The sequence below is a fragment of the Pan troglodytes genome, chromosome 19, assembly GCF_028858775.2.
Source record: "Pan troglodytes isolate AG18354 chromosome 19, NHGRI_mPanTro3-v2.0_pri, whole genome shotgun sequence".
Classification (NCBI taxonomy): domain Eukaryota; kingdom Metazoa; phylum Chordata; class Mammalia; order Primates; family Hominidae; genus Pan; species Pan troglodytes.
This window is the reverse complement of record NC_072417.2, coordinates 87,360,150-87,501,245: the sequence shown is the minus strand read 5'-3', so window position 1 is coordinate 87,501,245 and position 141,096 is coordinate 87,360,150. Positions and strand designations below refer to the sequence as shown.

Here is a 141,096-nt window from a genome sequence, read left to right as displayed (position 1 = left end):
AAATGGAAACCAAAAAAGAGTATGAATAGCTATACTTATATCACATTACATAGATTTTAAGACAAAACTATAAAAAGAGACAAAGAAGAACATTATATAATAATAAAGAAATCAATTCAACAAGAGGATATAGCAATTGTAAGTATATATGCACCCAACAGTGGAGCACTCAGATATATATAGCAAATATCTTTATAGCTAAAACAATATATCCTCAATACAATAATTGCTGGAGACTTCTACACTACACTTTCAGCACTGGACAGTGCATCCAGACAGAAAATCAACAAAGAAACATTAGACTTAATCTGTACTATAGACCAAATGGACCTAATAGATATTTAAAAGAACATTTCATTCAGCAGCTGCAGATACACAGTCTTCTCCTCAGCACATGGATCATTCTCAAGGATAGACCATATGTTAGGCCACAAAACAGGTCTTGAAATATTCAAAATAATTGAAATCATATCAAGTGTCTTCAGTGACCACAAAGAATAAAACTAGAAATCAATAACAAGAAGAATTTTGAAAACTATACAAAATATGGAAATTAAACAATATGCCCCTGAATAACTAGTGGGTTAATGAAAAAAAGTAAGAAGGAAATTTAAAAATTTCTTGAAACAAATGAAAATGGAAACACAACACACTAAAATCTATGGGATACAGTGAAAGCAGTATTGAGTACCTACATCAAAAAAAGTAGAAAAACCTCAAATAAACAACCTAATGATGCATCTTAAAGAACTAGAAATGCAAGAGTGAAGCAAACCCAAAATTAGTAGAAGTAAAGAAATAATAAAGATCAGGGCAGAAATAAATGAAATTGAAATGAAGAAAATGCAAATGCAAAAGATCAATGAAACTAAAATAAATGAAATTGAAATGAAGAAAATACAAAAGATCAATGAAACTAAAAGTCATTTTGTTGAAAAGATAAACAAAATTGGCAAGTCTTGAGCCTGACTAAAAAAGAAAAAAATAGAGAAGACCCAAATAAAGTCAGAGATGAGAAAGGAGACATTACAATTGATATCAACAAGTTAAAAGGATCATTAGAGGCTACTATGAGCAGCTATATGCCAATAAATTGGAAAACCTAGAAGTGGATACATTCCTAAATACATGCAATCTACCAAGATTGAACCATGAAGAAATCCAAAACCTTAATAGACCAGTAACAAGTAACAGGATGCCATGATAAAAAGTCTCTGAGCAAAGAAAAGCCTGGGACTCAATGGCTTCCCTGTTGAATTTTACCAAACATTTAAAGAACTAATACCAATCCTACTCAAACTATTCTGGAAAATAGAGGATGAGGGAATACTTCCAAACTCATTCAACAAGGCCAGTATTACCCTGACACCCAAACCAGACAAAGTCATATCGAAAAAAAAAAAAACCGAAAGTACAGGCCAACACCTCTGATGAATACTGATGCAAAAATTCTCAGCAAAATGTTAGCAAAACAAATTCAACAACACATTGAAAACATCATTTATCATAACCAAGTGGGATTTATCCCAAGGATGCAAGTATGATTCAGCATATGCAAATCAGTGTGATACATCATATCAACAGAGTGAAGGACAAAAGCCACACAATCATTTCCACTGATGCTGAAGAGGTATTTGATAAAATTCCACATCCCTCCATAATTTAGAAAAACCCTCAAAAAACTGGATATAGAAGGAAGATACCTCAACATAATAAAAGCCATATATGACAGACCCACAGTTAGTATCATACAGAATGGGCAAAAATTGAAATCCTTTACTCTAAGATCTGGAACAAGACAAGGATGCTCACTTTTACCACTGTTATTCAACATAGTACTGGAAGTCCTAGCTAGAGCAATTGGACAAGATAAATAAATAAAGGCATCTGAATTGGAAAGGAAGAAGTCAAATTATCCTTGTTTGCAGATATGATCTTATATTTGGAAAAACCTAAAACTCCACCAAAAAGCTATTAGAACTGATCAACAAATTCAGTAAAGTTGCAGGACACAAAATCAACACACAAAAATCATTTGCATTTCTGTATGGCAACAATGAACAACCTGAAAAAGAAATCAAGAAAGTAATCTCATTTACAATAGCTACAAATAAAATAAAATACCTAGGAATAAATGTGAAGAAGTGAACGATCTCTACAATGAAAACTCTAAAGCACTGATGCAAGAAATTGAAGAGGATACAAAAAAATGGAAAGATATTCCATGTTAATGCATTGAAAGAACCAACATCGTTAAAATGTCCATACTACCCAAAGTAATCTACAGATTCAATGCAATTCCTATCAAAATATTAGACACTTTTCACAGAAATAGAATAAATAATTCTAATGTTTATATGGAACCACAAAATACCCAGAATAGCAAAAGTCAACCAGAGCAAAAAGAACAAAACTGGAGAAATCACATTACCTGTCTTCAAATTATACTACAGAGATATGGTAACCACAACAGCATGGTACTGGCATGAAAACACACATAGAACAATGGAACAGAATGAAGAACCCAAGAATAAATCTACATATCTACACTAAGCTCATTTTTGACAAAAGTGCCAAGAACATTCACTGGGGAAAGGACAGTCTCCTCAGTAAATCGTGCTGGGAAAATGGTATATCCATATGCAGAAGAATGAAACTAGACCCTTCTGTTTTTCACCATATACAAAATGGATTAAAGAGGCCGGGTGTGGTGGCTCATGCCTGTAATCCCAACACTTTAGGAGGCCAAGGCAGGCAGATCACCTGAGCTCATGAGTTCAAGGCCAGCCTGGGCAACATGGCAAAACCCCATCTAAAAAAAAAAACAAAAAAACCCAAAAACAGCTGGGCATGGTGTGTGTGCCTGTAGTCCCAGGAACTGGGGAGACTGAGGTGGGAGGATGGCTTGAGCCTGGGAGGTAGAGGTTGCAGTGAACTGAGATCATGGTACTGTACTGCAGAGAGGGCAATAAAGCCAGACCTTGTCTCACAAAAAAAAGGGGGCAGGGATTAAATACTTAAAGCTAAGATCTCAAACTGTGAAACTACTAAAAGAAAATACTGAGGAAATTCTCCAGAACATTGGACTTGGAAAATATTTCTTGAGTAATACTCCACAAGCACAGGCAACCTAAGCAAAAATGGGCAAATGGGATCACATCAAGTTAAAAAGCTTCTGTACAGCAAAAGAAACAATCACCAAAATGAAGCAACAATCCACAGAATGGGAGAAAATATTTGCAAACACCCATTTGACAAGGGATTAATAACCAGAATATGTAAGAAGCCCAAATAACACAGTAGGAAAAAATATAATAATCTAATTAAAAAATGGGCAAAAGATCTGATAGACATTTTTCAAAGATCTACAAAAGGCAAACAGGTATATGAAAACGTGCTCAACATCATTGATCATCAGAGAAATGCAACTCAAAACTCAATGAGATTGTCACACATGTCCATGTGAAGAGACCACCAAACAGGCTTTGTGTGAGCAAGAAGGTTGTTTATTTCATCTGGATGCAGGCAGGCTGAGTCCAGAAAATGAGTCAGCAAAGGGTGGTGGGATTATCATTAGTTCTTATAGGTTTGGGATAGGCATAAAAAGTACATTCTCAAGGGCGGGGAGAATATTACAAAGTACCTTCTTAAGGGCAGGGGAGAATATAGCGTATCAGTTAGGGTGGGGCAGGAACAAATCACAATGGTGGAATGTCATCAGTTAAGGCTATTTTCACTTCTTTTGTGGATCTTCAGTTGCTTCAGGCCATCTGGATGTATATGTGCAGGTCACAGGGGACATGATGGCTTAGCTTGGGCTCAGAGGCCTGACATTCCTGTCTTCTTATATTAAAAAGAAAAACAAAACAAAATAGTGGTGAAGTGTTGGGGTGGCGAAAATTTTGGGGGGTGGTATGGAGAGATAATGGGCGATGTTTCTCAGGGATGCTTAGAGTGGGATTAGGGGCGGCATGGGAACCTAGAGTGGGAGAGATTAAACTGAAGAAAGATTTTGGGGTAAGGGGTGATATTGTGGGGTTGTTAGAAGTAGGATTTGTTGCATAGAATGATTGGTGATGGCCTGTATGTGTTTTGTATGAATTGAGAAGCTAAATGGAAGACACAAGGTCCGAATAAAAGAAGGAGAAAAATAGGTATTAAAGAACTAAGAATTGGGAGTACCCAGGACATCCAATTAGACAGTGTCCAAGGAGGTTCAACGTAATTATTTGCTCGGTTAGTGAGTTTTTGGGCTCTATCCTTGAGTTTTTTTATGTTGTCATATACCAGGCCAGATTGATTTAGGTAAAAACAACACTGTTCATTTAAAAATATACAGAGTCCCCCTTTTTTTTAGCAGTGAGTAAGTCGGGGCCTCATTGATTTTGGAGGAAAGAGAAATGTAAAGCCAGCAATTGTTTGTTAAAGAAGGATTAGAAACAGCTAGGAGAGAGTGAGTGAGATTGATAGTGTGGTGGAGATAGCTGCGAAGAGGTAGAGAGGGTGGCATAAGAACGGGAACAAGAATAAGAGTGAGTATAAAAGTAAAGAACAGGACTTCATAAGGGTGAGAGTATTGGAGTGTGTCCTGTCAGCAAAGATCATCTACCCACTCCAAGAGGGAGTCAAGAGTGGTGGATTGACTTTCCATTCCATTCACAATGGAAAGGAAATGAGAGGTTTTAAGAGGCGGGCTAATGGCTTGTAACCTACATGGAAGAGGTTATGAAATGACAACAGGAATAGAATGGGCCAGTGAGGCTTGAAGGAGATTTTTTTTTTTTGTCTAAAAACCATCTGCCTTGAGTGGAGAGGGATTGATAGGTGGAAACTTCAGTGGGACAGTAAATAGGAGTGACCAATGAGGAGAAAAACTGGCCATGAGGGACAGAAGTTGGAAAACTAGCTGCCTCTTTAGCTACCTTATCAGCATAAGAGTTGCCCTGAGCAATGGGATCTGATGCCTTTTGATGGCCCTTGCAGCGAATGACTCCAGCTTCCTTTGAAAGTAAAGCAGCTTTAAGAAGAGTTTTTATTAAGAACGCATTAATGATGGAGGACTCTTGTGTAGTGAGGAAATTTCTTTCTGCCCATGTAACAGCATGGTGGTGCAGGATATGGAAGTCATATTTAGAGTCAGTATAAATATTGACGCGTAGTCCCTTTGCAAGAGTGAGGGCCTGAGTTAAGGCAATGAGTTCACCTTGCTGAGAGGGAGTGGAGCAGGGCAGAGCAGTAGCCTCAATCATAGATGTGGAAGATACTATAGCATAGCCTGCCTTTGCTGATGAGTGGTGATTAGGCCTGGTGGAACTGCCATCAATAAACCAAGTGTGATCAGGGTGAGAAACAGGAAAGAAGGAAAGATGGGGAAATGGAATAAATGTCAGGTGGATCAGAGAGATAGAGTCATGGGGGTCAGGTGTGGTATCCAGAATAATGTGGGAGGCTGGATTGAAGTCTGGGCCAGGAACAATGGTAACTGTGGGAGACTCAACAAAGAGTGAGTATAGCCGAAGGAGCCGGAGGGCAGAAAGTATATGCGTCAGGTGGGAGGAAGAAAATAGATTTTGGAAGTTATGAGAACTGTAGGGAGTGAGTTGAGCATAGTTTGTGATTTTGAGGGCCTCTAAAATATTAAAGCAGCAGCAGCCACTGCACGCAGACATGAGGGCTAGGCTAAAACAGTAAGGTCAAGTTGTTTGGACAGAAAGACTACAGGGTGTGGTCCCAGCTCTTGTATAAGAATTCCGACCACACGGTCCTGTACTTCAGCTGTGTGTAATGAAAAGGGTTGGGATGAGTTTTTTAAGGAATGGAAAGAGGAGTGGGGAAAGGATTTAGGATCTATGGGGTCAGCTACGTTTATCTAGAACAGAATAATGGGTTGTGGAGGGAGGTATTGAGGATAGGAGAGTATACGGGTTTGGCATCACGGGGTGGATAGGCAAGACAATTTGGTTGATAAGGTGCAGATCCTGAACTAACCTGTAAGACTTTTCCGGTTTTTGGACAGGTAAAATGGGGGAATTGCAAGGAGAGTTTATAGGCTTTAGAAGGCCATGCTGTAGCAGGCCAGTGATAACAGGCTTTAATCCTTTTAAAGTGTGCTGTGGGATGGGATACTGGTGTTGAGCGGGGTAAGGGTGATTAGGTTTTAATGGAATGGTAAGGGGTGCATGATCAGTCACCAAGGAGGGAGTAGAGGTGTCCTATACTTGTGGATTAAGGTAGGGAGACACAAGGGGATGATGCGAAGGAGGATTTAAACTGGGGAAAAGGGCAGCAATGAGGTGTGGCTATAGCCCAGGAATAGTCAGGGAAGCAGACAATTTAGTTAAAATGCCTCACCTAATAAGGGAACTGGGCAGGTGGGGATAACTAAAAAGGAGTGCATAAAAGAATGTTGTCCAAGTTGGCACCAGAGTTGGGGAGCTTTAAGAGGTTTAGAAGCCTGGTCGTCAATAGCCACAACAGTTATGGAGGCAAGGGAAACAGGCCCTCGAAAAGAAGGTAATGTGGAGTGGGTAGTCTCCGTATTGATTAAGAAGGGGACGGGCTTACCCTCCAATGTAAGAGTTACCCAAAGCATCTGTGATGGTCCAGAATGCTCCGAGGCACCTCATAAATATATACACCTACTATGACCCAGAAAAACTAAAAATAAAAAAAGCTAAAAAAATCAAAGGTCTCACTAACAGGCTCATTTTAACTAAGGTGGACTTTTGAGCTAAGCAGTGTTGTGGTCAAATACTGAGTGAGTCACTTAACCTTCTCCCTTCGCTTCTGATCCAGCACAGTGGCGCCTAGGACTATGCATGGGACACGAGGGGTTACTCAATCAGTGATGTAGAGACAGCTGGCTAAGTCTTATACAAACTCAAGTTCTGTTCATACCGCACTCTGTAAGCCAAAATAGTTTCAAATGGATCAAAGATTTAAATACGAAGAAACTACACAAGTTTTAGAATAAACTGAAATCTTTCTAAAGTTTTAGACTATTTAAAAGTTTTAGAATAAACTGAAAACTGCAAGTTTTAGAATAAACTGAAAATATAAAATGAAATTTACAAAAGTTTTAGAATAATGGGTGAATTTATTAGACTCTTGAAATGGAGCGTCCTAAGGAAAACTCAAACTTTATAAAGCAAACGATTGAGAAATCTGACCTCAGAAAAAAGATGAAACATCACTGGGTGAAAACACCTTTGAAAGTTTTTAAAAAAATGACAAGCTATGGAGGAAATGTTGCAGGCAATTTGACAGAGAGCTTATTTTCTTAATTTACAAAGCACTCGGAGGAACTCAGTAAGATAGATTAAAAGCTCAATGGCAAAATGGGCAAATGGATAGTTCACAGGAAAAAAAACTAAAATGGCAAATAAAGGAATGCAAATTCTGAAAATTATAAGATATTATTTTCTTCTATCAGATTGAAAAGAAAATAGAGTGTGAAAATATCCAATACTGGCGAGAGTGTAGGGAAAGGGACATTGTTGAGTGTTCTTGATGGGAAGGTAAGTGGGTGTAAGGTACATGGATGTGCCTTGGTCAAGAATAGGTTGGCCAGGTGCGGTGGCTCACGCCTGTAATCCTAACACTTTGGGAGGCTGAGGCGGGTGGATCACCAGAGGTCAGGTGTTTGAGACCAGCCTGGCCAACATGGTGAAACCCCATCTCTACTATAAATACAAAAAAAAAAAAAAAAAAAAAATAGCTGGGTGTGGTGGCTCGGGAGGCTGAGGCAGGAGAATCGCTTGAACCTGGGAGGCGGAGGTTACAGTAAGCCGAGATTGCACCATTGCACTCTAGCCTGGGCGACAGAGCGAAACTCCGTCTCAAAAAACCAAAACCAAAACCAAAACAAAACAGGCAGAGGCAAACATCAGGGCCAGCGTGACTCAGGGAGTCTGGCGCGCAGGTGCATAACTCCACTTTTTATGTAATCTGTTTGTGTAAGTGGCTCAGAGCCACTATTGTCTGTAAAAGGTATAACTGCCCTGCTGATGCTGTACATGTGGTTCGGCATGGCTTGTGCCCAGAGGCAGAGAGTGAAACTGCTGACCCCATAAGGGAGAGCCAGGCTTGTAGGCCAGGGAATGCAGCTGTAAGCCTGGGAATGGCAAGAGCCGCAAAGCTGGAGCAGGCAGCCGAGATAAAGGTGAATTGTATGAGAAAGCTTCTGATGAAACTATCACAAGGACAGAAAACCAAACACCGCATGTTCTCACTCATAGGTAGGAATCGAACAATGAGAACACTTGGACACAGGGTGGGGAACATCACACACCGGGGCCTGTCAAGGGGTGGGGGGCTGGGGGAGGGATAGCATTAGGAGAAATACCTAGTGTAAATGACGAGCTGATGGGTGCAGCAAACCAACATGGCACATATATACCTATGTAACAAACCTGCACATTGTACACATGTACCCTAGAACTTAAAGTATAAAAAAAAAACTGCTGATGAAAAAGCTGCTGAATAAAACCATATTTTACCTGCCTACAGCCCCCTAAATATTCCTTCTGCTATTCGCCACCCATCCACCCACTCCCCTCAGACCTCAACATGGGCTGGAACCTGACGCTTGGCATGACAGTGGGCAAGAGCTTTTTGAAGGAAAATTTGTCAAGATCTATGAAAAAAAAGTCAATTCATGGACCTTTTGACTAATGCTCCACTATTGGAAATTTCTCCTAAAGATATACTCAGATAGGCCAGGCGTGGTGGCTCACGCCTGTAATCCCAGCACTTTGGGAGGCTGAAGTGGGCGGATCACGAGGTCAGGAGATCGAGACCAGCCTGGCCAACACGGTGAAACCCCATCCCTACTAAAAATACAAAAATTAGCTGGGTGTGGTGGTGCACGCCTGTAGTCCCAGCTACTTGGGAGGCTGAGGCAGAAGAATCGCTTGAACCCGGGAGACAGAGGTTGCAGTGAGCCAAGATCACACCACTGCACTCCAGCCTGGGCAACAGAGCAAGACTCTGTCTCAAAAAAAAAAAAAAAGATATACTCAGATATATACCAAGATACAGGTACAAAAATACAAAAACATGGTCTGGGATGACATAACAATGTGTGCATCTGTGCCTGTGTATACACACGCAGTCATACATGGGGCCTTGTATGACACACAGATACATCGGCATGCATTGTGCACCTACAGCTCCAGTCCCTCCCCCAGCGCCTGACTCATACAGCCAATAGGGGGCTTGTCATCTTTATTTGAGCATCTGTACGCCCAACAGAGTCCCTGTTTCCTCTCCCCAATTCCACCCCAAAACTGCTGCTCTCTTAGTGTTTCCATTTCCGTAAAGGGCCCCACGTTTACTGCCCTCCCAATTGCTCAAGTGAAAACTGCAGAAGTCACCTGCAATTTTTATTCCTTTCTTTTCACTCCCTCCCACATCCAATCCTTCAGCCTGTTGGGTTGGCTCTACGGCCAGAATGCATTCTGAGCTTGTCCACCTTCTCCACTGGCCACATCCACCACCCCATTCCAAGGTGCCATTGTGTGACTCCCTTGCTTGAAATTTTTCAGAGTTTCCACTTAGGACAAAATCCACACATTTGCGTATTAACCCTTCCCTGATCTGACCACTGCCTGCCTCTGCCTTTCTGCGTCTGCCTCCCACCAAGCTCCCCACATTGTCTACTCTGTACTCATCTGGCCAGCACCCTAAGCCTGGGACACACTAGCCTTGTTCCCCCTTAGAGCCTTTGCCTGAGCTGTTTCCTCTGCCAGGAATGCTCTCACTCTATATTATTGTATGGCTGGCTCCTTCTCAAGTCTCAGCTCAAATGTCAGGAAGTCCCTCCATGACCTCCCTGTGCAAGCAGCCCTTCCCGCCTCTCATCACTCTCAGCTGTACACAATTCAGATCTTCACACAGCAGTTCTGTGATGATCTGAACGAAGCTTGCTTTTGTTTTGTTTGTTCTGTCCACTGCCCGCTAAGATACAAGGACCAGACAGAAGGGGCCTCATTTATCTTCTTCACTGCTATGTCTCTGCTGTATAGCTCCATGGTACATAGTAGGTATTCAATAAAAGTCATCAAGTAAATGAGTAAATAACGGAATGAATTAAAACTGGAATCACATATAAAAGAATGAGGTAGATTTGTGTGTACTTGTATAACAAGGTCTCTAGGACATATGCAAAAGTGAGGTATGAAGAATTATGAGCCCCCCCCCCACTTTTTTTGGAGATGGAGTCTTGCTCTGTCGCCCATGCTGGAGTGCAGTGGTGCGATCTTGGCTCACTGCAACCTCTGCCTCCTGAGCTCAAGTGATTCTCCTTCCTCAGCCTCCCAAGTAGCTGGGATTACAGGCGTGTGTCACCACACCTGGCTAATTTTGTATTTTTAGTAGAGACAGGGTTTCACCAAGTTTGCCAGGCTGGTCTTGAACTCCTGACCTCAGGTGATCCGCCTGCCTCGGCCTCCCAAAGTGCTGGGATTACAAATGTGAACCACTGTGCCTGGATTAGCCCTTTTAAAAATAATTTTGAAATAATAATAAGTTTTCTGAAAGCTGTGTAAGAAATGGCTAACAGTAGTCACTTTTGTGGAATGGTACTAGGGGTAGGGTAGGAGGAAGGAGACTTTTTTGTTAATTTTATAACTTCCTGTACTGTTTTAATTTTCTGACCATTGCACATGGGTTTAAAATTTTTTTTTTTTTTTTTTTTTTTTTTTTTTGTCCTGAGATGGAGTCTTGCTCTGTCACCCAGGTTGGAGTGCAATGGCGCGATCTCGGCTCACTGCAACCTCTGCCTCCCAGGTGCAAGCAATTCTCCTGCCTCAGCCTCCCCAGTAGCTGGGATTATGGGAGCTTGCCACCACGCCTGGCTAATTAAATAATTTTTACTTTTCTTTTTGTGTGTGTGTTAAGAGACATCATCTGGATATGGAATGATACACACTTTTCTGAATTAATGTGATTCTTTTTGTTGTTATTGTTGTTTGTTTGTTTTTGAGATGGAGTCTCGCTCTGTCACCCAGGCTGGAGTGCAGCGGCATGATCTTGGCTCACTGCAACCTCCGCCTCCTGGGCTCAAGCGATTCTCCTGCCTCAGCCTCACGAGTAGCTGGGATTACAGGCATGCACCACCATGCCTGGCTAACTTTTTGTATTTTTAGTAGAGACGGGGTTTCACCATGTTGTCCAGGCTGGTCTCAAACTCCTGGCCTCAAGTGATCTGCCTGCCTTGGCCTCTCAAAGTGCCAGGATTACAGACGTGAGCCACAGAACCCGGCCAGAATTAATGGTATTTATTTAAAAGCAATGAGAACTATTTATTTGTAATTGGCATAAGTTTAAATCATTTTTTTAAAGGCACCATTCCCAATGTTGGCCATGGGATATGCTGAAGGATATTTCCATACCAGGCTGATAGGAGAATAAATTGCACCCAAATCCTATCGAATATACTACCCCTGGGCCGAGACATTTCTAAGAGTGTATCCTAAAGAAATAATTATGAGCAAGAATGGTCACATAATTGGTTATAATAGCAAGAAACTAGAAACATCCTAAATCCCCAACAGTAAAGATATGGTTAAATAAATTACATTACATCCATAAAAGGAACATGATACAAATTTTAAGAGTATATGTTATTTGAACCCACATTTTATAAGGAAAAAATGTAGATATATGAACATTGTTATTTTCTTCTTTTTATTTGTCTGTATTTTCTAACTTTTTTTTTTTACAACAAATAGATCTTTTTTCTGTAGTTAATATAAAAATTTTTTTTTTTTTTTTTTGAGATCGAGTCCAGTGTGTCACCCAGGCTGGAGTGCAGTGGTGTGATCTTGGCTCACTGCAACCTCCGTCTCCTGGGTTCAAACAATTCTCCTGCCTCAGCCTCCTGAGTAGCTGGGATTATAGGCATGCGCCACCACGCCTGGCTAATTTTTGTATTCTTAGTAGAGGCAGGGTTTCACCATGTTGGCCAGGCTGGTCTCGAACTCCGGACCTCAGGTGATCTGCCTGCCTCAGACTCCCAAAGTGCTGGGATTATAGGCGTGAGCCACCACGCCTGGCCTAAAAAAAACTTTTAATGGCTTCTAAATTGTTTGCAAAATGAAATTGAAGCCTGTCAGTGAAGCTGATGTTCTGTAAGCTGGCCTCTCCCTCCGCCCTCACTTCCCAACCACTCGAGGCCTCCCCTTTCTGCTCCAACAGGAAGGAGTGGCCAGCTCTTCCTCCCCAGGCCCTGCCTCATCCAAAACTCTTGCCACGCACTTTGCTTTAGAGGCACCTGGCTTGCTTATCTTGTAAGACTCCATCCACCATCCAAGAGCCATTTTCAGGAAGCTACACAGGTGCCTACTTGCCCTCCACCACAGTGGGATGTGCCTGTCCTGCCTGCTCCCAGGACTCCTTGACTTTCTCTATCATTGTAACTCAGGACATTTTGTAGTAACATTTTGACACTTAATGTTGTCAGGCTCCCCAACTGGTCTCCAAGCTCCTTCTAGACTGTGTCCCCATATAGGAAAAACATCATACGTATTCGTTACTGGATGGATGGATGGATGAATGGATGGCTTGGTTCTTCTTCTAACCACTATTCCTGGTCCTGGCTTCCTGATAGTAACCACATGATTAGTTGGGTCCACCTACCTCTGATTCAAAATGTCTAAATAGGTTATTTATTCATAAACTTTTAAAAAATCAGAATGGGGTCAGGTGCAGTGACTCACACCTGTAATCCCAGCAATTTGGGAGGCTGAGGTGGGAGGATTACTTAAACCCAAGAGATCAAGACCAGCCTGGGCAACATAGTGAGGCCCTGTCTCTACAAAACAAACAAAACAAAACAAAACAAAATGACACATACATACACAAAGCAAAAGCAAAAAAATTAGCTGGGCATGGTGGTACGTGCCTGTAGTCCCAGCTACTTGGGAGGCTGAGGTGGGAGAATTGCTTGAGCCTAGAAGGTTGAGGTTGCAGTGAGCTATGATTGCACCACTACACTCAAGCTTGAGCAAGAGAGTGAAAACCTGTCTCAAAAAATAAAAATAAAAATTTTTAAGTTGAAAAAAATCAGAATGGGAATTAGTTGAGAAGATTCAAAGCAACATTCTACATAAATTCCATATAAGACTGCCAAATAAAGAGGTAGACATTAGATTCTCCTAAGGGAAATGGGAAATCCAGAGGCTACGGAGAAAGTTCCAGTTGACACCGTGTTGATTATGGAGTTTCAGCTCTCTCGTCATGAAGCTCCCCTTCCTCCCCTCACACTCCAAGGTTTTCCTGAGGCTCTGAGAGGCCAGCTACAGTCTCAGTGGGGATGAAGCTGCTTCTACTTCGTTTGTGATGTGAGTGAAAATGGCCCTAAAGTCCCATTTCCCAGAGCTCTTTCTCTGACACTTGTAGAGAATCTTATGCAGAACTTTCTCCTGACCCCATGTCCTTTGGGTCAGCTGATGGCCTGTGAGATTGATAATCTAGCAAGTTTGGACATTTGTGACACTCTTGCTAACCCAGGTACGGAATGCTCAGAGAGGGAGTTTTCCGATCCTGTTCTGCTTCTGTGGAAGGCAGAGCAGCTTAGCCCATTGATATTCTGCAGGTGACTTTGATCTTGAATTCAGTTAATTGTGTGTCAGGTGATTACCCACACCTGTCAGTCAAAGCGCCCTGCTCCTTCCTCATAACCCATCATCCCTTTTGTTTCCTGGCATTCCAGATTCTTCCACTGCACACATTAACTCACAGACAGATGCCAGCTTCGTGCTTCACCATATATATATATATTTTTTTCCTGAGAGTCTCACTCTGTCGCCCAGGCTGGAGTGCAATGGTGCAATCTCAGCTCACTAAAACCTGTGCCTCCCAGGTTCAGGCAATTCTCCTGCCTCAGCCTCCCAAGTAGCTGGGATTATAGGCACGCACCACCCCAGCTAATTTTTGTATTTTCAGTAGAGACAGGGTTTCGCATATTGGCCGGGCTGGTCTCGAACTCCTGACCTCAAGTGATCCACCCACATTGGCTTCCCAAAGTGCTGGGATTACAGGCATGAGCCACTGCATCTGGGTGGTACAGCTGCCACCCTTACAGATTGTTCTATTATGTTATTACTGAACACTTGCCACCACAGCTTGCATAGGCAGCTGAGGTCACTCGGTCACCTGGTCAACAGCAGACACATCTGCTGTTGGGTTTTACTAGGAAAAGAGTGGCTAGTTATGCTTTAATAGTTTATTAAGAAGGTCATCGTGCTTTATAGAATGGCTTAACAAGCCAGGCGCGGTGGCTCACACCTGTAATCCCAGCGCTTTGGGAGGCCGAAGTGGGTGGATCACAAGGTCAGGAGATCAAGACCATCCTGGCTAACACGATGAAACCCCGTCTCTACTAAAAATACAAAAATTAGCCGGGTGTGGTGGCAGGCGCCTATAGTCCCAGCTACTCGGGAGGCTGAGGCAGGAGAATGGCGTGAACCCGGGAGGCAGAGTGCAGTGAGCCAAGACCGTGTCACTGCACTCTAGCCTGGGTGACAGAGCGAGACTCCATCTCAAAAAAAAAAAAAAAAAAAAAAAAAAAAGAATGGCTTAACAATTACGGAGAAGAGAGAAAAAAAGAAGACAGGAAAGAAAGAGGAAGGGAGGAAGAAAGGGAGGTAATTCATATGCAGAGAGAATATTTTGGGATCAAGGACTCTACTCAATTCTTTCCTGTAACTCTCAACACTCCTGGAAGGTAGAACCTGCTGTTCCCATTTCCCACTTTCCTTCCCAGACACATAGGAACCCAGAGCTTGCCCTTACCTGGGCTTCAGGAGTAGGTCACGGGCTCCAATGCACCATGTGGCCAGATTTGCAGAATGTAGGTCAAAGGGGAGAGTCCAAAGGTCAAATTCAAAGGACCCGAGAACAGCAGCAAAAGAAAGAATCGACAGCAAAGAAATTTTGGACAGTGAGGATGCAGGTCAGGGGTGCTTAGAAAGAGTCCCAGAGGTGACGAAACAGCATGAGGATGCCCAGGGAGAGAGTGGCAGGGCCTTTTGTTAAGGGCTTGCATCAGCTGGGTGTAGTGGGTCACACTGCGGTCCCAGCCAGTCAGGAGGTGAGGTGGGACGGTTGCTTGAGACCAGGAGGTTAAGCCCAACTGGGACCACATGGTGAGACCCTGTCTGTATAAATAAATAAGAGTGGCCAGGTGCGGTGGCTTACATCTGTAATCCCAGCACTTTGGGAGGCCCAGGTGAGTGAATCACCTGAGGTCAGGGGATTGAGACCAGCCTGGGCAACATGGCGAAACCTCATCTCTACTAAAATACAAAAATTAGCCAGGTGTGGTGGCAGGTGCCTGTAATCCCAGCTACTTGGGAGGCTGAGGCAGGAGAATCATTTGAACCCGGGAGGCAGAGGTTGCAGTGAGCCTAGATCGCACCACTGCACTCCAACTTAAGTGACTGAGACTCCCTCTCAAAATAGAAATAGATAAATAAGAGCTTGCTTCAGAGCCTGGTGAGGGTGAACGCACTGGAGGGGCACTGGACCATTGCTGGAACAAATGAAGAAACTGAGACCCAGATGGCCTTGAATGGCAGCCCCAGACCATGTAGGTCACAAGGGCAGAGGTGGGATTTAAGGCCTGTTCTATCTGACCCCAAACCCATGACACCAACCACAGGTGGGGTGGCTGCCCTTGCCTTTGACACACTGCAGTCGGGGTGGGAAAATCTAGGAATTGGGAAGGGACAATTGGATATGAAATAAAGAAACTCAAGGTTAGAGAGGAGTTGAGTTTTCTTGTTTTTTTGTTTTGTTTGTTTGTTTGTTTTTTGAGACAGAGTCTTGCTCTGTCACCTAGGCTGGGGTGCAATGGCACGATCTTGGCTCACTGCAACCTCCGCCTCCCAGGTTCAAGCGATTCTCCTGCCTCAGCCTCCCAAGTAGCTGGGATTACAGGTGTCCGCCACCACACCCGGCTAATTTTTGTATTTTTAGTAGAGACGGGGTTTCGCCATGTTGGCCAGGCTGCTCTTGAACTCCTGACCTCAAGTGATCCGCCTGCCTTGGCCTCCCAAAATGCTGGGATAACAGACGTGAGCCACCGTGCCCGGCCAAGGAGTTGAGTTTTCTTTCGGCACAAAACATCCAAGGACTGGGCGTGCAGAGGGGCTGGAAAGCCACGCAGGAGTTTTCTGTCTGTTCCCCTGTTTCAAGCCCTCCCCCTTCTCAGCTGCATTGACCCAGAAAGTACAGAATTCCTTTGGCGTTGACAGACCAACCCCAACGAATTCAACAGGCTTGGGAATCCAGGGATGTGTGATTCCCCGCATGGCCACAGGGTGGAGATACGTGGCTATCAAATCTCTATGTTTTGGTTCCCAGGCAGAGTCAGGTCTACAAACCAGGGCTGGTGTTTGCCCAAACAGTAAACTTTAAAAACAAAGAAACATAATTGTGAGGTCATTTTCTAAACTGTGGATAATTCAGCCCGGAGTCATCTTTCTAAAAGGCTTGGGCTAATTAAAAAATGTCTTTCACCTCCTTGGACCAATTGTGAACATATTGATGATTAACCTAACATTATTTAATCCTCCGAATATCTATCATGTTGGCATTGGACATGCCAAGTGAGGCGCTGTATTTTGAAGGTGAAGTTGGATTGTAAAACAAAGACAAGGCACAACTACGGGAAGGCTTCACCAGCTACTTTCAGAAAACACCAGAGTGGCACCTTTGTGTACCCGGCACATGCAAACAGAGACAGTGTCAGCAACCTGTTCTCAGACAGTTCTGGGGAAAAACGCATAGATAGAAACAGAGTAACAAAAAAGTGGCAAATTAAAAAAAAAAGGGTAAATCTGAGAAAATGACATACGGGAGGTCTTTATACCGTTTCCACAATTTTTCCTTAAGTTTGAAATTGTTTCAAAATACAAGGTTTTTTTTTTTTCATTGTTGTTGTTTTTAATGCTAAGATCCAGAATTCCTAGATTCAAGGTTCAGATATTATTACCCAATGGAGTGGCATTTGTCATTTCAAGTAGCCTCTCTGGCCCGTGGCTCTTCTGTAAAATAAAGAAGGTGGCCAGGCATGGTGGCTCATGCCTATAATCCCAGCACTTTGGGAGATCGAGGCAAGAGGATCACTTGAGGCCAGAAGTTCGAGACCAGCCTGGCCAACATGGCGAAACCCTGTCTCTACTAAAAGTACAAAAAAATTAGCCGGGCATGGTGGCATGTACCTGTAATCCCAGTTACTGGAGAGGCTGAGGCAGAAGAATCACTTGAACCCGGGAAGCAGAGATTGTAGTGAGCCAAGATCGCACCACTGGACTCCAGCCTGGGTGACAGAGCAAGACCCTGTCTCAAATAAAATAAAATGAAATAAAATAAAAAAGGCAATCTGTTGTCACTGCTGCAAAGCATTCTGTTGTGTGAATAAACCCCTCAGCTCACCCATTCCCTGAAAAAAACAAAAAGAATAAAGTGGAATGTTCTCTCTGCATGTGAATTACCTTCCTTTCTTCCTCTCTGTCTTTCTTTCCTTCTTTCTTTCTTCTCAGTAATTGTTAAGCTGTTCTATAAAGCACCATGACCTTTTAAATAAATTATAAGAGGAGGCTGGGAGCGGCGGTTCATGCCTGTAATCCCAGCACTTTGGGAGGCCGAGGCGGGTGGGTCACCTGAGGTCAGCAGTTTGAGGCCAGCCTGGCCAACATGGTGAAACCTTGTCTCTACTAAAAATACAAAAATTAGTTGGGCGTGGAGTCATGTGCCTGTAATCTCAGCTACTCTGGAGGCTGAGATGGGAGAATTGCTTGAACCCAGGAGGCAGAGGCTGCAGTGAGCCGAGATTGCGTCATTGTACTCTAGCCTGGGCGGCAGAGCAAGACTCCATCTCAAAAAAAAAAATTAAAATTAAAAAAGAGAAGCATAACTAGCCACTCTTTTCCTGGTAAAACCCAACAGCACATGTGGCTGATCACAGAACGTTGAGGTGACCGAGTGACCTCAGCTGCCTATGCAAGCTGTTGTGGCGAGTGTTTAGTAATAACATATTAGAACCATCTGTAAAACACTGGAGTGGCCCCTTTGTGTACCCGGCTCATGCAGACAGAGACAGTCTGGCTGTACCAACCAGACTCGTAACTGTTTAACAGGTAAAGCACGACGCTGGCATCTGTCTGTTAGTTAATGTGTGTGGTGAATGAGTCTAGAATGCCAGTGAATAGAAAGGAGCAGGGAGCTTGGATTTACAGGGGTCCGTAATCTCCTAAGGCTCAATTAACTGAATTCAAGATCAAAGTCACCTTGGATATTTGAATAATCAATAATCAATTTGATTAAATATTACATAATCAATTTGGATAACTGATATTTGAAATAATATTTTTATTTATTCACCCCAATATTTATTTACCCCCAAAATATTATCAGGCTGGGTGCAGTGGCTCATGCCTGTAATCTTAACCTGTTGGGAAGCCGAGAGGGGAGGATGGCTTGAGCCCAGTAGTTTGAGACCAGTGTGGGCAAAAAAGTGAGAGTCCATCTCTAGAAAAAATCAAAAAAATTAGCCGGGCATGGTGGCATGCGCCTGTGGTCCCAGCTACTTGGGAGGCTGAGGCAGGCGGATCACATAAGTCTAGGAGTTTGAAGGGGCAGTGAGCCATGATCATGCTGCTGCACTCCAGCCTGGGACTATGTCTCAAAAAAAATGTATATGCACACACACACACACACACACACACACACACACACACACAAAGTCCATCAGTCCAATAGGTACTCATTGTGTTATCAGTGAGATAGTTGACATCCTGTCGTTTGCAGTAAGTCTTAGATTCAAAGCCCATTTCAGTTTGGACTGGCCGGTCCCGAGGGCTCCATGCTCGCCTGTGCTTGCTGTACTGGGCAGCACTGTCTCCTGCAGATTCTCTTGGCAACTCCAGGTCGGCCCAGCCCTGGGTCCCACCAGCTCGCGCTCTCTCCCCTCCCCATCTCCGCTTCAGGCCACCCCTTTTCTAGTCTGAGTCTGGACAGTTTCCTCTGGCTCCTCATTATTTCCTCAAATCTATGGCCTACGCATATTCCTACCTCTTTCAGCAAAGACTTGGAGGTTTTGAAACTACCCGGTCTCCTCTGCTTTCTGCTGTCTCACACTTTCCCGGAATCAATGGAGGGGTGGAGTAGATTAGAAGGAACCACGGGAACTACAGAAATGCATCAGCTAGGCCGGGCGCAGGGGCTCATGCTTGTAATCCCAGCACTTTGGGAGGCCGAGGCGGGTGGATCACCTGAGGTCAGGAGTTCGAGACCAGCCTGGCCAATATGGTGAAACCCTGGCTCTACTAAAAATACAAAAAATTAGCTGGGCGTGGTGGCGAGCATCTGTAGCCCCAGCTACTTGGGAGGCTGAGGCAGGGGAATCGCTTGAAACTGGGAGGTGGAGGTTGCAGTGAGCCGAGATTGTGCCACTGCACTCCAGCCTGGGTGACAGAGCGAGACTCCGTTTCAAAAAAAAAAAAAAAAAAAGAAATGCATCAGCTAGCATTTTGAAACTATTTTCCCACTGTAAACCGTTTTCTTTTTTAATTTTGCTGAGTGTGTGTGTGTTGGGGTGGGGAAGAGCAGTAGTGGGGAGCTCCCTAATGGAGAAAGGACACCCCCCACGCCTACATCCCCCCGTAGGCAAGGATCTGGGGCTGGCTGATTCCTCTCTTCAGGTGAGGGCTCAGATTATGCAACATCTTCCTCTTCAATGCTTTAGTGTAAGAGCAGTGAGCAGAGGCCAGCTCAGGAGATGGTGGTTTTGATAGGAGGACAGGGGAGTAAAGGGCAACAGGGAAACAGGCTGTGCATTCTCGGTGGCCAGGGGTCGAATCTTATAACAATTATGTTCATTCTTGTGTTACGTACTTGCAGTACTTTGCTATCGTTTTATCCTCACCACAAACATAGAAAGAATTATAGAGTTATTTTTCCATTTTGTAGAAAAAAAAAAACCTGAAGGTCAGGTAACCTGTGATTTGCTCTGTTTCCTTTCATTCATAAGAAGCAGAAGGGCAAAGCCAGGCGTTGTGGCTCACGCCTGTAATCCCAACGTTTTGGGAGGCTGAGGCGGGAGGATTGCTTGAGCCCAGGACTTTGAGACCAGCCTGGGCGACATGGTGAAACCCAGTCTCTACAAAAAATACAAAAATTAGCCAGGTGCGGTGGCACACATCTGTAGTCCCAGCTACTCAGGAGGCTGAGGTGGAAGGATCTATTGAGCTTGGGAGGCAGAGGTTGCAATGAGCTGAGATTGCACCACTGCACTCCAGCCTGGGCAACAGAGCGAGACCCCAAAAGTGCCTCCTGAGAAACCAAGGAAAAAGCTTCTCCTCACATTGCAAAGAAACAATGAGTTCAGATGGGACTGATCCCATTTGTCCTGAAATCCCCAGTCTCACCTCCCACAGTGCCCGGCCCATGGCTTCCTGCGTGTGTTTAACTAAGAATTTAAAGTAAGAAAATGAAATCTGGTTTACATGTTCTCACATGTCCTTTTTTTGTCTTGTGTATATGTGTAGGTATGTACACACACACACACACACACTCACACAGTGTGTTTTTAGAAAACGGCAAAATGCCAAGTGGAGCCACTTCATAAGATCATATTATTTATTTCGTATGCTCGTTTCTGTGAACTGACATTGTGCACATAATGTGTCCTTTTTTTTAAGTCCTCTGCCTCTAGGTCACAGATCTTTTTCTCTCTTTTCTTTTTTTTGAGACAGAGTCTTGCTCTGTTGCCCAGGCTGGAGTGCAGCGGCAGGATCTTGGCTCACTGCAACCTCTGCCTCCCGGGTTCAAGTGATTCTCCTGCCTCAGCCTCCCGAGTAGCTGGGACTACAGGCATGGGTCACCACTCCCAGCTAATTTTTTTTTTCTTTTTTGTATTTTTAGTAGAGACGGGGTTTCTCCATGTTGGCCAGGCTCGTCTTGAACTCCTGACCTCAGGTCCACCCGCCTTGGCCTCCCAAAGTGCTGGGATTACAGGCGTGAGCCACCATGCCCGGCTGACACAGATCGTTTTGTGTTTCACATCTAAGTCTTTAAATCCACTAGAACCTACCTCTATATATGCAGTTAGGTAGAGATTCAGGTTGTTTTTCTGCACAGAGGAAGCTGGTTTTCCCAGCTTCATCCACTAAGCAATCTATCCTCTCTCTGATGACCCGTGGTGTTACCTTTATTGTTATACTTTACGTTCCCATATATGACCTAAATGAAATACAGTTTGTATATGGTATTTTCAGTGGCATGTGAACCAGAACAACTCTATCTTAAATAGGAGCTGGGTAAAATGAGGCTAAAACCTACTGGGCTGCATTCCCAGACACTTAAGGCATTCTAAGTCACAGAATGAAATAGAAGGTTGGCACGAAATACAGGCCATAAAGACCTTGCTAATAAAACATATTGCAGTAAAGGAGCTGGCCAAGACCCACCAAAACTAAAATGGTGACGAGAGTGACCTCTAGTTTTCCTCACTGCTACACTCCCACCAGCACCATGACAGTTTACAAATGCCATGACAATGTCAGGAAGTTACCCTATATGGTCTACAAAGGGGAGGCATGAATAATCCACCCCTTGTTTAGCATCTCATCAAGAAATAACCATAAAAGTGGGCAACCAGCAGCCCTTGGGGCTGCTCTGTCTACGGAGTAGCCATTCTTTCACTCCTTTACTTTCTTAATAAACTTGCTTTCATTTTGCACTGTGGACTCATACCCTGAATTCTTTCTTGTGCAAGATCCAAGAACCCTCTCTTGGGGTCTGGATTGGGACCCCTTTCCTGTAACATATTTCTCTGACCTGTAACAGTATGAACCATACGGTTTGCTCATACACTGGTTGAACTAAATGGAATGCAATGATCTGTCCTTGCTCTTTCTGTTTGCCATTGATCTGTCTGTTTGATCTTGTGCCAGTGATACCACATCGTTTTTATTCCTACATCTTTGTCCTCGCGTGTGTCTTATCATCTAGCAGGACAATTTCCTTCTTTTTAGCTGTTTTGAAAGGTTGAATTAGCTATTTGTAGACCTTTATTCCATTGAATGCATTTTAAAATAAGCTTATTATGTTCCTCAAAAAAATTCCTTTTTATTAGGAGTGTATTGAATGTATTGATTTTTTATTTTTAAGATGGAGTTTCACTCTTGTTACCCAGGCTGGAGTGCAATGGCACGATCTCAGCTCACTACAACCTCCACCTCCTGGGTTCAAGTGATTTTCCTGCCTCAGCCTCCCTAGTAGCTGGGATCACAGGCATGGGCCACCATGCCCGGCTATTTTGTATTTTTAGTAGAGACGGGGTTTCTCTATGTTGGTCAGGCTGGTCTTGAACTCCCTACCTCAGGTGATCTGCCCGTCTCGACCTCCCAAAGTGCTGGGATTACAGGCGTGAGCCACTGCGCCCGGTCAAATATATTGATTAATTTGGGAAGACTCGACATCTTTGTGTCATTAAGTCACCTGAAGTAAGAGCCTAAAAGATCTCTCCATTTATTCAGATCATCTTCTGTAACCTTTATTGGAATTTTATTGTTCTCTCCATAGAGGTCTTATGTAGTCTTGGTGATATGGTTTGGCTCTGTGTCCCCACCCAAATCTCACCTTGTAGCTCCCATAATTCCCATGTGTTGTGGGAGGGACCCAGTGGGAGATGACTGAATCCTGGGGGCGGGTCTTTCCCATGCTGTTCTTGTGATAGTGAATGGGTCTCATGAGATCTGACAGTTTTAAAAATGGGAGTTTCTCTGCACAAGCTCTCTCTTTGCCTGCTGCCATCCACACAAGATGTGACTTGCTCCTGCTTTGCCTTCTGCCAGGATTGTGAGGCCTCCCCAGCCACGTGGAACTGTAAGTCTGTTAAACCTCTCTTTTGTAAATTGCCCAGTTTCAGGTATGTCTTTATCAGCATCGTGACAATGAACCAATACAGTAAATTGGTACCAGTAGAGTGGGGTGCTGCTATAGATACCTGAAAATGTGGAAGTGACTTTGGAACTGGGTAACAAGCAGGGGTTGGAACAGTTTGGAGGGCTCAGAAGAAGACGGGAAAATATGGGTAAGTTTGGAACTTCCTAGAGACTTGTTGAATGGCTTTGATCAAAATGCTGATAATGATATGGACAATGAAATCCAGGCTGAGGTGGACTCAGATTGAGACGAAGAACTTGTTGGGAACTGTAGTAAAGGTGACTGTTGTTATGTTTTAGCAAAGAGACTGGTGGCATTTTGCCCCTGCCCTAGAGATTTGTGGAGCTTTGAACTTGAGAGAGATGATTTAGGGTATCCGGCGGAAGAAATTTCTAAGCAGCAAAGCATTCAAGAGATGATTTGGGCACTGTTAAAGGCATTCAGTTTTATAAGGGAAGCAGAGTGTAAATGTTTAGAAAATTTGTGGCCTGACAATGTGATAGAAAAGAAAATCCCATTTTCTGAGGAGAAATTCAAGCCGGCTGCAGAAATTTGCCTAAGTAACGAGGAGCCAAATGTGAATCCCCAAGACAATGGGGAAAATGTCTCCAGGGCATGTCAGAGGTCTTCATGGCAGCCCCTCCCATCACAGGCTTGGAGGCCTAGGAGGAAAAAGTGGTTTTGTGGGCCAGGCCCAGGGTTCCCCTGCTCTGTGCAGCCTAGGGACTTGGTGCCCTGCATCCCAGCTGCTCCAGCCACGGCTAAAAGGAGCCAACATAGAGCTTGGGCTGTGGCTTCAGAGGGTGCGAGCTCCAAGCCTTGGCAGCTTCCATGTGGTGTTGAGCCTGCAAGTGCACAGAAGTCAAGAATTGGGGTTTGGGAACCTCCACCTAGATTTCAGAGGATGTATGGAAACGCCTGGATGTCCAGGCAGAAGGTTGCTGCAGGGGTAGGGCCCTCATGGAGAACCTCCGCTAGGGCAGTGTGGAAGGGAAATGTGGGGTTAGAGACCCCACACAGAGTCCCTACTGGGGCACTGTCTAGTAGAGCTGTGAGTAGAGGGCCACCATCCTCCAGACCCCAGAATGGTAAATCCACTGACAGCCAGCACCGTGCACCTGGAAAAGCTGCAGACACTCAATGCCAGCCCATGAAAGCAGCTGGGAGGGAGGCTGTACACTGCAAAGCTACAGGGGCAGAGCTGTCCAAGACCATGGGAACCCATCTCTTGCATCAGCATGACCTGATGTGAGACATGGAGTCAAAGGAGATCATTTTGGAAATTTAAGATTTGACTGTCCTACTGGATTTTAGACTTCCATCAGACCTGTAGGCCCTTTGTTTTGGCCAATGTATCCCATTTGGAATGGCTGTGTTCACCAAATGGCTGTGTTCACCTAATGCCTATACCCCCATTGTATCTAGGAAGTAACTAAACTTCTTTTGATTTTACAAGCTCATAGGTGAAAGGGACTTGCCTAGTCTCAGATGAGATGTTGGACTGTAGACTTTTGAGTTAATACTGAAATGAGTTAAGACTTTGGGCGACTGTTGGGAAGGCATGATTGGTTTTGAAATGTGAAGATAGGAGATTTGGGAGAGGTCAGGAGTGAAATGATATGGTTTGGCTCTGTGTCCACACCCAAATCTCATCTTGTAGCTCCCATAATTCCTACTTGTTGTGGGAGATGACTGAATCACAGGGGCAGGTCTTTCCCATGCTGTTCTTGTGATAGTGAATGGGTCTTATGAGATCTGATGGTTTTAAAAATGGAAGTTTCTCTGCAGAAGCTCTCTCTTTGCCTGCCACCATTGATGTAAGATGTGACTTGCCCCTCCTTGCCTTCTGCCATGATTTTGAGGCCTCCCCAGCCAGGTGGAACTGTGATCCAGTTAAACATCTTTCTTTTGTAAATTGCCCAGTCTTGGGTATGTCTTTATCAGCAGCATGAAAACAAACTAATACACTTGGTAAAAATTAATACATCAGTTTTGGGTGTAGAGGGATAACTAGTAAGGTGGAAATTAAAGATTGCTATTTCAAGCTGGGCATGGTGGCTCACACCTGTAATCCCCACACTTTGGGAGGCTGAGGCAGGAGGATCACTTGAGTCCAGGAGTTCAAGACCAACTGGGCAACGTAGTGAGACCTCATCTCTACAGAAAAAATAAATAAAGTTAGCCGGGCATGGTGGCCTGAGCCTGTAGTCCTAGCTACTCCAGAGGCTGAGGTGGGAGAATTGCTTGAGCCTAGGAGGTGGAGGCTGCAGTGAGCTGTAACCAAGCCAATGCACTCTCAGTGCACTCTGCCTGAGTGACAGAGCAAGATCTGGCTCAAAAAATACATACATAAATAAAAAGATTGCTATTTCTTTTTTTTTCCTTTTTATTTATTTATTTTTGAGATGAGGTCTTGCTCTGTTGCCCAGGCTGGAATACAATGGCATGATCTCGGCTCACTGCCACCTCCACCTCCCAGGTTCAAGCAATTCTCCTGCTTCAGCCTCCCAAGTAGCTGAGATTACAGGTGCATGCCACTGCGCCCAGCTAATTTTTGTATTTTTAGTAGAGATAGGGTTTCACCATGTTGACCAGGCTGGTCTCAAACTCTTGACCTCGAATGACCCACCCACCTTGGCCTCCCAAAGTGCTGGGATTCAGCCTGAGCAACCATGCCTGGCCAAAGATTGCTATTTAAAGTTGCCATATGCTTGGCAATATCTATCAAAATTACAAGTGCACAGACTTTGAATTTCTCCAACTTTACCCTTCAGCTGTCTATGAAAATGTGCAAAATGGCATGTGTATGTCATGGTACAAACAATGGAATGTTATGGGATGTTCTGCAGCATTTATAGAAGAAGGTAAAATAATCTCCAAGATGGTTGTGACATGAAAATGCTACTGTGCAGGAATGGTGGGAATGGGGAGGATATCCCCGTATATGGGAATGGCCGTATATACATGGATATATGTGCAAATGATTAACTATCTCAGGGGAGAAACACAAGAAACTATTAACCTTGTTTATCTCTGGATGCCTGGTGACAGAAATAAAGGGACCAACTTTTCACTGTATATTCTCCTGTAAATTTTGAGTGTGGGCAGGGCATGGTAGCTCATGCCTATAATCCCAGCACTTTCGGAGGCTGAAGTGGGTGGATTGCTTGAACTCAGGAGTTCAAGAGCAGCCTGGGCCACATGATGAAACCCTGTCCCTACAAAAAATTAGCCAGGTGTGGTGGCGCATGCCTGTAGTTCCAGCTACTCAGGAGGCTGAGGCAGGAGAACTGCCTGAACCCAGGAGTCCGAGGCTGCAGTGAGCAATAATTGTGCCATTGTACTCTAGCCTGGGCAACAGAGGAAGACCCTGTCTCTGGTTTGACAAAGATGGTTCTTCCCAGTGTCCTTTGGTATGCAGAGCATCCTGGAAGGGAGTTGGACAGTAAGACTTCCAGAAGACTATTGCAAGCCAGCCCACTCCCTCCTGCTATGAGGCCTCCTTGGAGAATGGGGGTGGTCCCAACTGAGACTCTCTGGCAGGAAATGACATGAAGGACTCCCAAGGGGCTGCCACCTTCCACAGGGCAAATGGTTTATACTGGGGAACTTATTCCTCCACCAAGCCTTAGAGATTGACGGGGCAGGGGGCTGGGGCCAGTGTATGGCTGTGGCTGCAATACCCTCCTGCCCCAGCCTCACCCCGCCACTCCACCCAGTTTTATTGTGGAGGTTGTGGTTGTTATAGCAGCTGGCATTGATAACCAACTGATAGCCTAGACATTTGCATTTTACAGAGGCCTTACTTCTAATTGATAGAAATTTAGACCGAATTAAAGAGAAAATACTATTTCAGAGAATTAAAGTTCACTCCCATTGAGGAGAAGGGGTCCTTCGAACAATCCCCTGAGTCTTAGAGTCAGTCTGGTGCCACGCACCTCTGTGTTTTAAACCACCCTGTGGAATTCTGTCTCTGGAAACAGGAACCCGAGAAGGGTTACTGCAGATCAGGACTGAAACGTGACCGGGCTCAATTCAAGTGAAGTCAACAACTATTTCTGGGTTCCCCTCCGTACCAGGCACATGTCTAAGCCCCGGCCCACATTATAGGCTTCATGGCAGCCTCACCTTTCAGATCCAGGAGTCCACATTGCACAACTCCAGGAGTTCAAGGCTGAGCAACACAGAGAGACCCTACCTCTAAAAAAGAAAAATTAAAATGAAAAAATAAAAACATAAAGCTGTTGGCAGCTGCCACAGACTCAAGACAGCCTGGACAACTCTTTGCATTAAATTTCAAATCTCCCGACAAGAAAACTGCTGTGTTTTCCATCATGCAAACTGCCAGGCATGGTGACTCATGCTGTAATCCTAGCACTCAGGGAGGCCAAGGCAAAAGGATCGCTTGAGCCCAAGAGTTCAAAACCAGCCTGGGCAACATGGCGAGACCCCATCTTTACAAAAAAAAAAAAAAAATTCAGGCATGGTGGCATGTGTTTGTAGTCCCAGCTACTCAGGAGGGTGAGGCAGGAGGATCACTTGAGCCCAAGAATTCCAGGCTGCAGTGAGCTGTGATCGTACCACTGCACTCCAGCCTGGGGGACAGAGCGAGGCCCCATCTCAAAAAACACACAAGCAAACAGACATCATGGCAAGAAGCAGCTGTGACCCACCTTCTCCCACTCAGTGAGGACTTCTCTTAGGATGTCCCCAACCCACTGCACCCACAAGGCTTCTCTGCACTCATCTGGTATCAAAGCTGGGAGCTTTCTTTTGCAGAGGATTGCAGACACATAGCAGGCATTGTTTAAATAAGTTTTTACTTCTCCCTCAATAAGATATTTGAAACGGTTTTTATATTTCATATTAAAAATAAACCTAAGAGTCCAGAGAAACTTGCCACCAGTTCTGGAGCCATGAGCAATTCTCTCCTCCCTCTGGCCTCAGTTTCCTTGTCTGTGAGATGGGGAGAATCTTTGATCTTGATCTTTAGTGGGTCCCCCCTCCATGGCCCCCATGTGAACAGATCTCCGCTTTAGCACTCTCTTCACTCTTCTTGACAGTTCTCCCCAACTCCCAAGCAATTCCAGACGTTCCTATGGGGCTGTGATTGACAAAGCTATTGGCAGGTGCCACCTACGTGAGCCACATCTTTTCCTGGAGCCACGCAGGAAGAAGCTTTGTCCTCCACACACAGAGCCGGGATGAAGCAGGGGCAAAGGGGAAAGAGGTGACAGGCACTGGTGGCTGGGAGTGCTTCCTGCTGCTCCCCGGAGCCCCCAGCCCTGCTGGCCCTCGGGGAAGCCAATCGAGCTAATGGCAACAGAGGGACGGCCTGGGAAACCCAGCTACCTGTCTGTTGGTCACTGTTGTCGAGGGCAGGCTGAGAAGGACGTGGGCCAGGTATAAGGGAGCCGTCCCTGGACTTCCTGGGGCCCATGAGAGCTCCGATGGCGAGGCAGGACAAAAGCCTATGTCTTCCTTATCACACTGTAATCTGAATCTTGTTCCTCCTCCCGAGGCCTCTGAGCAGCTATCCTGTTGGTGTTAGAATCAAACACCACCGAGGCATAGTGAAGTTCTTCCCTGGGGGAGGCCTGCAGAGAGAAACCAAGAAACTGAAGACTTGGGAGAGGCAAGGGAAGAAAGGACCCCCAACATAGGATGGAGGAGGGAGGACACCTGAGGGGCTTTGGGGAGGCCTCACTGTAGAGGCTCCACTGTCCTGGCCTCTTTTTCTCTATGATCCTGTCCACCCAGCTGCTCCTCCCCAACTGGGCAAGCAGCAGCACAACATCCCCAGCATCAGAGGCAGGAGGCTCCGGGGGCTCCTCAGGGCTGACCCAGCCTGGTCCATTCTACAGGGAAGAAACTGAGGCCCTGAGACCTGGCTGGGCTCCCCCGAGACACCTCTGTGCTTCTCTTAATGAAATATTCTTGCAGCCAGGCACAGTGGCTCACGCCCTTAATCCCAGCACTTTGGGAGGCCAAGGCGGGTGGATCACTTGATGTCAGGAGTTTGAGACCATCCTGGGTAACATAGTGAAACCCAGTCTCTACTAAAAATACAAAAACTAGCTGGGCGTGGTGGTGGACACCTGTAATCCCAGCTACTTGGGAGGCTGAGGCAGGAGGATCGCTTGAACTGGGGAGGCGGAGGTTGCAATGGCCAAGATTGCACCACTGCTCTCCAGCCTGGCGACAGAGTGGGACTCTGTCACAAAAAAAAAAAAAAAAGAAAAGAAAAGAAAAAAAAAGGAAAGTTCTCACAATGAAGCAGCCATGGATCCCTTTCTGCAGAGGACCCCTAGTTCTCTAGGTGGAGTTGAAGCCAGTACAAGGGTACTGCGTTGGCCCTGCAGCTCTGATTAACTTGCTGTACTGTGGGCATGAGTCCCAACTTGTACCAAGGGGGCTGGGAGAAGAGTAAGACCATGTGCCATCCACTTTAAATCATGAGACAACAAGTTAGAACAAGGCTGTTGCTGGTCCCAGGCCATGCAGCTTCGTGGACACAAGATCATGTCATGCAAGGAAGGAGTCAGGCTTGAGTGCAGGGGCGCTCAGAAACTTGGCCAGGAGCTGGCCGGGTGTGGTGGCTCAGTCCTGTAATCCCAGCACTTTGGGAAGTCAGGGCAGGCGGATCACTTGAGGTCAGGGGTCCGAGACCAGCCTGGCCAACACGGTGAAGCCCCGTCTCTACTAAAAATACAAAAATCAGCCAGTGTAGTGGCAGGTGTCTGTAGTCCCAGCTACTCTGGAGGCTGAGGCAGGAGAATTGCTTGAACCTGGGAGACAGAGATTGCAGTGAGCCAAGACTGTGCCACTGCATTCCAGCCTGGGGGACAGAGCAAGATTCCAAAGAAAGAAAGGAAGGAAGGAAGGAAAGAAGGAAGGAAGGAAGGAAGGAAGGAAGGAACTTGGCCAGGAGCCATCCAGGACCCTGGGCCCCCAGACCACCCTCATCCTCATGCAGACAGCTGGCGGGAGGTTGGGGAGCGGTGCGGCTATCAGGGGACCCGGAAGTGGCAGGTCTGGATCCCCTCTTCTCCTGTCAGGTGCAAAACGGCGGCCTGGGGAGAACGGTACCAGGCTGGAGATATCCCAGGGAGTTGGGCCACTTTTCCAGGCAGACCAGCAACAATGTCCCCTGTCACCCTGGTGCCAGCCCTCCATGGCACCACACGACTTGTCTGAGGGGCCTCTTCAGCTCCCAGGCCTGGGGGTCCTTTAAGCTTCCCTGCTGATGCTTACATCTCTCCCGATCCTCTCTGCCAAGTGACCCCCAGCTTCTGCTTGAACTCTCCCACTAGCAGGTGGGTCACGACCCAGGGAGGCAGCCCCCATCCCATTATCCCAGTTGAAGGTGGCTGCGCCCAAGGGTTGACCCACAGCGGGTCACAGACAAAAACCTGGAAAGCAGAATTGATGTCAAAGAGATGATGAGACCAAAACAGTGAGAAGTCACAGGTTCTCACCTTGGCTCATGATACACAGCAGGTGCTTAACCCATGCTGGACTTCACGGACTGTCAGAGCCATAGCTGCTGGCCACCCCCAAAAACCCCCCACCACAATGACACCAAGCCCTCCTAAGGACCTCTGCTCTGGCAAAATCTACACTTGCTCCATCTCCATGTGGCCCTGTCCCTGACAGGCACAAGATCACCAAGCCGACCCCTTCCTTCCCCTTCTGCCCACCCTCCCAGGGGTGCCCTGGCACAGCCCAGGGGCCGCATGCCCAAAAGCCGGGCTCCTGCACTTACCACAGTGCTGTATTCCACCTCCACCTCCCTTGGTGGTGCTGGCTTTTCCTGCAGAGGCCGCATCAGCAGCTCCAGATTTGCGTAGTGCAGCTCACTCTGCTTGGCAGCCTGGGTGGGCAGGAGGTCCCAGGTGGGTGTCCACGGAGCCCTGCAGCCTCTGTCCCTGCGTCTCTGCATGTGTCTCCCCTTCCTCTATGCTCTGAGCACCTCAGCCCCCACCTTCCCCTTCCTGCCTCCACCCCACTCCATCCAGTAGTTTAATGTTCCCCAGGTCAGCTTGGCTGGCAGGGCCTCCCTTCATTCCATTTGCCTTGGTGGGGAGGGGACAGGCTGGCCAGGACTCAGAACAAGACCTAGTGACCACATCTCCCAGCATCATTCGTCCTGCTCTGGGTGAGCTCCCCGCTCCATCCATCCTCCATTGGCCGATGGGACTGTCCAACTCCCCAGCAGCCTCTGTACCCTCCGCCCAGCCACCTGATACACCTCCTGCTAAAGCCCCCCTTACCTGCTTGGGGTTCTGGGACAGCTCTGAATGGTCACCAGCTAGAGACAAGAGGAGAGGAAGGAGGTTGAATCCCGGAACAACGGCCAGGATGGAGGACCCTACAAGCCTTCTGGGAAAAGGCCTTTCCCTAGAGACCTCAGCCCTGGGGACCTATCCTTTCAGGCCTGAAGCATGGTAGGAACTCAAGGGTTTGTTGAGTGAGTAAATTAGTGACTTAGTAAATGAATGAATGAGCACAGGATGAGTGAATAAATGGAGAAATAGAAAGATTCCAGCTGGGCCGGGCTCCGTGGCTCACGCCTGTAATCCCAGTGCTTTGGGAAGCCGAGGAGGGCAGATCACTTGAGGTCAGGAGTTCGACCAGCCTGGCCAATAGGGTGAAACCCTGTCTCTACTAAAAATACAAATATTAGCTGGGCATGGTGGCACACGCCCTGTAGTCCCAGCTACTTGGGAGGCTGAGACAGGAGAATCGCTTGAACCTGGGAGACGGAGGTTGCAGTGAGCTGAGATCATGCCACTGCACTCCAGCCTGGGCAACAGAGCAAGACTCTGTCTCAAAAACGAAAAAAAGAAAGAAAGAAAGGAAAGAAAGCTCCCAGCTGGAGGAGAGGGACCAAAACAAGCTCTCAACACGGGATCTCACACAAATGTTTCCAGGGGAGAAAGGATGCCACTGAAAAGCCCTGTGCATCTGGGGCTTAGGGCTGCATCAGACTATGGGAAGTTGCTGGGGCCTCTGCTCCCATCCTCGTGCCTGAGGTCTGCCCTCCCAGACAGCCCACCTGCCTGCTGCCCCAGGCCGTAGGGAAGGAGGCCTGTCAGCCCCAGGGAAGCCAGCTCAGGCTCACACAGCCCTGGCTGCTGGCACCTGCTCTATAAGGGTGCTGCCTATGAGTACAGCCCTGTACACCCTAACCCTTTCACCCCAGGAGCCCGGACCAGGTGGGCAGCGGGTGACACACACACTGCTGATGCCCTTGGTTAGGTCCACAGCCAGGCAACCCCAGAGCCCACTGCACTGGATGCCGTGGGGATCTGTGGGCTCCTCCCCCAGAATTAAAGGGGAGGAGCCCACAGTTGGGAGACACAAGACCACGTATAGTGACGGGCTTGCTGAGCCACAGCTGACCTAATGGAGCGCGCAGCCGGGTACTCTGGGGTGCGAAGTGCCCTGCTTCCAAGTGCTGTGCGCAGGCACCACACTGCCCTCCCTGTCCCCACCTGGGACAAGTGTTCTGATGGGAAGGAGAAAAAGAGCTGGTGGGGAAGAGACAGGAGTTCAATGCCCGGGAAGGAGGGTGGTAGTGAGAAGGTTTGGGGGAGCCAGCGGTAGGGGAAGCTCACTGAAGGTAAGACCCAGTCTACCCCAATCACAATGTTGTCCCCAGGGCCCAGCACAGGCCTGGCACACAGTAGGTGCTCAGGACAGCTTTGTTTTGTGAATGAATGAACGACAAATGTGGGCTGGGGGAAAGAGTGGGGAGTAGGTGTGATGAGGCAGGTGTCAGGCTCCAGGCAGGGCAAGGGGAAGTCAGCCCCAGCCACACAGTCAGGGGATGGGGCACGGACTTGCAAAGCAGGGGACAGAGAGTCAAAAATGTTTGAATAGAAAGCCTTTATCTTGTTACTGAGGATGGGTTACGGGAAGCTTAAGACACCAGTAAACTCTGCGTCTGTGATTTTTAGAACATTTACTAGCTGGGAACATGGTACCATATGTTAAGTGCAAAAATGTAGGTTTTAAAGAGAAGGAGTGGTATGAGGCCAATTTGTTAAGACATCGCAGATGCATGACTGGGTGTGGTGGCTCACATCTGTAATCCCAGCACTCTGGGCTTGAGCTCAGGAGTTCAAGACCAGGCTGGGCAACATAGTGAAACCCCATCTCTAAAAAAAAAAAAAAATTTAACCATTAGCCAGATGTGGTGGTGAGCACCTGTAGTCCCAGCTACTTGGGAGGCTAAGGCAGGAGGATCACTGGAGCCCCGGGCAGTGGGGGGTCGAGGCTGGAGCGAGCCAAGATCACGCCACTTCATGCCAGCCTGGGTGACAGAGTGAGACTCTGTCTCAAAAAAAAAAAAAAAAAAAAAAAGAGAGAAAAAAGAAATCACAGATGCATTTACATAGGCATAGAAAAAAAGACTGGAAGGATATACCTCAGGGGCCAGTGGCTGGTTTTCTCTAGGTGGTGGGGTTTTTAGTTATCATCGATGATGGGGGATTTATTTCCTTCTTTGTGCTTTTGCTCATTTTTCAAACTTCCTACAATAATCACATACATCCTTTTCAAGGGGGGAGGAGGCTCTTTGAGGAGCCAGAGACTTTCTGGGTGAAAGGGCACAAAGGAAACCGAAAGGGGCTCAGAACTGAGACAACCCAGTGGCATCCACGTGGGTGCTGAAGTTTAGGATGGGGTTACCAGAAAATGACACACACAAAGCAGATGGGAAAGAGGAAGTGGTTTTCTTCCCATACACCCTGCACAGATCTACTGAGGCTGATTTCTCCGCCAAAAGCCTGGGCGCCACAGGAGGCACTGGGGGTATGTGTGAGCAGTGCCCCCCACCAAGCATGCAGCAGCTTATCCTGCAGCTATGGGACAGGATAACCCCATCTTTTCCCACCCCAGTCTCACTGCAGTCTTGAAAGGCTTTGGACAAAGATTCCCCTGAGAATCTTCTGCCTGTGGAATCTTCAACTCTCTGAACAGGGAGGAAGCTTCAGGCTTACACTTGACCTCGGCCAGGGATCTGCAATCTAGAGGACTGGTGGCCACACCTCCACTTGTTCCTCTGTTCCTGTGCTTATTCAATTTGCCTATCAGCTATTTATTGAGCATCTACTTACTGAGTGCCAAGAGTTCCTGTTCTCTCTTTTAATCTGAGCTCAGAGGAGGGCAGCTGGACTAGAGATTGCCTGGAGGCCCCTGGGGTGCCTGTTGCAGCTGGAGATACTGAATAACACATTAATTTGACAAATATTGGTTCTGTACCTCCTTGAAGCACATGCCTGTGGGAAGGCAGGTGAGGACACCAGCAATGACAATCTGGTTCCCAAAAGGCTGTGACAGCACAGGTATAGCCAGGAGGGGCCCCAAGCCACTCTTTGGAGTCAAAGAAAAGGTCCCAGAGAAAAGAAAGTCTGAGGACCACTGTTGGAGTCCACTGGGAGTGAGCTGGGGAGAGGGGGCAGGGGAGGCCCTCCAGCCCAGAGCAAACCCAGAAGGAGAGGAGAGGCTGAGGTTGAGGCTGTCATTAAAGGAGATACAAGAAGTTGGTTTCCAGGGTGCGCGGACGGGGAGAGGGAGGTGGGTAGAGCCAGATCGTGGAGGGCAGTGACTCCTGTAGATACCTGGACTTTTTATGGTGGGGGAGACCATGCAAGGGTTTATTTTATTTTATAGACACGGGAGCCTTGTTGTGTTGCGCAGGCTGGTCTTGAATTCCTGGGATCAAGCAATCCTCCCATCTCAGCCTCCTGAGTAGCTGGAACTACAGATGCACACCACTGCACCCAGCACACCATGCCAGGGTTTTAAACAGAAGAGGGTCATTGCTTCATGGGGCAACCACCCTTGGCCTGGAAGTGGGAAAGCCTCCTGCTTGGGAGCCACCTCTCACAGCCTGTAACCACCACGCACAAGGATGCCTCCCATGGGACCTGCCCTGTAGGATCACCTAGGATGTGTGGTCTGGGTGTCACATTTCATAGCAATACTGTGGGACGTGGACATAGCTTTGAAGATGAGCGTCTGTGGTCAGGGCCTGACCACCCCAGGTGGGGCAGAGGGGTGTGGGGAGCCAACTCACCTTTGATCCATTTCTGAAACATCCTCCAGGCTAGCAGGGAGGCCCCCACCAACAGAAGCAGCAACAATGCCAGCAGGGAGAGGAGCAGCGGGAGCCTGGAGGAGGCACAGGATGGTGAGGGCGGGGCCAACTTGCCTTCTCCAACTTACTTTTTTATTTTTATTTTTTATTTTTATTTTTTGAGACAGGATCTGGCTCTGTTACCCAGGCTGGAGTGCAGTGGTGATCATGGCTCACTGCAGCCTTGAACCCCTGGGCTCAAGTGATCCTCCTGCCTCAGCCTCCTGCGTAGCTGGGACTACAGGCACAGGCCACCATGGCTAATTTTTAAATTTTTTGTAGAGACTCAATCTTGCTATATTGCCCAGGATGGTCTCAGACTCCTGAGCTCAAGTCACCCTCCTGCCTCAGCCTCCCAAAGTGCTGGGATGACAGGCATGAGCCAATATACCTGGTCTCCTTCTCTAACTTTTTAAGTAGATAGATAAGGTCAATTAAAAAAAATAGACAGTATAAAGCCCCCTTTCTACACACCCCCCATTTACACATTCCCCAATTTCCCCACATACACACACGTGCTATTCTTAAGAACCTTCCAGAGTTTCTTTATGTGTATACAAGCAAATACGAATGTACGGGATTTCCTTTCTCTTTCACACAAAGGAGACCTCGTCTAACACTATTCTGGTTTTACTTAGCAATACATCTTAGAGGTCTTTCCACGTCAGTACATAAAGAAGTCCCTCACTCTTTCCTATAGCTGCAGGGTATTCCAACACATGGATAGACTGTGATTTATTTAAATGTTCCCACTGAATGGGCATTTCCCCCAGTCCTTTGCAATGGTAAACGTTGCTTATAAGTCGCCTTGCAGCTCCACCTTTTCACACCTGACCACGCAGCAGCAGATTGACCAGGAGGCTGATGCAGCCCAGCTTCAGGTCCCTCCATTGCTTGGGCCCCTTCCTTCATGCCTATGTTTGCATTCATAATTTTCTCATCTTTTTCTTAGATTACCCACCCACCAACCCACCCCGCAAATTGCACAACCTTCAGGCCCCACAGAACCCAGCGCTGCCACCTATGTGTATCTACAGGCTAAACTTCTGGAAGTGGCATGTTCAAGCCTGAATTTTGCCTTGCCTTATATGTTGGCAGAAGCCTGTGGAGGGGTTTATGGATGTTGTCCAGTAAAGAATCTGGCTGGCCTTCATCCCTAGCTCTTAGGAGGGAGGCTCTAAATCCTTGGAATGTCCCCAAAATTAGGAGTGTCTTTGTTGTTCATGAATCACACCTAGACTTTGGTAAGATATGAGACAATAGGATGGGGCTGGTCACCAGAAAGACCAACCACGTAATTAGAGATTTGGAGCCCTGAGCCAGCCCAACCTCCCAAAGAGGGACTGGAGGTGGAGACAGTTCAATCACATCATGCCTATGTAATGAAACCCCAATAAAAACTCTGGACACCAAAGCTTGGAGGAGCTTCCTGGTCGATAAATATATTGAGGTGCCGCAGGGAGGGTGCAGGTGATGCTCCCTGATTCCACCTGGAGAGGGCACAGAAACTGTTTGGGATCCTCCCAAGCCTTGTCCTATGTGTCTCTGCATTGGCTGGTCCTAATCTTTATCCTTTATCCTTATGATAAAACTGTAATTGGAAGTATAATGCTTTCCAGAGTTCTGAGTCTAACAAATTATTGAACCTGTGGGGGTCCTGGGAACCCCCAAATTTGCATCCAGTTGGTCAGAAGTGTGGTGGCCTGGGGATCCCCAAAGTTCGACTGGTATCTAAATCAGGGCGGTCTTGTGGGATCTGATTTAGATGTGGAAGCTCTTCACCTGTGGGGTCTGCACTAACTCTGGGTGGATAGTGCCAGGATGGAATTGTGGGGTTTTGTGCTAGAATAGGGAGTCCGTGAATCCCAGAAAAGGTTTGTGACTGCACGTGTTTTTCTGGGGAGAGAGTTCATAGATGTCAGATTCTATGTGGGGTTGGTGACTCCCAAAAAGGTTAAGAACCACTATTTAGAGAGGAGAACTCAAGGCTCTGGAGTCACATAAACCAGAATTGGAAGCTTAGCCTTGGCCTCTTGTAGCTACTTGACTGGGCAAATTGCTTAACCTCGCTGAGTCTCAGTTTACTCATCTGTAAAATGGGGATTGATGTGGGTTGGCTGCGTCCCCACCCAAATCTCATCTTGAATTGTAGCTCCCATATAATTCCCACGTGTCGTGGGAGGGACCCAGTGGGAGATAACTGAATCATGGGGGTGGTTTGCTCCATACTGTTCTTGTGGTAGTGAATAAGTCTCACGAGATCTGATGGCTTTATAAGAGGAAACCCCTTTTGCTTGGTTCTCATTCTCCGTCTTGCCTGCTGCCAAGTAAGACATGCCTTTTGCCTTCTGCCTTGATAGTGAGGCCTCCTCAGCCATGTGGAACTGTGAGTACATTAAAACCTCTTTCTCATTATAATTTATCCAGTCTCGGGTATGTCTTTATCAACGGTGTGAAAACAGACTAATACACGGAATGACGACAGTACAGGGCTGCAGTGAAGGGCAAGTGAGAACACTCATGTGAAGCGTCTAACGCGGGCCTCGTAGGATGTCACTAGCCGTCAGTAACTATCACTTTCCTTCTATCTGCCCCCCAACTTCCCCCCTACCTGAGCCCCCTTCCAAAGCCAAGGGCAGGTCCAAGCCGGGGTGTTCAGACTATGGCTTCCAACCTGGGCCTGGGGCAAAGGGAGCGATGCACACCTCCAGCTGGCCCACATGGCCAAGGTCCCCGCCCTGGGCTCCTCCTCTTAGCACAGGGCTCCCTCCATGTCTCAGGGGCTAGGGTGCTTACTGTGAGTTCACCACCTCCTCATTTTCCTCCTGGATGCTGGCACTGTGGGTGGCACCCACTGCAAACAGGGTAGTGGATGATACAGGTGGAAATGCAGTTGTGATTGTTGAGGTCTTGGCCGCAGTGATACTTGCAGGTGTCATTGACGTTGATGCTGGTGGCAAAACCACAAGTCAGACCCAGGGAGCTGTCCTCTGGCTCTCCCACCACTCAGGATGCCTTTTTGGTTTGATTTCACACAAACTGCCCACTAAGGAAGGGGGCAGGATGCAGGACCCTGGGGCTAGAGTCTCTCCAGGACCCTCCTGGGCCAACTGGGCATTTCTGAACAGGACACGGGTGCCACTCCCAGTGGTCCTGATTTTCCATCCTGCTGATGAGGGTCCAGGTGCTCCTGCGAACCTCCATGCTGCAGAGGAGTCTGTCTACACTGCAAATCTGACCTGTCATGTGGTAAGGCTCCCCCTGAGGGCAGCAGCTTCCCATCTGGCCCCCCAGCCTCTCTGTTCAGCCCCACCCCTCCCCCACTCAGCTGCACTTCCGTGGGGGCTGAGCCACAGGTGCACTCCTGGCTCCTTCACAGGCAACGCTCTCTCAGCCTCCCTGTCACTGGACGCTTCCCTTCTTCGATACTGGGCAGACATGTCAGCTGCTCCAGGAGAGACCCCCTGACTGTGTTCCCCTGGCCCCCACCTCTCTCTCTCTGATGCACACACACACACACACACTGTCTGCTTCACGTCTCCGATCTGATTCCTGCCCCAACAATTCCAACCTGAGCCTATTTAGGCGCTGAGGGAAGGAGGGGCTCACCCGGGAACACGGACACCTCAACCTCGACAACGGGATCATGAAAGTCTCGGAGCCACGGTGTATCCACCCCACACCAGTAGGTGCCTGCGTCCTCCTCTGTGAGATTCTCCAGGGTCACTGTGAAGCTGAGGTTTGCAGGACTGTCCCTGATGGACACTCGGCCGTTCCTTTTTCTTGCTGACCCTTTGGTCTCCACAATCTTGTCACATAGGAAAATCTGTGGTGGTCTGCACCAGTATTTGTTGAGGGTCCTGTGTGCCTCCTCATAGCGACACTGCACTCTCAGGGATCCCCCCACAGGGCCCGCCACGGTCCTGCGGTCGCTTGGAGCAAAACATCCTGGAAAACACAAGCCAGAGTCCCAGGTCCTCCTCAGATGAGCCTGGTCAGGGGTGCCCTGGGGTCAGGGCCGCATGGACCCTGGGGGTGTGGAGGAGGCAGCGGCAGGCAGAGAGGCCTTGTCCACCCAGGAGCGGGGACTGAGGATGAGAGGCTACCTCCGCACACAGGTGGGAATGGGGCAGAGGCTTTCCATGGAGACTGGAAGAGCTCAGGCTGGGTGCCCTGGTGTCACCTCCTCCAAAGATTCCCCGACTCCACATCAGCACCCCCAGCCCTCAGCCCCTGACTCCTTCACCTCATATCAGCCCCATCAGCCAGATCACAGCTTGAGTATTCTCTTTTCTGCTCTACCACCCTCAAGATTTTGCTCATAGCAGCCCCTTTCTCCAGCCCCCTGCCTCCTTTCCCTTACCCTTCCCACCCTTCTCACCCACCAGGGGCCTCCTGCTTCCAAACATGCCAGGAGCATGAGAACTCACCCCCAAGCACCTGCCCTCCCGGGAGGGCCACCCAGCCCTGGGCAACCCCGCAAGAGGAAGACCGGCTCACATACTGATCTGGTCCCACCAAGGGGCAAACCCGGGCAGTAATAGGGTTGTCAAGCCATTTTGACAAGAATACTGGCTGGGTACAGTGGGTTATGCCTGTAATCCCAGCACTTTGGGAGGCTAAGGCGGGTGGATCACTTGAGGCCAGGAGTTCGAGACTAGCCTGGCCGACATGGTGAAACCCTGTCTCTACTAAAAATACAAAAATTAGCTGGGCGTGGTGGCATGCGCCTGTAATTACAGCTACTGGGGAGGCTGAGGCACAAGAATCGCTTCAACCCTGGAGGCGGAGGTTATGTTGAGCTGAGATGGCACCACTGCACTCCAGCCTGAGTGACAGGGTGAGACTCTGTCTCAAAAAAAAAAAAAAAGAGTCACAAACGCAGAAGGCTTGCTGACGAAAACTTTCATCCTGTGTCTTACCTGAGTTTGCCCAGCTCTCCTAGACTTAAATCTCGGAAATAAATGAGCTTCCTTGAAAATTATGTCTGACATCTTCCCAAATAATTATCAGATGCAAAGCAAGGAGAGTAAGGTGATGGCTTGAAGCTAGTGTTGGCTGCCAAGCAGAGGACACATGGCCCCTGCCCCAGGCAGATACGCACAGGCCTGCTGGGCAGTTGTGTGTGCAGTGTCTCAAGGCCCTTGTAATTCTGTGATTAGGCCCCATATTGTCCAAGGATGGTGGGGATGGGGGCTTGCTCTTCTTTCCTTGGGTTAGAACTCTTTGATTTTTTTTTTTTTTGAGATGGAGTCTTGCTCTGTTGCCCAGGCTGGAGTGCAGTGGCAGGATCTCGGCTCATTGCAACCTCTGCCTCCCGGGTTCAAGCGATTCTCCTGCCTCAGCCTACCGAGTAGCTAGGATTACAGGCGTCCACCACAACCGGATAATTTTTGTGTTTTTAGTAGAGATGGGGTTTCACCATGTTGGCCAGGCTGGTCTCGAACTCCTGACCTCAGGTGATCCACCTGCCTCGGCCTCCCAAAGTGCTGGGATTACAGGCATGAGCTACTGCGCCTGGCCAGAACTCTTTAATTTTACTTACTGTTTCAGATGCTAAATGTCCTCACACATGAGACTTTGGGACCACTTGAATGAAAGCCTCAGGGGGGTAGGGGTCTCCTTCTTATACCTTCAACGTCTACAGGTGCCTTGCACCTGTAGGCCCTCTATAAAAACTTCAGTGCAAGCTTCTCCTGGACCCCATTGGCTCCACACCCAGCCCACGGCTGCCCAAAGATAAGCTCCTCTGTGCCTCTCCCAGAGTCCCACCCAAACCTCTCCTCGCCTGGATGTACACATCCCCCTGCAGAGAAGGCCTTTCTAAGCTTGTCACAGGTGTGATGCTTCCTGAGGCTCTCAGCAGCAATTGACAGGACAAAGCAGAAAGATCCTCAGAACCATCTGTGTTTACATCTCTACCCTATTATGTATCAGCTGTGTGTTCCGGGGCAAGTTAGTTAACCTCTCTGAGCTTCAGACACCTCGCCTATAAAGTGGTGACAATTGTCCCTGACTCATATGGCCTTTGAGGGTGTTAAATGAGATCACAGGTATAAAATGCCTGGTAAATAACATTAGGTTGAATCACATGAAATGGCTGATATTCAACTTTTTGACCAAGACAACAGGGTTTCACATGACTCCAGCTAATAAAAATAGATAAACTCTGGGCTGACTAAATAAGACATGACAAGAGAAAAGGACCATAGATGAAGAAAGAATGAAGAGTCAAGATATTTTGCAGAAATTCTCTACATAAAATTCATAAACTTAGATGAAAGTTATTTTCTAGAAAAACACAAATCACTAAAATTGACACATATTAAGTACTTAATAAGTAAATGGAGCCTGGGCAACATAGTGAGATTCCATCTCTACAAAAAAATACAAAAGTTAGCCAGGTGTGCTGGTGCACACGTGTGGTCCCAGCTACTCAGGAGGCTGAGGTGGGAGGATCATTTAAGCCCAGGAGGTTGTGGCTGCAGTGAGCTATGATCGCATCACTGCACTTCAGCCTGGGTGACAGAGTGAGACCCTGACTCAAATAAATAAATAGGCCAGGTGCAGTGGCTCATGCCTGTAATCCTAGCACTTTGGGAGGCCAAAGTGGGAGGATTGCTTGAGCCTAGGCATTTGAGGCCAGCCTGGGCAATGTGGTGAGACCCCCATCTCTACCAAAAATACAAAAAATTAGCCAGGCATGGTGGCACTTGCCTGTATTCCCAGCTACTCAGGAGGCTGAGGCGGGAGGATCACTTGAGTCCAGGAGGTGGAGGTTGCAGTGAGCTGTGATCACACCACTGCACTCCAGCCTGGGCGACAGAGTGAGACTCTATCTCAAAAAAAATAAATAAAAACTGTCAGTTCCCAGCCCTCCTTCACCCAAGACACTGTTCCTGCTCCCTGTCCTGACCCGATTCCCTGCCTCTCCTGGGCTGCGAATCGTCATCTTTCTTTGTCCATGTTTTGGCTTCTCTCCTGACCTCAGTGACCCCACCACCTCTGCCCACTGCACCCAATCCTGTCTCTCGTCCTACCTCCAGTGTCTGACTTCCCTTTGGATTTAGTTTCTTTCTCCCTCTCTCTCTCTCCCTCTAGCTCTCTCTCTTTCTCTCTCTCCTGATTAACTTCTCTCCTCTGAAATCTTGGATAAAAAACTGTCACCCAATCATCTCCCCAAAGCTCTGTTCCACCTGTGAGGGTGTCATTATAATTTAGAGATTGCGAAGTGTCAGAAAACCCTCCATTTACTTCCCCACTTACCTGGAACGATCACATGGATCCCCAGTGCTCCCAGGCTTGTGTTTTTGCGCTTTCTCTCTTCCAACCTGAATCACCACGCCAAACCCCTCTAATCATAAACAGGAGACTGGGGACCACCTTGGGGCCAGGGTCCTCTACCAGGATATTCCTCTGTCATCTTAATGTTTTCCTTGAAGATCACAGAATCTTGACCCATTAACTCTCAGGTAAATGACGGAATTGTCCAACTCAAGAGGTCAGAAGAGGAACACACACACCCACACACAACACAGAAAGAACCAGGTCATCTTTCACGAATTGGTGAATTCACAGAAATCAGTGAATTAAGAAACAGAAAAACAGTGGAGTTAGTATATACATTAATAAATGGATTTTTTGTAAGGGGTAAATGATTAATTATTTTATTTCATTTTTTTGAGACAGAGTTTCGCTCTTGTCGCCCAGGCCAGAGCTCAGTGGCATGATCTCGGCTCACTGCAACCTCCGCCTCCTGGGTTCAAGGGACTCTCATGTCTCAGCCTCCCGAGTGGCTGGGACTATAGGGTGCGCGCTACCATGCCTGGCTAATTTTGTGTTTTTAGGAGACACGGGGTTTCACCATGTTGGCCAGGCTGGTCTCAAACTCCTGACCTCAAGTGATCCACCCACCTTGGCCTCCCAAAGTGCTGGGATTACAGGCATGAGCCAACGTGCCTGGCCTCAAACAATTAGACTAGTAGGTAGTCAGACCAAAAATAAAGAAGACACAGATATAAAATTCAAAAGAAAAATTTGCAAATCTCTACAAATAAGTCTGCAAACCTGGGCGACACTGATGATTTTTTAGGAAAATATAAGTCATCAATGTAGGCCAAGAATAGACTTTTTTTTTTTTAAGAGACGGGGTCTTGCTTGCTATACTGCCCAGGCCAGTCTCGGACTCCTGGGCTTAAGCTATCCTCCCACCTCAACCTCCTAAAATTCTGGGATTACAGGTGTGAGCCACTGCACCCAGCTAGATTTTTTTTAATGTAGACCAGAAATGATGAGTGTTATTAAGAAATTCTTTCCCTTCCATCAAAAGAAAAGAAGCAAAACTCAGACAGTTTTACAAGCTAGTTCTCTAAAAACTTCAAGGAACAAATAATTTCAGTTTTATGTAAACATTTGCAGAGAACACGGAAACAGGGAGATCTCCCTAATTCTTTCCATGAAGCCAGCATAATATATCAAGACAAACATCTGACCAGGTCTCCTAATGTAGTTCACCTCCTTCATAGCTTAAAGGATAATAATAATTTCTATAAATAATAAAAATGGTATTTTGTTGGGGCCGGAGGCCAAGGCTGGCAGATTGCCTGAGCTCAGGAGTTCGAGACCACCTTGGGCAACATGGTGAAACCCCGTCTCTACTAAAATACAAAAAAATTAGCCAGCAGTGGTGGTGGGTGCCTGTAAGCCCAGTTCTTCAAGAGGCTGAGGCAGGAGAATCGCTTGAACCTGGGAGATGGAGGTTGCAGTGAGCTGAGATCAAGCCACTGCACTCCAGCCCTGGGTGATAGAGTGAGATTCTGTCTCCAAAAAAATAAATAAAAATAAAATAAAAAATGTTTTGTAGGGGCCAGGTGTGGTGGTTCATGCCTGTAATCCCTGCATTTTGGGAGGACAAGATGGGAGGATCCCTTGATCCCAGGAGGTGGAGGCCAGCCTGGGCAACATGGTAAGACCCTGTCCCTAAAAAAAATTAAGAATCCAGCTGGGTGTGGTGGCACACACCTGTAGTCTCAGCTACTGGGGAGGTTGAGGTGGGAGGATCACTTGAGCCCGGGAGGTGGAGGCTGCAGTGAACCGTGATTGCACCACTGCACTCCAGTTTGGGTGACGGAGGGAGACCCTGTCTCAAAAAAATAAAAATGTTGGCCAGGCTTGGTGGCTCACGCCTGCAATCCCAGCACTTTGGGAGGCCAAGGTGAGTGGATCACCTGAGGTTGGGAGTTTGAGACCAGCCTGACCAACATGGAGAAAGCCCATCTCTACTAAAAATACAAAATTAACCAGGCATGGTGGTGCATGCCTGTAATCTCAGCTACTTGGGAGGCTGAGGCAGGAGAATCACTTGAACCTGGGAGGCGTAGGTTGCAGTAAGCCAAGATCGCGCCACTGCACTCCAGCCTGGGCAACAAGAGCAAAACTCCATCTCAAAAAATAAATAAATAAATAAATAAAAGTAAAAATGCTTTGTGAATAGTCATTGGTGGATCCCTTCTTCCTAATAATGAGAAGCTCTGGTCCTTTTTCCCTGAGTCAGCAACAAGGCAGGGACAACCACTACCACTACGTCCGCTGGGCCTCACTCCGGCTGTACCAGCCAATGAGTCAATGGGAGAAAGAGAAACAGATATTAGACAGGAACTGAAACCTCCCCATGCACACCGATCCTACGAAACAGAAGAACACCCAAGAGAATCGCAGGAACACCTGTTATGGGAGGATGACCCGTTTCCAAGTCAAGACACCAAAAGTAATAACCTTCCCACAGACAAGTAGTTAGCAAATATAATTGCAGAAAACCTCCGATCTGTAAGGAAAGCAACCACAAAGACGTAAAATATCCTAGGACTAGGCCTGAGGAGTCTGCACAGGACCTGTCTGAGGAGAGCGGTGGACGTGACTGAAGGCACAGCAGGTGACTGCGGGAGGAATCCCTGCGCTTGGACAGGGAAGACTCAACTCCACGCTTCTCCCTAAAGAAGATCTCAGCGCTTCTCTGCCCGATCTTTTCTCTCCTCGCCCTCCCCACCACCTTTTCTGTCCCCTCTGTCCCATATCCCCTTCTTGGAGAGGACTGACCCCTGGTTCTCAGGCCCACGCAGGGGCTAACCCCAGCCAGGCCTGCCTCGGGACTTCCCCCTGCTCAGGCCCCAGCCGCTGGGCTGCCCTGGTTAAATCTCCGCATTCCAGAGACTGTCGACCTGCTCCCCACCCCGACCCTATCTCCCTCACCGCCCCACCCCCTCCTCCGTACCCTGCACCTAGTGAGCCCGGCATCTCCCCCACCCTCCCCACACCCCCCTCCTCCATACCCTGCACCCAGTGAGCCCGGCATCTCCCCCACCCTCACCACATGCCCCTCGCAGTCAGTGGCTGCCACTCTCCACCCACCCTGACACATCCTGCCTCTCGTCCCCCTTCCTGTAAGAATTCAACTGAAAACCTAAAAGGTCCCTTTTCTGCACCCACCCCTTATCACTCGCCCCGCTGTGGTTCAGCCAAGGTACGTGGGTGCAGAGCCGGGAGAGGCTCTGGCTTCTTCCTCTCCCAGGGGTGTGGACCTTCCTCTGTCCATCTTATATGGTAGACAGAGCGCACCCCATTCTGCGTTCTGCACGGAGTCCAGACTCGGGGCGTCTCATGTGACACCTGCCCTGCGGCCCTGCCCCTCGCACCCTCCCTCCCTGCTGCAGACTTTCCCGGGAAGGGAAACTCTCACCTGGGACCCAGAGAAGCAACAGAGCCCAAGGCAGCCACATGGTCCCTTCCCCAGCACAGGCGGCACTTGCAGCAGCTCCAGGCCCCACCTGGACCAGAGGGGAGAGTAGCGCCTCCGAGGCCCCGACTTCTGCTTTTCTTGGTGCTGCGCTGCTTCCTTGTTCAGCTTCTTTTGGTTCTATTCCTGGAGCCGGTCAGAAAATGCAGGAAGCTGGTGAGCCCCGACTAAGACTTACCAGAAACGGCACGTCCTCCTTAACCCAGGTTGAGGCTGCAGGTTCTTCGGCTGTTTCTAGTGATGAGACCTCTCCCTGTAGTGACTCCGTAGCTTGCAGGACTAATCCCCGACTCTCACTTCCCCGGGTCTCCTCCTAGTGGAAGGCCCAATAACTCCTCCCTCCTTTCCTTGTGGTCAAGATGGGCAACCCTGGGGGTGGGACCCGCTGAGCTGGCTCCTCTCACCCTCGGTGGTGCCCACGAGGAGGCTGCCAGGGGGAACTCCCCTTTCCTGAGTCCCTTCCCTGAGTCCCTTGGAGGTCCAGGCCTGGGCTTCGGGGCTGAGGGAAGGGGAGTTGTCATCGTGACTCCAGAGTCCCTGAATGGTTCCTAGTCTTGGAAATGTGTCCTCAACTTGACACAGAGGTCCTCCAGCCATGCCTTCCTTTCTATATAGCCCCATTGGAGCCAACTCGGGGCTGGGCACAGAGCAGGGACTCAGCGAGCCTGCAAGGACCCCTTTCCTGATCCACACAGAGTGCAGACTCTAAACACACACACGCTCACACTCACATACACACACTCACCCACACACTCACAAACACACACTCACATACACTCACACACTCACACACACCCACACACATTCACACACTCACATACTCACACACACCCACAATTCACAAACACACACACTCACCCACACACATTCACACTCGCATACACACACATTCACACATTCACAAACACACACTCACACACACTCACATGCACACACATTCACACACCCACACACATTCACACACACTCACATACACACATATTCACAAACACACGTTCGTGCACACTCACACACACTCACATTCACACTCACACTTTCACAAACACACTCATACACAAACACACACAAACATTCACAAACACACAAACACACATTCATGCACATACACTCACACACTCAGACATTCACACACCCACACACATTCACAAACACACTCACATACACACAAACACACACATACACACACGCATTCACACACCCACACACATTCACATACACACACTCACATACACAAACACATTCACACACTCACATACACACACAAACACACGTTCATACACTCACATATACACACACAAACACACAGGCACTCTCACCCACACATTCACAAACTCACATTCACACACAAACACAAATTCACACACACTGATACACACAAACACACATTCACACACATACACATTCACACACATTGAAACACTCAAATTCACACAATGCACTTACATATACAACTGAAATACACTCACAGATTCACACACACACAGGCACATTCACACACAGTCACACACACACAGTCTCACACACGTGCCTTGAGTAGGTGCCCCAGCTTGCACAGAATGACCAGGTGGGCACAGGAAATGCCACTCCTAATGTGTAATGCGTCACCTGGGAGCTTGCAGTCCCCAAGCTCAGAGTGTCCATCCACATGGAGCCCTGTGCCAGCTATGGGATCCCAAGAATACCCTTCCCTCTGGCTCTTTTTGGAATTTGTCACTTTCCTCTTCCTTCTGAACACAGGGGCGCCTTGCCCACGAAGGTATCAGGAAGCCAAGGAGACCTGTGGGCTCTGCTGCTGGAAGATTCAATGACAGAGCCTGGTGGACATTGTGGAAATTTTCATGATGATGCAGTCATAGATTAACTAAACCTCATTAAGATCCAAGACACTTCGGGGCCGGGCGCGGTGGCTCACTCCTGTAATCCCAGCACTTTGGGAAGCCGAGGCAGGTGGATCACGAGGTCAGGAGTTCGAGACCAGCCTGGCCAACGTGGCAAAACCCTGTCTCTACTAAAAATAAAAAAATGTGGCGGGCACCTGCAATCCCAGCTACTCGGGAGGCTGAGGCAGGAGAATCACTTGAACTCGGGAGGCAAAGGTTGCAGTGAGCCGAGATCGTGCCATTGCACTCCAGCCTGGGTGACAAGAGCAAGACTCCGTCTCAAAAAAAAAAAAAAAGATCCAAGACACTTTGGATCATGACACTGTTGAGCTGAACATAAAAATGCAGGAGATGCGTCATATTCGGTGGCTTATGTGGCCTGATCATTGCAAAGTTTCTCAAAAATTATTTTTTGATTCAACCATGACCAAAAAGGCGCTGCTGCAATCTTGAACGTCCAGGCCAGACAGAGAAGCAGAAGGCTAAGTTCTGGCGTGGCTTGTCCACTTACCACCGAATGAACTTGAGCAAAGCCTGTGGCTTCTGTAAAACGTCAATAATGACAGCTCCTCTGTGGGAATAAATATTATAATGATTATGCAAATACTGAAATGTCAGTGTTCCTTAACATCCTCAGGTCAGTTTTTTCTGAGGGAATACATCTCTACTTTTGATGAAAGGTAATAGGAAAATTGGATTCCACAGGAAGTGCGCTTTACACTTTAATCTATGGGATGCAATTCTCCTTAGGCACATAGAGAAACACCTGACTTACTGCAAAGGAGAAGGGATCAGGGGACTTAGACCCTGCCACGCCCATCCTGCTCACCCCATCCTGTCCACAAACCCAAAGGAAGAAACAAAATGGTGCAAAATAACCACAAAACAAAACCGGCCGCAGCGCGAGGCCGGCGCGCGGGGTCGGTGGCGGTGGCGGCGGCGAGAGCGAGGCTTGGGCCCAGGCGCAGGCCCAGGCCAGGCAGGAGCGGCCGCAGCGGGGGCGGCAGCTCCAGAGGCGCCGGCCCAGCGGCCCTGCAGGCCTGGAGCGGCAGCCGCGGGCGCCGGGGGACCCAGGGGGCGCGGCGATCAGCCCCGGCGCGCACCCGCCGCCCCTCCCCCCCCGCCACGGGCGGCCGCGCAACTTGCGGCCAAACTTTCCCCCCGGCCTCCCGCGCTCGGATGGCGGCCCGCTGAGTTGGCCGCAGCCCCCGGGCGAGCGGCGGCCAGGCCAGAGGACGCCCCCTGCGCGGCTCGGGCTGGGCCATGGCCCGCGCGCCCCCGCCGGGGCCCCAGGGCGGCGGGACGCGAGTCCTCTGGGTCCCCGGCCCGCGCCTCTAGCGCGCCCCTCCCGGCCCCGGGCCCGGCCCCGCGCACGCGTGGGAAAGTTGGCCTGGAACCGGCCCGACCAGTTCCGCCCGGGCGCGAGGACCGGCCGCAGGAAGTTGCTGCAAAACTTTTTTGGGGGGTGCAGCCCGTGCCCCCCGCGCGCCGGGGCCGAATGCGCGCCGCGTAGGGTCCCCCGGGCCGAGAGGGGTGCCCGGAGGGAAGAGCGCGGTGGGGGCGCCCCGGCCCCGCTGCCCTGGGGCTATGGCCATGGTGACCGGCGGCTGGGGCGGCCCCGGCGGCGACACGAACGGCGTGGACAAGGCGGGCGGCTACCCGCGCGCGGCCGAGGACGACTCGGCCTCGCCCCCCGGTGCCGCCAGCGACGCCGAGCCGGGCGACAAGGAGCGGCCGGGGCTGCAGGTGGACTGCGTGGTGTGCGGGGACAAGTCGAGCGGCAAGCATTACGGTGTCTTCACCTGCGAGGGCTGCAAAAGCTTTTTCAAGCGGAGCATCCGCCGCAACCTCAGCTACACCTGCCGGTCCAACCGTGACTGCCAGATCGACCAGCACCACCGGAACCAGTGCCAGTACTGCCGTCTCAAGAAGTGCTTCCGGGTGGGCATGAGGAAGGAGGCGGTGCAGCGCGGCCGCATCCCGCACTCGCTGCCTGGTGCCGTGGCCGCCTCCTCGGGCAGCCCCCCGGGCTCGGCGCTGGCGGCAGTGGCGAGCGGCGGAGACCTCTTCCCGGGGCAGCCGGTGTCCGAACTGATCGCGCAGCTGTTGCGCGCTGAGCCCTACCCTGCGGCGGCCGGACGCTTCGGCGCAGGGGGCGGCGCGGCGGGCGCGGTGCTGGGCATCGACAACGTGTGCGAGCTGGCGGCGCGGCTGCTCTTCAGCACCGTGGAGTGGGCGCGCCACGCGCCCTTCTTCCCCGAGCTGCCGGTGGCCGACCAGGTGGTGCTGCTGCGCCTGAGCTGGAGCGAGCTCTTCGTGCTGAACGCGGCGCAGGCGGCGCTGCCCCTGCACACGGCGCCGCTACTGGCCGCCGCCGGCCTCCACGCCTTGCCTATGGCCGCCGAGCGCGCAGTGGCCTTCATGGACCAGGTGCGCGCCTTCCAGGAGCAGGTGGACAAGCTGGGCCGCCTGCAGGTCGACTCGGCCGAGTATGGCTGCCTCAAGGCCATCGCGCTCTTCACGCCCGATGCCTGTGGCCTCTCAGACCCGGCCCACGTTGAGAGCCTGCAGGAGAAGGCGCAGGTGGCCCTCACCGAGTATGTGCGGGCGCAGTACCCGTCCCAGCCCCAGCGCTTCGGGCGCCTGCTGCTGCGGCTCCCCGCCCTGCGCGCGGTCCCTGCCTCCCTCATCTCCCAGCTGTTCTTCATGCGCCTGGTGGGGAAGACACCCATTGAGACACTGATCAGAGACATGCTGCTGTCGGGGAGTACCTTCAACTGGCCCTACGGCTCGGGCCAGTGACCATGACGGGGCCACGTGTGCTGTGGCCAGGCCTGCAGACAGACCTCAAGGGACAGGGAATGCTGAGGCCTCGAGGGGCCTCCCGGGGCCCAGGACTCTGGCTTCTCTCCTCAGACTTCTATTTTTTAAAGACTGTGAAATGTTTGTCTTTTGTGTTTTTTAAATGATCATGAAACCAAAAAGAGACTGATCATCCAGGCCTCAGCCTCATCCTCCCCAGGACCCCTGTCCAGGATGGAGGGTCCAATCCTAGGACAGCCTTGTTCCTCAGCACCCCAAGCATGAACTTGTGGGATGGTGGGGTTGGCTTCCCTGGCATGATGGACAAAGGCCTGGCGTCAGCCAGAGGGGCTGCTCCAGTGGGCAGGGGTAGCTAGCGTGTGCCAGGCAGATCCTCTGGACACGTAACCTATGTCAGACACTACATGATGACTCAAGGCCAATAATAAAGACATTTCCTACCTAAAAAAAAAAAAAAAAAAAAAAAAAAAAACCACAAAACATGAGATAATTCAGGAAGTTGCACATTCCGGCTGTGTCCCAATAACCATCAGGTGACATGACTCAGGGGGAGGAGGAGCTGAGGCCACAGGGCTGAGGCCCATTTCCCAGGGGTGAGGGTGAGAGGTGGTCCCACAGCAGCCACAAAACTTCTGATCAGCTCTGAAGTCTCTTCCTGGTGTGGACACACGTGCTCAGAGGCCAGTGAGGGGTGCTTTCTGGGAAGACCTGCAGCAGCAGCATTGAGTCCTGTGAACCACCCAGTCCTCAGAAAAGATGTGGGGAGTGGATGGGCTGTAGTTTCTCAGCAGAACTTCCCTTTTGAAAGCGGCCCAATCTCTAGAGCCACCCTCCCGCCAGGGCAGCCTGGCTGTTCCCCATCCACTCTGTTCCTTCCTCCCCCTGAGCTTGAAGCAAGGAGGGCCTTGGCCCCATGGGTGCCACTCAAGGGCGGCCCAGAGGCTGGGCACTCAGAGCTGAGAGGCGGGATCAGGGTGGCGTGACCCCTCATTGGGATGAACAGCTTGACAGCTGCTGAGCACAGGATGGAGAGTGGGGGCAGGCTGACCTCTGGGGGGAACCTACTGCCTCTTGGTACTCTTGCTGTGTGTACTTTGAGTTGTGTACTCAGGGTCTGAATGAGATTTGCAGGGGGAGGGGCATTAGGAAAGGACAGAGGTTTGGGACTAGGAAGATCTCGCTTCCTTTCCCCAGGAGCCTGGGTGAGACCAGCTGCAAGAGCCTGACGCTACCTGGGGACTGCCCATGCCCTGGCCTCCTGCCCATCTCTGGGGAAGCTTCCCCACCCCTCCTGCACCCCCCAGAGGCTGAGGCAGCTTCAGCACCCCATGCCCCAGCATGTCCCACGGTCCCCGGGCCATACACAGTCCACACCAGCTGGTCACGATGACTGGTTACCTGCTCTCCTGCTTGGTCCTGGGTGTACCGTGGTCAAGAGGAAGAGGAAGAGGAAGCTGTAGGCAGATGTGTGGTGGTCACAGTCAGAGGCCTGGGAGCCTCAGCGTCCCCCAGGGTTTCCTGTCCACGGTGCCACTGCTCCACGCAGGCCCCAAACCCAATCACAGGGGCCTGGCCTGGAAATAACTTCTCTGCTTTGGAGAGAGGAGCCTGGCACGGGACCTGGCTCAATAGCCGGGGGCCTGTGGAGCTCAGCAAGGCACCAGAAGCGCTTAAGATTTGTGCATTTCAACAAAGTTACAACTCAACAAAAAACAGATTCAACCAGAGGCCAGTGGTCTGCATACCTGGAAAAAGAATCAGGCTGGGCGTGGTGGCTCACGCCTGTAATCCCAGCACTTTGGGAGGCTGAGGCGGGTAGATCACCTGAGGTCAGGAGTTCGAGACCAGCCTGGCCAACATGGTGAAACCCCCGTCTCTACTAAAAATACAAAAATTAGCTGGGCATGGTGGCAGCTGCCTGTAATCCCAGCTACTTGGGAGGCTGAGGCAGGAGAATCGCTTGAACCGGGAGGTGGAGGTTGCGGTGAGCCGAGATCACACGACAGCACTGCAGCCTGGGCAACAACAGTGAGCCTCCATCTCAAAAAAAAAAAAAAAAAAGAAAAGAAAGGAAAAAGAAAAAAATCAGTACAGCATCAAACCACTTCTCAACCTCACCCCAGGCCCATCTCCAGGGATGTATAGAGGTGGTGGTGGGAAGAGGGCGGCCTCTGTCTGGCACTGCCCTTTGGTGTCTCTGATGAATCCCAGATAATTACCAGGGATAGCATCATGGATCAGGATGGGGTGGGAGGCGGGTAAAGGGTGCCTGCCTCAGAGAAGCCCCACGACCATGACAATGGTGCCGCACGGCGGGGAAGGTCAGAGCCCTGAGCTGCAGGTGCATCCTTGCTTGGAGCCAGTTTCCTGGCCATGAAATGGGAACACAGCGCTCCAGCCTGCCCTGTACTCCTCAGGCTGCTGGGAGGCCTAAAATGAGATCAGAGATGTGAATGCACCTGTGCAACCTTCAGGGCTGTTTGAAGGTGTTTGTTGAACTCCCACCATGTACACATGTGAATCTATATGCCTCACAGCTCAGAGAGATGAGGTCACTTGCCTGTAAGAACCCACATCTGTCCACCATATTGAACCCCAAACTCCAGCCCACTGTTCAGTAACTCCCTGGGGGGGGGGGGACCTCTGCTAGCCTTTCCCCTTGTTTTTTTTTTTTCTGTCACCTCCGCTGCCAGACCCCCTTAGACCCTTCCTGGCACTAATTAGTTGTTAGTTTTTCAAAGAGCTAACTCCCTCCTTCTTGCAAAGTGAGAGGAAACAGGGAAGCTTGTCAACTAACCAAGTACCAAAGTAGTTAGAAACTCCCAACAGAAGGAATGGGGCTTCCTACCTCTCTGGGGATGAGGAATTGAGTGCTGTGTGTAGGTGCTGCATGTCAACACAGCTGAAGGCAAGGTCTACTGGCCAGTACTGGCCTAGCCTGGACCCAGGTGTGCCCAATATATTCCTATCTGGCTCCAGGGCACCCCAAACCCCAGCACCTTCTCTCTGCTCCGACTCCTGATGGCTCACCTGGCTTCAGAACCCTGGCTCCAGGGCCAGGCCGGAGGCCCACGCCTGTAATCTCAGCACTTTGGGAGGCCGAGGTGGGCAGATCACCTGAGGTCAGGAGTTTGAGACCAGCCTGGCCAACATAGGGAAACCCCGTCTCTACTAAAAATACAAAAAATTAGCCTGGTGTGGTGGTGCACACCTGTAGTCCCAGCTACTCAGGAGGCTAAGGCAGGAGAATCACTTGAACCTAGAAGGCAGAGGTTGCAGTGAGCCGAGATTGCACCACTGCACTCCAGCCTGGGGCGACAGAGTGAGACTCCGTTTCAAAAAAAAAAAAAAAAAAAGAAACCTAGCTCCACCTTGGCTCTGTCCCCACCCCCTACCCATCCCTGGTTGTCTGTCCCATAACTGGTTGGCCCCAAGTGGACACACTGTGACCCTAAAAACTTAGGGTGGCAGGGAGGGGAGTGAGCAGAGGCTGGACAGAATGGAGCTGGGGTGAGCCAGATGGTGAAACTTAGCCCTGGAGCAGGCGGGTTGTGGGGAGGTGCTTGAGGGGGGTCCCACAGTCCTGCTCCTAACTCCCAAAGTGGCTGGAGCCAGGGGATGCAAATCAGGCAGTGGGACCCAGCAGCCAGCAAGGGGTGCAGTCGGCAGCCCCCTAAAGAAGCTGCTCTCCTTGGAACCCAGGAGAAGTCTAAACTGTCTAATCACAAGCAGCCCCTGTCGCCATCTGATGTTGGCTGCTAGAACTGCCCGCTTTCTTGGACAGGCAAATCTGTTCCTATCTCTGCATGTCTAGAAGTGGAGAGGCATCTGTATGCGGATCCTTCCAGATTCCCCAGCCAGTAGACCAGGAATAGGGGAAGCCTCCAGCCCCTTTGGAAGATTATCTGAAGGCTCCAGAGGGTGAAGCCCTCCAAGAGAGAGGAGGAGTGGATGAAAGGAGAGAGAGAGGCGGAAGTCACAGGGGAGGGCTGGGTGCAGTGGCTCAAGCCTGTAATGCCACGAGATCGCTTGAGCCCAGGAGGTGGAGGCTGCAGACAGCTATGATCGTGCCCCTGCACTCCAGCCTGGGAGACGGAGAGAAACCCTGTCTCTAAAAAAAATTATAAAAATGTTTAAAAAGATGTCACAGAGGAGGAAATGGCACAGAGCCCAGCCTTCAGACCAGGCCACCCAGGAGGGACCAAGAGTGCCACAGCTTGGCCTCTGTGGTCTCTTGGGCTCCTGGTTGGCAGTCGAGGAGACCCAGGGGGCTCTCAATGCCCAAGAAGGCCTGTAGCCCTGAGGCTGACCTGGGACTGTCCAGCTGCGGCATTAGTGTAAGCAGGCTGCAGCACCGTGACTCCACTGCCTGCCTCCGCTGGACTGTTCCAGGAGAGGGGAGGGGCTAGGGTGCAGGTGGGGAGTTGGGGAACGCCTGCCTTGCCTCTAGGACTGAGAGGACAAAGACAGGAACCTGGGTTTCAAGCCTCCCTCCCCTGCCCCGAGTAAGGTTACATGCTTTACCTTAAGGCTCTGGGTTCAAGGGACACTGCCCCAGGGCTCCCAGCTGGCAGTGACCCCTTTGTGAACATGTGTTTTGGCCATGGGTGCAGGAACCCAAGGTTGCAACCTTAAATACTGCTGAGTGGTCGGGCGCGGTGGCTCACACCTGTAATCCTAGCACTTTGGGAGGCTGAGGCGGGTGGATCACTTGAGGTCAGGAGTTTGAAACCAGCCTGGACAACATGGTGAAACCCTGTCTTTATTAAAAATACCAAAAAATTATCCGGGCATGTTGGCAGGTGCCTGTAATCCCAGCTACTTGGGAGACTGAGGCAGGAGAATTGCTTGAATCCAGGAGGCAGAGGTTGCAGTGAGCCTAGATCGTGCCACTGCACTCCAGCCTGGGTGACAGAGCAAGACTCCATCTCAAAAAATAAAAAATAAATAAATACTGTTCAGATCTCTAGCTTCTAGAGAATAGGAGAGTCAACTTTTATCATGGGTAGTTTTGGGGGTGTATTAGTCAGGGTTATCTAGAGGGACAGAACTAACATAGATGTAGATATAAATGGGAGTTTATTAAGGAGTATTGACTCACGCGATCACAAGGTGAGGTCCCACAACAGGCCATCTGCAAGCACAGGCGCCAGGAAGCCAGTCCAAGTTCCAAAACCTCAAAAGCAGGGAAGCTGACAGTGCAGCCTTCAGTCTGTGGCCAAAAGCCCAACAGCCCCTGGCAAACTACTGGTGCAGGTCCAAGAACCAAAAGCTGAAGAACTTGGAGTTCAATGTTTGAGGGCAGGAAACATCCAGCACAGCAGAAAGATGGAGGCTGGAAGACTCAGCCAGTCTGCTCTTTACATACCTGCTTTTATGGTGCCCTCCCAGATTGAGGCTGGGTCTGCCTTTCCCAGTCCACTGACCCAAATGTTAATCTCCTTTGGCAACACCCTCATAGACACACCCAGGAACAATACTTTGCATCCTTCCATCCAATCCAGTTGACACTCAATATCAACCATCGCAGGAGGTCAGAGTGTATATGTTGGGGTGGGGACTCAGGGTGTAGCAAAAACAGCAGCGACCTGGAGAGAGCTCTGTGGGGTGAAGCAGAAAGAGACATAACTCCGATGCAGTTTCCCGGTCCCGCTGACCACATTTGCTTACACAGATTCTGGCAGAAGTCTCAAGCCTGGGTGCACATGAAAATTCTTCGGGGGCCTTTGGGGGTGGGCATGGTGGCCCACACCTGCAATCCCAGCCAGTCAGGAGGCAGAAGCAGGATGACGGTTTGAGCCCAGGAGTCCTAGACTGGCCGGGCAACACATGGAGACCCTGTCTCTAAAGAAGAATAATAAAAACATCCATGCCTGAGTCCATGAGTGGAGCCCTGGCAGAGATTCCACGCCCTGAGGAAGAGGGAGGGTGGGAGGGCACTGCAGTGGGAGAAAAGAGGTTTCAGACACCAGACCGTGCATAGGAGGGGGTGGAGGAAGTGCAGAAGTCAGCTGGCCATTCCACTTCAGGGAGATAGATATTCTCCAACCCCGGACTACCTAAGCTCTCTGCAGACAAGGAGGGGGTCCCTTCAGGGAGGACTCAGCATGACAAGTCCCAGCCTCCTGCTGAATCCTGCCCATAAAGTTGGTTCTGAAAGTGAATAAATGAATGAATGAATGAATGAATAGATGGTTGAATAGACCTCTTCTTTCTCCATCCCGATTGTCCCTGGCTCCCTTTCCCACCTGCCCCTTGTTATCCTGAGAGAGTCACATCTTATAAAGGCCCATCCCTCGCCTCCCCACCAGGCCTTGTTCAGGGACCCCTACCCCACCCCTACATGACCTCACACTTGGACGGGCCGCCCCAAACCAGGGGACCAGGACGCGTCCCCCTAGGTCCGCCGCTCCAACTGATATCTAAGCACCACCATGCCCGCTAATGCCGCCAGGTGGCGCTCAGTGCCCAAGCACTGCCAATTTGTTCAACAAACATTAATGGCTGCCCCCATTGAGCCAGGCACTGGGTCCAAAGATAGGGACATGAAGATAAAAATACCGCAATATGTCCTTTTCAGGAGCTCATGGTTTCATGGGAAACATGTAAACAAAGACGGGAAAACAAAGGATTGCCTTAAAAGGTGAGAGGCAGAAATCCCAGGGGCCTGGGTAGGAAGGGTCCCCTTCTATCAGACGCAGGGAAACGGCCGGAGACAGTGGCCCGGGGATCCTGGACACCAGCCCCATGCCTCCTTCTCAGCCCATTTGCTCACTCTCCCCCTTGAGGAATTCGGGAAGGAGAGTGAACAGAACCCTTGAAAAATACAGAAAAACGTCCAGCCTGTCCTCAAATTGGTCCTCAGTCGTGGGGGAAGCTGAGGGACCACAGCCTTAGATCTCTTGACTCTTCTCTCTCCTACCCCAACCCTGCACCACCATCCCTACACAAGCTCCCACCTCCACCACTGAAAAGGTGAGAAGGTGATGACTTGAAAGGCCTCCTGGTCACTCAATCACCCAGCTCCTTCTCCCGACTCCCCCAGGCAGTGGTGGAGGCAGCATTAACCCATCTCAGCCTCCCCTACAGTAGTGGGGCCCAAGTTTGACTGATGTAACAAAAACCTTGGGTACTGGCTGAGAATGCAGATTCTGGGGCCTGCCTCGGACCAGCTGAATAAGGCGTCTCTCCAGTTGGGGACTGGGAATCTGTCATTTTAACAAATGCATTCAGATGATTTCTAGAATCAGACAAGTTTACGAACTGGAGTGCACGGGGGTTATGAGAACACCTGGCACTTCACGGGTGCCCAGGAGAGCACCCTCTTAACCTTTCTGACTATGACCAAAGGAGAGAGTCCCCCACCGCAACCCAGGCCATCTCCCTGGCCTACTTTCTTTTTTTTTTTTTTTTTTTTTTTTGAGACAGAGTCTCAATGTGTCACCCAGGTTGGAGTGCAGTGACACAATCTCTGCCCACTGCAAACTCCACCTCCTGGGTTCAAGCGATTCTCCTGCCTCAGCCTCCCAAGTAGCTGGGATTACAGGTGAGCACCACCAACCCCGGCTAATTTTTGTATTTTCAGTAGAGACAGGGTTTCACCATGTTGGCCAGGCTGGTCCCAAACTCCTGGCCTCAATCAATTCCCCCGCCTTGGCCTTGCCAAGTGCTGGGATTACAGGTGTGAGCCATGATGCATGGCCAACCAGCCTCACTTTCAAAGCCAGGACACAGCTGTCCCCAGGTGACCAAAGTCTCCATCAGTGAACCCTCATCCCCATCACAGGGACATGAACACAGATGCAGGGATGGGGGTGACTTTGCCCTTGCAGACCTCAGAGCAGGTCAGTATCTATGGACACCGTCAAGTAGCTGAGGAATTGGCACACACAGTAAGAGATTCCCCTCAGAGACCCAGGACACCGGGCTGCAGTGAGTTGTGGAGATGGAAGCCTCAGATTGGAGGAGGTGACAGAACTGTGTGCCAGACAGACTTGGATACTAGGAGAGAGATCAGTGTGGGAATTGATGTTAATTAGAATGATGGCACGGAGCAGCCTTTGATAAATATGGATGAAAACCTGATGAACGAATGAATTAATGAGCCAAATGCTATTCCCATGTCTGTTGCTGTCTGCCCCATGGGACACGGCATGTTTTATAATGATGAGCTGCACGCTGAGAAACAGCACACCAATCTGCTCCACGGATGTAAATCTAATTCAGCCTTCGAAGAATCATTCAGCAAGGCTGGGTGGAGGGTGGGTGCCCCATGCCACATACATGCAACGAACACACACTCCCTGCCCCAGCCTCCTTGAAAACCCTCCCAAGGAGAGAATGAGTTGAAAATCTAGGCAGGCTAAAAGTTGGCCCATCTTTCTCAGGGGGAGAGATGAGGAAAGGGAGTGTGGCCGAGGGTAGCTCAGTCTGGTCTTTGTGAAGGCTGGGGCAGGGACGTCGCAGGCCACTGCAGCTGCTGGTGGGGGGCCACTGCTACCTCTGGCCCCTTTTCTTTCTTTCAGATGAATTTTTTTAAAAAAATATGTAATTTATTTTTATGGAAAAGAGAGAAAGGAAGGAGAGAGAGAAAAAGCAAAACGAGACAGAAAAAATCTTCTTGTCCCTCATCTGCTTGGTACCAGGGGATTCCCACCCCCACATCCGGCCCCCTTTCCCCCCTGCCCCTGGCCAACTCCCCCAATGGTCCACTTTAACATCTGCTATGGTGCCTTTTGTCTCTTTCCAGATTTCCTATGCAAATACAGTCAATTGTGAATACACAGGGGGAGGGGGAGCTACTAAAACCTCCCCCGTTAAGTCTGCAATTGGATTCTTCTGAAAATTCTGCTTTGCATGGCAGGGTGGCACGCAGTAGGGGTTGGGGCCAACAGTGCCCTGCCCCAGCCCTCTCACCACCTTCCTGGCTCTGATGACCGCTCCCAAATGGGCCTGGTGAAGGGACAGGGCGGGATCCTCCCCAGCTGGGACCGACTCCTTTTGTCTTTCCCACGCCCCACCCAGTGTGTGTGCGTGCGTGCGTGTGTGTGTGTGTGTGTGTGCGCGCGCCTAAGGGGTGGACCCTGTGGGCCAGGATGCCCCCTGACCTTCAGCCCTGACAGCCCCTGGGCTCACACGGCGGCCTCAGCCCAGCTTCTCTTGGGAACCTCAGGCTGCCCATGGACACCCAGTGCCTGAGTCTCTTTCCGGTGCCCCAGCTGGCCTGACTGCTAGTGATGGGCTTGTCCCCAGCATCCCCTGTGCCAGCACCCACATCAGGGTGGGGGCACCCTACGGTGAGAAAGCCTGGCAGGTCACATGCTGCCGAAATACTGTCAGGCCAAGGGTCACAGTTCCCAGGCCAGCCTGAAGCAGCTGGCAGCGTCGGGGAGAAGGGGAGGCCAGCGCCAGCTTCCTGGCTGCAGGGACCTCGAGCTCCAGGCCCCCAGCCCGTGTGGCTGCCTCAAATGCCCACCGAAAAACCCTCGGGGAGTGGGTTTCCACCCGGAGAGTTTGCCCCCAGGGGACGTTTGGCCGTGTCCAGAGACATTTGTGGTTGTAGGGTTAGGGGGCTGGCTGTGCTCCTGGCATCCAGTGGAGGGGGTCAGGGATGCCGCTCAATATCCTGCAGTTCCCGGGCCAGCTCCACTACACAGCGATCCGGCCCCACATGTCTCTGGTGGAGCCGAGGAACCCCGGCCTAGAGCCAGACGTAAGGCAGCGACAGGGCTCCCCGTGCCCTTGGCCTCACTACGTCCACCCGCGGAAACTCCATGACCCGGCGGGCCTCCGGAAGGGGATTCTTCCCTTGGGAAAAGGGGCCTGCTTCCCTGGCGTCACCCACCCCACCCCCGTCTCTGCAGGGCCTGAGAGACACAGGGGTAAATGCGGCCCCAGCAATCCCTAGCGGCTGCGAGGCCCGGCTCTGAGGGTGGGGAGGGGCGGAGCGCGGCGGCCCGGCCCCCAGGCTACAGCAGGAGCTGGGACAGCTGGCTTCGGCCGCGGCCCCGCGGCGAGGATCGGGTTGCAGGGGCCGGGGCGGGGCTTGGGGTGGGGCACGAGAGGCGGCCTCGGGTTGGCTGGAGCTGGGGTGGCCGGGCCCTCGCGGGAGAGGCACGTGGGCGCGCCGGCTGCTCGGGCCCACTCCCACCTCCCCCCACCTTCCCCACCGCCCCCCACGGCCCCCACCTCCCCCAACCCAGGTGCGTGCGGGGGAGTGGGCTGTCTGCGGGTGGGGTTCCGGGGCCCCGCCCCCTCTCCCAGCCGGGTCAGGTTAGGACGCTAGGTTAAGGACGGAGCGTAAAACCTTCCCTGGGCCCGGGCCCCCGCGGACCCTCTCCTGCCGTCGGTGGAGTTGGGGGTGAGGCAAGCCACCGTTGCCTTTAGGTAAATCAGGAGAAGGAGCCACTTCCAGGCCCCTGGCTTGGAGGAGTCTGCGGGGGTGAGGGGTCGGCGGATGGGGCGGACAACCGGTCTGGGACCGGCCCCATTCACCCCCACGGGACCCAACTTCTCTCTCCAAAGCACAGCCAGGCGGTCACCCTGTGTCTGCCCAGTTCTGCTCCAGACTTTGAGTCGGAACCCCTGGGGGTGCATCTGCGGCACAGCCCTGGGGCTTTAGGTCCCCTCTCCACTGCTGGGGACACCAACTCCAGGGCATAGACAGAGCTGGAGACCTCGGGGTGTATTTTACAGATGAGGAAACCCTTGCGGGGGCGAGGGGTCAAGGGAGCTGTCCAAGGCCACAGAGCTAGCTGGAGCCAGGCCCTGGTCCGAGATGCCCTGCCTGCCACGAAGGTGCCGCTTGGGAAGGGGATACCCGGGGAAGCTTGCTGCAGGCACCTGCGTGCTTAATCCCAAAACGCATTTGCTGGGACTCACATGGCCACTGCCACTTCAGCCCTCAGGCCTGACCTGGCAAAGGAGGGCAGGGACCAGATCGCTCTCATCTCCACTCCCTCCCGTCCACCCAGTGGACAGTGGACATTTGCTGGCAGAAAGCAGCTCCGTCCCAGCTCTTCAGCCTAGCTTCTTGGGCTTCCTGTGCACCTGGTGACCCTCCTAACCCCTCTGCTAGCCCTTCTCCCCTGCCAGTCAGGGCGCGGGCACTGCCAAGGGTCTCTCTCCTTAGCATCCTCTTCCAATCGCGGCAACCTGCCAAGCCACCCACTCTGGGGACCCAGGGCATGAGGCAGCATAGAGGGAAGGGAAGATGTGGCACCAGGAGGTGCCAAACTGAAATCTGGCCAGAAGACCTGCTTGTCTGGGCAGGAAACACTGGGCAGATGGTGCCTGGACGCTCTGCCTTGACTGTGACTTTCGTGGGGGTTACCTGGAGGGGACAGAACACCAAACACAAACTCAGGGGGCTGGTACCCCCATTTTTCAGATGAGAAGACTGAGGAAGGACCAAGGGAGCTGCCGAAGGTCACAGAACTACTAACAGCCAGGATGTGAACCCGCAGCCTCTGATTCCAAAGTCATATTTTCTGCGTGCTGCAGAATTGCCTCCTGCGACAAGGGCATGGGTCCCTGCTCCCCACCTCCTTCTCTGAGGGTACTGGTGTCTCCCTTTTAATCACCCGCACCCCAGAGGGACGCACCGCTCCAGCCTCTGCCTATCAACAACCTTTTTTCAAGGAGGATGAGGTCAGAACCGCACCCTGAGCCCAAGGAGGATGAGGTCAGAGCACTCCCGGTCTGGTGCAGATGCTAAATAATTCATGCAGCTGCTGTGAACAGGGGCTGCAGCTTCCTGGAGGGCCCAGAGTGGAGACGGCAGACAGGAAACAAATCCTGGTTCCTGGCACCTGTGCCTGACCTTGGCGCATCCTCCGGGGGCTAGTGAAAATGCTGCCCTTGGCGAGAATGGCTTGGAGGGCCAACAGACCCTTCCGAGCAGCACCCCCACGGGGCAGGCACTTAGCCTCTGTTGCTTGCTCTCTTCTATGAGCTGTGGGGGGCTGACGAACAAGTGCAGGGCCATGAGTAAACTGGAAAGCCAGGAAAGGCACTCGGCAGGCAGGTCTTCATGGCCCAGGGGATTTATCAGCCAATCCTGGTTCTGTGCACTGAGAATTTCACCCAATGGGTATCCTGGCTGCCTCTTCCAGCCATGCCAGGCAGCAACAGGGATACTTTTGGGGTCGCCTCCCTCCTCACCCACATCTTGTGTAGGTGTTAGAGTTCTCTGGCCTTGACTGGTTGAGAGCTCAGTGGTTTTTGGAGGCCTGGTTTTCCCCTTAAAATAAATCCCCAACAGAGAAAAAGGTTAGTTGGAATCAAACAGCCTTTGTTGGTGTAAAAAGCAAGAGGTCTAGCAGGGAAATACACATGAAAAAAATCCCAGAGGCAGGGTAGGGGGTGGGGGAGCAGGTACCTGGAATCCCAGCTACATGGAAGGCTGAGATGAGAGAATTGCTTGAGGCCAGGAGTTCGAGACCAGCCTGGGCAACGTAGCAAGACCCTGTCTCTAAAAATAATTAAAAAAAAAAAAAAACTAGTAACTCCCAGAATTTATGAACACACAGGAATTCAATGGCAGTAAGCCCTCACCCATGGAAGGTAAGGTCGTTTAATTCTGAGCAGTTATTAAGTCCAAAGTCCTTGGTTTGACAGTGGTGGGTGTGAGATTTCCCATAGTGTTGGCTGGATGATGGTGAACCTGTGACAGGCTCTGCCTCTTCTAGTTTTTTTCCATTCAACGCTTGTTTGTGATGCCACTCGACCACCTCAAAGAAGCTGCCTCTCTCCTCCTAAGAACTCATCTAACTTCTTCTCCACTTGGCCCGGGCGGGAGTAAGCAGGGCCAGTGGGTACTCCTGAATACAGGCAGGCCTGCATCTTTTAGGATCCCATCCCTCCCTGAGCCTCACGCGCAGACCCCCAGAGGACTCAGGCTATACACAAACCCACGTCCACTGGAGACTGCAGCCTCTGGGCATCAGGCCCTGCCGGGGACTCCTTTGAAATTATCACATAGGAAAGCAACACAGCGCCTTGATTCACTAAGGGATCTTGGGGCCGCTAAGCTAGACCAAGAGCAGCGTGAGGTCCACAGAGCTCCCTGCTTCCCTTCCACTGGAGGGAAATAACATTCTGTTCATGGACTTCAGCAGGCAACACAGAGAGGTCGGGGGCCACAGTCAGAGCTGCAGTCCTACTCTGCAGGGATCGCTCACCCAATTTAGCTCTGGAAAAGTACGCCAGTGACAAAGGCACAGGCTGCTGGGGATGGGAGTAGCACCGGCGAGCTGTGGGACTGACTACAGGGCACCTCCCCAGAGAGCTGCTCTGGTCGTCACCCTCCACCCCGGCACCCAGAGGTGCTGCTGGGCTGGGGACTGAGCTTTAGGGCCCACTTTGGATAAGGGCAGGAAAAACCTCAGGAAGACAATGCTATAGAGAGCTCATTTTCACGAGCCTGGAGCTGTGCCCATCTCTGTCTTTGGTGCCAGCATCATGGAGGTCCTGAGAAGACCCCCTCTTTGCTGGGTGACCGTCAGGACCCTCTGGAGCATGTCCGAGGGCTCAGAATACAAGAGGCTCCTCCAGTGATGAACCAGCGCCAGCATATCCAGGTGCTGCCCAAGATGAGGTAGAAACAACACATCTGCCCATCAGGAAATAGCACAGTCTTTAGTTCTGGATCCCGCTTACCTGAGGATCCCGCTTACCTACTTACATATCTGCCCATTAGGAAACAGCATAATCTTTAGTCCTGGATCTCGCGGGCCTCCCACGTCCCACAAGTCCCAGTCACGAGAGAGGCCTAGACTCCAGTTCATCTGGTCCAGGGCTCTCCACTGGTCCCTGAGAATGCAGTCCTGACCCCAACCCCATGTGTCCTAAGGTACTTCCAGGCCCTGACCAGAGATGTTGGAATAGCCACAGCAGGCCCCTACTGCATTCCCAGAACCTGTGAGATCCAGGTAATCAGGGCCATGGACACCTGTTCCTGCCACAGGAGCCACCTTGAACCCCAGATGCCAGCGTGGCCGGCCATTCCTAACTCCTTAGTGAGCACTCCATGAGGTACTGCTGGATGGAGAGAGCTGCCCTCATCTCAGCAGGCTCATCCTCATCCCAGATGGTGAGGGGCACTGCGGGCAGAGTGCAGGCAGGGCTGGCCCTGGCTTGCTTGTGGAAACTGCTTTGTGGAAGATGGGGATGGCTCAGGGGTTCTTGAGTGAAACACCCCAGGGGCTCAGATCCGGGACCCACAGGCCGTGGAGAGAAGCAGTGTGCCCAAGCCTCGGGCTGAGCTCTGCCCCCATCTCAGTGGCCTTCCACAGTCCAGGTGGTGGCAGGAGGCCCTGGTGAGAAGGGCAAGGGCCAACTTCTGCCCTGGCTTGGCTCCAAAGACTCATGGAGGAGATCCATCTAGGCAGAGGGTGGGACAAGCCAGTGCCAGACACCAAGATGGCAGGGCCAGGAAGGTCCAGAGTCAAGATGGGGCACTGAGGCCTGTTGTTCACAGAGGGGAAGAAGGCAATCTGAAGAACCACAGCTTGGGGACACAGGGACTATGATTTGGGGGGAGGGGGGCGTGTCAAGAGGGGAGTCGGAGGCAGCCTGGGGGCCCGCGGACAGCTCCTTGTAGCTGCAGCCACCTGGGGACCAGGAAGATGGGCTGGGCAGGAAAGGGAGGTGGCCCTAGGTGCTCCAGTCCCACACTCAGGGCTTCAGGGGGGCCCACTCGGTCCACTGCTTCAGGTCGGTGGCCTCCGGCCCCTCCCAGCTCCAATGACAAGGATGGGAAAGGTGCTGGGCCCGGTCCAGCCTGGGTACAGAGGAATGAGGATCAGGATGCCGTGCAGTCCCGGGAAGAGGGCTTCTACCATCTCGTTTTACTTTGTGGGGACTGAGCCTAAAGTGACCAGAAAGAACAAGAGTCAAAGGGGACTCTACTGCGCGGGGCCCAAGAACTGGTTTTTACTTAAAAATAGTGTTTCAGTCCCCAGGAGGCTAATGCAATCTGAGCATAGAAGGAGAATTTTGGGAGAAGTTTATTTTTTTTTCCCAGCAAACTTTCTCTCCCCTTCAAGTTTATTTTTTTTTTTTCCCAGCAACCTTTCTCTCCCTTTCAACAAAAACATTTTTTCCCCTACAACCGGTATCAGAAAATAGCTTCTGACTAGTTGGGGAGAAACATTCCCAAGCCTGGGAGGAGCAGGCTCCCCGGGGCCGGCCTGGCAGCCCCCTGGCAAAGTCTTGAGCCAGCGTCCAAAGGTCAGGACCCTGCTGTCTCAACCACATGGCTGGAAGTGCCACCCACTGGACTGGCTTACCCAGGGTGGGCCACGGAGAAAGGCTGCTGGACGTCAGAGTCTTAGGAAAACCTGGTTGGTGTTGGCCTGGCCTCTCTGGGTCAGTTCGCTTACCTGTAAAAGGGGGCGGTAGAACTACTCTGAGGCCCTGTCTCACCCCAAAATGGTACAGTTCTGGGATTCTGAGTCTGGAAAAGGGATAGAATACTAGTCCTTCCCACCTTCCAGGGCAGCCTTGGGGATTAAAATGAGCTGATGGGCCGAGAGTGGTGGATCATGCCTGTAACCCTAGTACTCCAGGAGGCTGAGGTGGGCAGATCACTTGAGGCCAGGAGTTCAAGACCAGTCTGGGCAACATGGTGAAACCCTGTCTCTACTAAAAATACAAAAAGTTAGCCAGGTGTGGTGGCACATGTCTGTAATCCCAGCTACTCAAGAGGCTGAGGCAGGAGAATCGCTTGAACCTGGGAGGCGGAGGTTGCAGTGAGCCGAGATTGCGCCACTGCACCCTAGCCTGGGCAACAGACCAAGACTCTGTCTCAAAAAAAAAAAATTAAATTAAATTAAATTAAAAAATGAGCTGCTGAGGAAAGGCTTTTGCTTAGTATAAGTACCGAGCAAACTGACTTTCTTTTTTTGAGACAGAGTCTCGCTCTGTTGCCCAGGCAGTAGTGTAATGGTGCAATCAAAGCTCACTGCAGCCTCGACCTCCCGGGCTTAAGAGATCCTCCCACCTCACCCCCTTGAGTAGCTAGGACTAATGTCTGGCTAATTAAAAAAAATTTTTTTTTTTGTAGAAACAAGGTCTCACTATGTTACCCAGGCTAGTCTGGAACTCCTGGGCTCAAGCGATCCTCCCACCTTGGCCTCCCAAAGTGCTGGAATTACAGGCATGAGCCATCGCGCCCCGCATAAATGGACATTTTAATGACCGCTCGGGAATGAAACCAACCAGGACCTCGCCCAACCCTTTGCACTTTTGTCAACCCATTTGTAAACAATTCCTGACCCTCTCTAGGCCATTCCTTTGCACGTATCACACGGTGTGATCTCAAAGCATGGAGCAGAATGAGTCTCCACTTTGTCCGCTATGGGATCTTCACTGTCATTCATCCCAGGAGAAGCTGAAATGAGTTCATCTTCCCTTACACACAGAGCCACCTGCTCAAGGCCCACCTTCCCAGTCCTGTCCCCACAGCCACTGGAGGGGGGTTCCCAGAGGAAAGCTGCCTGGCCTCAGACAAGCCCAGGTGCGGGACTGCATCCTAGGCATGCACTGAGCCTGGGTGTTCATTCTGATCGCACACAATACAGACAGAGGACCTGCTAAAGAACCACTCACTGGGGAGAGGCATCAGCTACTTAATTGCATAGGAAAAATCTGCAGCAGCTTTAAATGTGAGCTGGATTTGGAGGGAAGAAAGAGAAGTCACCCACAGGCCATGGTGGAGGAGACGTTCATCAGAAACCAGGAGCCCAGGTCAGAAACCACAATCCCAGAGCGAGAGTTAATAAAGCAGAAATGTATTTATTAGGCACCCTTGTTCCTCACAGAGGAGCAAGATCCAGGCCTGAGCGCCTGGGAAGTCTCTTGAGGTTGCAGGAATCTCCAGAGAAACATAGGCGCTGCCCAGCCACCACCCCGAGAACACTATTTGGCTGGAGTGTGACCGCCGAGGTGATCCTGGCAGGAGGCTGGGGTTGGCTCCTCGACTCCACAAACACTGAGGAGTGGGTGGGGACACCCAGGACACCCACCCAAACACTGGCAGAGAGGGAGGCCCTTCCAGATCTGGGGCACATGTTGCTGAGCCTGCCAGGGGGAGGAGGAGCCTGGAGAGTCCCTTGCCCGGGGCCAGGTCCTCAGGGCCCTCCCCAAATCCGCCCGCCTCTCCTGGCCACCGCTGACTCAGTCCCACACGTAGGGGTTTCTAAAGACCTGAGAGTTCTTGCCGTCTTTCGGCGGTGTGGCCGCCTGGTGGCTCTGGGCCGAGTACATGTCTTCAGCCCGCAGGGTCGAGTTGGCACTGCCCATCACCTGGCTGTTGGCGGTGGCCCGTGGGAGGATGATGTCGTAAGCAGCTCCTTCGGACTGGAAGGAAGAACAGGCGGCCTCACAGTCGGGGACTGGGAGCCAGGTTCCGCCGGGGCGGATGCACAAACACTTCCTGCAGGGCTGGGACTGCCAGATCCCCCCCAACTCCCCCCTCGGCTCCTCTGCCCCCTCTGGCTGGGCCCCAGGAGCAGCCTGGGACAGCCAGGCCTGAGCCCCTTATCTCACCCTGCCTCTGGGCATGGGAACGAGGCCCCTGCTGACCTTGGATGGTGCTGGGGCTTCACAGAGGGGGATCCCCTTCTCAAAACCCTCCTGCTTCCAATTGTTTAGGGAAATGCTAGGGCCAGTGGAGAGTCAGCCACAGAGAGCTGCTACTACCTGTCTGACATAGCTCCCAGGCCCCCTTCCTCCAAGAATCTTTTTTTTTTTTTTTGAGACGGAGTCTCACTCTGTCGCCCAGGCTGGAGTGCAGTGGCGCGATCTCGGCCCACTGCAAACTCTGCCTCCCGGGTTCACGCCATTCTCCTGCCTCAGCCTCCCGAGTAGCTGGGACTACAGGAGCCCGCCACCGTGCCCGGCTAATTTTTTGTATTTTTATTAGAGACGGGGTTTCATCATGTTAGCCAGGATGGTCTCAATCTCCTGACCTCGTGATCCACCCGCCTCGGCTTCCCAAAGTGCCGGGATTATAGGTGTGAGCCACCATGCCCGGCTCCTCCAAGAATATTACCCCGAGTCTACCGCCTGTCACTACCATACCCCCAGCATCACAGTTGCTGGCTTCCCTGGTGGAGGACATGGCTCTGGGTGTGCCCACACATCTCTCTAGGCATCTAGTCTGGCCGGTCTGATTTGGAGTCTTTTTTTTTTCTTGTAGAAACGGTGGGGTGGGGGGGGTCTCACTACGTTGCCAGGGCTGCTCTCGAACCCTCGGCCTCAAGCAGTTCTCCCACGTCAGTCTCCCAGAGCACTGGGATTAAAGGCATGAGCCACTGCAACCGGCCCTGATTTGGAGTCTTGAAACCTGAATTCTCTGCCTGGCGCTGGGTCTTGCTCCCATGTGGGTGAGAGACACCAGCTGTGGGGTGAAGAGGGTCCTGAGGTACCTGTTCTGGCTCCTATGCTGGAGGAAAGGTGTATTCCTGGCCCCATCTGTCTTAGCCCTATGGGAAAGAGCTGCCACCAAATCTCTGTAGCTCCCAGACCCCAAACTAGCCTTCAAGTCAATCAGGCCCAGGAGGTCCTCAGGCCTGTCTGCAATGGCCCCTGTCCATGTGGTCCCTGGAACATCTACATCTGTGGTCCAAAACCACAGATGAGTGTGCATTGGAATCACCTGCACTGCTTGTTAAGCCTCACCAACTCATAGCTGGACCCTACACAGTCCCCACCAACTCATAGCTGGACCCTACACAGTCCCCACCCAACACAGCTGGCCCCACGCAGCTGGCAACAGCTGGGGCTGGGGGAGGGAGTGCTGAATGCTGGGCTTGCAGATCTGCGCTGGATAGTGCCCCCATGGTGCCGACGCCCTGAACGGATGCTAACAGTCAGCTCCATCCCAGCTCTGGCCCCGCCCCATCTGCACTTTTTTTTTTTTTTCTTATTTATTTATTTTTGGAGACAGAGTCTCACTCTGTTGTCCAGGCTGGAGTGCAGTGGTACAATCTGTGCTCACTGCAACCTCCACCTCCCGGGTTCAAGGGATCCTCTGGCTAAGGCCTTCCTAGTAGCTGGGACTACAGGCATGTGCCACTATGCCTGGCTGATTTTTGTGTTTTTAGTAGAGATGAGGTTTCAGCATGTTGGCCAGGCTGGTCTCAAACTCCTGACCTCAGGTGATCCACCTGCCTCAGCCTCTCAAAGTGCTGGGATTACAGGTGTGAGCCATTGTGCCTGGCCCCCATTTGCACTTTGAGTAGGCTCCCAGGTGAGGCTGGTGCTGGTGGTCCGGGTACCATGTTTTGAGAACCGGTCAGATAAAATATCCCTGTTAATCCAGATCATCCCCCAGGAAGCAGACTCCAAACGCGCTGGGGAGTGAGGTGCAGCAACAGTGAAGGAAGCTATTCAGCAAAGGCTTCTGTGGCTGCCCACTCCCCGCCAGAGCTGACAGCCCGCAGCCTCCACTCCTGGTGCTCCGGAAGCTCTCCTCTGCCCAGGCTCAGGTTCAGGCTCAGGGAGAGGGGAGGCGCTGGGATTGGAAGCTTCAGCCACACTCACCTCCCCCTACCCTGCGGCTCTCACAGAGAGGGCAGGGAGGGGGATGAGAACGCCACCCAGCTGACCTCCTTGTTTCCTGTTCCCAGTGTCCTGCCAAGACGGGTCACTGACCTCTCCCCACAGCCTCTGCCAGCCAGGAGGAGGAACACATATAGGAGTGAGTAGAATCCAACCCACCGTCTTCCTGCTCCCTCCCCCTCCCCTGGCTAACGATGCTTCTAGTTTCCAGAACCCAGGGGGAGGTGTAAGGTCGAGACTTGCTGCCTGCCAGAGAGGGAGGAGAGTGTGGGCCCCCTTGGCACAGCTGTGGTTGAGAAGTAAACACCTATCCAGACCTGTGACATTTGGACCCCTGTCCATTTTGGGAGCACCTGGCTGAGACCCTCCTTTGTCCCTCCCCAAGCTCTCCAGGGTAAAGCTGGCAGCTCCCACCAGGGAGAGCTCACCCAGCATTCCCTATAGCATCCCGACACAACCTGTGTGCAATGCCCCAGTGACACAGGGCGGGTCTCACTGCAGTGCAGCTGAAGGTGGTGGGTACACTGACTCCAGGACAAGGAAGTTAAGAACTGGGGCTCTGGATTCCCCAGGTAAAAGCACCAGATGGAGAAGCTTGCCTTCCCCTTACCACCTCCACCCAACCCAGCTCTGGCCACATGGCCTTCTCCCGCTGGCCTGCTGAGGCTGGTCTCTGTAGCCCAGATGTGTCATGGGGACCTGGGGAACCCACTTACCGGAACTTTGTGCATCAGGGCCATCTCAGTGGGCTGGTACACACTGGTCAGCAGCTGCCCGTTGTATCCGCTGTATGGTGACACCGGCCTCTTAGCTAGAAGGAAAAGCAGGAACAGTTTGAAGATCCCAGGGCTCTCAGCTCCCTTCCCCACCTCCCACAAGCCAAGCAAGGCTCTCTGGGGGCAGGGAAGAGGTAAAGGGGGCAGGCCAACCCTGGCATAGTCTCTAACCCAGGAGTGGCCAACTTGGGGGTGAGGTTGTGAACACGGGGGCCCCCTCCCAAGCCTAGCGCCCCTTTGTACAGATGCATGGGAGTGAACAACACTGCTGAGCTTCCCTGCACTGTAGACCCCCCAGCCCCTGACGCAACAGCTCACAAAATGCTCTGTCAGCAACCTCCACATCCCCATCCGCCCTCCGGGGCCAGAGGCCAAGAGGACACATGGGCCTTCGGCCGCCTTCCAAGATGGCCAGCCTCCAGCTCTGCCTGTCACCACGGGCCAGCTGCCAGGCACAGAGGTAAATACATCTGAGAGCCCTCGGCCTAAGCCTGTTCATGTCCTCCCAGGGCCGACCTGGGCGCCCCTTCCCCACTACACCAACCCAGAGCCTGGCCAGGGAGCCTTAACGCACGTCCCAGCCTGTGGCCCCCTGGCAAGTTTCCAGAACTATTTTTAGCTCCAGGGCTACTTCCTTGTGCCTTTGGGGTGTTGGTTTCCCGATGTGTTCCGCCCTGCTGGGTACTCCCAGGGTGTTTGAGGAGGGCTGCTGACCCACCCCGGGGCATCGGAGCAGGCCTTGCTGTGAGGACAGCACAGCGGACGTCTGGCTCCGGCAAGGCTGACGGTCCTGCAGCTCTGAGGGACCGCAACCTATATAGGGTTTCCTAAGTGCTGGGCCTGGGCTCACGCTATTGATTTTTCCATTTAGAAAAAAAAAAAGGAAGTAAAAACTCAGCCCGAAGGTTGAGAACCATTTGGCCCCGACCGGCATTCGGTGTGGGGGCGGGGCCTGAGGCTCCTCCCAGCACTTGTCTGTAAGCCCCACCTCTCTGGTGGGTTTTGCCAATTCCACCCCCCATGCACACCGTGCGTGTGACAGGGGCCACCCAGGGGTGAGGCCAGCACCTCAGCCCAGGTGGGCAGATCAAAGATCAAGTGCCCGGCAGGACAATGGTCATCTCTTTCTCCAAAGCAGGGATTATGAGGATTTCACAGTGTGTAGAAGAGAAAGGAATGTCTCTGATTCTGGAACTTCCACTGCCTGACTCTGACCTCCCGGCAGAGACCCCAGAGCCGGTGCTTGTTAACCGGGCAGTTAAGAAAGTCTGAAGCCCCCAGGCCTCCAGATCAGCACAGTCTGGGGGCAGGGTCAGGACTTTGAGATGGTACCCCCAAATTTCCAGGTCATGTCAGATGAGGGGCTGCAGCCAGCAGGCTGAGGAAGAGCAGGTGGGATGCGTGCAATGGGCCACATCGGTAAGGGGATTAGCACAGGGGCTGGCACAGAGCAGGTGCTGAGGAAATGCTAGTGGGCTGTACAGCTAACAAGGGCGCTGCTGAGACCACTGAGCGGCACCCCAAATACTTTTATTAAAAAGAGAAAAAGGCCAGGTGCAGCGGCTCACACCTGTAATCCCAGCACTTTGGGATGCCGAGGCAGGCGGATCACTTGAGGTTAGCAGTTCAAGACCAGCCTGGCCAACAGAGTGAAATCCCGTCTCTACTAAAAATACAAAAATTAGCCAGGTGTGGTGGCACGTGCCTGTAATCCCAGCTACTTGGGAGGCTGAGGCAGGAGAATATCTTGAGCCCGGGAGGCGGAGGTTGCAGTGAGCCAAGATCACACCACTGTACTCCAGCCTGGGTGACAGAGCGAGACTCCGCCTCAAAAAATAAAAAAATAAAAAATAAAAAAAAGAGAAAAAAATTACCCGAAAAATACTTCCTTTTAAAGAAAACTAAGGTGATTATGGATACATACATAATAGAAAAACAAGTTCTGGAAGGATAGTATTAGTAAAATATGTAAAATAATAGACACGCACACACAGCAAATAGCTAATTCTTCAAGAGTGCTTTTCATGGGCCGGGCACTAAGTAATTTTTTTTTTTTTGAGATCATCCAGGCTGGAATGTGGTGGCGCAATCACGGCTCACTGAAGCCTCAACCTCCTGGGCTCAGGCAATCCTCCTGCCTCAGCCTCCTGAGGAGCTGGGACCATAAGCATGCACTACCACACCTGGCTAATTTTTGAAATTATTTGTAGAGACGGGGCCTCACTATGTTGTCCAGGCCGGTCTCAAACTCCTAGGCTCAAGCTCCACTCACCTCAGCCTCCCAAAGTGCTGGGATTACAGGTGTGAGCCATGGCGCCCAGCCGGCACTAATTAATTCAATCCTCACAAGAACCCTATGAAATAGGTACTGACATTATCCCCATTTTACAAATGGAGAAACAGAGGCACATAGATATTATATCAGTCAATAGTGGTCACTTCTGGGGAAGGAACAGGATGGGACGGGTAGGACTGGGGAGGCAGCTGGGGAAAATTTCATTTTATCTGTAATGTTTGAAATTTTACAGTGAGAATGTATGCATGAATTATATGAATATAGAAAAAAAATCTTATTTATTTATTTATTTTGAGATGGAGTCTTGCTCTGTCACCCAGGCTGGAGTGTAGTGGCTCGATTTTGGCTCACTGCAACCTCTGCCTCCCAGGTTCAAGTGATTCTCCTGCCTCAGCCTCCCGAGTAGCTGAGATCACAGGCATGAGCCAGCACACCCAGCTAATTTTTTTGGATTTCTAGTAGAGACGGGGTTTCACCATGTGGATCAGGCTGGTCTCGAACTCCTCGTCTCAAGTGATCCACCCGCCTTGGCCTCCCAAAGTGCTAGGATTACAGGCATGATCTACCATGCCCAACTGAAAAAAAAAAATCTTTAATTAAATGGAATTTACAGACACTTAGGCAGAAAACTACAGAAAACCTCAAAAACTTTCCATTTTGCTCAAGAGACTGGCTCCCTGTCCTGCAGTAAAAGACATGGGATGGAGAAAGGGGCCACTGGGGGCATCCACAGAGACCCACCTGCAGCCGGCTCATCCATGGAAAAGGCCTTGTTCTCCACGAACATGCTCTGACCCTTCTGCTCTTTCAGGATGGTCTCATAGCCCACGCCCCGGGTGGGGTACATGTCCCCCTGGTAGCTTTGCTCTGGGCTGGACTTGGTCACCTGGGAGACCTCGGGGATGACGTAGAAGAGGGCGAAGGCCCAGGCATTGGCGGCGAGGGCGATGGCCAGCGTGGGGTCATCCCAAGTGGGACTGTTGTGCTGCTTGTTGCCGTAAGTATACATGACGATCCACACCACCCATATGGCAACGGAGGTGGCTGTGGTGAGGAGCACAAAGACCCCATGCTTACGCCAGCGCTTGAAGCGGCCACACAGGGCGGGCCAGGCCCCCAGGAAGGCGCCCAGCAGCAGCAGCATGACGTAGATGAGTGCCATGACAAAGTCCATGTTGGCGATGGCACAGGGGGAGGCCACGGCCCAGCCTGCGCTGCGGTTGCCCTGAGGCCCGCCCTCGCCACTGCCCCGAACCAGGGTGATGATCAGCCACTCTGTATTGATGATGACCTCCACCAGGGTCAGCAGCAGAGCCACAGTGAAGATCACCCAGCCCCGGGGCCCGTGGTTCTTCCGGGCCAGGAAGTTGAGGGCAAAGACGTGAGCCGCCAGACAAGAGAAGCAGATGGCGAACAGAACCCCAAAGAGGAAGCGCCGAGAGGCACAGGTGGAGAAGTCGGGCTTCACCACACAGGCAAACACGAGGCAGAAGAGGCCCAGGGTCCCCAGAAGGAAGAATACCTGGGTCCCCAGCAGGCTCCGTTTCTTGGTGTCCTGCACAAAGGGGAGGCTGGCCACCAGAATGATGGTGAGCACAAACGTGGTGACAATGCCCGCCCCAGCCACGGCCTCCAGGACGATGCCCCACGCCCCAGAGCGGTCACACAGGTTGTAGTACAGGGGGTTGAGGCCTTGGCTGCAGCCGGGTGGGACATGGCCCTGGGCCCGGGCCCCTGGGAACAGGAAGAGAGGCAGTCCCAGGCACATCACCAAGGCTCTGTGGATGGCCATCCTGGCTCCCAGGCCAGGCTCTGGTTGGGTCCCTAGAGACAGAAGGAAAAGGGACAAAATTAGTCCTCCAAGGTCAGACTCCAATATACATGGTGCTGCTTCCCCCATCCTAAACCCAGGCAGACAGTGCTAGCTGCTGACCGTGAGGCTCTCTGGACCTCAGAATCCTTCTTAACATAGAACCCCTGAGAGGCATTTCAACTGGCCAGAGAGGCAAATGAGATGAAGCCCATTTGTCAGCCCTATTCCTAGCCATGGCAAAAGAAAAACTTGTCATTGAATTTTCAGCTCCCTCCCTTCCACCAAACATAACCTGGGTTCAGATATTCCCTGAGCTCTGGCGGCTACAGTGGAGGATGAAGGGGCTTGTGAACAAGTCAAGACCAAGCATACCACCCACCCAGTACCTCCTCTCTGCCCTGGGACTTTCAGGCTTCAGGAGGTCAGCTGCTATGCCCCTAAACTCCATTCCTGTGAGGCCTAAATCCACAGCCAGTCAGCTATGTGTTCATTCATTCATTCATTCATTCATTCAATAGACTTAACAAGCAGCTGCAGCAGGCATAACCAACAGCCAGGAAAAATGAAGAGACAGTCATTTTCCCACTTTTAGTGCCAAGTCTCCAGTTCAGAATCCTCCATTTTTTGCCTAGCTCGGAAGCGGAAGTCAAGGGTGAAATAAACGAAGTCCCCAGCTAAGGAGTTAATGACTTAATGCAAAAATTTTCCTTCGGAGCATTAACATTTTAAAAGTAAGAACCAGGCAAGGGCAATGCAAAACCCAAAGGAATTAATCTTTAATAGAAGACTTTAAGACGTCGTAGCTAGAAGGCAAGAAAATTAGCTTTTATTAACACCAGCAAGGTAATTTTCACTCCATCTACTCACTGCTGCTCTAACAAATGCCACAGATCTGTGCCAGAGAAGAAAACCAAATTCCTGCTCCCAATACCAATTGGATTTTCCCGCGTGAAGTGGAGGTAATGGATTTAACAGGTTAAGAAATATTAAAGACCAAATCAATGCGTTTTTTTCCAATCAAAAGTTTTAAATGTACTTGGAGGAAACCTAACACTGAAAATTTAAATGCTGCTGGGCACGGTGGTTCATGCCTATAATCCCAGCACTTTGGGAGGTCAAGGTGAACAGATTGCTAGAGTCCAGGAGTTTGAGACCAGCCTGGGCAACATGGTGAAACCCCGTCTCTACAAAAAATACAAAAATTAGCAGCTGGGTGCAGTGGCTCACGCCTGTAATCCCAGCACTTTAGGAGGCCAAGACTGGTGGATCACTTGAGGTCAGGAGTTCGAGGCCAGCCTGGCCAAAATGGTGAAACCCCGTCTCTACTAAAAATACAAAAATTAGCCGGGCGTGGAGGTGCACGCCTATAATACCAGCTATTCAGGAGGCTGAGGCAGGAGAATTGCTTGAGCCCAGGAGGTGGAAGTTGCAGTGAGCCAAGACTGCGCCATTGCACTCCAACCTGATCAATAGAGTGAGACTCTGTATGAAAACAAACAACAACAACAACAAATATATATATATATATGAATTAGCAGAGAGTGTGGTGGCATGCACCTGTAGTCTGAGCTACTTGGGAGGCTGAGGTTAGAGGATCATCTGAGCCCAGGGGATCGAGGCTGCAGTGAGCTGCGATTGCACCACTGCACTGCAGCCTGGGCAACAGAGCGAGACTGTTTCCAAAAAAAAGAAAGAAAAGAAAAGAAAGAGAAAATTTAAATGCTTAAAGAAACAGGTTATACGTTTCAAAATTCTACGAATGCAGGTAGTCCACATTTAAGTCACCCCACGTGTTCAAATAACTAGTTGTAACCCAGCTTCATCAGGAACTCTCTGGGAAAACAGCAACCAAGCTTTCCTGGTCTGACAGTGACCACTAGTGGCTGGCAGGGGAATGGCATTATCTAACTCTATTCTGTGAGGCTGCCACCCTTTTTCCTTTTTTAGGGGGATTGTGAGGTTGTTTATACATGGTTTACCTCCTTACTGTTTTCTACCATTCCTGGCTACTTAATTTCTAATAGGCAAACAAAAGCCCTAAATCCCACAGTTGATAGAAATTGTCCCTCTTTTCAACACAGAAGCAAAAAAAAAAAAAAAAAAAAAAAAAAATTCTGTCCATAACTGTTATGTGAAAGAACACTTACTAAATCAGGGGCAATGCAACTCATAAAATTAAGTGAAATGGACACAATAAAGAGGATCCATTTTCAAAGTCCCTTCAAATAGTCTCCATGCCACTTGAAAATATTTAGGTCGTCTTAGCCATCTCAGCTACCTCATCTTTCAATTAAGCTTGCTTAAGATTAACTCTTAAAATTAACTATCTCATGTAAATGTACTGTTGTTTTCCTAAATAACTGGCGTTCTAATGGCTAGTTTCTCTTTACTTCTAATGCAGGACTTAAATAAGCTTCTGTAGGGGACTTTGTAAATCAATAAAGCACCAACTGCATTTTATTTACAAGTGCTGGAAAGAGGAGTAAGAGAGGGCTAAGAGGTAAGGAGTAGGCTGGGTGCGGTGGCTCATGCTGTAATCCCAGCACTTTTGGCGGGCAGATCACGAGGTCAGGAGTTCCAGACCAGCCTGACCAACATGCTGAAACCACGTCTCTACTAAAAATACAAAAATTAGCCAGGTGTGGTGGCGTGCGCCTGTAATCCCAGCTACTCAGGAGGCTGAGGCAGAAGAATCCCTTGAACCCGGGAGGCAGAAGATTGCAGTGAGGCGAGATTGCGCCACTGCACTCCAGCCTGGGTGACAGAGCGAGACTCCATCTCAAAAACCAAAAACAACAACAACAACAACAACAACAACAACAACAAATAAGGGAAGGCGTAATATGGACCCACTCCTGGGAGATAATTTATGGATAACAACAAGCTGTGGGATCCTAAATGTTCAACTTCATCTTGGGCTCCACAGCCAAACCAGCCAGAACTTGGGCTTGAAGCTGGACGTAGGGAAGAGAACCCTCAGAACTGCCACTTAGACTCCGGACACCTGCACTTTCAAGGGCTTTTCACCCCACCTCCCTCGGCCAGGGCCCAGTTTAGAACAGGCAATTACTCCAAATCAGCAAATATTGACTGTGCGCCTGGGAAGGAAAGGCCCTGTTGTTCCCAGAGCTGTGGAAAATACAAACATGAACAAACGTAGTCCCTGACTTGATGGCATTTAAAATCTATCAAGAGAGATAAGGTAGGTACTCACAAAAATTACACAAGGAAGAATATGATTAAGGGCCACACAATGGAATTTACCTGCAGGAGAGAGACAGGGGCTACAGGAACACAGAAGAGAAACAGGCAGAGTAGAGAAAGACTGTTCCGCAGAGTTTTACTCAGAATCTAATAAAAAAAAATACCAGGTCCCAGACACTGCCAAGAGACAGGGACACCCAGAAGCTAAGCCCTGAAGAATGTGAGGAAGGGCTGAGCAGGTTAAGGGAACAAGGAGACAGACGTGCAAGGCAGAAAAGATGGTGTGAATCAAAGCCCTTTGAGCCCAAGTCCAGAGCAAGTTAAAAAAGAATTCAGTTTGCCAAGTATCAGCTGAGTTTGCAAAGGGAGGCTGCAGCTGCTGGCTGACACATTGGAAATGCTACAGGGGTGGGGCTGGGGGCATTATTCTAAAGGCAACAGGCAGCCACTGAAGGCTGCTTTTAGCATCATGGGGGCATAGCCAGGGTTGTGCTTTTAGGAAAAGAGTCTGGCAAAAATGCACAGGCAATCAATTTGTTGGGGGGCACATTCATCCCAGTTTAAAGGTCAAGGCCAAAGGTAAAGCCATAATGGCCAGCTCTGAAAGATCCTTTCCAAAAAACAATCGAAGGACTGGTTGGATGGTGGAGGTGGGGAAAAAGGATACTAAAGCCCATACTACAAGTTCAAATCTAACAGGCATGTCATTACAGAAAACCAAGCCAGGGACCAATGCCACTCATTCTTCTTGATCCATCTTGCCCTAGATATACTTGCCTGTATCCTGCTGGCTCCCAGAAGCCCACAGGCACTTGGGCCAGGGTCAGGAAAGCTTCACAGCTCTCTGTCCCTAAGCCCCCACCTCCAGTTTCCCCCTGATTTTGTGGTTGGTGACCAGCAACTTCCTTCTGCACCTGACCCTTCAAGTCTTGCTTCTCCTGCCAACCCCCTCAATATAGAAACTTTCAAGGAATGAGAGAGGAGCCTGTACCTGCCCCTAACCGCATCCAGGTACCATGCTGCTGCCCAGCAGCCAGGCTGCTGCTTTTAGTAAGTTGCTGAGTAACTTAATAGCCTCAGAGGAAACAACCTGGTCCCATCCTGAAATACCTTATTTCTCTGGTTCCCCCAGAAATGGAAGGGCAGGTGGGAAGACAGAAATACATGGACTCAGGTGGGAAACCTGGGCTTTCTGGGCGTGGCTCTCATCCACTGCCTAGGACAGGGACCCTCACAGAGTTAAAGAGAAGCTCAGAAGAGCACAGCTCCAGCCCTCTGATGCCGGGAGTGCACATTCAGCCAATGCCTTTTTTTTTTCTTTTTTTTGAGACGGAGTCGCGCTCTGTCGCCCAGGCTGGAGTGCAGTGGCGTGATCTCGGCTCACTGCAAGCTCCGCCTCCCAGGTTCACGCCATTCTCCTGCCTCAGCCTCCGGAGTAGCTGGGACTACAGGCGCCCGCCACCACGCCCGGCTAATTTTTTCTATTTTTAGTAGAGACGGGGTTTCACCGTGTTTAGCCAGGATGGTCTCAATCTCCTGACCTCGTGATCCGCCCGCTTCGGCCTCCCAAAGTGCTGGGATTACAGGCGTGAGCCACTGCGCCCAGCCTTTTTTTTTTCTTGAGACGAAGCTTCACTCTTGTTGCCCAGACTGGAGTGCAATGGCATGATCTCGGCTCACTGCAACCTCCAACTCCCAGGTTCAAGCAATTCTCCTGCCTCAGTCTCCCGAGTAGCTGGGATTACAGGTGCCCACCACCATGCCCAACTAATTTTTGTATTTTTAGTAGAGACAGGGTTTCACTATGTTGGCCAGGCTGGTCTCGAACTCCTGACCTCAGGTGATCTACCTATCTCAGCCTCTCAAAGTGCTGGGATTACAAGTGTGAGCCACCGTTCCCGGCCCAATGCCACCTTTTAAGATGGTGGCTAAGGGACTGACAAGATGGACTCAGCTCTGGTCAGAGGCTTTTCCTCAGGACCCTGGAGGAAACTTCTGCCTCCTGTGGGTCCCCAGACCCTGCACTAAGACTGAGCCTTCTGATCCCTGAACGTTCAAATCATGTCCGTGTCTCCCCTCCAGGGCTGTAAGGTCTTTGAAGCTGGTGAACAAGACTTCTAGAATCCACTGCCACAGCTGGTGCTGTGCCTGAACACAGTGGGCATTTGGAAGTCACCTCTGGATGGTCCCAGGTGCATTTCTCCACACCCAGGGTTGTCCCCTCCATGTTGGAGTTGCATCTTCTGCTTAAAGATTCTCAGAGGGTTCAAGGAGGGGGGTAGGAGGGGGACCTCCTTCCGCCCTGAGTCTCCCCCACCCCACAGCTGAAGCCCAGCTCCAGCCTCAGATTATTTTCTGGACAAAAGGGCCTTTTGCTTCACTTCCCTGGAATCAGTTGTACAAATATTTTTAATCGCATCCGAAATCGGCCTTTCCCCAGGCTCAGCCACCCGGCCCCCAGCTCTCCTGTGAGTCAGTGCAGTCCAGTTGCTGAACCTCCCTCCTCCCTCCTTCTCTCTCCAGGGGGCGCAGAGGCCTGGTGGGCTCAGAGGCTCAGAGGCCCAAGCAGCCCTGACTGGTTTCCCCCAGCAACAAGTGGCTTCATCCAGCAAACGGGGAGACAGCCAGGCCTTCTCACCTCTCCAGAGCAAAAACTCCCTTCCTCGCTCCAGCATCATCCACACACAAGCCTGAGACCCCCTCCACCCACCAGGGCAAAGAATACCGTACTGGAAAGAGAGCTCCAGCGTGTCACAGGGCCAACCAAACTCAACATTGACCCATGGCCAATGGCTGTCTTCAAGGGTGCTGTGACCAGGGCACTCTCCAGGGAGGTTCCCCCAGGGATACCACAGAGCACCTGCCTTCCTCCCATCCCACACACTCAAGAGCCTATAGGGAAAGACGATGGCCCGACTGACAGCCTTCCTGCCTCCACTCCTATCCGTCTCTCCCAGTCCCTGGTTAGGTCCCACTGTCTCACCCCTCTGTGCAGGGCGCTCAGGCGTTTACCCCATCGATAAGAAGGCGCACAGGAGACGCCTGTGCCTGGAAGGAGCGGCCTCAGTGTGTAGGTTGGTGGGGGGTGGGTTGGGGTTCCTCGAACCTCAGCCTAGACACCCCACCCCTATCCTCCTGCCCCTGCCCCGCACCAAGACCAGGTATTTGGGCCAAAATGCCCTGAGCTCTCTGAGACTTGGAAATCTTCAAGGGTCTGCTCTGGAATGTCACTCTGGAATGCACCCCACCCCCCAAGGCACTCCCTCCCCCAGTCCAGTTGAAGGCACAGGGGTGGGGGGCCGGCGGGGAGAGGAAGCTCCAGGAGCACAAAACCCTACTTCAACAGTCTCCTCTCCCGGGCTTTAGGATCTTGATCGTGGAGTTTGTTAAGTGATTGGGTCTTCCTGCGTGTTAACACTGCGGGCCTGGGGATGGAGGTGCAAAGGACGCTGGAAAAGCCAGCCGGGAGTGGGGGTTCGGGATCTAGGGGCCAGGCTACCAGAAGGGGAGGCGCTTCGATAGTCTGAATTTCCAAACTTCCCTCAGGGGGGTTCTGAACCCTCTCGTCCCTACTTGGGTCGACGGTACTGGGGTCTACACCTGCGCTCCCTGGGTGGCTGGAATGGGGAGCAAGGGAACCAGTCACTCTCTCCCATTTTTAGGGCCACAGAAACCTGCCCTCCAAATCCACAGTAGCAGGCGGCGGAGAGGACGCCGACCCACGAGAGAGAGTGACCGCGGACTCCCACCGAGAGGCAGGCGGTGGAGAGGCTCCTCTTGGAGACCTCGATTATGGAGTCGTTTCCCCTCCCTCCAGCCCGAGCCGCAGCGCCGGGCTCCCCCACCCCCCAGTCCCCAGCCGGCTCGGGTTTGAAAACTTTCAGCGACCGAGCGGAGTTGGCGCGGCGTCCCCAGCCCGCAGGATGTCCAGCCCCCCCGCCTCTGCCCTCGCCCACTCCCCGCCGTCCCGACCCGACTCTTCCGGGCGGCGGAGCGGGAAGGCAGCAGCCCTTACCTGGGACTCGCCGCCGGCCCCGCTCCAGCGCAGCGTTTGGGGCCAACTCCAGCCCCAGGCGGGGGGCGGGCGGGGGTGGGAGGGACGCGGCGCGGGGCGCTGGGCCAGGCCCGGTCCTGGCTGGGATGGCGGGGCCCGGGCTGGGACGCAGGGCCTGCCTCTCCCTGGGACCGAGGCTGAGCCAGGCGCGCTGGGTTGCTCGCTCTCGCGCGGGCCTGTCCGCAGGCAGGGCTCCTTGCTTTCGGCGAGGGTGGGCTGGCGCCTGCATCACCGTTACATCACCTCCATTCAGGGCGCTAATCGGGCGCCCGCAGCGCTCCAGGTACGTGCGCTCCGTTTACACAGGAACAAAGCCTGCCCGGCCCTCCCCGCCCCGACTCACCTCCAGGCTGAGCCGACTCGTACTTTCCGGCTGGTGAGGGAGATGGGAGTTTCTGGCCCTGCCGGCGTGTGGGTTGTTGCTGTTGACTGCCACGCCCCCGCAAGCGGGCGCGCGCACACTCACGCGCACTCACTTTCTGGGCTCGGCCTTCGCCGGGGCAAGCGGTGTGGGGGTGCAGCCCTGCGCACCCCCCACCGCGTCTTCCAGAGAGCGCGCCTACGGACACGCGCGGGGCTACCTTGGCGCGTCTCCGTGGGGGACACCTAGCCTTTGTCACCTTCGTCCTGGCCCTCCCGTGAGACACACTTCAGGCACAGTTCGCTGGGAGCGGGCCGGAGCGAGGCGCACACTCAAGGCAGAGTCCGTCTTTGTCACGCCTTCTGCGCCCCCTCCCCTCCCCAACTTGCACACGTGGACACACCGCACACCGAGGTTCGCCTTTTGCACGCACGGTGCTTCTCTGGGACCTCCACCAGTCACCAAGCGTACGTGGGATCGTCACCAAGCGCTCCTCTCACGCGTGGGCCGAGTCCAGACCACTCTGGACCGTAGGCAAAGGTCCCCCTCGGCCCGACTACCCCGCGCCCGGGTTTCCTGTGACCGTTCCAGGTTCTGCCCAACTCGGAGCGCGCGCTCCCCTCCCGGCGTCCCCGTTCCCTGCTCCGACTTGTCCTAATTAGCCTTCACGGTTTTGTTCCCCGAGGTACAGTGTTTAGCGCGACCCCCTGGGTCTCTGCGCTCCGGGACACGTTGGCTCTGACTCCGAGTCCGTCCCCTCCAGACTCCGAGTCCGTCCTTTCCAGGAGGTCAGGTTCCCACCAGCCCCACCCCCCACTCCCTGTTCCGGGGTGGATCTGTGGGTTGCCACCCTTTCCCCTCCGGCCCCAGGAATCTGCTGAAGCTGGACCGCAGAAATTGGGAAGCGAATCCAGGCTGGGACTTATCCAGCCCGATAAACAAGAGATTTTCCGGCCGCCTTCCCCCGGGGCTGCTGGCCTCGCGGGGGATGGGGTGCGCAGTCCTGGGGGCCCGCAGCGAGGCCTAGTTAGCCCGCGCCAGAGGCCCGTAGGGGCTGAGGCGCACGGAGGAGGGAGAGGTTGTTGGGCCTGGCCAGGGCCCTGGAGACGCGGAGGGAGGGCAGGGCGCCGAGTCTCGGGGTGCCGGTTCTCATGACGCCGAATTGCCTGGGGGATCGCCAGCGGTGCGCCGGTCGGAGCCAGCTGGTGGCGGGGCGGGCGGCCCGGAGTGTTTGCTCAACCCTGAGTGCCCGCGAGGGGGAGGGGAGGCAGCTGGTCACGGGCTAGGGGGTAGCAAGGTGGAGGAGCGGGGGCTGGGAAAGGGGAGGGTATCTCCCGGGCTGCTTGTTTGCGTGCCTGCCGCGGTCTACGACAACCGGGAGTCTAAACTCTATGAATCACCCGGAGTTGCTGGAGCGATAAACCTCAGGCTGGTTCCTCCCCTCGCACACCGGCTTCTCGGACTCCTGGAGGGAATGTTTGCTTAGCGGCCGGAGCTGGCGGTGAGGCCCTGGTTCTCTAGAACCCTGTATCCCTTCCTGGCCTTGCCCTCACGTGCTGGTCTGGGGTGGCGAAGACTGAATTGTTTCAAGTCTCTTCAATATTAAGAAGAGGGGTGCAGTGCTGCTGCTGATCTGTTGCTCACTCCTGGGCTCCCTTCCGTAGCTCCACCTCCCACCCTAAGATTCAGAGGCCCCCATGCCAGGGAGGCAAACGCTTGTAGGGTCCAAGCAGTTGAGTGCCCACGCTAGAAAGGCAAACGGCGGGTGAGACCTAGGCGAGGGGCATCCATGACTGTGGGCTGGGACTAGTTCTCGTGAAGCAGGCAACTAGTGCTGAACACAGTGTGCTGGGAGGGGCCGCTCATTAGCATATGTGAAAAGCCAGCTAAGAGCTAGAGGAAGGTGGAATGGAAATAGTCCCCGAGACTGCTTGTGACCTTAAGAAGCCAAAGATGAATTGTGGATCTGGCAGATCTGTTTCAATTTATTTTCAAGCTTTGGGAATCTCTTTTCCCTACCTAGATTCTCCAAAAAGGCAACTCTTTACCACTCCCTCCCCACTCAGGCGGGGGAAAGGCTGGGGCATCTGAGGCCTGGGCGGAGCAGCGGAGCCCTGCCCACCGCCAGCCCTGCATGGTAGATGGCAGTGGATATGTAGGGAGGTTTCCTGAGAGCTATTTGCTCTTTTTGTGTTCACTCCATCTCACTTCCTGGGCAGGGTCTGCCTTTAAAGGACAAAGCAAGTCCTTTGGGGCAGATGACATGGGCTTCAGCCTTCAGGGTCCCTGTTGGTCTCTGCTCTAGTCCCAGGGGCCTGTGCTGGTCCAGAGTGGGGAGGCAAGAGTTGGAGAAGGCATGAGACCCCTCCACCATGAGTCAGACCCTGGTGGGGGCTGCTGGACACAGCGAGCCTGTGATGCTGGAAGGGAAGTTCTGTGGGAGGTGGCGCTGCTTTCCGAGACTCCAGCCACAGGGTCCTCTGTGCCCCCAAATGTCCTTCACTTTGATTTAATACCCCAGTAGGCGTAGAACCCATTGCAAACTCTGTTTTCACCAAAAACCTACACTCTGAGAAGTGTTCAAAGAGTGCTACTGTTCAAAGAGATCTTGAGGCCCAGCACAGTGACTCACGCCTATAATCCATAATCCCAGCATTTTGGGAGTCCTAGATGGGAGGATCGATTGAGCCCAGGAGTTGGAGACCAGCCTGGGCAACACAGACTTCATCTCTATTGAAACAAACGAAAAAGAAAATAGATATGGGGTCTCACTGTGTTGCTCTGGCTGGTCTCGAACTCTTGAGCTCAAGCGATCTTTCCGCCTCGGCCTCCCAAAGTGCTGGGATTCCAGGTATGAACCACTGCGCTCAGCCTATTTAATTTTTTTTTTTAATATATGAAATAAAAAGGAAAAAAAAAAGATTCTGGATTGCGGAGAAGCATGTCTGTGTCCACCACCCAACTACCTCCACCCCCACCTGAGTTGGATTCCTACTGGCAGAGTGAGAAACCCTTTGTTTGTTGGAAATCTTCCTTCAGAGATGTCTGAGGTCTTGACAAGGCCCAAGGGTGGGAACACCTGTGCCACCTGCCGGCTGTGTGACTTGGGTGAGTTGCCTCATCTCTCTGAGCCCTGCTTTCCTCAACTGTAAAACTGGATGATAACATCACCCCCAGAATGAAGCTGTGTCTGGAATGTTCCTCACACAAACCTGGTGCTTACAGGGAGCCAGCGATCAGCCTCCCCTTTCCTGGCATGATTGTCATTCCCTCTAAGCCTTGACAGGTCTAACAGTTTTTATTTATAATTTAAATTTAAATTAATCAATTATTTTTGAAACAGGATCTCACTCTGTCACCCCAGTTGGAGTGCAGTGGTGCGATCTCGGCTCAGTGCAGCCTCAACTTCCCAGGCTCAAGCAACTCTCCTGCCTCAGCCTCTCGAGTAGCTGGGACTATAGGAGTGCATCATCATGCATGGCTAATTTTTGTATTTTTTTGTAGAGATGGGGTCTCATTATGTTGCCCAGGCTGGTCTGGAACTCCTAGGCTCAAGCAATCCTCCCTCCTTGTCCTCCCAAAGTGCTGGGATTACAGGCATGAGCCACCGTGCCTGGCCTAATGGTTTTTAACCCAAACTCTTGCAGAAGCTGGCATTCTTTCAGTTCTGTTTCACCGTGATTGGAATAGCTTTGCCATGCCATGCTCTGTGTGATGTTCCTTCCACCTCAAACATTTTATGCCTCTTACCATCCTTTTTCTTTGTGACCAAAAAGTTTTAAAAAATCTGCCCTGCCCCAAAGCTCAGCTCCAATGTTCCTTCCTCTGCGAAGCGATCCTCACCTTCTCACAAATGACCCATTGTGAGTTGCCCTATTTACCCACAGCCTGTTACACATTCATTTATTTATCATTTATCCTAGTGTATCATAATTAGCCTTCTAAATTGTTTTTTCTCCAATTACACCGTGCCCTTCTAGAGAGCCAGGGACATGTCTCACTCATCTTGTTTTCCCTGGCATCTGGCACTCAGACGGGTGTGGGTAAATGTTTTCAGTAAATGCTTGTGGAATATCCGTTATTCTGTGGCTGGCCACGGCCGATCTTCCCCCTCACACCAGCAGCCTTGCAAACAGCACCACCCCTGCCCTGCCTCCCGTACCCCACTTTCTGAGAAGCAGGCAAGCCCCAGTGCCTACTGGAGAAGTCACCTGCAATGGGGCTGTAATGCCCTGCATCAGAGGTGAGGGCAGGAGGCCCTGGCACCCCGGCTTTGGGCATGGAGAGGCCTACCCAGGGAGAGCCAGAGGTCAGTTGTGTTGTTTAGAGGGACTTCCCAGTTTGCCTGGGCAGCAGGAGTTCTGGATTGCAGTCTCAGCCTGCAGAATCTCCAACAGGAGCCATTTCCTCCTCCACAGAGTAGAAGGCCTGCTCCCTCTACCTGGGGAGTGGAGAGCACTAGGTCTTGCAGCCAGGCCCCAGTTGGGGAGGAATAGTCCCTCACTGAGCTGAGGGTGGGGCTCCTGCTTCCTGACAAGTTGGGGCCTGGAATCCTGTGCTAGGTGGCTGGGTGCCCTGCAACCCACAGCCGGCTGCTGGTAAACAGTTAGCATTTCACCTCTCCTTGCTCCCAGGCTCATATTAACTGGTTACTGCCCTGGCTGCAGGGTCTGGCCAAATCTCTTTTTCTCTTAGGCTCGTAGGACTTTCTGCTTGGAGCAGCGGGAACTGCCTAGTTTTTTGAAAGGACTCGGGTCCCATCGTGGCCCCTTAAGAAGCAGGAAACCAGGGCCAGGGAGCAGGCGAGTGAAACCCTCATTCACCACAACTGGCTGCCCATGGGTGATCGCTCTGGAAGTGTACCCGGAAGCAGGCCTTGGGCAGAGTCCACTGGAATGTCACCTGATGCTGAACCCTCCCCCATGGCTGCAAAATCTGCTCCTCCCTCATCCCCCTCCCTGCCCAGGGCTCAGTGGCCGCTAACCAACTCCCTGTGGAAGGAGAGAACGGGGTCCCCTGAGCTGCTCTGATCTGGTCAGCCTCCATCCACAGACTGCGCAAATCCTGAGAACCAGACATCAAGGCCAAGGATCCAGGGATCCAGGCCACTCAGTCAGCCCGCCTCTATCAAAATCAAAACGGAAACGTGTAGCCCTCACTGCAATTTGTTCCCCTACCTTCAGGAAGCGTCTCACCCCAATCTGTGAGGGTTTCAGGGGGGAGCATTCCTTCTACCTTGCTGCAGTGGCTACACCAGCCCCCAGAGTGATGGCCCCTGGTGGCAGTCTTCTCCAGTCACCCTGCAAACCCCCATCCAGGGCAGGACCTTCACTGACTTCACCCCAACACCTTTCACTCCTAACACCTTCACTGGCTCCTGGTGCCTTTATGTGAAAGTCCAGGCTCCCTTGCCTGGCATTCAAGGCCTCTGCAACCTGTACCTAGCCTTGACTCCAGCCTCTTCTCCTTCCTGTTCCCCCACAGGAAATGGTCACTCCAGCCTGAGAAGCCTGCTCTGAGTCTGCCTCGCCCCCGCACTTGCCTTCCTGTGACTTCGCTCACATGTCCCGTATTCTCAATCCAGGATGCCTCTCTCCTCCTCTCGACCTCTTGATTCCATCCCCCTTTAAAGCCCTTGGCTCCTCCCAGAGGCTTTTGCTGGTACCCCCCACCCTGTAGTCCTCTTCCTCCCTCTGCTCTCCTGGGATCCCACCTCTGGCATGCATTTGCTACTCTTACATGGCTCTGCCTTAGATGTATCTTTTTCGTTTTTTTCGAGACGGATTCTTACTCTGTTGCCCAGGCTGGAGCACAGTGGTGCAATCTTGGCTCACTGCAACCTCTGCCTCCTGGGTTCAAGCGATTCTCCTGCCTCAGCCTCCCAAGTAACTGGGATTACAGGCGCCCACCACCACACCCAGCTAATTTTTTTTTTTTTGTATTTTTAGTAGAGACAGGGTTTCACTATGTTGGCCAGGCTCGTCTCAAACTCCTCACCTCTGCTGATCCGCCCATGTTGGCCTCCCAAAGTGCTGGGATTATAGGCATGAGCCACCGTGCCCGGCCAGGTGTATCTTACAAACAGAGATCTTGCCTCCCTGGCTCATGATAGGTCTGTAGGGAATGGACTCTGGATTTCATGCCTCTCCACGCCCATGGTCCCCAGCACAGTGCTTTATACATCCAAAAAATGGGCACTACATATCTGTGGGTCGATTGGATTGATTGGCCAAGAGCTGAGAGAGGCTGTCAGCCTTCTATAAGGGGAAAGGAAGGCTCAGGGTCTAGACTTTGCTTTGCTGCTGACGAGAACCCAGTACTCAGATCCCGGGCTCCCTGTGGCTCCCAGAATTCCAGGCGGAAAAGTTCAGAGAGATGCTGGCTAGTTGGATAATACGATACCCATAATAGCTTACCTCTGTATATTGCTGTACAATTTCAAGCACCTTTTATATATATTTGATGCTTACAACCCTATAAGCCTCCATAAGGCAGATGTTATTGTCTCCATCTTATATATTTAAAGACTGAGGTTCATAGAGACTCAGTGGCTAGCTGTGGATTAGAACTATCTTCCTTTAGCCTGCTGGACTTGCACTTCACTGTACCGTGCTCCCCAGTACACTTCTCTTATCTCTTATATAGCCCTGACATTTTCTGCCTTATCGATGGTTATTTCTGTCATGCTTTATGTCCCCAGCCAAGGTATAAGCTCTTGGGAAGGGAAGATGTGTGCCTGACCCATCTTTGTGTTTCCCCTGGGGCTCTGCCTCAATTAATACTTGCAAGGGAATAAATGAATGAAGGAGGACACTGGAAAACACATAACTGTTGTCAAGCCGGAAACGGGCTTGGCCACCCTCCCTTCTTCCAACAATCCCTTCACCTTCATAAGCCAGCTTCAAGACCGCACTGCACGGGGCAATTGCCTGGCCTGTGGCAGGGCTGTGTCTCCCTGCCCACCCATCTTCATTTCCCATCCCTATTCTGCTGGTGGCCACTGGCCTCCTAAAGTCACATCCGCATGGCACACACTGCAGCCTCCCCTACCTGCAGGGCCATTCAGCCCTTTAACACCTTCTCCAGCCACTGCCACCAAAGACTTCAGGAGACCCACTCACTGATGCCACCCTCTTGCCTGGGATTTGAGGCCACCCCTGACTCAGCTGGGGCCCAAGGTAATGGTGGGAGAGCTGCAGGGGAGTCAGACATGCCCCCACTCACCAGAGATGGTGCCTCCAGCAGGGCAGGGCAGGGCCAGCCAGCTGGCTTCTGGGTGGTGTCCAGTCCCAGCTGTCCCCGGCAGTGCTTGGGGCTTGACTCGTCTCGCTCTCCGGAAGCCCAGCTGCGGCGCAGCCCGAGGCTGCCGGGAACCTAGCCGCGCTATTCTGGGAGTGTGATGGAGCCCCAGAAGGCTTGGCAGGGGCTGAAATTTCAGCCCTTTGGTTTCCACGCCATTCTCCTCCCCTCTGATGATATGGCAGAGTTCAATCATTATGCAAAATCCAGAACCACTGATGGTGCGTTTGAGGGTCTTAATAGCAGCTGTGGTTATGCTAAAGTGGGACCTGGGTCTATACTTCAGGCCTCGGATGCAATAGCCTTCATTCTTGCTGTCACTCACATGGCCTTTCGGCATTTTCCTTTGGTTTTATAATTTGTCCTCATGCCCACCCTGATACATTAACCCATTCACAGGCACGAAACAATCCCTCCCAGTTAAACCCAGTGACCAATTTCCTCTGAGGGTCTATTTTCCTATTAAAAAAATTTGTTTTTTTTTTTTAACCACTAGACTATGTGGGATCTCTTTTTTTAATTGAGACTGGATGATTCTGCAGTGTAAGCAATAAAAGAAAGTTGACTTTGGGGGACAAATGATTAGAGCTGTAATCAAACTCAACTTCCAACAAAGCAAAGTGCCCCAGGGTTGGCCTCTGAGAAGCTGCACCCCCCAGACGATGGGGCTGACTTCGTTATCCTTACGGGGAAGCTGGAGGCCAGGGTGAGAGGAGCCTACCGAGGTCACGTGGTGACGGGCATAAAGCTTAAGCCTGGGTTTTTGTTTGTTTGCTTGTTTGTTTGTTTGTTTTGAGATGGAGTCTTGCTTTGTTGCCCAGGCTGGAGTGCAGTGGTGCCATCTCAGCTCACTGCAGCCTCCGCCTCCTGGGCTCAAGCGATTCTCCTGCCTCAGCCTCCCGAGTAGCTGGAATTACAGGTGCCTGCCACCACGCCCAGCTAATTTTTGTATTTTTAGTAGAGATGGGGTTTCACCATATTGGCCAGGCTAGTCTCGAACTCCTGACCTCAGGTGATCCACCCGCCTCTGCCTCCCAAAGTGCTGGGATTACAGGTGTGAGCCACTGTGCCCGGGCTTAAGCCTGGGTTTTGACTTCCCCACATGGAATCACAGTTTTAGAGCTAGAGGGGCAGTAGAGGAGCCCAAAGAGCACAGAACTTGCCTATCTATAAAATGGGGCAATGGGCAGGGCACGGTGGCTCACGCCTGTAATCCCAGTACCTTGGGAGGCTGAGGTGGGTGGATTGCTTGAGGTCAGGAGTTCAAGACCAGCCTGACCAACATGGTGAAGCCCTGTCACTACTAAAAATACAAAAAATTAGCTGGGCCTGGTGGTGGGTACCTGTAATCCTAGCTACTCCGGAGGCTGAGGCAGAAGAATCACTTGAACCTGGGAGTCGGAGGTTGCAGTGAGCAGAGATTGTGCCATTGCACTCCAGTCTGGGCAACAGAGCAAGACTCTGTCTCAAAACAACAACAACAACAACAACAACAACAACAACAACAACAAAAAAAAAAAGGCGGGGCAATGACCCCTGCCTCTGGGGCTTGCTGTGGAGCTTAAATGAAACCACAGATCCCAGAGCCTCTGGTAGCGGAGCTTAGTGATTGGGTGCTGCTAGCTCCAGGCTCATCATCCTCTGTTCCGCAATTCTGTCGTGGGGAAAGCAGCTGGCAAAAACGGTGATGAAGCCGGCCCCTCGACTTCCTCTAGCATCAGTGCACAGCTTCAGAACCAGTTACATTGTTTGTTTAGAAAGCGGATTCCTGGGCCCCTTTCTGAACCGTTGAATCGGAATCTCTAGCCGACGAGCCTCCAAGCCTGTTTCACATCCACATCACCCAAATGTGGTTAGTGATTGATATGGTTTGCCTGTGTCCCTACCCAAATCTCATCTTGAATTCCCAAGTGTTGCTGGAGGGAACTGGAGGGAGGTAATTGAATCATAGGGGCAGGTTTTTCCTGTGCTGTTCTCATGATAGTGAGTAAGTCTCATGAGATCTGATGGCTTTATAAGTCAGAGTTTCCCTGCACAAGCTCTCTCTCTTTGCCTGCTCCCATCCATGTAAGGTGTGACTTGCTCCTCCTTGCCTTCCACCATGATTGTGAGGTCTCCCCAGCCATGTGGAACTCTAAGTCCTTTAAACTTCTTTCTTTTGTAAATTGCCCAGTCTCAGATATGTCTTTATCAGCAGCATGAAAACGGACTAATGCAGTGATGCACACTGGCCTTGGGAACCAGGGAGGCAAGTTTAAGAACTGTGGATGTTAACTATGAGGAATGAAAGGAGAAACAGCCACAATACAAACAGTGTGGATGCCCCATGAAGGATTCAGGTTGGCTGCTTCTTGGAGAAACAGGGATCAGCGTAGGGTAGGGCCAAGGTGAGGTGGCACAGAGGGGTCCACAATGAAACCTTCTAGAAAATTAGAGCCTTGGCCGGGTGTGGTGGCTCACGCCTGTAATCCCAGCACTTTGGGAGGCCGAGGAGGGTGAATCACCTGAGGTCAGGAGTTAGAGACCAGCCTGACCAACATGGAGAAACCCCATCTCTGCTAAAAATACAAAATTAGGCGGGTATGGTGGCACATGCCTGTAATCCCAGCTACTCAGGAGGCTGAGGCAGGAGAATTGCTTGAACCTGGGAGGTGGAGGTTGTGGTACGCTGAGGTCACACCATTGCACTGCAGCCTGGGCAATGGAGCGAAACTCCATCTCAAAAAAAAAAGAAAATTAGAGCCTTGGCCAGGTGTGGTGGCTCACGTTTGTAATCCCAGAACTTTGGGAGGCTGAGGCAGGTGGATTGCTTGAGGCCAGGAGTTCAATACCAGCCTGGTGAACATGGTGAAACCCCATCTCTACTAAAAATACAAAAATTAGCTGGGCGTAGTGGCAGGCAACTGTAATCCCAGCTACTCAGGAGGCTGAGGCAGGAGAATCGCTTGAATCCAGCAGGCAGAGATGGCAGTGAGCCAAGATCATGCCACTACACTCCAGCCTGGGTGAGTGAGTGGGACTCCATCTCAAAAAAAAAAAAAAGAAAGAAAGAAAAGAAAAGAAAACGAGAGCCTTACATTTCTTTTTCTCTATTCTTCCCTGTTTTTTGCCTTACCTCTATTGAAAAGATAATTAAAGGATTAGGCATCGCCTCCTTTCTTGTGCCCTCTTTCCCCCTTCCCAAAATACTTCCCATGCCTGGCTGAAGTCATCCCTATGAGAGCATGGTTCCTGGGAGTTCTAGATTCACCTCCTTCGCAATCTCCTGTAAGCTTTATTAAGACCATAACCTGGCCCAGTGTGGTGGCTCATGCCTATAATCCCAGCACTTTGGGAGGCCAAGGCAGGAGGATTGCTTGAGCCGAGGAGTTTGAGAACAGACTCAGTGACATAGCAAGATCCCGTTTCTTAAAAAAATACAAAAATAAGCTGGATATAATGGTGCATGCCTGTGTTTCCAGCCACTTGGGAGACTGAGAGAGGAGGATCGCCTGAGCCCAGGAGGTCAAGGTTGCAATGAGCCGAAATCCTGCCACTGCACTCCAGCCTGGGTGACAGAGTGAGACCTTGTCTCAAAAAAACGAAAAATGAATGAATTTTAAAAAGACTATTACCCACTGTATAAAACACCCTTAATATAGGTAACTCCACCTTAGAAAAACATTTCATTTTATATTTCATAGAGTACTTTCCCAACGAGAATAAGATGTTTTGCTTGGCCAGGTGCCGTGTCTCATGCCTGTAATTCCAGCAATTTGGGAGGCCTCGGAGGATGGATTGCTTGAGCCCAGGAGTTTGAGACCAGCCTGGGCAACATGGCAAAACCCCGTCTCTACCAAAATACAAAAATTAGCTGGGTGTGGTGGTGTGCACCTGTAGTCCCAGCTACTCAGGAGGCTGATGCAGGAGGATCGCTTTAGCCCAGTAGGCAGAGGTTGCAATGAACCAAGATCGCACCACTGCTCTCCAGCCTGGGCAACAGAGTGAGACCCTGTCCCTTGACCCCCAGAAAAGTTGTGCTTAATAAATCAACAAACAAAGACTGCATCCAACCAGATAAGGATGGACAAAGAAGCACACTCTCATGATCAGTTCTCACCAAAGGATTCTGTAACCATTAAAAGAGCAGGCCTTCGGCCAGGCGGGGTGGCTCACGCTTGTAATCCCAGCAGTTTGGGAGGCTGAGGCGGGTGGATCATCTGAGGTCAGGAGTTCGAGACCAGTCTGACCAACATGGAGAAACTCCATCTCTACTAAGATTTCAGGAAAAAAAAAAGAGCAGGCCTTCTTCTAGTGGTCCTAGCACAGCCTTGCACTGCCTCCTGATAAGAACCCAGTCTCTGCCTTCGAAGGCTCTACCACATCAAAGACTCTTCCTTGCAGGACTGAAGAGCAGGGCCCAGACCAGGACTCCTTTTGTCTTCTTTGCTCTTGCTGGACTGGTTTGTTAACTCTTTCTCCTATCTCTCTCCTCTCGATGTTAAATGCTGCTTTGTTTGTTGTGGAATGGTTAATGTATAACGTGTATATATTGCTTAAGTGTATTATTATGTATGGTTTGCAGTATTGATGGACCCATACGTGCGGCTCTAAGTACAGGCGAACGGGAAGTACTAAGGAGAATTGCCTCCTTGGGAACTCCATGTAGCTCATGGCTTTTGTGATTGAAATGGCATCAGTAAAAGCCTGACATTGTGGAAAGAAACAAGCACACGTGCGCTTGGTTATCTCTAACCTTGCACTGTTCTTGACACTCACCCAAACCTGTCTATCAGAATTTTTATTTTAACAAGTGCTCCAGGTGACTGTTACGTCTAATAAAGTTTGAGAGCCAATGAAATACAAATCCATTTTCTTTTCTTTTCTTTCTTTCTTTTTTTTTTTGAGATGGAGTTTCGCTCTTGTTGCCCAGGCTGGAGTGCAATAGCGTGACCTCGGCTCACCGCAACCTCCGCCCCCTGGGTTCAAGTGATTCTCCTGCCTCAGCCTCCCGAGTAGCTGGGACTACGGGCATGCGCCACCACGCCCGGCTAATTTTGTATTTTTAGTAGACATGGGGTTTCTCCATGTTGGTCAGGCTGATCTCTAACTCCCGACCTCAGGTGATCCACCCACCTCGGCCTCCCAAAAGTGCTGGGATTACAGGCATGAGCACCTGGCCCAAATCAATGTTCAAAACAAGCAAATGCTTCCCAGGAGGGTTAAAGTGGAGTCTGGGGGCTGAGGAGCTGTAGCTGTGATCGGATGGTGTGTGGTAGGATGGCAATATGATTAAACCAACTCCTGGGAAAGGAGGTTTGATGGGGAGAGAAGCAGTGAGAGTCAGAGAGCATGGAATCCTTAGTGGGGAGGCTTGCTGTGAGAAGCCTTGGTTAGCTGCACACAAAGCGAAGCCCTAGGGAGGGAGGGGCAGAGTGCACAGAGAAAATGAGCCAACCCCAAAGGCAAGATCTTATCAAGATATTTTGGGAGCTGACTCTTTGCACGTTGTCTCTTCCGGGACATCAAAGGCAATTATCATGGAATGATTATCTGCTGTTGTCTGGTCTTGCCCCATCACTCCTAACTTCCTCTTTCTAGAAAATGGTAAGGCTCCGGAGAAAAAGTAAATCAGCCGAAATGACCCGAGCTCCTCGTTATGGGGTATTTTAGGTCCTGATGGCAATTTCAGAGAAACCACACTCAGTAACCTTCCTTGATGTTTTCCGTTAAGGAAAACCTAGCCGTGAGGAGTCTTTAGAAAGCTACAAGCACACCTGGAGGTTCTTTGCATCCAATTTTCATAGAGAATATTGCCCATTCAAAGGTGAATTGCACAGGCCACTAGCTTGTCTTGTTTCTGCTCTTTTTTCTTTGCATCACTCTGGCCATACACTGCTTTTTGTTCTCAGATGTGGGGCAGAAGCCACAGACTTAGAAGAAAGAAGGGAGTAGACCTTCCAGGGGAACTGTGGCTCCTGGGCCTCCGCTTGTCATAAGTCATTTTGGGGTTTTTGGTTTTTGAGATGAAGTCTCGCTCTGTTGCCCAGGCTGGAGTGCAGTGGTGGGATCTCAGTTCACTACAACCTCCGCCTCCCAGGTTCAAGTGATTCTCCTGCCTCAGCCTCCCAAGTAGCTAGAATTCCAGGCGCCCGCCACCACTGGCAGCTAATTTTGATATTTTTAGTAGAGATGGGGTTTCGCCATGCTAGCCAGGCTGGTCTCGAACTCCTGACCTCAGGTGATCCACCCACATCGGCCTCCCAAAGTGCTGGGATTACAGGCAGGAGCACCCGTGCCTGGCCTGTCCTAGGTCATTTTGGTTGGCTTAAACTAAAGCAGCCTGTGCAGCAGGGATTTATTCCCAGCAGCCCTTTTGCCCTAATGTCATATTGCCTTTCAAAACAGTTGTCCTGCTCTCCTGGCCATTTCCTAACCAGGGCTACAAGCAGCAGCTCGGTGCCTTCCCTGTCCTTGGAGCTGCTCTGGCAATGAAATGTGATCCAGAAAAGCCCCTCTCAGACGCTATGCAGTCTGCTGTCTGCCTGCCCTAGCACACCTTCCTAACACCCCTCCTGCAGGGACCAAGGGCTCTCTCTTCTCAGGGTCAGGCACAGAGCCACAGTCTGACCCAACTGGCTGCCCTCCCCACCCCAGCACAGGTGCATAGCCAGCTGTTGACAGTGCATGGCTGCGTCTACAGCCATACCACCCTGAACGCGCCTGATCTCGTCTCATCTAGGAAGCTAAGCAGGGTTGGGCCTGATTAGTACTTGGATGGGAGACAGTGCACGGCTGCTGAAACAGCCTGCCACACAGGAGGGAATAACAGAAGTTACAGTCATGCAGAGCATCGGATTTCACTGGCCATTCTAGTTCCAGGTTTCAGTTGAACCATGAGCACTGTGCAGGGAGCCAGGAGACCCAGGTTCAGGACTCAGCCTGACCAATGAGTCACGGGCTGTGTTGCCCTGGAGTTGTCTTTTCGCCTCTTTTGAGCTTCTTAGTCACCCATGCAAATTATAATGACTCACATTTACTATGCCACAGGGACCATTAGAAGTTAAATATTAACTCCTTTGGTCCTCCCAGCAGTCTTTTTGTTGTTGTTTTTTTGAGATAGAGTCTCGCTGTGTTGCCCAGGCTGGAGTGCAGCGGCTCACTCAACCTCTGTCTCCTGGGTTCAAGTGATTCTCTTGCCTTAGCCTCCCAAGTAGCTGGACTACAGGTGTGAGCCACCAGGCCTGGCTAATTTTTGTATTTTTATTAGAGACAGGGTTTCGCCATGTTGGCCAAGCTGATCTCCAACTCCTTGCCTCAAGCGATCCACTCACCTCGGCCTCCCAAAGTGCTGGAATTACAGGGATAAGCTGCCATACCCAGCCTTCCGGCAGTTTTATAAGGCAGATACAGTTATCCTTTCACAAGAGGAGACTCAGAGAAGGCTGAAGCAACTTACTCAAGGTCAATAGCTAGTAAGTGATGTTGATTTTTCTTTTGTAGAAATGGGATTTCACTGTATTGCCCAGCCTGCTCTTGAACTCCTGGCTTCCAGTGATCCTCCTGCCTCAGCAACCCGAAGTGCTGGGATTACTGGTGTCCGCCATGCCCAGCCAATATTTGAGACAGGGTTTTGCTCTGTCACCCAGGCTGGAGCTCAGTGGTGCAAACATGGCTCACTGCAGCCTCGACCTCCTGGGCTCAGGAGATCCTCCCGAGTAGCTGGAACCACAGGCACGCCATGCCTGGCTAAATTTTTTATTTTTAATTTTTTTAATAGAGATAGGTTCTTGCCATGTTGCCCAGGCTGGTCTTGAACTCCTGGCCTTCAGCGATCCTCCTGCCTCTCAGTCTCCCAAAGTGCTGAGATTACAGACATGAGCCACTGTATCCAGCCAATAGTTGACTTTGTTTTTTTTGAGACAGAGTTTTGCTCTTGTTGCCCAAGCTGTAGTGCAATGGGGCGATCTCAGCTCACTGCAACCTCCTCCTCCCGGGTTCAAGCAGTTCTCCTGCCTCAGCCTCCCGAGGAGCTGGGACTACAGGTGCGTGCCACCACACCTGGCTAATTTTTTGTATTTTTAGTAGAGATGGGGTTTCACCATGTTAGCCAGGCTGGTCTCAGGTCAACTCCTGACCTCAGGTGATCCACCTGCCTTGGCCTCTGATTACAGGCGTGAGCCATCGCGCCTGGCCAATAGTTGACTTTTAACCACTCTGCATGCTGTCTCTGATGGGATAGGATAAAGGTATTAGCTATCTACCACAAAGTGTAGTGGTGTAAAGCAATAAACATGTAGGATAACATGCAATTTCTGTGGATCAAGAATGAGGGAGTGGCTTAAGTGAGGGTTCTGGATGAAGGTGTCATGAAGTTGTAGTCAAGATGTCAACTTGCTAGGTGCGGTGGCTCACACCTGTCAGCAGCTCAGGAGCTCAAGACTAGCCTGGGCAACATGGTGAGACCCTGCCTCTGCTAAAAATAGAAAAATTAGCCAGGCATGATGTGCCTGTGGTTCCAGCTACTTGGGAGAGTCACCTGAACCTAGGAGGTCAAGGCTGCAGTGAGCCATGTTTGTACCACCGCACTCCAGCCTGGGTGACAGAGCAAGACTCCGCCTCAAAACAATAAATAAAAAGGAAACACGGAAGTCAACTATTGGCCGGGCATTGTGGCTCACCCCAGTAATCAAAGTGTCAGCAAAGCCATGTTCCCTCTGAAGTCTCTCGGGAAGAATCCTTCCTTGTCCCTTCCAGCTTGTGGTGGCCGCAGGCAATTGTTGGCACTTCTTGGCTTGCAGTAGCATCACCCCAGTCTCTTTTTTGTTGTTGTTGCTGTTGTTTTTTTGTTTTGTTTTGTTTTGTTTTTTTGAGATGGAGTCTCACTCTGTCGCCCAGGCTGGAGTGCAGTGGCGCCATCTCAGCTCACTGCAAGCTCCGCCTCCCGGGTTCACGCCATCCTTCTGCCTCAGCCTCCCGAGGAGCTGGGACTACAGGCGCTCGCCACCACGCCCGGCTAATTTTTTGTATTTTTAGTAGAGACGGGGTTTCACCGTGTTAGCCAGGATGGTCTCAATCTCCTGACCTCGTGACCTGCCCGCCTCAGCCTCCCAAAGTGCTGGGATTACAGGCGTGAGCCACCGTGCCCGGCCTGCTGTTGTTGTTTTTTTGGAAACAGAGCCTTGCCCTGTTGCTCAGGCTGGAGTGCAGTGGTGTAATCACAGCTCACTGCAGCCTCAGGCTCCTGCCTCAAGTGATCCTCCTGCCTCAGCCTTCCGAGTGGCTAGTACCATAGGCACATACCACCACACCCAGCTGCTTTATGTATTTTTCATAGAGATGAGATTTTGCCATGTTGCCCAAGCTGCTCTCGAACTCCTGGGCTAAAGCGATGCTCTTGCCTCAGCCTCCCGAAGTGCTGGGATTACAGGCGTGAGCCTCCGTGCTTGCTTGCTTCTGTTGTTACATGGCCTCCCTATGTTCTGTGTCTCCTCACTTCCAGTCCTGTAGGATTCGGTCCACCCTAATCAACTATGACCTCATTGTCACTTGATTTTATCTGCAAAGACCCTATTTCCAAACAAGGTAACAGTCACAGTTTCAGGGGATTAGAACTTCCCCATTCACAGTTTCAGGAGGTTAGAACTTCAGGTATCTTTGGGCAAGGGTGGTGAGGGGCACAGTTTAAACTACAACCCAGGCTTCATGATGTGAAAAGCCCCATGTACATATGAGTCAGTGTCACCTTCATTACTGCGGTGCTGGGAGAAATCATGATCATGGAAGCTGAGGAAAGAGTGATGATTAGACTGGCCTGCCTTGTCAATGACATCATCAGCAGATAGCAGCATAGGCGGGCAATTCTTTTAAGTCACTTTGTGTATTTATTTGTTTTTATTTTATTTTATTTTTATTTTTTTTGAGATAGAGTCTCACTCTGTCACCAAGGCTGGAGTGCAGCGGTGCGACCTTGGCCCACCGCAACCTCTGCCTCCTGAGTTCAAGCGATTCTCGTGCCTCAGCCTCCTGAGTAGCTGGGATTACAGTCGCCTGCCACCACACCTGGCTAATTTTTGTATTTTTAGTAGAAACGAGGTTTCACCATGTTGGCTGGGCTGGTCTCAAACTCCTGACTTCAAATGACCCACCCGCCTTGGCCTCCCAAAGTGTTGGGTTTACAGGCCCGGCCTTTATTTTTATTTTTTTGAGACAGGGTGTCACTTTGTCACACAGGCTGGAGTGCAATGGCATGATCATAGCTCACTGCAGACGAACTCCTGGGCTCAGGTGATCCTCCCGCTTCAGCCTCCTGAGTAGCTGGGACCATAGGCACATACCAGCCACCACACCCAGCTCCTTAAGTCACTTCGAAAGCCCTTGATACCTAGGCCATTTTTCCAAGCTGTGGATGCCCTCTCTCACTGGAGGGTCCTCATGGCTTTCAGTGGATTCTGGATTCTGCCCACATAATTTGTCTCCATTGATTTCTTCCTTGGATGTTTTATCCTCCTAAGGCCGATTTGGCTCCAGAACTTTCCCACCTGACTATCCCAAACATCTCTATGCCCCGTGTCTTCCTCTATGTTTCAGAAGCCACCATTTCTCTGAAAGCTCTGTTTCTAGGCAGAGTCCTGGCACCCCTCCAAGAAACACCACCCAGCCCCTCATTCCGGGTGCTCACTGACTCCTCCGCCAAACTAGGCACTTGGACGTGCATGCCAGGAAAAGACTGTATTGGGAATTGGTTGCTAGTCCCAGCTCTGCCTCCAGTGAGCTAGGTGAGCTCAGGTAAGTCCCTTTGGCCCGTCATACTGTAGCTTCCCGATGTGTCAGGCCCATTTCTACAGATACTTAATGAATACTTCCAGCAAGCCAGGCAAAAGTTACAAGGGAAACTGAGTCACCACCTCCGCCCCCTAGACACTCATCTAATCACTGAGACAGAAATGTCAACCAGTCATTAAGATACATACAGGATTGTAGTTTCAGGGGAAGAACAGCTGCTCCTCTACTCACATAGAGGTTACAGCCCAATAAAGTCATCATAAGTTGAAAATATCTTTAAGTCAAAAATGTATTTATGGTGGCTCACGCCTATAGCCCAGCACTTTGGGAGGCCAAGGCAGGAGGATCACCTGAGGTCAGGATTTTGAGACCAGCCTGAGCAAGATAGAGACACCTAGCTGGGCACGGTGGCTCATGCCTGTAATCCCAGCACTTTGGGAGGCCGAGGCGGGCAGATCACTTGAGGCCAGGAGTTCGAGACCAGCCTGGTCAACATGATGAAATCCTGTCTCTACCAAAAATAGAAAAATATTAGCCAGATGTGGTGGTGTGCTCCTGTAATCCCAAGTACTTGGGAGGCTGAGGCAGGAGAATTGCTTGAACCCAGGAGGCAGAGGTTGCAGTGAGCTGAGATCGCACAATTGCGCCGCAGCCTGGGTGACAGAGTGAGACTCCAGCTCAAAAAAAAAAAATGACACCCCAACTCTATACAAACTTAAAAATAAATTAGCTGGGTGTGGTGGAGCGCACTCGTAGTCCCAGCTACCCTGAAGGCTGAGGCGGGGGATCGCTTGAGCCCAGGAGTTCAAGGTTACAGTGGGCTATGATTGTGCCACCGCACTCCAGCCTGGGTGACCCTGTCTCTCAAAAAAAAAATGCATTTGTTAAACCTAACCTACCAATCATCATAGCTTAGCCTAGCGTCCTTTAAACATGCTCCAAACACTTAACTTCAGCCTATAGTTGGGCTCATCTAACACAAAGCCTATTTTATAATTAAGTGTTGAATAGCTCATGTAATTTAGTGAGTACTGTACTGAGAGTGAAAAACAGAACGGTGGTATGGGTTCTTGAAGTACGTTTTCTACTGAATGCACATTGCTTTCACATCATTGTAAAGTTGAGAAATTCCAAGTCGAGGCCGGGTGCAATGCCACCATACAGGTGGAAATATCTTTAAGTCAAAAATGTATTTATGGTGAGAATTGTATTTTGGTTAAACCAACTCCACAGTGCCGGGTGCGGTGGCTCACTCATCCTGTAATCCCAACACTTTGGGAGGGGTGGGAGGATCGCTTGAGCCCATGAGTTTGCGAATGGCCCGGGCAAGATGGCAAGATCCTGTCTCTACAAAAAAATTTAAAAATTAGCCAGGTGCGGTGGTGCACACCTGCAGTCCCAGCTACTCAGGAGGCTTAGGCAGGAGGATAGCTTGAGCTCGGGAATTCAAGGTTTCAGTGAGCTATCATCGTGCCACTGCACGCCAGCCTGGTCAGCAAAGGGAGACCCCCATCTCTAAAACAAAACAAAACAAAACACCCAACTCCATCCAGGTGGGGATTTAATCCCAAATCCACACAAGATCTTTGGGGGAAGGGTTTTTGGCTACCTACACTCTGCCAAAAAGATGCACTGTGGGTATTGGAGAGAGTTGATCTAAACTCTAGGATGAAGAGCCTGAGGACCCTCATGGGTCAATCATACTTTTGCTTATTTTTGTTCATTTGAGCTTTTCTGTAAGGAGCTGTGAGAGACAGACTGCATCCTGATGGCGAGCCTCTCCTGTGTTTCTTGCCCTGAGCCTTCTGGCCCTCTGGGCCTCACTCTAGCTGTGGCCAGTAGGCATCTTCCATTATCCCAGGACACCTGATTACAAAGCTGCTGTCCTCTTATTTCCTGAGGAGCATCCTGTTTTGCAGTTCTGCATCTGACTTAGGAGTTGTAAAATACAGTCACTGTGATGACAGCAGCGTGGGAACCTCTAGCCCCCTGTGCTAATTCCCCCGGGCTGCCACAGCAAATTACCATGAACTAGCCAGGCGTGGTGGCTCACACCTGTAATCCCAGAACTTCTGGAGGCTGAGGCAGGTGGATCACCTGAGGTCAAGAGTGTGAGACCAGCCTGGCCAACATGGTGAAACCCCGTCTCTACTAAAAATACAAAAATTAGCCGGGTGTGGTGGTGGGCACTTGTAATCCCAGCTACTTGGGAGGCTGAGGCAGGAGAATTGCTTGAACCTAGGAGGCAGAGGTTGTAGTGAACCGAGGTCATGCCACTGCGCCCCAGCCGGGGCAACAGAGCGAGACCCTGTCCAAAAAAAAAAACAAAACAAAACCAAAAACCAAAAAACAAAAAAACTCAAAAAACTCAAATTGTCATGAACGTAGTGGCTTAAAACAACGGAAATTTCATTCTCACCATTCTGAGGACCAGAAGTCTGAAATTAAGGTGTCAGCCAGGCTACTCTCCCTCTGAAGACTCAACAGGAGGATGCTTCCTTGCCTCCTCCAGCTTCTGGGGGCTCCAGGTGTTTCTTGGCTTGTGGCCGCATCACTCCAGTCTCTGCCTCTGTGCTCCCGTGGACTCATCGTGCCTCCCACATCTCTGTGGCTCCCTATGTCTTCTCCTTTTCTGTCTCATAAGAACATTGGTCACTGAATTTAGGACCTCCCCTAAACTAGAAAGATCTGATCTCAAGATCCACATTTTAATTACATCTGTGAAGACACTTATTCCAACCAAGGTCACTTTCCGAGGTTCCAGGTGAACATCTCTCTCTCTCCCTCTTTTTTCTTTTAGGGGAGCAGGTGGGACACATTTCAACCCACTCTACCCCAGCCACCCTGTCCCCGTTATGTGACGTTGCTGTGGAACAAATAACATCCAGACATAGTGGCTTCAACAACCATCTTATTACCTCCCATGCTTTCTTTGGGCTAGGAGTCCAGGCAGGGCCTGGCTGGGCATGATCTTAGCTCCCTGCAGCCTTCTCCCAGGCCTAAATGATCCTCCTGTCTCAGCCTCCTGAGTAGTGGGACTACAGGCATGCACCACCATGCCCAGCTAATTTTGTTTGTTTTTTGTAGAGACCAGGTTAGAGCTCTGGGTCTTTCAGACAGGTGCAGTCAGGCAGTGCACGCTGCTGGGACAGCATGGGGCTGAGGTAGCAGGGGACAGGCAGGCATCTGTGTGTCCTCCTTCCTTTATGTGGCCTCAGGGCCTCTCCCTGTGGCTAGTTAGGGCTTCCTCAGTGCGTGGCAGCCTTAGGGAAGTCCGACTGCTTCCTGGAGAGCAAGGCAGACAGCACACATTCTTTGATCTGGCTTTCAGCATCACAGAGGGTCACTTCCGCTGTGCTCTGTCAGTTGAGGCAGCCCCCAAAGCCTGTCCTCTGCCTGTTTGCATTTCTCAGGCCTAGAGGAGCCGGTTCACCAGGTCTCAGCAGTAGAGCTCTCTCCAGCAGTGAATCTCCGTTTACAGCTGGATAAATGGCATCTCCCTTTACAGCTTCAGTAACTAGCTGCCAAGTTATCCTAACTAAGGGCAGAGCCACAGCTGGATCCAGGAAGTTGACTCCAGGGCTCATGGCTACTGCCTGTCCTTCCTCCAGCCTGGGAAAGGGGGCCTGTCCGAGTCGAAAATTGCTCTCCAGCTGGGCGTGGTGGCTCACCCCTGTAATCCCAGCTCTTAGGGAGGCAGAGGCAGGAGGACAACTTGAGCCCAGGAGTTCAACGCCTGCCTGAACAATATAGCCAGACCCCATTCTCTAAAATATAAAATAAGGTCAGGTGTGGTGGCTCATGCCTGTAAACCCAGAACTTTGGGTGGCTGAGGTGGGCTGATCGCTTGAGGCTAGGAGTTCGAGACCAGCCTGGCTAACATGGTGAAACCTCATCTCTACTAAAAATATAAAAAATTAGCTCTGCACACCTGTAATCCCAGCTACTCAGGAGGCTGAGGCAGGAGAATCACTTGAATCTGGGAGGCGGAGCTTGCAGTGAGCCGAGATCGTGCCACTGCACTCCAGCTTAGGCAACAGAGTGAGACTTTGTCTCAAAATAAATAAATAGGCTGGGTGTGGTGGCTCACTCCTGTAATCCCAGCACTTTGGGAGGCTGAGGTGGATGGATTACCTGAGGTCAGGAGTTTGTGACCAGCTTGGCCAACATAGTGAATCCCTGTCTCTACTAAAATTACAAAATAATTAGACTGGTGTGGTGGCACACCTGCCTGTAATCCCAGCTATTCAGGAGGCTGAGGCAGGAGAATTGCTTGAACCCTGGAGGTAGAGATTGCAGTGAGCTGAGATTGTGCCACTGCACTCCAGCCTGGGTGACAGAGCGAGATTCCGTCTCAAAAAAAAAAAAAAAAAAAAAAAAAAAGAAAAGAAAAGAAAAGAAAAAGAAAGAAAAATAAATAAATAATAAATAAAAATAAAAAAAGAAAACTTCTCTCCAGATGGTTTGCAGACAATAGGGATGCAGGGAAAGGAGGCCTGCGGACCGGTAGCCAGACAACCTGGCTTCCAGCCCTGGCTCTGCCATTTCTATTTGTGTGGCCTTAATGTAGTTTCCTGCTCAATCATAAAAGGGAGGATGCCTGCCCGGCTGCCTTTCATGGTTGTCATGGGTGAAATGTGATGAAATATATTAGAGTGCTTGAAACACTCATTACTGCTCGTCAAATAAAAGGTATTGTGTGCTGTTTTACTCCTCAGAGTGCTGCAAACATCCAGCCGTTTTACAAATATTTATGGATTTTAATGTAAAGATTTCTATCAACCCCAGAAGGAGTGCCACCCAGCAACTCTACCCTGTCACCCGGGCTGGTCTCACCAGGGATACCACTAGGTCAAATCATTAATGAGGGACTATGGGTTCTGGAGCTTGGGGGTCCTTGTGGCCCCCAAGTAGCCAGTGAATGAGAATGGGAAAAGGGACGGTTGTGTGAACACACTACCCCAAAACTTAGTGGCTTAACACAACAATTTATTTTTCTCTCTCATGGTTGTGTGGATTGATGGGGTTCAACTGGCCAGTTCTTCCTCAGGGATCTCTGGGTAGTTGCAAGCAGATAGCAGCTGGGGCTGTGGTCATCTGAAGGCTCAACCAGGCTGGGTGTCCAAGGTGGTGACTCAGGGCTCCTCCACGTGGCCTCTCAGCAGTACAGCCTGGCTGCTGCTGCTTTTTTTTTTTTTTTTTCTTGAGAAAGGGTCTTGCTTTGTTGCCCAGGCTGGAGTGTAGTAGCATAATTTCAGCTCACTGCAGCCTCCTTCCAGGTCTAAGCAATCCTCCTATCTGAGCTTCCTGAGTAGCTGGGACCACAAATAGGTACCACCACATCCAGCTAATTTTGTTTACTTTTTGTAGAGATGAGGTGTCGCTGTTGCCCAGACTGGTCTCCAACTCCTGGACTCAAATGATCCTCCTGCCTTGGCCTCCCAAAATGCTAGGATTACAGGCATGTGCCACTGGACCCAGCCCCAGGCTTCGTAAATGTAAGCTCCTGGCTTCAAAAGCAGGTAGACATTGCCAGTCCTCTCCAGGCCTCCCGGCGCATCTGGCACAGAGTCACATGCTGACACCACCATATTCTCTTGGTCAAGACACCCCAGATTGAATGGGGTGGTGGAGAAAGGGACTCTACCCATCAATGGGGCAGTGACAGGGAGGGGAGGAAGTGATGCCCGCTACCACCCAGAATGAGGGCCAGTCCCACTCCTAAGCCTCCTGAGCTGCCCAGGTTAGAAGGTTTGTCACTGTGACAATGTAGGGGTCCTGGCTTTGGCTGGAGAGTGTGGGGAGCAGCGGAGACCCCTGAAAAGAAAAGCCGCTGAGCAACCTTCGCCCCTCCCCAGCTCTCCAGATGCTGCTGGGTTGCCTGGTGCAATGGGGATTAGAGCCCTGGGCCACCAAGACCAGGGCCAAGATACAGAGGCCTGTCCCTGGCCACCATCCAGCCTGGCCTCCCTCCCATATCCTGACCACAGCCCTGACCAGGCAGTTGGGTGGTTACATGGGGGTGGCTTCTGATTGTCCACTGTGCAGGCACAGGCGCCAAAGCCATCCAAATAAGCCTTTCATTGAACTGGCTATCTCTTGGATAAAGAACTGGCCACAGCTCTGCCTGTTTGCATTTCTCAGGCCTAGAGGAGCCGGTGCCATGCACAGCCAGCCTCACCTCTCCTGTGTGTTTTCTGGCCTCGCCCCTCCTCCTGGCCCCCTGCAGTGGCTTCCCTTAAACTGGCACTGCTCCCCGGCTTTCCAAGCTATCCCCTGCCCCGCCAGCTGTTTCTCTCTTTATTTGTCCCTTTCTCTGTCCATTCTCTCATTCTACAATCATCATTGGGGACCTCAGAGTGGCTGGGAACCAGGGACATTGGGAACCACCCTCCAAAGTTCATACATAAATGCTGGGCATGGTGGCTCACGCCTGTAATCCCAGCACTTTGGGAGGCCGAGGCGGGAAGATCACCTGAGGTCAGGAGTTTGAGACCAGCCTGGCCAACATGGCGAAACCCTGTCTCCACTAAAAGTACAAAAATTAGCCAGATGTGGTGGCCCACACCTGTAATCCCAGCTCCTCAGGAGGCTGCACTCCAGCCTGGGTGATAGAGCAAGTGTCTGTCTCAAAAAGAAACAAAACAAAACAAAAAACCAAAGTTCACACATAAAATATTCATTTCCTGTCACTGATGAAAGAAATTCCTATAAACTGGGAGACTTCAGAGACAGAGACATTTATCCTCTCACAGTTCTGAGGCCAGATGTCCAAGATCAAGGTGTGGGCAGGGTAGGTTCCTTCTGGAGGTGCCTAGGAAGAATCTGTTCCATTTCTCTAGCTTTGGGGACTCCCAGCAATCCTTGGCATTCCAATCTCTGCCCCATTGTCACAGGGCCTTCTCCTGTAAGTCTCACTATGTCCTTTTTTGGTTCCTATAGGGACATTCTCATTGAATTTTGGGCCCATCCTAATCTTGTATGATCTTATCTCAGTCCTTACCTTCTTTTTTTTTTTTTCTTTTTGGAGGCAGGGTCTCACTCTGTTGCCCAGACTGGAGTGCAGTGACACAGTCATCACAGCTCACTGCAGCCTCCACCTTCTGGGGTCAAGCAATGCTCCTGCCTCAGCCTCCTGAGTAGCTGGGACTCAGGTGTGTACCACCACACTTGCCTAATTTTTGTATTTTTTGTAGAGACAAGGTTTTGCCATGGTGCTCAGGCTGGTCTCAAACTCCTGAGCTCGAGCTATCTGCCCACCTAGGCCTCCTAAAGTGCGAGGATTATAGGTGTGAGGCACTGCACCTGGCCCTTACCTTAATTCTATCTGTAAAGACCCTATTTCCAAATTGGTCACATTCTGAGATTCCAGGTAGACTATTAAATAGTGAGCGACGCTACCCAACCCCTTATGCAGCCACTGGGATGCTCATCCCACAAACCCACAAGGAACCTTTCCAGCAAGGGCCATCAGCTTCCCAGGAAAGCCCGGCAGGTGTGCAAGAGACAGGCCCCCAGGCCCCCAGGCCCCCAGCTGAGCCCATCCTGGCTCAGAGGCACTGCCCCCTCTTCCTCTGCAAAACATGAAGCCGTAGTTATCCCAATAAAGCTTCTTACCTGCCTTTTGTCTGTGGAGCCTCCCAAGGCGCCTCACCCACTCCTGTCCTTTTCTTCTTGTATATTGGCTTTCATATTTTCCTTTTTTTTTTTTTTTCTCTTTATCTTTTGAGATACAGTCTCACTCTGTCGTCCAGGCTGGAGTGCAGTGGTGCGATCTCGGCTCACTGCCACCTCCGCCTCCCGGATTCAAGCAATTCTCCTGCCTCACCCTCCTGAATAGCTGGGACTACAGGTGTGCACCACTACTCCTGGCTAATTTTTGTATTTTTGGTAGAGATGGGGTTTCAGCATGTTGGCCAGGCTGTTCTCGAACTCCTGACCTCAAGTGATCTGCCCGCCTCAGCCTCCCAAAGTGCTGGGATTACAGGCGTGAGCCACGGCGCCTGGCCCCGTGTTTTCCTTTTGACTACAGCTAAATCTATGTGCCCTTGGGCAGGTTGTTGCTTCTCTGAGCCTCAGTTTCCTCACCTGTAAAATGGGGATAAAAAGAGCAAACTCAGGCAGAGCATGATTGGTCATGCCTGTAATCCCGGCCCTTTCAGAGACTGAGACAGGCAGATTGCTTGAGCTCAGGAGTTTTAAACCAGCCTGGGCAACATGGTAAAACCCCGTCTCTACAAAAAATACAAAAATTAGCCAGGTTTGGTGGCATGTGCCTGTAGTCCCAACTACTCAGGAGGCTGAGGCAGGAGAATTGCTTTAGCCTGGGAAGTTGAGGCTGCAGTGAGCAGGGATCATGTCATGACACCCTAGCTGGGCAACAAAGAAAGACCCTGTCTCAAAAAAATAAATAAAAATAAAAGGATAAAAAAATGAGCCGGGGTGGTAGCACACATCTGTGGTCCCAGCTCCTTGGGAGGACGGCTGATCCTAAAGGGTGCTCAGACCTGCCCTAGGACGTGCCTGGCGAATTACAGCTGGGTCAGCAAACTACAGTCCACAAACCAAATCCAGCCTGCCATCTGTCTGTATAAATAAAGTTTTATTGGAACGTGGCCATGCCCATTTGTTGCCTTATTGTCTGTCTGCTTTCGTGCTGTACTGGCAGAGTTGAATAGTGATAGAGACCACATGGTCACGAATGTAGTTGAAAATGTTTGCTATTTGGCTCTTTACAGAAAAAGTTTGCTGAGCCCTGAACTGGGGAGGAGGTGGGGCCTCAGGATGCTCTCTGCATGAGATGGTTTCTGTCTGGGCTCCTGATGGAAGAGGGGAGAGATTTGTGTTTCCAATCAGAGAGAGTTCGTTGGATGGGGTATTTGTGTCTGTGTCCCAACCCCATGTGCTGAACTTGTTCAGGAGGGGAGCAGGGTGGGGGTCTGAGTGGTGCTGACTCAGGACTGGGTCCTCCTCACCCCTTCTCAGGGGCCACCCTGCTCACTGAGCAGCTGCAGCACCCTCAGGCTCGGGACAGCCGCTAGCGCAGGACAACTTGTGCCCCTTCCCCCGCAGGTCCAGGTAGTGGCAGGAGGACAGGATAGAATTTGTTTTCAGCACACAAGGAATCCTACCCCCACCATACCCAAAAATGTCTGCAGAGCCTGGGGGCAGGAGGTGAACTCCTGAGTGAGCCCCTAATGAGCTCATCTGTGAAAGCGACCTGGTTGGTGGGGCTGGCTAGAGAGGCTGGGCTCCCTGCCTTCCCTCCCCTCTCTCCCCACTCCACAGAGAGAGGTCCTAGGGGTTCTGCCCTCCTGTCATTGGTCAGAGTGACAGTCAGGACTGCCCCATTAGGAACAGCGGTGGTCTCTTTCTTGGGTGCCTTTTCTTGCTACTGGGGTATCCTGGGTTCTCCACGGGCGGCAGCCCCAGCTATTTTCTCAGATGTGGGAGGGGCTCTGGGGAAGCGAAGGCCTGCCCTGGACGGATCTCAGCCACATGGGGAGATCAGAACACGCATTCCACCTGCAAGCGGCTTCCAAACAGCAACTAAACACGTATAGAGGCACACGACCCCATTGCTCCTTGCTGCCCGGTGAAGTTGTGCCAGCCCCTGGCTGTGTCTTTGTGCCTGGAGTACTTCTGACCAGGCTGGCCACTGCACCTGCTGAGGCATTGGCATGCCCTGAGCCCCCAGCTGCACCAGCTCCTTGGGAGGATGGCCTCTGCACCCAGGTCCCTTTCTCTGGTGGGCTGCTGTCCCAGCGATTGATTTTTTAATGTGTTTTATGCTGACTCTATTCTGTTCAGCAGCAGCGCTCTCTCTGGCACCACAGTGCCTGCCTGCAGGCTGGGCTGGCCAGATAGCCAGGGAGAAACACATGCCCCATGCCTGGGAGGCTCAGAGGGAGGAGGCAGGAGCCAGACTCACAGTCAACAGGAAGCCATGGAGGGGACCTCAACCCAGGTCCGCATCCTACCTGATTTCATCAACACCCTCCGGTTTCAGACATCCATGGGCTCAGCCCATCATGCTGTGAAACCGAAGCAAGCGACTCTGAGCTAAGCAACCCACAATACAGGCTAAGAAGGGTAACTGGCAGCTTAGCAGGGCTGGAGACTTTTGAAGACCACAAAACACATTATTACATTAATATACGTGTGAACATTTACAAACTTTTTTTTTTTTTTTTGGAGACAAGATCTTGCTCTGTTGCCCAGGCTGGAGGGCAGTGGTACAATGAAGGCTCACTGCAGTCTTGACCTCCTGAACTCAGGCAATCCTCCCACTTCAGCTTCCCAAGTAGCTGGGACTATAGGTGTGCACCACCATGCCCAGCTAATTTTTTTTTTTTTTTTTTTTTTTTTGAGACGGAGTCTCACTCTGTCGCCCAGGCTGGAGTGCAGTGGCGCGATCTCGGCTCACTGCAAGCTCCGCCTCAATGGAGTGCAAGGGTTCACGCCATTCTCCTGCCTCAGCCTCCCGAATAGCTGGGACTACAGGCGCCCGCCACCACGCCTGACTAATTTTTTGTATTTTTAGTAGAGACAAGGTTTCACCATGTTAGCCAGGATGGTCTCGATCTCCTGACCTCATGATCTGCCCGCCTCGGCCTCCCAAAGTGCTGGGATTACAGGTGTGAGCCACCGCGCCCGACTGCCCAGCTAATTTTTAAAATTACTTACAGACATGGGGTTCCACTCTGTTGCCCAGGCTGGTCTCAGACTACTGAGCTCAAGGGATCCTCTCACCTCAGCCTCCCAAAGTGTTGGAATTACAGGTATTAGCCACCGTGCTGGCCTATTTTTTATGATTCAAATTAGAGATGGGGTCCCGCTACATTGCCCAGGCTGGTCTCAAACTCCTAGGCTCAAACAATCCTCCTGCCTCGGCCTCCCAAAGTGCTGGGATTACAAGTGTGAGAGCCACCATGCCTGGCCTACAAACTTTTTCAATCACAAAAGGAATCCGTATTTGTTAAAATATTTGGAAACAAGATCAGAATTAATTGAAGACAAAAGCGGAATAACCGCAGTTCTCGCCATTCGCTCCCATATCCTCTTCCCTAGAGAAGCCATTCTGAACAGTTTGGGCTGCCTCTTTCCAGATGTTTCCTAGAAAACTTGCTTGATCATTTGAGTCTTGCAACAATTCCATGAGATGAGCAGGTCAGATCGCATAGTTGCCAGTTTATAGGTGAGCACAAGGGGCTTGAGGAAGTCATTCTTTGTCCCAGGTATAGCAGTAAGCCAGCGACAGAGCCAGAAGGAGCTCCTACATCCCAGGCCTCACCCATTTCTCTTTCCCCTGGGACTGGCTGTCTTAATGAGTGGCCCATGACTTCCCTTCCTCAAGCAGATCATCTTGTTGCACAAGCAGAAAACTCAGAGGCCTGGTTTCAGGTAGTAAACAAGACAGCGACCAGCTCTAGAGGCCTCTGCTCTCCAGGCCTCTCAGGGATGCAGGGAGGGCCGGAGCAGGGGAGTCTTCCCACGTCCAGGACCGGGGAGCTGGAAGTGGAGGGACAAAGGACAGCTGGCTCCCCAGTCCCAGGAAGAAGGCCAGTAGGACTCTTTTAGTGATTCCCACTCACTTCAATCCTTCTCTTAGTTTTGGTGTTGAGTGGCAGCCTCGTCTATTCTAGAAACCAGAGAATTGGAGGGCAATGTGTTCAGATCTGACAATCCCAGAACAAGACAAGATGAACTCTTGCTCCACTTTTAGAAGAAATTGTATGTGCAGTTTCAGGCAAGTTATTTGACCTGATGAAAAACATGTTTCAGAAGGATAAATAATATCTTCTAAGACGAGTCAGAAGTGTTCTTACCATTTTGCTGTCAAAAAAAGTGAATATAACTTGGCCTTGCAAACTAGTGGAGAACAAAATGCACAGACCAGCTCCACAGTGAGAAAAGAAAGCAAATCTGCACACTTCATGTTCCTTAGGCAAAAGGCAATCTGTTCTCCCAAGAAGCAGGTGAATGGCTGTTTTTTTTTTTTATGAGTTTTCTATAAAAGCAGCATTTCTCCCTTCCTTGGAACCTACCCAAAGGTTCTACCTAGAACTCTGAGTGTCAAAATCCTACTTAGAACAAAGAGTAAAATGGGGTCATCATAAGCCTATGCCTCGTAAAAATAAGTTAAAAAGAAGGAAAGGTCGGCCGGGCCGGTGGCTCACGCCTGTAATCCCAGCACTTTTGGAGGCCGAGATGGGCGGATCATGAGGTCAGGAGATCGAGACCATCTTGGCTAACACGGTGAAACCCCGTCTCTACTAAAAATACAAAAAATTAGCTGGGCGTGGTGGCAGGTTCATGTAGTCCCAGCTACTTGGGAGGCTGAGGCAGGAGAATGGTATGAACCCAGGGGGTGAAGCTTGCAGTGAGCCGAGATCATACCACTGCACTCCAGCCTGGGCGATACAGCAAGACACTGTCACAAAAAAAAAAAAAAAAAAAAAAATGAAGGAAAGGTTGTAGATATAGACAGATGATTCTAAAATGTCTACGGAAGGGCAAAAGAATTGGAAAAACCAAACAATTTTGATAAAGAAGGATAATAAAGCAACAGGACTTACAATCACACTACTCTGCTTGAAGACTTATGGTAAAGTGGCAGTCATCAAGACAATGTGGTATTGGCAAATGGGTAGAGGCCAGCAGTCAATGAGACTAGAGAACACAGAAATAGACCAAACACAAATAAGCCCAACTGATTTTTGACAAAGACGTCAATTCCATCAGTTTTGACAAAGACGTAATTTAATGAAGGAGAACAATCTTTGCAACACATGGTTGCAATGATTGACATCCGTATTTTCAAAAGTAGGGGGGGACCTCAACCTAAATCTCACACCTTCCTCAAATGTTAACTTTTATTATTATTATTTTGAGACAGAGTCTTGCTCTGTTGCCCAGGCTAGAGTGCAGTGGTGCCATCTCAGCTCACTGCAACCTCTGCCTCCCAGGTTCAAGCAATTCTCCTGCCTCAGCCTCCCGAGTAGCTGGAATTACAGGCACCCACCACTGTGCCTGGCTAATTTTTGTATTTTTAGTAGAGACGGGGTTTCACCATGTTGGCCAGGCCGGTCTTAAACTCCTGACCTCAAGTGATCTGCCTGCCTTGGCCTCCCAAAGTGCTGGGATTAGAGGCGTGGGCCACCATGCCCAGGGAGTCTGTAGTATTTATAACAGCACAAAATGGAGTAAGGCATTGAACTTCACCAAAATTAAAAATTTTTGCTGTGTGAAAGACACTGCTAAGAGAATGGAAAAACAAACAATAGAATGAGAGAAGATGCAAATCACATATTCCACAAAGAAACTTGCATCCATAATATATAAAGAACCCTTAAAATTCAACAGTAAGAAATAAAGAAATCCAACTTTAAAAGGGGCAAAAGATTTGAATAGACACTTTACCAAAGAGGATACACAGATGGCAAATAAGCTCATGAAAAGATATTTAACATGACTAGCCGTTAAGGAAATGCAAATTAAAGGCATAATGAGATACCACCACATGTCTAGTATAATGGATAAAATTAAAAAGATAGACAATGTCAAACACTGCCAAAGATGTAAAGCACCTAGAACCTTCAACATTGTTGGTGGAAATGCAAAATGGTAAAGTCACTCTGGAAAACAGTTTGGCAATTTTTTTATAGAGTGAAACATACACGTATCATGCATTAGTCTGCTCTCATGCTGCTAATAAAGACATACCAGAGGCTGCGTAATTTATAAAGGAAAGAGGTTTCATTGACTCACAGTTCTGCATGGCTCGGGAGGCCTCGGGAAACTTACAATCATGGCGGAAGGGGAAACAAACATATCCTTCTTCACATGGCAGCAGCAAGGAGAAGTGCAGAGCGAAGGAGGGGAAAGCCCCTTATAAAACAATCAGATCTCGTAAGAACACGCTCACTATCATGAGAACAGCAGCATGGGGCTAACTGCCTCCATGATTCAATTACTTCCCACCAGGTCCCTCCCATGACACATGGGGATTATGGGAACTACAATTCAAGATGAGATTTGGGTGGGGAGACACAGCCAAACCATATCATACCACATGACCAACAATTTCAGTTCTGTGTATTCCCAAGACCAGGGTTTCTCAGCCTCAGTGCTATTGATATTTTGGGCCAGATCATTCCTTGTTGTAGGGACTGTCCTATGTATTATAGGTTGTTTAGCAGCATCCCTGATCTCTGCCAGCTAGATACCAGCAGCACTTCACCTTGACAATCATAAATGTCAGAGCCATTGCCAAATGTCCCATGGGAGGCGAAATTGCCTCCAGTTGAGAATTACTGCCTAGAGAAACGAAAACTTTTGTTCACACAAAAACCTTTGCACAAATATCTATAGCAGCTCTATTCATAATCACCAAAAACTGGAAACAACCCAAATGTCCTTCAATGAATGAATGGATAAACAAACTATGGTATCCCCATAATTAAACGAAATGAACTATTGATATACACAACACCTGCGATGAACCTCAAAGGCATTATTCTAAAGAAAAGAGCCAGTCAAAAGGTTATATCATGTAAAAGTCCATTTCTATGACATTCTCAAGAAGACAAAATTACAGAGAACATGTTAGCCATTTCTAGGCAGAGGCTGGGGTGGGGAAGGAATGTGGCTCCCTGAAGGGGACTCTTGAGGAGGTTTCTTGGGGCGATGGAACTAGCTGTATCCTGATTGTGAAGGTGATTATGCAAATCGAAACAACAACAACAACAAAAATCAACTTTACTATATGTTAATTTCATTTATTTATTTATATTTATATATTTTTATTTTCTGAGACAGTGTCTCACTCTGTCTGTCACCCAGGGCCCAGGCTGGAGTGCAGTGGTGCGATCTTGGCCCACTGCAACCTCCATCTCTCAGGTTCAAGTGATTCTTCTGCCTCAGCCTCCTGAGTAGCTGGGATTACAGGCACCCTCCACCACATCTAGGCTAATTTCTGTATTTTTAGTAGAGACAGGGTTTTACCATGTTGCCCAGGCTGGTCTCGAACTCCTGACCTCAAATGATCTGCCCTCCTTGGCCTCCCAAAGTGCTGGCATTACAGGTGTGAACCACTGTGCCTGGCCAGTTTTACTATACATTAATATTTAAAAGTAAATAGAAACAAGGAAGGGGAGGTGAATTAAGAAAACGGAAAAAAAAATTTTTTTTTTTTTGAGACAGGGTCTCGCTCTGTCCCCCAGGCTGGAGTGCAGTGGTGTGATCACGGCTCACTACCGCCTCAACCTCCTGGGGCTCAAGCAATTCTCCAACCTAGCCTCCCTAATAGAGGCATGTGCCACCACATCTGGCTAATTTTGGGATTTTTTGTAGAGACAGGGTTTTGTCATGTTGCCTAGGCTGGTCTCAAACTCCTGGGCTCAAGTGATCCTCTCCTCTTAGCCTCCCATAGTGTTGGGATTACCAGTATAAGCCACCGCACCTGGCCTCACTCTCTGCTTCAAAGATAGCACCTTCTTGCTGTGTCTTCACAGGGCAAAAGTGGACAAGCTCCCTCCAGCCTCTTTTTTTTTTTTTTTTTTTGAAACAGTATTCCATCTTGTTGTCCAGGCTGGAGTGCAATGGCACGATCTTGGCTCACTGCAACCTCCACCTCCCGAGTTCAAGCGATTCTCCCGCCTCAGCCTCCTGAGTAGTTGGGATTACAGCATGCACCACCATGCCCGGCTAATTTTGTATTTTTAGTAGAGACGGGGTTTCTCCATGTTGGTCAGGCTGGTCTCGAACTCCCAATCTCAGGTGATCTACCCGTCACAGCCTCCCAAAGTGCTGGGATTACAGGCATGAGCCACCACACCCGGCACTCCAGCCTCTTTTATAAGAGCACTAATCACCTCCCAAATGCCCCACCTCTTAATACCATCACATTGGAGAGTAAGTTTCAACATATGAATTTAGGTGGGGCACAAACAGACCACAGCACAGTCCAAAAAGTAACTCCCCTAAGAGTCACTCAGGTAGGATGTAGCTGAGCTAGAATCTGACGCCATTCTCTGACAGCTGGTTCCTGAGCCCCTATGTACCGTGGTCTAGATCATGTTCTAGGTGGAAATGGGGATAGCAGTGACCCAAGACCCCAGGTCTTGTCTGCTATAGATTGAGGTAGAAAAAAGCATGTGATGGGGAGCCCGAAAACCTGGATGCAGCCAGGCCTGGTGGCTCATGCCTATAATTCCAGCACTTTGGGAGGCTGAGGCTGACGGATCACCTGAGGTCAGGAGTTCGAGACCAGCCTGGCCAACATGGTGAAACCCTGTCTCTATTAAAAATACAAAAATCAGCCGGGTGTGGTGGTGCATACCTGTAGTCCCAGCTACTAGGGAGGCTGAGGCAGGAGGATTGCTTGAATCCTGGCGGCAGAGGTTGCAGTGAGCTGAGATTGCACCACTGCACTCTAGCCTGGGTGACAAAGGAAAACCCTGTCTCATAAACAAAACAAAACAAGGCTGGGTGTGGTGGCTCACGCCTGGAATCCCAGCACTTTGGAAGGCCGAGGCAGGTGGGTCACCTGAGGTCAGGAGTTCGAGATCAGCCTGGCCAACATGGTGAAACCCCGTCTCTACTAAAACTACAAAAATTAGCCAGATGTGGTGACGGGTGCCTGTAATCCTAGCTATTCGGGAGACTGAGGCAGGAGAATCGCTTGAATCCAGGAGGTGGGGGTTGCAGTTAGCTGAGATCGTGCCACTGCACTCCAGCCTGGGCAACAGAAGCAAAACTCCATCTCAAAAAACAAAACAAAACAAAACAAAAATACCTGGTTGTGAGTCTTGGCTCAGCCACTTGCTGTGTGACTTCCACAAAGTCACCTCCCCTCTCTGAGCCTCCATTCTTCATCTGAAAAGAAAGGACTGCCTCTGGATTGAAAGCAGCAACAGAAAAGGAGAAACTGTTTGCAAAATATGAATGTAAAATGGAATGATCGCTTCCCTCCACCACCTCGTTCTATCCTGGAACTTGCTTGCCTCTCAAGTACTGGTGTCATTTTATTCCATTACCGAGCTGGGGCTCACCACTTTTTTTTTTTTTTTTTTGAGACAGAGCCTCACCCTGTTGCCAGGCTGGAGTGCGGTGGCGGGATCTCGGCTCACTGCAACCTCCACCTCCCGGGTTCAAGCGATTCTCCTGCCTCAGCCTCCCAAGTAGCTGGGACTACAGACAAGCGCCACCATGCCCAGCTAATTTTTGTATTTTTAGTAGATACGGGGTTTTACCGTGTTGGCCAGGATGGTCTCGATCTCTTGACCTCATGATCTGCTTGCCTCGGCCTCCCAAAGTGCTGGGATTACAAGCGTGTGCCACCATGCCTGGCCTCACCTTTTAAACTGTTTATTTTTTAAAAATAAGTAACATGTTTGCCTAGTTCAAAAAAATATTTTTGAGTTTTTATTGTTTTTAGAGATGAGGGTCTCACTGTGTTGCCTAGGCTGGAATGCAGTGGCTATTCATAGACCCCATCATGGCTCACTGTAGACTTGAACTCCAGGCTTCGAGTGATTCTTCTGCCTCAGTCTTCCAAGTAGCTGGGACTACAGGCACGTGCCACCCGGCCCAGCTAACATATTTTAAAATGCTCAAGTTATAAAAAGGTATATGCTTGCCTCTGTATAGCTAATGAAACCAATCTGGGGTATCCATCCGGAGATATTCCTTAGCACACACATTAGACCAGCATAGACATTGCTTCTCTGTTACCCTCCTTTACCCAAATGGGAGTGTGCCATTTCATCCATTCATCGAGAATTGAAACCAGCCAGCCCCACAGCCCGTTCTGCTCCTCAATTTCTTTTGTTTTGTTTTTCCTCTTTCCAATGTATCTAGGACACGGTTCCATATTCATCCATCAGTGGTTCCAATTATCTGTTCTGCCTACTGTGATCCATCGCATGGGGACACCGCAAGTGTGGAACCAGTCACCTATGTAGGAGCCTCCAGTCCTTTGTCATTATTACAAACAATGCCACCTGGGTCATGTCATAAATGTGCACATATAGCTAGGTGTTCCGTTTGTACAAGTAGAATTGCTGGGTCAAAGAATTTGTGCACTTAGTAGATAGATATTGCCAACTTGCCTTCCGAGGAGATTGTATCATTTTACAGCCTGCTAGCAAAGCGGGAGAGTGGCCTCCGCTTCTTGCCAAGTGAGTGTGTCCTGAAAGCTTGCATCTCTGCCAATCTGCTCTGTGGAAAATGGGGTCTGGGTATAGTTTTCATTTGCGCTTGTCTCCTGCTAAATGAGGTTGAGCGTCTTTTCAGCGTCCAGCCCTGTGGCTGGCTCCAGGTCCTCTCCGTAGACAGCCTTAAGGCTGTGGCCTTGCCTGTGATTGGCTCTGCAAGATCCAGGACCAGATTTGTGTTTCTATCTTCCGGCTTCTCGCTGAGTCACTCCCAAGAAGGAAAGGGCAGCAGGCTCAGGTTATTTCTGCCTGGGCCATCTGAGCTGCCAGTCCTGGGAAGACCTTGGCCTCCTGCACTCCCAGTGGGCGCCCGGCACCTGTGCGTTGCACCTGTCAAATCCAGGCTTCCTGGTCCCCCTGGGAGGGATAGGGGCTGGCAGATAGGGATCAGGCCAGACATCTTTGTAAACTAGGCATGAAAGGACCCAGCTAGACTGCAAGAAGGAAGATTTGGAAGAAAGCAATGAGCAAAGCCCTAAGCTCTAAGTGACAAAATGAGAGGAATGAGGCTGAGCGGAGGGAAGAGACTTAAGCTATTGAGAGGACTTTGGGAAGAGAGGGTGGTGAGCCACCGCCGAGGGATGGTAAACTTGGGAACAGCTCTCACTGGAAGTCACGTGAGACGCACTGTGTAGCTTCCACACTGGCTCCGTGGCTCATCGTCACTTCAGGGTTAGTGCTAAGAGCTGCCTAGGGTGGGAAGTAGAGACAGCCTCTTGCCTGGGAATGGAGAATTCAGGCCACGCATGCGACCAGCCAGAGGCCTGGAGAAGCCCCTCTCTCCACAGGGACCCTCTCTAAGCAGGGTCTGGGCATCTGCGGGGCAGCTCTGGTCAGGTGGTTGTAATTTAAGCTCGGGGCCACCCTGTACGTCTGGCTGAGTCTTGCTCACGAAAGGATGAGAGAAGCCAGGAGAAGCCGGTGGCTGGATTCCTGGGCCCCTGGGGAGTCTGCAGCCTGTTATTTCCTGACTCAAACAAAAAGTAAATTTGCACTGGAAATTGCTGAGGCAGAGTCATCCTGGAGCTCCCTGAAGGATGGGGACTTGTAATTTTCTAACTTCCAGGGCCTCTGACCCCTGGTTGCTGGGCTTTTCCATCTGTGAGCTTCATTGAAGACCCTGGGGCCTAGTCTAGGCTCAAACACCATCCACAGTCAAAGCTCCCCTGCCTGCTCTGCTGGGGCCAGTAATCCCGAGCTGGACTTCAGAAGTGGACAGGGAGAGAGGTTTGCTGTAGCTGGGACCCCATTTCAGTTCCATCCAGGTGTCCCATGCTGCTGTGTCAGAGGGAAGATGAGCCACTGCTGATCTTTACCCCAGCCCTGACCGGAGACCGACGCCGTTGTGGCAGGTGGCATCCCAGGTGGTGGGCAGGCAGGGTGGGGCCACCTTCCTGAAGCCAGCTTCTCAGAGTCTCTCAATGCCACATTACCAAGCAGAGTTTTCAATAACTGTAGCTAGGGATGCTCTCCTCCCCCCAGTTCTTCAGTCTCTCTGGGGGAAAAACACAAAAAGTTGAGGTTGTCCCTGGGGCCACCACAAAATGCTTAATTGCTTTCTGAGAGAATTGTCACCTCTTTCTGCTTTCCTCCCCCTCTCCTCTGCTCTTCTCTCCTCTCCCCCGACCACTGGAGGCTCTTGCTGGGGGAGCTGGGGCTGAAGACATGAGCTCCCCGACTGTGTCCCAAGGGAACCGGGAGCATGTGCTGACTCGCAGTCTGCTTCTCCAAAAATATTGCTGCACCACCTTTGCTGAAAAAAAGAACCCTATGTTTTGGGGGAATAAATGTTCTTTTTGCTGTGAGCCAGGCACTCTTTGACAGCAGATGGATGATGGCCCAGGCCAGCTGAGTCAGCCAGACTTTGGAGCAAGCAGTGTGAACCAAGACAGGGATGGGAGCCAGCCGAGGAAAGTGAGGTACAGGGATATTTGAAGGTTTTCATCCTGGGAGTTTAGTCAGTACCTTGTGCAACTTGATTTACACTGGGGGCCAAAGAGGGATGTGTATTATGAAGGGTAAGCTAAAAAGCAGTCACAGATAGACTCCCAAATGTATAATAGCTCAAATACCTTAGGAATATATTTCTTACTCACATAACAGACCAAGACGAGCGTTCCTGATTGGTCAGTGGCTTTCCTCCACGTGGTGATTCAGGGACCCAGGCTCTTTCCATCTCAGGGCTTTCCCCTTCCCCAGGGTCTCATTGGTACCTATATCCAGCTGGCAAAGAGGAGGGAAGTGATGGAGGAAGCACACCTGCTTCTGATGCCTTGGCTCAGAGGGTCTGCGCAGCTTTTCTGCTCACATTCTACTGGTAGGAATTTGTCACGTGGACACACCCAGTTGCAAAGGCAGCTGGGAAATGTAGTCTCTGCTCTTAGTGACAATACTGTGCTATGAAAGGGGTGTGCAGATTTTGGTAAACAGCTAACCATCTCTGCCACACATCCTAAATCAAGCCATTTAGGTCACAAGACCAGGAGAGAGAGCAAGTCATTTTGAGTTTTTGTTTTTGAGACAGGGTCTCACTCTGTCACCTAGGCGGGAGTGCAGTGGCATGATCATAGTGCACTGTAGCCTCAACTTCTTGTGCTCAAGCAACCCTTCCACCTCAGCCTCCCAAGAGCTGGGATTACAGGTGCATGCCACCAGGACCAGCTAATTTATTTTTATATTTTGTAGAGACAGGGTCTCCCTATGTTGCCCAGGTTGGTCTCAAACTCCTAGGCTCAAGCTATCCACCCGCCTTGGCATCCCAAAATGCTGGGATTACACGCACTAGCCACCGCGCCTGGCCACTCTGGGTCTTTAATTAGGGAGTCCTGCCTGAGTAACTTGCTAGAAAGGATTTTCCTTTTGCCAAGGATTGGAAGATCCAACAGCATCAGAACTGGGCAGAAATACAGGGGCAAATTAACAGAGAAGAAAACTAATAAGAAACCTGGATAATGATAATAAGAAGCTGTGCGATTCACCTGCAATTGGTTTATCTGTACATAGTTCATGCCCAAACTTCCCAGCCTGAGCGCAGAAGCTTGGGCCTCTGGCAGAAGCTGTGCGAGCAAAGATGTGGACGGTTCTCTGTGGAGGAGGGGCACAGCCAGAGTGCAGGGTGAGGCTGCAATTTCAAGGCTGTGGGAGAAATCAGAAGGCCTCATTTGCCTCCTCCCCTGGGATCAACATCCATGCCCTGGAACCTTCACTGTGCAGGCACCTGTATTAGGTATTATTTCTGCATAACAAATTGCCACAAATTTAGCAGCCATTTATTTGCTCACGGTTCTGTAGGTTAGACATCTGGGGCAGGCTTCACTGGGTCTCTGCTTAGGATGTCAGGAAGCCAAAATCAAGGTGTTGGTCAGCCTGGGCTCTCATCCAGAGGCTATAGGGAGGAATCGTCTTCCAGGTTCACTTAGGTTGTTGACAGAACCCACTTCCTTGTGGTTGCAGGACTGAGGTTCCTGTTTTCTTGCTGGCCGTTGGCTGGGGGTCTCTCTGAGCTCCTAGGGACTGTTCACAAGTCCTTTCCGTGTAATGCTTCCTGCATCTTTAAAGCCAGTGAACGTGCCTCCCATTCTTCTTGTGCTTAGAACCTCTCTGACTTCCCTTCTGCTATTGGAGAAACTCTCTGCTTTTAATAAGCTCGTGGGATTAGATCCAGCCCACTCAGATAACTGACCTACTTGGAGATCAACTGATTGGTAACGGTAATTACACTGCAGATCCCTTCTGCCATATAATATAATATCATCAAGGGAGTAACACACCCAGGGACAGAGATTGTGAAGCCATCCAAGAATTCTGATTCCCATAATGTCCGAAGCTGTGGGTCTGGGACCCAGAATGGCCTACATTGAAGCTAAAAAGACTTTTGCTTTCTGGCCAAAGAGTTGCCCCACTTGGTTGCACCCAACCATGGTGAGGTAATCGCTGGGCCTGGTCCCAGCTCTTCCCATATTCACAGGAGATCTAGAGACAGAGAGGAAATGGCCCCTCCCCCTGAAAGCTCCTTTCTCTTGTCAAAAGACAAAATTACAGCAAATTTAAAGATTTTAATTGGCTTTTACTTGGATTCTAGAATTGGGCAATACCTCATCTTTCACTATAGAATGAGTGTTAAGATTGAGCTGAGCAGTAGAGGTTGGCTTTGAAAGCAGAAACAGAACAAACATCAGATTTCAAAGTTATTTTCCTTGAAAGATTAAAGCAGAGGGGACTTCCTTATCATGCTGGCTAAAACTGGCCTGTTTGGGGATCTGGCTATTATCCCTCACTCTCCTGATGTCTCAGAATGTCAGATAAACAACTTAGTGTCAGCTGGGTGACGCAGAACTTCAGCATGAATGATTCCATTTCGGTTTGGTCTGCTGGGCCTCGTGCAGGAGCTCAGCCCAAGCCAATGGCTTCCTGTACATTTCATCGAACACCCTCAGAGCCCCATGGAGACCGTACATCCTGAAGAGGGGCTCAAGACTGTGCGGAGCACTCTGAACCCAACAGAAATACAGCCTGGTGGCCAGTGTGGTGTCTCTCACCTGGAATCCCAGCACTTTGGGAGCCCAAGAGTTCGAGGCCAGCCTGGGCAACATAGTGAGACCCCAAGTTGCTAACAAAATTTAAAAATTCGCCAGGTGCGGGGGCGTGTGCCTGGAGTCCTAGCTATTCAGGAGGCTGAGGTGGGATGTGGAGGCTGCAGTGAGCTGTGGTCGTGTCACTGCGCTCCATCCAGCCTGGGTGACAAAGTGAGACCCTAGCTCAAAAAATAAAAATAAAAATAAAAACAGAAAGAAAGGAAGAGAAAGAAAGAGGAAGGAAGAAAATAAGGAGAGAAGAAAGGAAGGAAGGAAGGAAGGAAGGGGAGAAAGAAAGGAATGAAAGAAGGAAGGAAGAGAGAAGGAAAGGAAGAGAAAGAAAGAAAGAAAGAGGAAGGAAGGAAGAAAATGAGAGGAGAGAGAGAAAGGAAGGAAGGAGAGAAAGAAAGAAACAAAGAAAGAAAGGAATTAAGGAAGGAAGAGAGAAGGAAAGAAAGAAAGAAAGGAAAAAGAAAAAGAAGGGAAGGAAAGAAAGAAAGAAGAAGGGAAGGAAAAAGAAAAAGAAGGGAAGGAAAGAAGGAAGAAAGAGAGAGAGGAAGGAAGGAAGGAGGTAAGGAAGGGGAGAGGAAGAGAGAAAGAGAAAGGAAGGAAGGAAGGAAGGAAGGAATAGAGAAGGAAAGGAAGAGAGAAAGAGAGAAAGAAAAGGGAAGGAGGAAGAAAATAAGAGAAGAGAGATGAAGGAAGGAGAGAAAGAAAGAAACAAAGAAAGGAAGGAATGAAGGAAGGAAGAGAGAAGGAAAGAAAGAAGAAGGGAAGGAAAAAGTAAAAGAAGGGAAGGCAAGAAGGAAGGAAGAAAGAAAGGAAGGAAGGAGGTAAGGAAGGGGGAGAGAAAGAGAGAGAAAGAGAAAGGAAGGAAGGAAGGAAGGACGGGATAAATACAGCCTGCCTGGTCCCACTACCAGGGATCTCACCCACTAATGGCCCCAACCTGCCTCCCTGATACTCCCCCACCCTCAAACTCTGGTCTCATGCCCTGAAGACAGCCTTGGAGTTCTCCAATCTCCCACCTGCTTGCCTCCCCACTCCCCCCATACCCCCTCTTAGGGAAGGGCAGGCCTGGGCACAGTGACTTCAGGACTTGGCTCTTCCTGGGCATTCCCGGGCCCACCTCCTGGCCACCCAGATGGTGCCCAGCCCAGAGAGGCAGCTCCTGGCCTGTCCCCTGCAGATAGCCTGATATTGGGCAGGGTAGGGCAGGGGAAAGAGGAGGGGGAGGACCCTGCTCACGGGGCATCCCACAACCATCTCTCAACCTGGCCTCTTGCCTGGCTGTGGGCATCCAGATTCCTTGAGGGTCTGCCCTTAATGCGTTTCCAGGGCTTTGCTTAACGTGCTTCTAGCTCCCTTCAATGCTATTATTTGTAGCAAGGCCAAGCGGGAGCCTCCTCTCCCCTCACCCATGCCCCTCTCCCCTACAGTTACACAAGAAGGTAGGCACCTGCGCGAAAACCACCAAAAGCATTTTCTTAGCTGCAGGGCCTCGCCCTGGGGCCCCACTGAGCAGAACAACCATTTGCGCAGCTCCCTTCTCCTTCTGGCTCATGAGCTGATATCTCAGACTCAACCTTAGCATTCCCCTTCCTTGTCGAGTTTCAGGTCCTGGAAGATTTGAAAAGGGCCCTCCTCTTTGCAGTCGAACAACTTAATTCGAAACTCCCATGCAAAGTCATCTACTTGGTCTTGTGGCCTTTCCTTCCCTCTGGGATAGCAAGAGGCATGGCAGGACTGTCTGCAGGAACAAGGGGTGTGAGTGGTCAGAGAGCCCGGGGAGCCAAGATTCCGTGGGGCCCAGAAACTGTGGTGTCAGCTGGACAGGATTTAGCACAGCAAGGGCAGTGAGACTGGTGTGGCTGGATGTGTCTGCCCTTTCGAAGCCAAAGGAAGGTATCCGATTGACCAGAGCCTGGAGGAGAGAGCCTGGGAACTGCTGCTAGAACCTCAGAGAGGCAACAGCGGGTTCTGGACCTGGCTCCCTCTCCTCCCAGTAAGGACCATAAGCACTGTGGATGCTAGGATGAAACCAAGGTGCCTTTTGCCAAATTTGAGTTGTTACCAACCAAGCAGCTCTGTCAGGGAAGCATTTTGTCTCGCAACTCCTTCGTTTTTGCATGTTTTCATCCCATTTCCTCTAAACCTTCTGGCTTCTAAACCACTAAGGCCCCCCTTTCTCCCAGGGACTCCATCTTCACATCTTCAAACCTCTACTGTTGGCTGGGTGCGGTGGCTCATGCCTGTAATCCCAGCACTTTGGGAGGCCGAGGCGGGTGGACCACGAGGTCAGGTGTTTGAGACCAGCCTGGACAACACAGTGAAACTCCTTCTCTACTAAAAATACAAAAAATTAGCCAGGGGTGGTGGCAGGTGCCTGTAATTCCAGCTACTTGGGAGGCTGAGGCAGGAGAATCGCTTGAACCTGGGAAGAGGAGGTTGCAGTGAGCCGAGATCACGTCGCGCCATTGCACTCCAGCCTGGGTGACAGTGCGAGACTCCGTTTCAAACAAAACAAAACAAAACAAAACAAAACAAAACAAAACAAAACAAAAAAACCCTCTACTGTTTTCCTCTCTCCTTCTGCTCCTGCCCAGCCCAGGTTGCATTCCTTTCCCTTTAGCTTTCAGGGCCCGAGCCTTCTGCTGGCCTCCTTTCTGGAGAAAAGAAGGAAGAGAGGAGGCTGAGGACATGAAGCTGAGACGCCTGCAGGCTGCATGCGGAGACCCTCGTGTTGCCATCTCCTGCAGCAGCAGCGCAGAGTCAGAAGGGCCACCTACTGAGGTGGGGGCGTGAGGGGCCACCTCCCCTCCCTGACTCATGCTCCTCCTGTATAATATTTTGTGGTTGATGGGATGGTCCCAGGCTCTGAGACTGAAGTCTTTATTGGGTTGTGACCACACCCCTTGTGGATGGCCTGGGGATTTTCAGCCCAAAGCTGAGCCAAGCCCTTGGAAAAATCAACACGCACACCTGTTTCTCACAGATAGTCTTTTTTTCTTTGTAGGTGTGGCTCTTCCATCTTGAGGTCATAGAGGAACTGAGGCAGGAGGGAGAGGGACCAGGATGCCACAGGGATCACCCAGCCAGCCCGCTCGTATGGCGGCCGCTTTTCAAGAGTGATTTCTTCGGCTTCTTTCCTTCCACAGGCCCGAGAAACCACCCACACTCCCCTGATCGGCCGGAACCCAGGGGAGCCGGCCTTAATCCTGGCCTCCCTGGGGCTCAAAAGAATCTTGATCACAATAGGTAGGGTTAGATTACTTGGGCCAGCGCCTCACTTCGCAGATGTAGAAACTGGGGCTTAGGGAGGGGCCTAGGGCCATGAGGCCAGTCCGGGACATGGTGGGACAGGCAGCCTGGACACCTGGCCCCCCAGGTCCACCTGACCTCCCCAGCCACCGCTGTTTCCCTGGGGTACCGTTCTTACACCATAAATCCCTTTCACTGTGTAGCCCTACAATATGGTCAAGGGAGTAACTCTGGGGACAGGGATGGAGTCCATGGGGCGGGCTTAGAATTCTGCCTTTCATAGTGCCTGAGGCTCCTGACCCTCCCCACCTGGTTGGATCCCCAGGCGGCTCCTGGGAGGAAGTGCCCTTCCCCACCATTGACTGCCCCTCCTCTCAGTGAGATCCGACAGCCGTCCCCAGTATGTTAATTATAACAACGTAACCCCGTGGGGTGCAGGCTCCCCGAACTCTCACCCTTCCAAACCAACGCCAGGTCCCTCCTGGCCAAGCTGGCCCAGACCCACAAGTCTCTCAGCCAGTGGTTCCAGGCTCCAACCAAGGACCTGGGATTCTTGCAGGATGCCAGAGAAGAGGTGGCCAAGAGAACCCAGCGGCGTCGTTCTCATTACAGGGGCCTCCTCAGCGAAGACCCCTCACTCTCTTCTGGCTTTCCTCTCTGGTTTCCTCACTGACGTCATAAAAATTTGTATTCATTCATTCAATAAATACTTATTGAGAACATGCCCAAAGTACTGGGGTAATTAAGAGTGGGAGACAAGGAGGCAAAAATGAGTCAGCTGTGAACTTTGCCTGCGGAAGGCTGAGACCGGCAGATTCCTGTCCAGGTTCTGAAACTTACTAGTTCTGTGACCTTAGCTACGTCAGCTCACTTTTCTGATTCCCGGTTTACTTGTCTGAAAAACTAGGATGATAATCACAGATTGCTGGTGAGAGACTGACTCTACAAATGGCCAGCGGCCAGACCAGACATAAAAATAGATCTCTGACCCACAATCTGCAGCAACCAGCCCAGGAAGCCCCGCCATCCTCTACAACGACCAGCCCAGGAAGCCAGCCTGCTGTCTGCTAGCTACAAGTCATACTTGCGGAAGTCAGGCGATCAGTTCTAATGACTGGTCCAAGAAGTCAACCAATTGACTCCACTTGGCCAGGACTTGATTTGTAATTGACAGTTTCCCTAATTCTCATCCCCGCTTCCAATTTATCCTCATTTCCAAGAAAAAGCCAAATACGGGCTGGATGCAGGGGCTCACACCTATGATCCCAGCACTTTGGGAGGCTAATGCGGGTGGATCTCTTGAGCCCAGGAATTTGAGACCAGCCTGGGCAACGTAGTGAGACCCCATCTCTACAAAAAATATAAAAATTAGCCAGGTGTGGTGGCACACGCCTGTAGTCCCAGCTACCTGGGAGGCCGAGGTGGGAGGATTGCTTGAGCCCATGAAGTTGAGGCTGCAGCGAGCCCAGATGGCACCACTGCACTCCAGCCTGGGCAACAGAGTGAGACACTGTCTCAAAAAAAAAAAAAAAAGTAAAGCCAAATATGCCCCTCTAACCAATCCCATAGGATGCCCTGTCCTCTTCTAGTGAGCTGCTTCCAGCTTCCTAGGCCCACAGCCTCCATCAAGGTAAACCTGAAGCTTCCCTTTCCTTTCCCCCTCCCCTCCCCTCCTTTCCTTCTTCCTTTTTTTCTGTTCTTTTCTTTCTTTCTTTCTTTCTTTTTCTTCTTTCTTCCTTTCTTTCTTTCTCTCTTTCTTTCCTTTCTTCTCTCTCTTTTTTCTTTCTTCTCCTTCTTCTTCTTCTTTTTTTTTTTTTTCAGGGTCTCATTCTCACCCAGGCTGGCATTCAGAGGCACGATCACAGCTCACTGCATCCTTGACCTCCCGGCTCAGGTGATCCTCCCACCTCAAGCCTCCCAAGTAGGTAGGACTACAGGTGCATGCCACCACACTCTGCTAATTTTTTGTATTTTTTGTAGGGATGGGGTTTTGCCATGTTGCCCAGGCTGGTCTTGAGCTCTTAGGCTCAAGTGAGCCCCCTGCCTCGGCCTCCCAAAGTGCTGGGATAACAGGTGGGAGCCCCCATGCCTGGCTGAGTCACACAAAAACAAACAAAAAACCTACCTTCCTTTTGTTCCCAAATAGACAGCTGTCATCTCACATGCTTACTTTATCTTACATAAAACATATATTTATTAAGCACACCTCTTTTCATGTGTAAAATGTGGATTCAATGAGTACTAATCAAAGCCTCACAGGAACATAACCACTTCCCTCATTGCCTGCTCTCCCTCCCTTTTCCTTTTCCTTCCCCTGCTGCCTGCTCTCCCTCCCTTTGTCCTTTCTTCCTTCCCTTCCTTCCTGCTCTTCCCTCTTTAAATTTTTTTTTTTTTTTTTGAGACGGAGTCTTGCTCTTGTCGCCCGGGCTGGAGTGCAGTGTCGTGATCTCGGCTAACTGCAACCTCTGCCTCCTGGATTCAAGAGATTCTCCTGCCTCAGCCTCCCAAGTAGCTGGGATTACAGGTGCCTGCCACCACGCCTAGCTAATTTTTGTATTTTTAGTAGAGACGGAGTTTCGTCATGTTGGCCAGCCGGTTCTCAAACTCCTGACCTCAGGTGATCCTCCTGCCTCAGCCTCCCAAAGTGCTGGGATTATAGGCATGAGCCACCGCGGCCAGCCCCCTCTTTAAATGTTGAAGTCCTCAAATCTCCTGGGAAAAAGCACAGGCCACAGATCCTACTGCAACTTGTGTTTCTCTTCCTCTGGCGCGTCCTCGACCTTGGCAAATAATCCTCTAAATCGATCGAGTTCTGTCACAGATACTTTTTGGCTTACGCCACCCGAAAGCTTCCCTACCCCGCCCGCCTTTGAGTCCCTCTCAAACACAGGTGGTGGTGGCTGCCCCCTTGTTACGCAGCAAGCCCTGAATCATGGCCTTTGCGCCTTCTCATTCATGTTCTCTGTTTATTTCCACGTTGGAGTAGAGGAGTGAGGGAGTGTGGAAGAGCTGGTGAGAGTCCAGAACTCCAGAAATATGAGGTGGAAAGTCCACGGGCAGGAGAGCAGCTGGAGACTCCACATCACCGTGGGAGCTTCCTCCAGGCCACTGAGCCGATCTCTGGCGTGGACACTGGTTTGGGGCAGCCTCCTCACATGCAGCCACTCGAGCCCTGTAAGGACAGGACCCTGCGCCCCTTGGCATCAGAAGAAGGGCAAAGGGAGTCCGGGCACGGTGGCTCATGCTTGTAATTCTAGCACTTTGAGAGGCCGAGGCGGGCAGATCACTTGAGGTCAGGAGTTCGAGACCAGCCTGGCTAACATGGTGAAATCCCATCTTTACTAAAAATAGAAAAAATTAGCCAGGTGTGGTGGTGGGCACCTGTAGTCCCAGCTACTCGGGAGACTGAGGCAGGAGATTCACTTGAACCCAGGAGGCGGAGGTTGCAGGGAGCACTCCACAGCACTCCAGCCTGGGCGACAGAGCGAGACTCAGCCTCAAATAAATAAATAAATAAATAGGCCAGGTGCAGTGGCTCACGCCTGTAATCCCAGCACTTTGGGAGGCCAGGGTGGGAGGATCACCAGAGGTCAGGAGTTTGAGACCAGCCTGGCCAACATGGCGAAACCCTGTCTCTACTAAAAATACAAAAATTAGCTGGGCGTGGTGGTGGGCGCCTGTAGTCCCAGCTACGTGGAGGCTGAGGCAGGAGAATTGCTTGAACCCAGGAAGCAGAGGTTGCAGTGAGCCGAGATTGTGCCACTGCACTCCAGTCTGGGAGACAGAGCAAGATTCTGTCTTAAAAAAAAAAAAAAAAAGAAAGAAAGAAGTGGGGCAAGGGGGGGCCAAGCAAGAAGAGCCTCAGAGGGTGGGGCCAGGCTACCAGGCCGGCCAGGGCAGTGCCTCTCTGTCCATCTCAATCACCCTTCCCTTCCGACCACCTCTGGGTACATGTCCAGAGCCCAGAGGGATATCTCTGAAACCCTGGACCCAGGGCTAAGCCCCCATGGACACAGGATGCTCACGGGGAGGGGTAGCTGAAGCCCCCATTCTCAAATCTCCTAGGGGATTATGTCATGACAGAGTGGAGCGCTGCTGCTTCTCTCTCTAAGCCTCTTGCACAATCCTCCTTCTTGCTAGAAGTGTTCCAGGGACCACAGAGGGTGTGAGCATTCCCTCCCTCTGCCCCCAGGTCTCCTCCAAACCCAGTGTACCCTGCAGAGGCTTCTGGTACCCCTCCAGCTGCTCCCTGGCCTCCCTGTCTCTCGCCTGGGCTATCCCTCTGGCCTCCTAAGGGGTCTCCGGCCTCCTGATGTTTCAGTTCATCCTCCCCAATACCACCAGCATGATCTTTCTAGAGCATACCCTTAAGAACCATCAGGAGCTCAGTGTGCTGTATGAAGACCTTCAGTGTCAGTACCAGCCCATCATTCCAACGTTATCTTCCATCACCCCCTTTCTACCCACTAGGTCCCGGCCACACCAAACTACTCATCGTTTTTATCTAACTCCCAGCATTAGAGTTAAGGGGTATGTGCTCCTGTGTGCTCAGACACACAAAAGACTGACTGACTTCACCTTGAACCTGCCTTCTAGATCCAGGCTCTGCTAACTCTAGCATCTCCCTATGCCTTGCACACAATGGTGAGATGTACAGAAGGCAGAGAGCAACCGGCCGATTAAAATCCTGTTTTCCCCACTAACTAGTGTTCTTTGGTCAAATTGCTTAAACTCTCTGGCCCTCAGTATGTCCACGTATAAAATGGAAATAACAAGAATTCCTGCCTCGTAGGGTTATTGTGAGAATGGAATGAGACAGTGCATATAAGAAACTAGGCCTGGCGGGGTGTGCTGGCTCACGCCTGTAATCCCAGCACTTTGGGAGGCCAAGGCGGGTGGATCACCTGAGGTCAGGAGTCCGAGACCAGCCTGGCCAACGTGGTGAAACCCCGTCTCTACTAAAAATACAAAAATTAGCCAGTCGTGGTGGTGGGCACCTGTAATTCCAGCTACTTGGGAGGCTGAGGCAGGAGAATTGCTTAAACCCAGGAGGCGGAGGTTGCAGTGAGCCGAGATCATGCCATTGCACTCCAACTTGGGTGACAAGAGCAAAACTCCATCTCCAAAAAAAAAAAAGAAAGAAAGAAAGAAAGAAAGTGAGCCTGGGAGGTGGGTGTGGTGGCCTATGCCTGTAATCCCAGCACTTTTTGGGGCAGAAGCCGAAGGATTGCTTGGGGCCAGGAGTTCAAGACTAGCCTGGGCAATATAGTGAGACCTCATCTCTAAATAAAGAAAAACAGACAAAAAAACACAGAGCCCAGTGCCTGGCACATGGAGATGCTCACAGGCTGTCTATTCTGTCAGGTGCCTCCCATCAGTGAGCTCTGTTTCTCCCGCTTCTACTCTGAACTAAGGCTTAGGTGCTTCACGGGGAATTGTAAGTTTGGTAACATTTATTTTATTTTATTTATTTATTTTTTAAAGACGGAGTCTCCCTCTGTCACCCAGGCTGGAGTGCAGTGGCGAGATCGGGGCTCACTGCAACCTCTGCCTCACGGGTTCAAGCGATTCTCCCACCTCAGCGCCTGCCCTTACAGGCACCCGCCACCACGCCCAGCTAATTTTTGTATTTTTAGTAGAGATGGCGCTTCACCATGTTGACCTGGCTGGTCTTGAACTCCTGACCTTGAGTGATCCGCTTGCCTAGGCCTCCCAAAGTGCTGGGATTACAGGCGTGAACCACCGTGCCTGGACGAAGCTGGGTAAGAGAAGTGACCATAGATTTAATGTAGCTCAACCTCCACATTTTACAGGCAAGATAACTGAGACTCTGAGATTAGAAAGGACTCTCTTAAGATCACGTGGTGAGTGGGTGTGGCAGAAGGGCCTGGCTTTTGTATTCATTTTGCCTCAAATCACAGAGCAGTTTATGTGCCTTTATTGACTTTTATTTTCCTCCAGAAATAATATCAAGTCAAATAGTGTCCTTATAATTTGCAGGTATTAGGAGAGGGCCCTTTGGGAAAGGGTTGCATTAGCTGCCTCCCTGAGGGTTCATGACACAGAAAGTTCTAGAAAAGTGACGGCTCCTGGTTAGGGGAATCAAAACAGCATCAGCTGGCATGGCTGGGTGGCGAGCGAACCCTGGATTGCTTCCACAGTGGGCTGCTGCTAACTGTGGCAAATCAAGTCTTTCTCTGCCAGCTGGAGGAGCTGCTACTCTGATGCGCAGGTACCCAAGGCCTCAGCAGGTGTGGCTGGAATGCCACTGGGTCGGGAAAATGAGGTCTAGGACAAGCATGAGGCTCTCTTGGGTCTAACTGAGCTGATCCATTCACCTGGGAAGAAGAAGAAGGGAGGGGCCATGGAGACAAGCCAATAGGACCAAGCCCTTTGTCCTGGTCCCTGGGGACAATCCTGAGGCTGGGAAGCCAAGATCTGCAGAGTTATTCTTGGGACCTAGGGAAGGGTACAGACACTCCTGTTAAAAAAGCAAGCGAGCAAACCAAACATCTTCCTTGTGAACTGAACCTCCAGAGGTCCCAGGTACTTGGAGGAATTGGAATAAGGTGAATCACAGGTTTCCCCACTTAAGAGTCAAAATACAGCCCTTAGCAACCAGTCCCGCCTAGTGGTTACCTACTGAATACATTGCTCTCCCCGAGGGCAGAGTCCTTGGAAATAATCTCTAAGGAGGACGTAGAAAAACCTGTCTGCCCTTGTCTCCACTGGCCACACCAGAGCTGCTGTCCCAGAATGAAAGCACAGCTCTGAGAGGGTGGTCACCTGGACTGGCCAGGGCTATGCTCCCACGGTGCTCCCTGGTCAGGGGTCCCAGCCATTTCAATAGGTGGTAGAAGCTCTTCTAGCCAGCCCTGCCCCATCACCTTCACCGTTAAGCTGTTTCCAGCCCTTTTTCACAATCCTTCTACATCCCTGGGAGACAGAGTCATTGGGCCCTTCTTTCATGGATACAGAGCAAGCTCCTCCCCCAACCCCACACACAGGGCCTCAAAGTCCTCTCTGAGACCGCAGCCTTCCCTAGGCTGTGGTTAAAGCCACTTAAAGCCAACTCCCGTACCTGCCCCTTCCCTCCATCTAGATGGGTCCCTTCCTCCATCCTACCTGGCTCTTGTGGCACTGCCTGCCTGCCCCTCCCTCCGAAGAGCGGTGTGGTAAGGCAGGGGCTGCGGTGCCAGGGCATCTTGGCACGCCTCTCCCGCCCCACCCCGCCCCGCCTGCTAAATATATATCTTGGAGGAGTCCTGGAAGGAGCCGCCACAGATGTGATTAACTCTTTCACCTCCAGCACCGTGGAGAGAGGGCAGGCTGGAAGGAGCAGTGGGAAGTGGGGGTACCCAAGTCCCGCCCAGGCTCAGCTGGGGGATGGGAGGACTCGGCCCCTCACGCCAGGCTGGGAGGACGAGGTCCTGGGATCCCAGAGACGCTGACTGAAGCCCTGAGGCTCCGCAGCCTGGCAGGCCAAGCTCCCCAGAGTGGGGAGGGCAGGTGAGCAGAACCCGAGGCCAGCAGGAGGGGCTGGCAGGATCCTGCGAAGGAGAGTGGAGAGAGGAGGGCGATGAACGATGAAAGGGCCCTTCACACCACTCTGCACAGGAAACCACCAAAGTCATCTGAGAAAATTGCAGGGCCCTGCAGCCCCGTGGCTGGCCAGCCCCAGCGTGGCAGACGTGGCTTTAGGGTGGAGGAGACTGACAGAGGGTACAAAGCCCTCCCACCCAACTACTCGGTGCTGGCTGCTGGCCCAGGGCAGGCAGTTTCTTTGCAGTAACTCGATCTTCCTTTGAACCTTGGCTTAAAGGCCCGCCCTCCCACTCCCTGGCCCGACCGTCCAGCCAGTCCTGCAGCGCCCCCTGCTGTCTGAGCTGACAGGGACATGCAAAAGGAGGAGGTGGGCAGAAAACCCGCCAGGGAGCTCAGGCCACCGCCAGGGAGCTCAGGCCACCCCCAGCGACAAGGAGGCCAGGGAAGCAAGATTTCCAAGACACCCCCATGCCAAAGGCTGTCCCTTGGTCCCTGCCAGCCAGCACCTCTGTAATCTGGCCAACCAAAGTGCTCAATGTTTTCTTTTTTTTTTTGAGACAGTGTCTGGCTCTGTCGTCCAGGCTGGAGTGCAGTGGTGTGATCTCAGCTCGCTGCAGCCTCAAACTCCTGGGCTCAAGTGATCCTTCCACCTTAGCCTCCTGAGCAGCTGGGATTACAGGTGCCCACCACCATGCCCGGCTAAATTTTTTTTATTTTTATTTTTGGTGGAGACAGGGTTTCGCCACGTTGCCCAGGCTGGTCTCGAACACCCGGTCTCAAGTCATTCTCCTGCCTTGCCTCCAAAGTGCTAGGGTTATAGGCCTGAACCACTGTGCCCAGCTGGCTAAATGCTTAATTTGGAAAATATGGTCTTGCTTTCTGGGCCAGGGTGCTGAATGGATTCTGCACGATCCCTCTGGAAGCTTGTCTCCCTGTCCCCATCATGTCACCCACCCCACCACTGGTAAAGCCACCTCCTCGGCCCGGGCATGGTGACAGGAAGGGAGCCTTGTCACCTTGTCAGAATCGAGGGACACTCATGTCTGTGGACTGGAGCTCCCATGAAAGATCTCAGAGCAGAAGCGACAGATGTGGCTCCCTTTTATCCAGCCAGCATGCCTCCTCTTTCGGACTGAAAAAAAGAGGGGAAGGGGAAGAGGAGCAGAGCACTCATGGGGGAGGACCAAAGTGAGCATGGGAGTCAGAGAGGGGGCAGAGGCTGCGTGTGCGGTGGGGCCTGAGACCATGCCCCGGAAGCAACCTGGGTGCGTTGATATCCATTCCAGAGACAAAAAGAAATGTGCTGCTCAGGCCGGGCGCGGTGGCTCACGCCTGTAATCCCAGCACTTTGGGAGGCCGAGGCGGGCAGATCACCTGAGGTCGGGAGTTCGAGACCAGCCTGGCCAACACGGTGAAACCCCGTCTCTACTAAAAATACAACAATCAGCTGGGTGTGCTGGCACACACCTGTAATCCCAGCTACTCGGGAGGCTGAGGCAGGAGAATAGCTTGAACCCAGGAGGCGGAGGTTGCAGTGAGCCGAGATCGAGATCGCGCCACTGCACTCCAGCCTTGGTGACAGAGCAAGACTCCATCTCATAAAAAAAAAAAAAAAAGAAAAAAGAAAGAAACGTGCTGCTAAGGGGGAGTGTGCAGTGACAGCACTGCACACCGGAGCAACTGGGAAACCCAACACAGAGGGAAAGAGCTGTTTGAGGTCTGAGCAATGAGGAAGCCAGGAAAGGTGCCAGTGGCAGCAGGACACCCCGCCAGAGAGCACATAAGAGTGGCCGAGGGAAAAGGGGGCCCGAAACCCAATTGTGATTAAGAAAATCAAGAAGGCCAGTGCCATGGCTCACACCTGTAATCCCAGCACTTTGGGAGGCTGATGCAGGAGGATCGCCTGAGCTTAGGAGTTGGAGACCAGCATGGGCAACATAGGGAGACCTCGTCTCTACAAACAAACAAACAAAAAAAATTAGCGAGGCATGGTGGTGCATGCCTGTGGTCCCAGCTACTTGGGAGGCTGAGGCCAGAGAACTGCTTGAGCCTGGGATGTTGAGGCTGCAGTGAGCCGTGGTCGTGCCACTGCACTCCAGCCTGGGTGGCAGAGCGAGACCCTGTTTCCTAAAAGGAAAAGAGGCCTGTGATTCCAGCACTTTGGGAGGCCGAGGCAGACACATCACTTGAGCCCAGGAATTCAGGAGCAGCCTGGGCAACATGGTGCAACCCCCACTCAGAAAGAAAGAAAGAGAGGAAGGAAGGAAGGAGGGAGGGAGGGAGGGAGGGAAGGAAGGAAGGAAGGAAGGAAGGAAATGAACGAGAAAGAAAATAACCTTTTCTGAATGAAAAGATACTCTCAGTGTGGAAATTAAAAGGCCCACCTCCAGGTACCTGTTCAACAAGGGTGAATCTTCAAAAACTTCAAGATCTTCCAGGAAGAAAGGAGAGATCATGTTTAAAGATACCAGACTGGCTTTGAGTCCTGTTACGCCAGCCAAGGAGAAGAGAAAGGTGGGGATAGTTCGTATACAGCCAAGAGAAAAGTGACTTTTATTAAAGCCTGGATCCACAGCCAAGGAACATTTGTCCTTAAAATACCCATAGTTTCCCCCAACCCAAATTCATATGTTGAAGACCTTCCCCAGGTTGGATGAGAGCCCATCGTAACAGCCTCGTTTGAACTTCATCACCTCTTTCAAGGCCCTATCTTCAAATGCCGTCCCATTTTGAGGTACTGGGGACACAGGGAGAAGGTGACCTTCTGCAGGGCAAGGAGAGCGGCCTCAGAAGAAACCCAAGCTGCTAACACCTTCTTCTTTTCCTTTTCAGACAAGGTCGCCCTTTACTCTGTCGTCCAGGCTGGGGTGCAGTGGCGTGGTCTTGGCTCACTGCAGCCTCGACCTCCTAGGCTCAGGTGATCCTCCACTACATCCAGCTATTTTTGTATTTTTGGTAGAGACAGGGTCTTGCTATGCTGTTTAGCCTGGTCTTGAACTCCTGGGCTCAAGTGATCCCCCTGCCTCAGCCTTCAAAAGTGCTGGGATTATAGGTGTGAGCCACTACATTTGGTCAATACATTGTTTTGAACTTCCAGCCTCCAGAACTGTAAGAAAACACATTTCTGGCCAGGCAAGGTGGCTCACGCCTATAATCCCAGCACTTTGGGAGGCTGAAGCAGGTGAATCACTTGAGGTCAGGAGTTCGAGACCAGCCTGGCCAACATGCGAAACCCTGTCTCTACTGAAAATACAAAAATTAGCCAGACGTGGTAATGCATGCCTGTAGTCCTAGCTACTTGGGAAGCTGAGGCAGCAGGATCACTTGAACCCAGGAGGTGGAGGTTGCAGCGAGCCAAGATTGTGCCACTGCACTCCAGCCTGGGCGACAGAGTAAGACTCCATCTCAAAAACAAACAAACAAACAAACAAAAACTCATATGTTGTTTAAGCCACCCAGTCTGTGGTATTTTTTTTATGCAGCCCTTGAAAACTAATAGAGTCCAGAAAACAATTTGTCAACCAACTTCCAAACAGCAAAAATCATATATACCCTTGGGAAGAAATGAAAGACATGTGAGCAATAACCATCCTCAGATATTAACAAAGGATGAATGATAGACAGTAAGATCAAACAGCACATCAAACCTGTGGTGGGAATTGTTAGGAAAGAAACTCAGAATTTCAAAAAGGATTTTCTTTAGCTAAGATATTTCAGCAGATGAGTGGGTAGGCTATGGAGGGAGAAGGGAAGAAGGATAAACTGAAACCATTTAAGTCTTTCTCTCCTCTAGAAGCCAGTTTGGCAGATTTAATAATACTTTTCATTTACATTTCAGTGACATGCTTACCAAGGTGATTATCACTTCATTTTATTAAAGGTTACACAAATGCTAAAAAGAAACTGTTACCTAATGTGTTTTTTCTCTTTTTTTTGAGTCGAAGTTTCACTCTTGTTGCCCAGGTTGGAGTTCCATGGTGTTTCTATGGTGCGATCTCAGCTCGCTGCAACCTCCGTCTCCTGGGTTCAAGCGATTCTCCTGCCTGAGCCTCTGAGTACTTGGAATTACAGGTGTCCACCACCACGCCCAGCTAGTTTTTGTATTTTTTAGTAGAGATGGGGTTTCACCATGTTGGCCAGGCTGGTCTCGAACTCCTGACCTGAAGTGATCCGCCCACCTCTGCCTCCCAAAGTGCTGGGATTACAGGCGTGAGCCACCACACCTGACCACCTAATGCATTTTATTAGGAAAATGTGATACTGGTTCTCAAATCTGATAAGTCCAGCACTAGAAAGTTCTAAGCAATGCAAAAGATCCCCGAGAGTGGTCTGCCTCTAATCTTCTACATCTGAGAGCACCTGCAAGGTGTGGGGTAGAACAGACAGTGGACCAAGAACCAGGAGACTTGGGTTTGAGTGTCAGTGCTGCTCTTGACCAGCTTTGGGCTAGGGGCATACCATTTAATCTCTCTGTGCCTCAATTTCCTAAGTTTGTAAAACAGTTACAATACTCCATATGCAGGGTTGTTTGAAAAAGTCACTGACTGCCCCAGCCTGTCGGTACAAGTGAGGTTATAGCAATATTAACACTAGGATTATGGTGGCTCAATGCAAAATTGTTTCAACCAGCCTGGCCAACATGGTGGAACCCCGTCTCTACTAAAAATAAAAAAATTAGCTGGATGTGGTGGTGTGCGCTTGTAGTCCCAGCTACTTGGGAGGCTGAGGCAGGAAAGTCACTTGAACCCAGGAGGTGGAGGTTGCAGTGAGCTGAGATCACACCACTGCACTCCAGCCTGAGAGACTGGGCAACAGAGAGAGACTCCATGTCAACAAAACGAAACAAAACAAAACAAAACTGTGTCTTGAAAGAGCCTCCCCAACAGTTTCTGGAAGTTCCTGGTTTCACTGGTGCTCAGAGACAGTTGAGCTAATCTTGCAGCTGGCCTCCTGAAAGACAGCCCCCCAGCCAGCTGAGGAAGGCATCCTGCCTCTGGCCTAGACCCAGCTGCTGTTGCCATCCATGGAGACACAGATGCTCTTCCCTGATACTGGGTTCTCTCCTGCAGGGTCCCTGCAGGTTGTTCCATTTAGTTCTTCATCCATGGAACTTTGTGCTTTCTTCCTGTGCCCGCTTCTGTAGGGCAGGCTCAGGCTGGGCTGGGGCCGACATTATCTGGTCCTCCGGTGGACCTTCTCCCTCCCCGGGTACCTGCATTTGCATCCCCCTCCTCCTTAAGCAAAGAATAAAGCGCAGGTGCATCAACCCTGCCTGGGGATACATCTGTGTGTGCACATGGAGGTGTGGGCGGGTGAGGGGGTCCTCCATCCTTAACACCTGCTCAGGGTCAGTGTAGACCACCCCGGAGCAGAAGTGTTGGGCTTACAGGTCCTCAATCCTTTCTCTGAACTCGGCACCACATGTCTTGGAATTCAGAATACGTCAGAGCAGAGGAAGGTGCTGTGTGCATGTAGTGGTGCGCGTTCGATCACGATTCCGTGGGGTGTGGACAGCAGTACATGATCACTCCACTAACAGTCCCGGGTGGGGCTGGCAGGACTCACAATCACAGGACAACTTCGGGACCAGAAATCACCTCACACCGGGTCACGCTGTACCGCTAAACGTGTTTGTGGCACATTTTGGAAACATGTTTTGGTTTTCAGAGTTTTTTGGAGTTGGGAATCATGGCGAATGCATTGGAGACCCACATTATCCTCTTTCTGGGTTAGCTGAACCTCCCTGTCTGGACATCCCTGCTCTGGGGAGAAGCAGAGAGGCAAAGTGGAAAGCCAAGCATTGATTCTGCATTGACTGTGTGCTGGGTGCACAAACAGCTCTTTGACTGATGTCATCCCACTAAGAGGGTGGGGGCAGGTCTGAACCTCCCATTCAGGACAAAGGTCAGCTCAGCCTGACCAGGAAGCAGAAAGTGGTCCTAGCTCAGCTGTTAATGTGTTTACCCACAGCCTGGAGCAGGTGGGAGTTCCATCTGCTAATCTCTCCCAGCTGCCTCTCCGGGATGGTGGTGCTGAGAGGAGAGAGGGGCCCTGGAGAGCCTCCCTGGAGAGGCTGAGGGTGGGGAGCAGAGCTCCTCATGGCTCTGATGGACTCTGCCAACTCCCGCCTCCCAGTGGTGGAGGAAAAGACCTTTCCCCCAGGGGCGTGAGCTCGGGGGGCTCAGCAGAAGCTCAGGGTCATCTCCAGCTAGGTCCTCCTTTCCTGTTCTCCTAGTACCCTGGGTTAAGAGACCATTTTCTTTCTCCTCATTGGCAACAACGAAAACTATAGCCCCAGTGCTGGTTCTGGGCCCATGAACCTGTACTGGTTTAGGGCAGGGAGTAATGTGGAATCCAACCAGGGTGTTTGAGACCTAAGGGGCTGTGTCTCCTGTGGCTGGACAGACACGGGCCTGGGCTCCTTACATCTGATTTAAGATCACCCCTTTCTGACTGGCCCTGGGGGCTTTTATCCCCCAAGCAGCCCCCTCCCATTGCTCAGCTCAATTTCTTTGTTTCCTCCAGCCTAAGCAATGCCTTAAGTCCTGAAGATATCTTCCTTTTCAAACTCTGGCATTGCCACTAGGAGCTGGAGAGGTGATCCATTCAGGGAATGAGAGGCAGGCACCAGGAAAGGGGGGTGGGCTGGAGACAATTCACATCCATCCATCCATCCATCCATCCATCTGTCCTTTTTTGTTTTTGTTTTTGTTTTTTTTTTTTGAGACGGAGTCTCACTCTGTCGCCCAGGCTGGAGTGCAGTGGCGGG

The 141,096-nt window shown here is 50.9% G+C and overlaps 2 protein-coding genes, 1 long non-coding RNA gene and 1 pseudogene across 21 annotated transcripts; 1 reads left to right on the top strand and 3 right to left on the bottom strand.

Moving 5' to 3' along the window:
* Positions 1-27,759: 27,759 nt before the first annotated feature.
* On the bottom strand, positions 27,760-49,687 carry CD300A (CD300a molecule). Of its 13 annotated transcripts, none has more exons than XR_008540153.2 (10): positions 49,576-49,681; positions 48,285-48,344; positions 45,837-46,019; positions 38,711-39,049; positions 37,898-38,051; positions 35,042-35,136; positions 31,230-31,267; positions 30,722-30,829; positions 28,309-28,553; positions 27,760-28,060 (listed from the first exon to the last, which is right to left on the bottom strand). XR_008540153.2 is itself a non-coding variant. In XM_063799945.1 (10 exons), exons 4-10 carry the CDS (start codon positions 45,874-45,876, stop codon positions 28,428-28,430), a joined length of 900 nt encoding a protein of 299 aa, XP_063656015.1. In that variant the 5' UTR covers positions 45,877-46,019; positions 47,499-47,685; positions 48,285-48,344; positions 49,576-49,667; the 3' UTR covers positions 27,760-28,427. The 13 variants fall into 13 exon arrangements, 11 of the variants coding, with proteins under 11 accessions (XP_063656015.1, XP_063656014.1, XP_024206364.1 ...); XM_063799945.1 differs by adding an exon at positions 47,499-47,685 and having other exon boundaries at positions 27,760-28,553; positions 49,576-49,667; XM_063799944.1 differs by having other exon boundaries at positions 27,760-28,553; positions 47,499-48,344; positions 49,576-49,687.
* LOC748739 (nuclear receptor subfamily 2 group F member 6 pseudogene) lies at positions 49,360-51,039 on the top strand (annotated as a pseudogene).
* Positions 51,040-55,710: 4,671 nt separating this feature from the next.
* On the bottom strand, positions 55,711-89,987 carry GPRC5C (G protein-coupled receptor class C group 5 member C). Of its 7 annotated transcripts, none has more exons than XM_009433203.4 (6): positions 89,891-89,987; positions 73,976-75,058; positions 70,879-70,973; positions 67,805-67,957; positions 65,887-65,979; positions 63,130-65,465 (listed from the first exon to the last, which is right to left on the bottom strand). In XM_009433203.4, the coding sequence occupies exons 2-5, from the start codon at positions 75,024-75,026 to the stop codon at positions 65,920-65,922; spliced, it is 1,359 nt and encodes a 452-aa protein (XP_009431478.2). In that variant the 5' UTR covers positions 75,027-75,058; positions 89,891-89,987; the 3' UTR covers positions 63,130-65,465; positions 65,887-65,919. The 7 variants fall into 7 exon arrangements, with proteins under 7 accessions (XP_054526007.1, XP_009431478.2, XP_009431482.2 ...); XM_009433207.5 differs by lacking the exon at positions 89,891-89,987 and adding an exon at positions 82,649-83,898; XM_009433206.4 differs by lacking the exon at positions 89,891-89,987 and adding an exon at positions 82,267-82,642.
* A 25,572-nt stretch (positions 89,988-115,559) lies between these two features.
* Positions 115,560-133,990, bottom strand: LOC134808983 (uncharacterized). The gene is made up of 4 exons (XR_010153377.1): positions 133,908-133,990; positions 121,044-121,170; positions 120,523-120,695; positions 115,560-120,442 (listed from the first exon to the last, which is right to left on the bottom strand). It is a non-coding gene; the product is annotated as an uncharacterized LOC134808983 (long non-coding RNA).
* Positions 133,991-141,096: the final 7,106 nt, after the last annotated feature.

Coding starts and splice junctions, on each gene's coding strand:
- CD300A (XM_024350595.3), bottom strand. CDS start 45,876: ATGTGGCTGCCTTGGGCTCTGTTGCTTCTCTGGGTCCCAG. Junction 38,052..38,710: donor TGAGGTGTCCGTGTTCCCGG/GTGAGCCCCTCC, acceptor TTTTGCCACCAG/CATCAACGTCAATGACACCT. Junction 31,268..35,041: donor GTTTCAGAAATGGATCAAAG/GTGAGTTGGCTC, acceptor TCTTGTCTCTAG/CTGGTGACCATTCAGAGCTG.
- GPRC5C (XM_009433206.4), bottom strand. CDS start 82,534: ATGCAGGCGCCAGCCCACCCTCGCCGAAAGCAAGGAGCCCTGCCTGCG. Junction 75,059..82,266: donor GGGCCGGCGGCGAGTCCCAG/GTAAGGGCTGCT, acceptor TTCTGTCTCTAG/GGACCCAACCAGAGCCTGGC. Junction 70,974..73,975: donor CATGGATGAGCCGGCTGCAG/GTGGGTCTCTGT, acceptor TTTTCCTTCTAG/CTAAGAGGCCGGTGTCACCA.